At 53.8% G+C, this 110,136-nt stretch overlaps 5 protein-coding genes across 9 annotated transcripts; 3 read left to right on the forward strand and 2 right to left on the reverse strand.

The window, feature by feature from the left end:
* Positions 1-287: 287 nt before the first annotated feature.
* USP20 (ubiquitin specific peptidase 20) lies at positions 288-40,145 on the reverse strand. 5 transcript variants are annotated; one of them, XM_044264696.1, is made up of 27 exons: positions 40,076-40,111; positions 34,234-34,315; positions 28,520-28,630; positions 27,304-27,400; positions 23,759-23,812; positions 23,264-23,326; positions 22,794-22,925; positions 21,709-21,805; positions 21,189-21,258; positions 19,137-19,250; positions 18,085-18,163; positions 15,339-15,786; positions 14,915-15,055; positions 14,515-14,630; positions 14,063-14,235; positions 13,382-13,476; positions 7,622-7,655; positions 7,376-7,421; positions 6,383-6,563; positions 6,170-6,296; positions 5,443-5,612; positions 5,278-5,359; positions 4,242-4,350; positions 3,274-3,382; positions 2,251-2,322; positions 1,697-1,873; positions 288-599 (listed from the first exon to the last, which is right to left on the reverse strand). In XM_044264696.1, exons 4-26 carry the CDS (start codon positions 27,382-27,384, stop codon positions 1,713-1,715), a joined length of 2,754 nt encoding a protein of 917 aa, XP_044120631.1. In that variant the 5' UTR covers positions 27,385-27,400; positions 28,520-28,630; positions 34,234-34,315; positions 40,076-40,111; the 3' UTR covers positions 288-599; positions 1,697-1,712. The 5 variants fall into 5 exon arrangements, with proteins under 5 accessions (XP_044120631.1, XP_044120629.1, XP_044120630.1 ...); XM_044264694.1 differs by having other exon boundaries at positions 288-1,873; XM_044264695.1 differs by lacking the exon at positions 34,234-34,315 and having other exon boundaries at positions 288-1,873; positions 40,076-40,145.
* A 173-nt stretch (positions 40,146-40,318) lies between these two features.
* C9H9orf78 (chromosome 9 C9orf78 homolog) lies at positions 40,319-47,158 on the forward strand. The gene is made up of 9 exons (XM_044264699.1): positions 40,319-40,457; positions 40,795-40,854; positions 42,044-42,095; positions 42,244-42,314; positions 43,252-43,329; positions 43,597-43,794; positions 44,616-44,752; positions 44,848-44,946; positions 46,470-47,158. Exons 1-9 carry the CDS (start codon positions 40,375-40,377, stop codon positions 46,559-46,561), a joined length of 870 nt encoding a protein of 289 aa, XP_044120634.1. The 5' UTR covers positions 40,319-40,374; the 3' UTR covers positions 46,562-47,158.
* Positions 47,159-48,591: 1,433 nt separating this feature from the next.
* Positions 48,592-54,567, forward strand: TOR1A (torsin family 1 member A). The gene is made up of 5 exons (XM_044264700.1): positions 48,592-48,837; positions 49,320-49,585; positions 50,492-50,667; positions 50,767-50,894; positions 53,930-54,567. Exons 1-5 carry the CDS (start codon positions 48,660-48,662, stop codon positions 54,178-54,180), a joined length of 999 nt encoding a protein of 332 aa, XP_044120635.1. The 5' UTR covers positions 48,592-48,659; the 3' UTR covers positions 54,181-54,567.
* A 2,650-nt stretch (positions 54,568-57,217) lies between these two features.
* TOR1B (torsin family 1 member B) lies at positions 57,218-62,711 on the reverse strand. Its single transcript, XM_044264702.1, has 5 exons — positions 62,477-62,711; positions 61,595-61,860; positions 60,037-60,212; positions 59,468-59,595; positions 57,218-58,942 (listed from the first exon to the last, which is right to left on the reverse strand). Exons 1-5 carry the CDS (start codon positions 62,673-62,675, stop codon positions 58,701-58,703), a joined length of 1,011 nt encoding a protein of 336 aa, XP_044120637.1. The 5' UTR covers positions 62,676-62,711; the 3' UTR covers positions 57,218-58,700.
* Positions 62,712-96,035: 33,324 nt separating this feature from the next.
* Positions 96,036-107,431, forward strand: PTGES (prostaglandin E synthase). The gene is made up of 3 exons (XM_044264703.1): positions 96,036-96,404; positions 99,866-99,948; positions 106,865-107,431. The coding sequence occupies exons 1-3, from the start codon at positions 96,276-96,278 to the stop codon at positions 107,112-107,114; spliced, it is 462 nt and encodes a 153-aa protein (XP_044120638.1). The 5' UTR covers positions 96,036-96,275; the 3' UTR covers positions 107,115-107,431.
* Positions 107,432-110,136: the final 2,705 nt, after the last annotated feature.

Consider the following 110,136-nt stretch of genomic DNA (forward strand, 5'->3'; position numbering starts at 1 on the left):
CAGTACGGGACCAGCCCATGGGATGTGCGGCCTTACCCCCACCCCCACAACTGGCCCCACTTCTCTGGGGCCAGGGCTGGTTCCAGGAAAAGGCGGCACACGCGCGTTCGCGGCCTCCCTTCCTTGTCCGCTCCCGCGGCCTCCAGAGGCCGGCTGGTTTCCGAGCCCTGCCAAGCCCTCTCCCGTGTGCGGTGGTGCGGGCGCTCATCTCCCCACCCCGCGCCACCCCCAGCGCAGGCCCCCCACTGACAGCGTGACCTGCCGCGGGCATAGATGACAGCCAGGCCTGCGGGGGATGCATATGTATTTATTAGGACATTCTGAACACCAACAAGGCCGCGCCGACGGCGGGGACAAGTTTACGACCTGGCGCAGTCTCTGTCACCAGCAGGGCAATGACTGGCCACGCAGCCCCGCCGCGGGGGGTGCCCGCTGGCTGCAGCAGGAACTTTCAAGACTGTAGCAAACGTCAGGGGGTTCCAGAGCGGCTTGTTCTCCAATGGCGATTGCGCGCTGCCTCGATGGGGGAGGACCCGGGTAGGACTGCAGAGTGAGCTTCCCGGGCTCTGCCGGAATTCAGCCGCATCTGCTTCTAGAGACTAAAGGCCACGGTGTGTGGGGGCCCAGGTCCCAAGGCCCCTTCCCCAACCCCCTTCCCTCCAGTCCCAAGGAGGCGGGCATCTCGCCCCAGCTGCTTCGTCCAGGGGTGTGGGTGTCCCCAGAGGCAAGCCCGGCCCCTTGCGCTCGCCCCAGCGCCCCCGCGTGGCCCGTTTCAGCATCCAGAATGGGCTTCCACGGCCGAGGCGAGAGCTGCCCTGGCGCCACGTCTCCCCGGGCTCCCCGTGACAGTGTGGTGAGAAACGGGGAGCCCCCGCCCCCACCCCAGGGAAGCCATATCCACAGCAAAGGACAGTGACGCGGGGTACTTGTGTCTCATCATCTGGTTCCCTGCTGGGGACGAGCGACAGCCTGTCTGGGGAGCCAGCTCGGCAGCACGGGGAGCCAGGGACCAGCTGCCTCCAGAAACAATCTCGGCAGCAGAACCAACCCCCACCCTGGGTCCCCGTCGCAACAGAGTCCAGAGTCGTCAGTCTGCAGGAGAAACGCTGAGAGCAGCCCAGGGTTCCGGAGCCTTTCTGGGACCCCGGCGGATCGGGCCAAGGCGGGGCCTAGGGCAGAGGCACCCCCGCTGCTCCCGCTGGGCACGCTGGGCGCCGCGCAGCACCTAGAGCTCCTCCTGCCCTGCGGTCCCTCGGTCACGGCCGCTGACTTGGAGCTCCAGGGACCCAAGCTGGGCCTGACGAGCAAGAGGGCAGGTGGGGGACACAACGGCCGTGCCAAGTGGACACAAAGACCCAAGTTAAGGAACGTCGGAGAGCCCTGGGTGTTGGAGAGCCCGCAGCGGGTGTATCTCCTGATCGCGACCTCACTCACTGGGACCCAGAGAACTTGCTGCCTCTGGGCAGAAAACCTTCTGCCTGGGTCTCCCCAGCCGCCGGCCTCTCTTCGGGGCACACACACGCCCTCCGCAGGGAGGAGGGCCAAGGCGGGCGCCTGTGGGGACACTTGGGTCACTCGGCCCAGCGGGGCTCACGAGAGGGTTTTTCCGAACAGTCTCCAGGAAGGTGCGTTCAGGGCTGCGTTCTTCCAACACACACGGGACGGGAGAGGGTCTCTGCAGAGGGAGGGGACTTACAGGCTGGCCCAGCAGGTCACATGGCCCGGGTCTCGGCTTCAATCTTCTGCTCCCCGTGCAGGCTCTCTGGGTCCTGGAGCTGGGCCACGCTCTGTCGGATGGCGATCTCGGGGCCGCCGCCGTACAGGTTGTTCAGGTAGACCCAGGTCTCCTCTGAAATCTGCCCATAGTCAGCTCCTGCGGGGCCCCAGAGGCCAGGCGGTCGGGGCTGCGCCTGCGCTGCCCACTCACCTCCCCTGACCCCAACTCCCGCCCCGAGGGGCCATGTCTTGGCAGGGGGCTCCGGGAGCTCCGTGCGCTCCCATGCAAAGCTCTTCCAGAGCAACCTCGGGACGCTCCGAGGGATGTCGCTTCTTCAAGGATCCCGGAAGGCACATCTCTGGCTGCCACCCATTTCCCAGGGTATGGGGTGCCCGCAAAGGGCAAGCAGAGGCTGGCACAGGGTCCGGGTAGGACAGGCGGGGGCTTCCAGTGGGACTGTGACCTGCAGCCAGGAGGGACCGTGGGGAGGCCCGCTGGCCGGGGAGGCCAGGGCTGGAGCCGGCGAGACTCACCCTGCTTCAGCTGGATGTGGCCGCTTCCTTTGACCTGTGCGATCCTGCTGTTGTCGATGGGCCCGGGGGGTTCTGGAACAGACCCGGCTCAGGCTCAGCGCCTCGGAGCCTCTGCGGCAGCAGGAAACCCACCTGCCCCCGCCATGGCCCTCCACCTCTCCGCAGCCAGAAGCCATTCTCAAAGCGTGACTCCGACCCCATGACCCTGGAGAGGCTGTCCAGGGCCCACAGGGGCCGGGCACCGAATGCTCGGCCATCAAAGCAGGAGAGCCGGAAGGGACCTGGGGCATCCCAGGGATTTCTGGGACTTCAGACCCTTGCTGAGCACCATCCCCTAAATCACACGGCATCCTCGGCAACCAAGTGCCTTGAAAGCTGTTTCCAGAGGCCAGGGAGGAAGTGCCCCCGGAAGAGCCAGCAGAAGGCAAAGCTGGGGCCTGAGGGCGGGCTGCAACTCGGGAGCAAAGCCCCGGCCCTACACCAACACCAAACCAGGGAGCCCCCGGGCCCCTCCCCTCGCCCTGAGGCCTGACTGGTGCTCAGGCTCCGAAAGGCCCATGTTGGCCTGCTGCTGGCCCGGCCAGGCCCCAAGCGCTAGTCTGGGAGCCTGTGGGGGGGGCTCGAGGGTGGGAGGGTGTGCTGAGGGCAGGCCAGAGCTCGGGCTCAGCCGTTTCTTGCTGGGGCCTGTGGAGGGTTCTGGGAGGCTGCCCGGTTCCAGCTCTGGAAAGTGAGCGGTCAGAGGACATGGTATCCACGTTCTTCTTTCCCAAGAGTCTGAAGCCATCTAGCCACTAAAATCTTTCTATAGGGCAAGCAAACCCCCAAAGAAAAGTGCCCGGCAGGAGGGAAAAGCACCAGAGGGGACAGGACGCGAGGGAAGGGACAAGTAAGACCACGCTAGTCCTGCCGCAGCAAGAAGGCCGGGCAATGGGCACCCCCCAACACCCCGCCGACCCGCTGTCACAGCCCTGGGGCAGGGAGAATACCTGTACTGGGGGGTGGGCCAGGCCATGCTACACTCACCGTTGTCCTTGCCCTTGCCCTTGACAAAGGCCTCCCACTCCCGGAACCACTGCATGCTGATGCAGTAGATGACACCGGGGGACTCCTCTGCCTGGAAGGCTTTGTTCAGCTGGGCCGAGGGAGGGGCAGCAGAGGGGAGGGTCAGCGCCATGGACCCGGCACCCTGCCACCCTCCCTGTCCCCCTGCCCTCCCCACCTCTTAGAAAACCCTGGACACTCCAGGTAGAAAACTGGGGAGCTCCCAGACAAGCTTGGCGAGCCCTCTGCCGCGGTCCCACCCACCGGCGTCTGCAGGGGACACTGAATTTCTTCAGCTGAGGTCCCAGGCCGAGCGCCGCCCCCCCACCCCCCTATTTAACGGAAGGCACTGACTTCTTCCATTAACTCTCCTGACATGTCGTCTTCTCCTGGGCACAAAGCTCAGCGTCCCTTACTGTCTTCTACCCACGCTCCCCTCCTGCGGGGCGGTGGTCCCGAGTCACCCTGTTCCCAGCAGCCCCAGGCCACACACACACACCTGCGTCCACGGGCCACTTCGCCACTTGTTCTCACTGAATGCACCTTTCCACGTCACTCTGAACAGCCCCACGGTTCTCACTAGCGGGAGATCTGCCCCCCAAGGGACACGGCCACGGTGTGGATGTGATTTTTGCCGTCATTGGCATGCGGGGGCCAGGGACGCTAACTGTCCTTTCACGCACAGGACAGCCCCCGCAGCAGGCACCAGCCCCGAGCGGCAGGGCTCTCTGTCCTTTCCACGGTGGCTCAGCAGCTCACCCGGCAGATGGACCTGAGCCTCCGGAACCTGACCCTCCTGCCAGCAAAGCCTTCAGTGTCCGGCCGCTCTGTGCTCCCACGGGACAGGTCTTCCACGAGGAGCCCAACCCCGCAGGGCTTCTCAGTCCCCAGCTCCCCACCTGTCCCCCCCAGAACCCCCGTCCCTCCCCAGTGCCCCTGACCACGCGCACCTTAATGAAGGTGTCGATCTCGGTCCGCCTGCGCTTGGCCAGTGCCTCGATCTCCACCTGGCAGATGGAGCACACGTACAGATGGTTCACGGCAGGGCCACCCCCGAATCTGCACCCGGAGGAAGGGCAGAGAGAGAGAGAGAGAGCGAGAGCAAGCGAGCGCACCCTGAAGGGAGAGTTTCAGAACATGCCAGAGAACCAGGACTGCCCTCCACTTGGCAGCTTTCTCCTCCTCCCGGGGGGCTCCCTGATGTCTCCCTGGCCAAGCCGCGGAGCAGCCCTGAGTGCCCTGTGCATGGCCTGTTGACTTTTCTGTCACCCTCAGACTGGCAGGGGGACCTAAGTGCCAGCAGGCCCACGGAGCCCGGTGGCCACTTGCCCCAGGGCAGGCGTGTCACAGAGCTATGTTTACAGGCTGAAGGGCGGACTAACAATCTTGCTTTCCCTCTTGGCTACCAGGCAGGAGCTGCTGAGGCCCGCGGCCCACCTGGCCAGACCCTGGGGACAATGTCAAAGGGAGGCAGAAGCTTGTCCCTCTGCAGGCAGGAGAGCGGATCCCCACAGGGTATGGGGACCCACTTCCCTGTGGGGCCCTGACCCACCTGCCTACCTCCAGGCTGAGTTTTTGCACCCGACCTGCCAGCGGATGGCAAAGCCTGTCTGGGGGGCGGCCTCCTGGCCTATCCGACCGCTCTCTCGGGAGCTCACGTCCTGCCTGCCCATCTGCACTGTGACCCGGGCCCAGGCGTCCGCAATGTGAGAGCCCCGTTCTGGCCCTGAAGGACTTGAACCTGGAAGCCCAGGCTACCCGAGCCGGGCGGCTGGAGCCAGTGCACCGGGGACTCTCCATGAGAGGGACCTGCTGGCCACGCAGGAGCCGTTCTCCCTCCCTCCCAACAGTCAGGGTCTGACAGGCGCCCCCAAGCGTCTTCTCTGCGGGCATGTGCAGGGGAGGCTGACGGTTGCTTCTGGGCAGCGTGGGCCCACGGTGGCCTTTGTTCCCCGGGCTCCCCCCGCCCCACTGGCAGCGCCCTACCTGTTGTACAGGTGCTCCCACACGTTCTGGGGCAGGATCACCACCAGGTCGTCGATGTAGTGGTACTTGTGGGGCGGGATGCCTGTGGAGGAAGGCACAGGGAGGGAGCGCTGGGGGCTCGGCCGGCCGCCCCCCACACCCCGATCCCGGAGCAGGCCCCCTCACCTCCGTGGGCGCAGAGGAACGTGTGATTGGTGATGGGCCCAGGCTCGGCAAACGTGTTGAACTTGTTGAGCCATTCCCTGGACACGTAGAACCGCAGCAGGCTGGGCTCCCGCATGGCCGCCAGGGACACCACCTGCTGCCGCTCCCGCACGGCCTCCTCGCTGCTCTTCCTGCCGCAGGGCCGGGGCAGGGGTGCGGCAGGGTCGTTCCGGGGTGGTGCAGGGTGGGCAGAACAGGGGTGGGGCGGGGTGGGCAGAGCAGGGGTGGTGCAGGGGTGGGGTAGGGTCAGGACAGGGGTGGAGCAGGGGTGGGGGCAGGGGTGGGGCAGGGGAATTAGGAGCAGCTGTGTCTGGACTCCCTGCCAGGGGTGTGTCCGCAGCCACCTACCACTGCCCTCCCCGCCCCCTGAGCCCCTCAGCAGCCCGGCAGCCTCTCAGAGGCCCCACTGCCCCGGCCCGAGTGCTGGCCACGGTCGCTCCATGGGAGCACCACGGAACACCCAAACTCAACTTCTTGGGTTCCCTGCTTTTCCCACAGCCAGAAGGCTCTTTCTTACAACCTGACACCCTTACTGCCTAGAGCCTAGAACCTTCCAGGTTCTACCTCCCTCCAAAGGCACCCGGAGCAAAGCCCCAGAGCACAGGGGCTGGCCATCCCAGGCTCACAGGCCACCCATCTGTCCTTGAGCCGGACCACACCCCACTGTGACAGCTGCCAGGGGACCCACCGGTAGAAGAGCACGTAGGCCTCAGCGTTCTGCACCACCGTCTCGTGGACCTCGGTGACATACTGGTCGTCGAATTCGTACCACTGCCCGTTGATCACGTTCTGGCAGTAGGCGATGTAGTGGCCACCTAGTGGCGGGAGGGGCAGGCTGGTCACAGACACCCTGGGGGACAGGGACAGGGGTGATGTGGGGAGGGGAGGGGGGCGGACTCACTGCCTGCTGTGCCATGGTGGCAGATGACCGAGAGGAGGTCGTAGGTTGTGATCTGGGACTTGCACTCCTTAGCAAGGAACGGACGCAGGTCAAGTCCCTCGAGGGGGAAGGTGACGTGGCTGCTGATTTTGAACGAGTACATGACCTCGTGCCGGAAGCGCTTCAGGTGGATGCACAGGATCTGGAGGGCGGGGAGGAGGAGGCGGTCACTCCAGGCAGGGATGCCCGGGGCCCTGTGACCAGGTGGGGGCTTGGGGCCGGGCTCTGGGACACCCACTGGCCACTGTTTGACCCACTCAGGGCTCGCCCTCCAGGCGAACACAAGAAACCGAATGCCAAGAGCCTTCCAGAGGCCCAGGCTGGCTGAGGGCTCCCGCCTACTGAGCGCCTGGACACACGGAAGAGCTCCGCGTGGGAGCCGAGTTGGCCCGCGGCCTGTCCCCTGACCAAGGCGCACGAGACGGCAGGGCCACGGAGACAGCGCGGGCGGCCCACACAGTCCCCGAGGGCGGCACTGGTCCGTGAAAGAAGCTGACCGTCAGAACCCTGACCACAGTTCTTTTCCACACGGGCTTCCAGAACCTGCCTCCCGGGCCACACTCCTCTGCGCTCTGGCCACACGGCCCTTCCTGGGTTTGGCCAAGCCCGTTCCTGCCTCCACACTCTGCCCACCTGCTCCTTCCCGGCTCTCCCTCCACAAGGCTGACGCCAGCCCCCGTGCTCAGGGCTCACGTGACCCTCTTCCTCAGAAAGGCCTTCTCCAGCGCAGACAGCGTGGTGGCCATGTCCCTCCCCACACACCTGCCCTCCTCCAGGTGGCACCCTCTGCCCCACACCTGCAGAGCATGGGGGAGCTGACAGAGGGTCCCAGCAGCAGACACCCCCCTGTCCCAGGCCTCTTCAGCTCAGGCTCCCTGGGATACAGGGTGACCCACCGCGCCACCACACGTCAGTCAGCGGCAGAGAGAGCAGGCGGGAGGCTTCTCCACTCACCTCAGGCAGCCGCAAGACTTTACAGTACTTCACCCCGTTCCGCAACCTGGCAGGGAGGAACAGGGGAGAAGCGGTGAGTGTCCCGGTGTGGGGACAGAGGGGCCCAGTGAGCACCCTCCCCCCATGGTCACCTCTGTGAGGTCTGGATCAAACTCTCTGAAGGAACTGGGAAAGCACGTGGGACACAGACAGACCGAGGGGTCAGAACGGGAATTTGGGGAGAAAGCCCAGAGCACACACACTTACTTTTTACACCGTTCACAGCTGTACATGTTGTCACCTAGGGCAGGAAATGCAGACAACGGTGAGCGGGGACAGGACATGAGAGCCGAGGTGGACATAACAATCTATACTTACGAGACACAACCCGATATGCCGCCTGCAAGAGACTCGCTTCAGCTCTAAGGGCACACGGGCTGAGAGAGAGGGATGGAAGGAGACATTCCCAGCGGACGGAAACCAACAGAGCAGAGGTGGGTCTACCGACATCACATACGACAGATTTTCCGTCAAAATCGGTCAAAGAGACAAAGAGGGTCACTGTACAGTGGCAAAGGGTGATATGCAGCCAACGCCACAGCACCTAGATATTTCAAAAGAACATTAACCCAACTGAAGGGAGAAAGAGTCAGCAGGACAATAATACTTAACACTTTAATATCCTACTTTCAACACTGGGCAGATCATCCAGGCAGAAAATGAGTAAGGGAACTAGACCTGAATGACTACAGGCCAAAAAGACCTAACAGACATATACAGAACATTCCATCCAACAGCACCGGAATACACATTCTCAAGTGCCCACAGAACATTCTCCAGGACAGCTCCAGGAGCTGGGCCACAAAGCAAGCCTTAATGAATTTGGGAAGATGAGTGTATTTCCAACCACAGCAGTATAAAACTAGAAATAATGAGCAGGAAGAGAACTAAAAAATTCACAAACACACACGTCAACAACCGACAAGTCGAAGAAAAAAAATCAAAAGGGAACTCAGGAAGTATCTCAAGACAAATGACAATGAAACCACAATGTACTAGCATATATGGGATGCAGCAAAAGCAGCTGTAAGAGGGAATTTCATAGCAATAAGTTACATTAAGAAAAAAGATCTCAAATGAACAACCAGACTCTACCTCAGTGAATTAGAAAATGAAAGACAAACTCAGCACCAACTTGGCAGGAGGCAGGAAATAAGAGAGATTACAGCAGACATAAATGAAAGTGAGATGAAGAAAAGAACAGGAAAAAAATCAGTGAAACTAAGAGATGATTTTCAGAAAAGATAAAATTGAAAAACTTTCAGCTAGGTTAGCAGAGAGAGAAAGAGAGAAGACAAGTAAATTGTAAATGGAAGAGGACTCTTGGAACTGACGCCACAGAAACACAAAGGATCATAAAAGGCACGACAGAGTAAACTGTACACGAACAAGCTGGACAGCCTAGAAGAAATGGGAACATCCCTAGAAACATACAACCTGCTAAGACTGAATCATGAAGACACAAAAGATCTGAATAGACCAATCATGAGGAAGGAGATGGAAACAGTAATAAAAAACAAACATAAAACCGCCCAATAAATAAAAGTCCAGGACCAGATGGTTTTGCTGGTGAATTTTATCAAACATTTAAAAAAAGAATTAACACTAATCCTTCTCAAACATTTCCAAAAAACTGAGCGGGGTGGGGGTACTCTCAAACTCACTTTAGGAGGCCAGCAGCACTCTGATATCACAGTGAGAGAAGCACATGATAAGAAAAGAAAACGACTGGCCGATATCCCTGATGAATATAGATGGAAAACTTCTCGGTAATATTCTAGCAAACCAAATTCAACATTGTATTAAAAGGATCACACACCATGTTTAAATGGAATTTGAATGTGAAGGTAGGTATGGTTTATCATACACAAATCAATACACACGATACTCTACATTCATTGAGTAAAGCATAAAAATCAAATGATCCTCTCAACAGAGACGGAAACATCACTTGACAGATTTCAACACCCTTTCATGGTAAGAGCTCTCAACAAATTGGGTGTAGAGGGAACACACCTCAACATAACAGAGGCCATCTAAGACAAGTCCACAGCTAATCTCATCCCCAACAACGAAGAGCTAGAAGTTTTTCCCCGGAAACCGGGCACAACAGAAGGGTGCTGCCTCTTACCACACCTACTCAACCCAGTATTAGAAGTCTTAGCCAGAGCAATTAGGCAAGAAAAAGAAATAAAAGACATCCGAATAGGAAAAGAGAAGGTTGGAAACCTAAGATTCCACCAAAAAACTGTTAGGATGAATCCATGACAGAAAATACAGCCCAAGGTTCCTGGCTCAGAGCCCCTGAAGTCCTTGTACTTTCCTAAGGACTAAGAGCACTGGCAGCATTATTTGTTCTGGCATTTGCTCTCTGACCCTGCTTCCTGCCACAGGATTCCTAAGTCCCCTGGAATTTCCTAGGTAATGATAGTGACTTTTGTTCTAACGAGGTGACTCTGGGGCACCTGGGTGGCTCAGTCAGTTAAACCTCTGACTCTTGGTTTCGGCTCAGGTCGTGATCTTAGGGTCATGAGATCGAGCCCCACATCAGGCTCTGTGCTCAGCATGGAGTCTGCTTGAGATTCTCTTCCTCTCCCTCTGTCTGTCCCCCTACTCACATGTGTACTCACTCTCTCTCCCTCTAACATAAAAAAAAAAAATAAACAAAATCTTTAAAAAAGTAAATAACAAGATGACTCTGGATGGTTCCAGAATCAGGGCTGGTCACCAGAAAGACCAAGCCATGATTAGAAGTTGGGAAATTTCAGCCACACTGGTGTCCTACAGAGAGGAGTTCATAACTGATCGCGCGTACGCAAGGAAGCCTCCATAAAATCCCAATGGCGTGGGGTTGGGAGACCTTTGGAGCTGGTGGATGCATGGAGACCAAGGGAAAGTAGGAGTTCAGAGGCTGTGGAAACTCCACACCCCTTCCCACATACCCTGCCCTGTGCATCTCTTCCACCTGGCTGTTCCTAAGCTACAGCCTTTTACAATAAACCAGTCACCTAGTAAGTAAGGACTCTAACAAATTTATCCAACCCAAGAAGGAGGGGTTGGAACCTTTGATCTGTAGCCGGTCAGTCAGAAACACAGATGACAAGCGGGACTTGTGATGGGCTCTTGGGGAGGGGAAGTCTTATAGGACTGAGTCCTTGACCTGTGGGATCTAATGCTGTCTCCAGGTAGCAGAACCACAACTGAGTTGAATTCTCCGTACCCAGCGGGTGTCACGTAACTGCTTGGTATGGGAAAACCACCACGCCACAGGGCGATGGGACAAGGACAGAGCTGTTCCTACGCAAAGACCAAATTAAGTGAGAAGATACCCTGCATTCATGGGTGAGAACGACAAATACCGTCCCCCCAAAGCCGTCTACAGAGTCAAGGTAATCCCTGCCAGAGGTCCAGTGACACTGTCCACGGAAGTAGAAAGTAATCCTAAAATTCATACGGAACTACAAAAGATCCCAAACGGCCAAAATAATCCTGAGCAAGAACAAAGCCGGAGACACCACATTTCCTGACTGCAAACTACGCTACAAAACGACAGTCATTAGCACAGTATGGTACTGGCAAAGCAACAGGCACACAGACCAAGGAACAGAATTGAGAGCCCAGAAATAAACCCGTGAGTCTCTATGGGCAACCGCTATTTGACAAGGGAGCCGAGAATATTCAATGGGGGGGGGAAAGAGAGTCATTCAGTAAACGGTGTTGAGAACACTGGACATTCACATGCAGATGAATGAAACCGGACCCTTGTCTCATACCCTGAAATGGATTAAAGGCTTAAATAGAAGACCCGAAACCATACAAGTCTAGAAGAAAACATAGGAAAATGCTCTTTGACATTGGTCTTGGCAACGCAGGTGTGGACAGAACACCAAAAGCAACAAGACCAAAAATGGCTCAGTGGGTTAAGCCGCTGCCTTCAGCTCAGGTCATGATCCCAGGGTCCTGGGATCGAGTCCCGCATCGGGCTCTCCGCTGAGTGGAGAGCCTGCTTTCCTCTCTCTCTCTCTCTCTGCCTGCCTCTCTGCCTACTTGTGATCTCTCTCTGTCAAATAAATAAATAAAATCTTTAAAAAAAAAAAAACCAGTTGGGAGCACATCAAGCTAAAAAGTTCTGAACAAAAGAAACAATTTGCAAAATAAAGCAGCAACCTACAGAACAGGAAAAAATATTGAGAAACCATATGTCAGATAAAGAGTTAATATTCAGAATACCTAACGAATCCATTCAAATCAAGAGCAAAACAAACAAACCCCCCCAGATAATCCGTTCAAAAAGTGGCAGAGGACCTGGAGAGACATTTTCCCAAAGACAAACAGATGGCCAACACGTGCATGAAAAGATGCTCAACAAAACTCATCACCAGGGAAATGCAAATCGGAACTACGGACGAAATACTACCCCACACCTGTTTTAGAATAGCTATAATTAAAAATATTTTTTTTTTAATGAGGTAACAGGTGTTGGCAAGGATGTGGAGAGGGAACTTGTGCACTACTAGTGGGAATGGAAATTGGCACAGCCATCAAGGAACATAGCGTGGAAGTTCCTCAAAAAATTAAAAATAGGGGCCGCCTGGGTGGCTCAGTTGGTGAAGCATCTGCCTTCGGCTCAGGTCATGATCCCAAGGTCCTGAGATCCAGCCCCGCATCAGGCTCGCTGCTCAGCCAGAAGCCTGTTTCTCCCTCTCCCACTCCCACTGCTTGAGTTCCTTCACTCGCTGTCTCTTTTTCTCGTCAAATAAATAAATAGAATCTTAAAAAAAAAAAAATGAAAAATAGGACGGCCGAACGCTCCAGCAATCCCACTGCTGGGTATGTATCCCAAGGAGATGAAATCGGTCGAGAAGGGACAGGTGCACAGCCATGCTGGTTGCAGCAATGTTCACAAGAGCCAAAAGGCAGACGCAACCCATGTGTCCACTGAGAGATGAACGGATAGATAACCCGTGGTCTATCGGTGGAATACGACGCAGCTTTAAAAAAGGAGAGTGCTGCCTGGGTGGCTCAGTCGGTAAAGCGTCTGCCTTCCTCTCAGGTCATGATCCCAGGGTCCTGGGATCGAATCCCACATGGGCTCCCTGCTCAGAGGGGAGTCTGCTTGTCCCTCTCCCTTTGCTCCTCCCCCCGCTTGTGCTCTCTCGCTCTCTCTTGCTCATTCACTCTCTGTCAAATAAATAAATAAAATCTTTTTAAAAAGGAAGGAGAGCCTGACACCTGCTACAACACGGATGAACCCAGAGGATGTCATGTTGAGTGAAACAGGCCGGTCACAAAAAGGAAAACACCGTATGAGCTGACTTAGATGAGGTTCTTAGAGCTGTCAAGTTCAGAGACAGGAAGTACAAGGGCGCCAGCGGCCGGGGGAGGGGAGAACAGAGAGTTGCTGTCTTGGGGTAGAGAGTTTCCATTTGGCAGAGTGAGAAAGTTCTGGAGAGGGACTGCACTACGGCATGAACATAGTCAACACTACTGAACTTTACACCTCAAAATGGCTAAGATGGTGCATTTTAGGTCATGTATATTTTACCACAATTAATTTTAATTTTTAGAAGAGCTTTCCCAAAGGTTTGTTAACATGCCAACCATGCGACAGAAAAATGGGAGAAGGACAGGATTGGGAAATTTCAAAATAGGAAATAAAAAATAGTCAAGCCACTTACAAAAACTGCCCCAAACTATTGGTAACCGAGGAAATGCAAAATTAAAGCACGTATTGTTTCTGTCCAACAAACTGGTAAGCAGAAGCAAGAGAGGCAAAGCCCTAGGAGCGCTCCCGGCAGTGGGGCTGGGAGGACACGCAGGCCCAGGCCCGGCCTGACTGATGGGGGCCTGTGGGGAGGGGTGGAGGGATGTGGAAAGGAGGAGGTGGGTGTCACTGACAGTGCCTTCCAGAAACCAGCTACGAGCTCACCCAGCAACCCCCTCCCCAGCCGAGCCCACTCCACTCACCCTTCAGCTCATCAGCGGCAAAGAAAGCAGCAAGGCAGTCTTCCAGGGTGATGACCGGCCCCCAAAACCAGCTGGGGGTACAGGATACCACAAACCTAGGGAGACGGAATGGGGGTGGGGGGGTGCCGCCAGGGCCCAGGCAAGACTAAGACCTGGTCACCTGGGGCCCCGGGACGCATCTTGGCCGGGTGGGGGGGATGAACACCTGGGACCAGCAGCCCGGTGTCCCCGGGAGAGTGACACCACCTCTCCCTGAGCCTCGTCTTCCCATCTGTGAAGGGACCCCGGTCACACTGGCCCGTCCTCCAGGGAGATGGGACCCTGACATCACGTACGTGTAAAGAGGGCCTCGTGGCACACAGTGGGGGCTCCCGAAAGCTGCCCACTGCTCTCCCCACTGGGCCAGGCCCACTCTCCAGCTGCCGCCCTCCTTTCTGGCTGCTGCCTGGTGACTCCCCTGTCGTTACCTGCCTTCAGACCCAACCCAGGCCATCCCAGGGTGGCTGAGGAAGTCCCCACCGCCCCCTCAGGAAACATCTGCACATCCAGCTGTGGGTGCCTTCCAAATGCCTGAACTTGGCCCTGCAAATGCCCGAACTTTGCTGTTCACGGTCTGTTGCCTGCCAGGTCCAGGTCAGTCTCGGGTCTGCCGAAGGCGGGAAGGTGGGCAGACATGTGTACCTCCGGATATACTCCACGATGAAGGCGAGCCAGCCCTGGGCGGCATAGCTGTCCCCACAGGCGCCCGGCTTGGCCGGCACGTTCTGGTAGATGGCCGAGTGCAGCTTGGCCAGGTCCTCCTTGCCAGGAATGGGCAATGACAGGTCCTGGAACGTCTCCACTGTGGTGGAGACCTGTGGGGTTGAAGGTCAGCCTGGCTTTCCACCTTCCGGGGCTCCGCCCTGCCCAGACCAAGCAGAATCTGCAGCCTGAACACCAGCCACCCGATGGCAGGTAGAGGACAGAGTGTCTGCTCCCTGTCCCCTGGACCCTGGCACCAGGCAACCAGAGCCCTCCCCCTTCCAGAAAGGCAGGGGCCATCAGGTGGAGAAGCCACTCCCCCGCCCCCACCCCGAGGGGGGACCACCAGGCCCCTGAAGGCTGGGCCCTGGCTCTCCACTCCCAGGGCTCACCCGGTCACAGGTGAGACACTGCACGAGGCTGAGGATGGAGCCGTTGAAGATGTCGGAGATGACGCTGCGGAAGGGCTGCTCCTTCCGCCTGCGGCTGCCGGCGCTCAACACCTGGGCTGGGGGCACAGCACGGGACTAGGCCCAGCCCCACCAGCCTGTCTGGGCCAAGGGGCAGCACTGGGGCTTGCTAGGCCGGGACTCGGGGTCCTATGTGCGTCACGTGGTGGGATATGCAGTTCCCTCCCAGGGCCTCGGTCATGTCAGTAAGAGGGGCAACCCCCGCACCCCTATGGCGTTAGAGGAGGGCTGGGAGGCGCCGCTGCTCAGACGCCCTGCGTTCCCAGCCCCAGCTGCACGGGTGGGTGCCCCGCAGACCCCCTCCCTGCCCAGTCCTGCCAACCTTTCTTGAGCACGTACGAGGGCCCCATCCTCACGGGGCTCGAGCGGGGAGGGCTGCCGGCCAGCTTGGCGTGGCCCTCGTGGTGGTGCGCGGGGCTGCAGGGGCGGGATGAGCTGCGCATGTGGGCCTCGTTGTCTGGCTCTGAGGGCAGAGAGGGGACCGCTGCTGGGCTGCGGAGGGGAGGCACGTCGGCTCCACAACCCGGCCAGGAAGAGGACCCACTGGCACCTTCCAGGGCCCGAGGCCCGCTGTATGTCCTCTGCCCTCTGCCCACCCCGGCCCCCAACCCAACCTGCAGGACACCAGTCCTCCAGTGTCATGGGGGTGCGGGGCGGCCGGGCAGGCTGAGCCACACCCCGGTTCGGAGCGGGTCCGGCCTGCTACAGGCGTGCGGGAGGTGCTGGACCGAGTGGCTGTCTGGCACCTGCGGTCCGGAAGGGGCTGGAGGAGCCCGGCGACGGTGGCTGGGCCTCCGAGGGCTGGTCGTCAAGGGCGGCCATGGCCGTGTCCACGTCGGCGTCCTCGTCCACCTGCTCGGAGCTGGTGCGCTGCTGGCCCCAGGAGAACTTGCGGTCCTTCATGCGCTCCTTCTCGGAGATGGCGCGGCCCGCCTCGTCGGGGATCAGCAGCTCGGCCTCGGCCTGCGAGCTGGCCCCGCCACGAACCTGCCCGTCGCCCTCACCCCGGTCACTGCTCGAGTCGCAGGACAGGAACTCGTCCTCCGACGGGCTCCGGTCACCCTCCCGCTTCTCATCCGTATCGCTCGAGTCTGAGTCCTGTGCCTCGGCCAGCACCGTCGCAGCCGCCACCTCCGGTTCCTTGAGCTCCTCGTGGAGCTGGTCCATCAAGCAGCGCAGGAACTCCTGGGTGTCCTGGAAGCAGCGGCTGCATCAACAGGGCTTTCCAGGGCGGAGGACCCTGCCGCCAGCGCCCCGCTGCTTCTGGGGGCGGGGACAGCAGCGGATCCACCTCTCGGGCCCTCACAACACCCCCTAGAGACCTGCGGGGCGGCCCTAACAGCCTCTGTGGCAGTTCCACCCACCCCCGTGCTAAGGTGGACACAGCAGCCCCTGAGCCTCCCCTCCCACCACACAGCTGCGAGGTGGCAGAGCTGCGCCCCCCGCCCCCAGCAGGTCCGTGTGACGCCCCACCCCCTGCTCCTAAGCACCCTGCTGCCAGCTCAGTGCGGGAGAGCGGAGGGGTCGCGTTCAACCTCGAAAGTCACCTCGCTCCCTACAGGATGGGCAGGGAGCCTGTGGAAGCAGGAAGGGGCCCCCTAAGACACAGGTGCACGTGACGGTTCAGCTGAGTTTTGTGGGGGTGATGCCAGCCGCCTGCACCCTCCAGCTTTCCTCCGGGCCTCCCCGCCCTCCCCATCCTCCCCAGGCCCCTCAGGCCCACCCCTTCCCTTGCCACTGCGGCCTGTGGTACGGCACAGGCTCCGGAGGCCGGATGGCACGCTCCCATGCCACTGCAGCCTGGCACCCTCCCAGAGATGTGGGCACAAGGTGTCTAAGCCGCCCCTTCAGGCTGGCTGGGCGTCGAGTCACAGCTTTGATTCTGGCCTCTGACCAGGTCACCAAACTGATCAGAGACCCCGGGCAGCGCGGCTTCCAACACCTGACCAAGGGGCCCAGCCGAGCGCCGTACCCCCAGGTGCTGCAGAAGGCCAGAACACAGTGGTGGTGGCTGGTCTCCAACAGCCGGGGGGGGCCAGGTGCCATGCTGGGCCACGGGGTTCAACAACATGCCCCTCACGGTGCCCGGCATCGGCAGCAGTGCCCCCGACCCCCACCTGGCCGACACGGTGCCAAGCCTCCCCAGCCCTCCGTCACGGGCATGGAGAGAAAGGCCTCTTCCTCTCAGTTCTGGGAGAGGGAAGGGAGGGCTCTGGGTGGATTTCCTCAGCAAAGTGTTGAACTTGAAGATCAGAGTAATTAACCACTAGCTTATCCTGCATGAGGGAGCAGAGAGGATTCGTGGGTCCTGTGTCAGAGGCCTAGAAGTTTCTTTTAAGAAACAGGCCCCAGTACACCATCTACTTTTCTCTCTGGCTTTTCCTTTTAACACAGGTATGTGTTTGTTGCTAAAATCTGTGGTCAGTCCGTGGTCATTAACAGAGGCCCACAGCAGCACCCATGTTTCAGACTCAGGAATGTTCCCTGTGTTACATCTAAGAACCAGAGACAAGGATGCTTCTGGAATCCAGGTGGGTGTTCGGCAGCAGCCCTGCTACATAGGGCCTTCACAGAGAGCCTGGGCCATGGTTCAGCTCTGCCTGAGTCCTGCCCTGCCGCTCTGTGCTATGTGACCTGAGTGAGCTGTAGAACCTCTCTGAGCCTTAGCCCCTTACCTCTAACATGGGGGTGACGACAGAGCCCACCTCAGAGGGCTCTGTGAAGATAAACAGAGCTGCCCTTGTGGGGCGGAGAGGGACAACTTAATGAACAGTGGATGGTGAGCCGTGATCATGGAGGACATTATCACTGCCCGGAAAGAGCGCGTTCGGGCAGCACTGGACTTCTCACTCAGGCGTTCATCTAATCGACGGTGTGAGCCCAGAACATCCAGCAACCTCCGCCCAGGAAGGGATGGCAGGGAGGATGCTGGGGGCCGAGGGAGAGGGCGGAAGGCATCCTTCACCTGACCACGGCTCTGTCCCTGGTCCTCAAGCTGGGGACACAGGAACGGCCGCCCAGACAGGTCCAGCTCCTCCCACAAGCCCAGCAGTGAAACCCCAGGTTGTGTGGCAGTCTGAGGCAGGGGACTGGACCCCGTGAACGAGCCGCTCGGCCTGGGACTGGGGCATACATGGGCTTGCACTCCGCTTCGTTTTGGTCCCATAAGTTTAGACGACAGAAAGTATCACTGATTTCCAAAGGGTTCCCTAGACTTACAAAAACTTGTAATCAAATGTTTCCTTTAATAAAAGTGAAGTTCTGCCTGACTCTACAGTCAGACTGCCCGAGGTCAAATCTCCAGCCTTGTGGCCGGGCAAATGACTTCTTAAGCGGGAGGCTACTGTGTCCTCACAGACACGAAGGGCTCAGGCAGTGAGGGGACTCGCCCCATCACCCCGAGCTGCACTGCTATTTCCCATGCCGATCTCGGCTTCGGAGCCAGGCCTGCTAACAGCCCCAGGTGTCCCCCGCGCAGCTCCGATGACTTACCTGCTGTGCATAGCCTCGGAACATCGGGTTGACTAACTTGATCCCATGAGACAGGCCGGTGGGAACCACGTAGCTTGGGCTGTAGGAAGACCAGACCCGTTAGCGCAGGTGGCCCACTCGGAGCGTCCTAATCCCATCAGGTTGCTAAGGCAGGTGGCCTGGGGCGATGGATCAGACCCAGTGAGGGGTCCGCTGCAACTCGCGGAGGCGCTGACTCAGCCCGGAGCCCCTGCCGGTTCGCACATCCCCGGAGTCACAAGGTACCAGCTACCAGGCAAAGACTCATGATTGGTTTGGCCTCATTTCCCACCCGTCTGGGACAAGCCTACTTGAAAACTGTTTCCTTTCTGAAATACTTCTTGCGGTTTTCTCCTAATTTCAAAAGCATTACGTGTTCATTACTGAAAAGTCTAAAATTTCAGAAAAGCCCAGCAGAGAAACATCACCGCTAATAGCATCACCCAGAGATGACTGCCATCAACATTTCCAGACTTTTCCAGGAAAACAGACACACACAGAAAACAAACCTGGCTGAATTCTGACAGAACGGGAGTGACACTGCATCACAGTTTTATAATCTGCTTTTACACTCGGCATATTTCTATGAAGTCACTTGAAGTTATTCCCAATTTTCCTGAGGAAACAGGTCTAACCCAAACTTCCGGTCTGCAAATTCATTTCACACTGAGCTAAGCCCCTTCGGGGTCGTCACCAGCCACCGCCTGTGAGAGTCTCTCCCGCACGCATGGTGGCAGGCAGGACTGGGACTAGTCGTGGCACGTGTCTGGGCCTCGGCACACACGTCAGGGAAGTGGCTACAGGCTCGGGGCAATGCCACTTTCAAATTCAAGCTCCTTGAGCAAGACACATAAACTCTCTCCAAGCCTCAGTCCCCCCAATTTGTAAAACGAGGTTGCCGCGTGGGTCACCCAGGTGAAGCGTGACAAGCACGCAGTGAGGGGCTGAAGGCACAGGGAGTGCTTGGTTGAGGGGCAGAGAGAGAAATCCCCGGCCCCAGGCGCCTGCCCAAGGTCAGGGGCTCAGTCACTCACCGTCTCCTGTGCCAGACCTCAGAGACCAGCTTCTGGTAACTTTTGCACAGCGCTGGCTTCTTGTCTGTGCGCACCAGGCCTCCGCACTCCAAGAAGAACTGGGTCAGTGGAGGGCTAGGGGCAGGGAGAGGGCAGGGTGCGTGGCATTGGTTAGAAAGAGCTGGTAAGAGAAGCAAGAGCCTACGCTGGGGGAGGCGGGGGGACGGGATGGCATGCTGCTGCCCTTGAGCCAGAAAGGCCTGCAGATAACCTGCCATAGGGTGAATTAGGTCTCCCCAAATTCCCATGTTGGAGACCTCAAAAGGTGACTGTATTTGGACTCATAATTAGGTTCAAAGGAGGCCCTCAGGGTGGGCTCTGGTCCTATATGACTGCGTCCTTCTACCAGGAGGAGATTTGGACACAAACACGCCCAGAGGGAGGATGACATGAAGACGTAGGGAGAAGGCAGCCACCTAGCAGTCAAGGAGAGGGGCCGCCTCTTCCCCCCTGCTCCCGCCCGCACCTTGACCTCAGACTTGTAGCCTCCAGAACTGAGAGAGAATAAATTTCTGTTTTGAGCACCTGCCTGCCATGCTCTGTTACGGCCACCCCGAGATGCCAAAACAGCCCCCATCCCTCTCCCAGGGCTGCAGGGCTGCCGGCTTCAGGGGCCGTGTGGTCAGGGGCCAGCTGCTGCCTGACAGAGAGAGCGTGCCTGTCCCTGACCCTAGCCCACTCCGTGGAAACCTTCCCCAACCTGAAGGCATCTTCTCTTTTCCTCAACTTATCTCATTACTTGAGAAATACATATTCATTGTAAAAACACTAGAATGTCTAGAGATGGGCAAACAGTAAATGACTTTAATTTTTTTTTAAAGATTTTACTTATTTATTTGACAGAGAGAGATCACAAGTAGGCAGAGAGGCAGGCAGAGAGAGAGAGAGAGAGAGGAGGAAGCAGGCTCCCTGCTGAGCAGAGAGTCCGATGCGGGACTCGATCCCAGAACCCTGAGATCATGACCTGAGCTGAAGGCAGAGGCTTGATCCACTGAGCCACCCAGGCGCCCTCAGTAAGTGACTTTAATCCTACCTTGTAAGGACAACTACTCGGGAAGATTCTAGGCATGTATCCTTCTGGACGTTCCTATGCACACATCCCCTCCCTCCCTCACACAGGCAGGCACCGAATCCCTCCCAGGCGGGACACCTATGTACCAGGAAGTGCCCTGGCTTCACAGAGTTAACAGCCTATCCTAGACAGAAATGGGGAATCCGGGGGCGCCTGCCTTCAGCTCAGGTCATGATCCCGGGGTCCAGGGATAGAGCCCTGCATCAGGCTCCCTGCTCTGCGGGAAGCCTGCTTCTCCCTCTCCCACTCCCCCTGCTTGTGTTCCTTTTCTCGCTGTGTCTCTGTCAAACAAATAAATAAAATCTTAAAAAAAAAATTAGGGATATCTCTCCCAAATGGGATTGCACCACACAAAGCTTCATAACCTCCTTTCTCCCCATGACCACATTCTGACCCCTTATGTTCAGTAAATATTGTCCTGTACTCATTGTAAATCTGGCCTGTAAATAGGGACCACTGGGGCGCTTGGGGGGCTCAGTAGGCTAAGCATCTGCATTAAGGTTCAGGTCATGATCCCCGGGTCTTGGGATAGAGCCCCACATCAGGCTCCCTGCTTAGCAGGGAGGCTGCTTCTCCCTCTCCCTGTGCCATTCCCCACTGCTCACCTCTCACATAAATAAATAGATAGATAGATAGATAGACAAATAAATAAAATCTTTACAAACACATGTGGACCATCAAACCTTCCTGTGAACACAGGATAGGGACCCCACCCCCACCCCGGCAACGTGCTCCACACCTCAGCCGACCTTCCTAGGACTAATTCTGACAGGAGGGACAGCTGGGCCAAAGGCCATGCGTGTTTTTACGGTTTTTGACGCGGATCCGTATACACGCATCTGGGGGTAACATACACAACACAGCCCAGGGGCTGCGGCCACCTTCAGGGTACCCGGCGACGGCTCCAGGCCCCCCAGCCCCTGGGCGAGGGCACCACCTACCAGTTGGACAAGGCCTGCAAGGCGGCGCTCATGTAGCACGAGTTCCCGAGGTTCTTCATGCCCGTGAGGCCTAGGAACCAGTCACACGGGGGACGGAAAGTGAGGGCCCTGCCCCGCCCAGCTGAGCTGCAGCATCATCCAACCGGGGCGGGATGGGGGGGCTGGTGTCCCGCCCCAGAAATCTGCCAAGTACGTTCATGTGCTTCTGCTCAGGAGAGCTGTGGGTCCCTGAGAGTTTCAGACAGACGGACCCTTCCTCCCTCCGCCCAACCCGGCCCAGCGTCCGCCCCGCACAGGTGAGGAGGCAGGGGGCGGCAGGGCCGGCCTGTGCGGGGTCGCGGGGCTGAGGAGCGGGGTGAGGGCTGGCAGGCCACTGGGACTCAGCCGGACAGCCGGCACTCCAAGGGGAGCCACTGCGCCGTCAGCCATCAGGCCGTCGGTCGGGAGACCCTCCTGGCCCACAGCCGAGAGCACCCCCATGCCCCGCCCCACAGCGCCCCTCGTCCTGGGGTCGGGCTACCTCGAGGCTTCAGGTCATCATCCTCGGATTCGGAGTCTCCTTCGTCGGCCACAGCAATGGGGACGGCTTTCAGAAGATGGGAGGGCGGGGCAGAGTCCTGTGAGGAAGACCCCGCGTGAGGAGCACGGGGAGGTGAGGCGGTGGGGGGGCGGGTCAGAGGCCCATGTGGCACCCCCGGGGGGAAAGGAAGCCCAGCCCCCAGCCGCGAGTCCGCACCAAGTCAGCCCATCTGAGCAGAGGGCACCCCAGAGCCGGCCCTGGTAGCCCCAGCCCGGGAACTTGTATTTTAGTTACAATAATGAAAAAATTATCTTATTTGTAACAGATCTGGAAAAAAAAATAGAACCGAAGAATAATGACAATGTAACTTTCCTGAGACAATTTGAGATGTCCAGGCATAGCTTGCAGATTTTTAACTGTTGCTATGCACAGGCCCCCAAAACAAGCTACTGTCCATATGCTGTATGATAGTCTTTTTGGGTAAAAATCATAAACATCTTCCACGTCTGCAAACATCTTTCACAAACACGCAGGGAGCGCCTACTATGTGAGAGTGACTGTGTCAGTGTGGGGGAGGCGGGCACACACGGACACGCGGGGTCCCCCGGGCTCTCACTGCAGCTGGTAGCTGGCCGGCCCCAAGCAGCGCACTGACCCCGGCCCAAGGCTGCCCTCCATACGGGGCCCACTGGCTTTCAGTGGGGCACAGGGACTGGTCAGCACCTCGTTAGACGGGTTTCCAGGCCTTTCACAGAGAGCCCGGCACTGCAGTGACTTCTGGGGATACGGCTTAGAGCTGGGGCGGCAGGGGCCCTCCACAGGCCCCAAGCCAGGCTCCCACAAGTCCTTGCACACAGCCTCCCCACGGCCTGCGGACTCCCAAAGGGAAGCCCTTCCCATGAGGGCGTCTGTGTCCTCAACCCTCCACGTGAGCCTTGGCTCAGGGCTCAGCAAGCATTTGCAGGCACTTGAGAACACTGCCCGGGGACAGGTGCCATCCGGGAACCACCATCCCGGCTCCACCGACGCCTGGGTCACAGGCGTATGTCACTACCTCCGGCACTGACTCCATGGCACCCCCTTACCTGCTCCGAGAACCTGGGTGAGGGGCCTGCCAGCTGCGCTGCCGGCCTCTGCTCCAGGAACACTTCCTTCTCGCAGGCGTAACACCACACCCGGAATGTGGTCAGGTTCACCGTCAGGTTATGATTTTTTGCCTAGAGGGCAAGATCCAAAACAAGGTTGAGGATACACTGGCCCAACAGGGGCCCCGCGGCAGCTCAGGGCGACCTCGGTCAGGACAGAGGCCTGGAAGCTCAGAATCTGCTCGCCCCGCAGCCGGGGACACCTAGGCCTGCCGCTGACCAGACACCCGCAAGGGCTGGAGGCTCCCACCGGCAGATCAGCTCACGCTTCCTGCTGCCCTTAGTCCCATCTCACAGACACGGCCGTCAAGGCCCAGAGCGGGCAGACGGAGCTGAGAGGCCGCAGAAGCAGGGGCTCGAATGCGGAGCCGTCTGCCCGCGGGGCCCGTGCTCCCGGCCACAGCGCCCACCTGAGCGTGAATGGTACTGTGGTCAGCAAAGGACTCTCCGCAGCCAACGTAAGGGCAGGAGACCTGCGGAGAGAGGGAGGGAAGGAACAAGGACGGGGCTGGCCCTTTCCACCACCAGGACCCACAAGCGACTGAGGTCCTGTCACCCCGCAGGACAACAGCTTTATACACCCTGTAGTTCCAGCTGAACGGGACAGCTACCGTGACAGCTGCCCTGGCCGCTGAGGAAGGGGGAGCAGCGTGCCCTGGGCTCCTGGCCTCCTGCACGAAGCCCAGACAGGGTCACAGCGAGATGGGAGCCAACTGAGGCCTGGCTGCGTGGCGCCCAGACCCATCCCCTCACTCTAGTGCCTTCTTGACTTGGGCCCGGGTCCTGAGACAACCAGGCCCCGTGTCCCCACCTGACGTTTCCAGCAGCGCCCACCAGAGACAGACGCTCCCAGCCTAGGGTCTAGACCAAGCTCCCCGCCCCCAACGGTGACAAGGATGGCTTACCTGGAGACAGGCCCACAGGTTCGGTCCAGCAACACCACAGGACTGACAGACTCCCTGTGTGAGGGGAAGAGCCGAGCGTGAACAGCCCAGGGGGCCACTCCAGCCAGAGGCGCCGACGGCCGGACCCCAAAGCTCTCCACTGAAAAACTTTTTATACCTCGGAAAGGCTTTCACCAGCCTGCCAATCTACATGTCCCCCCTCGAGGGCACTTTACACTTCACTTCTGAATTTTGTTTCATTATGTGCTGCAAACACATATTCTGTAAAATCACTTGAAACTTAAATCAGTGGACCCGTGAATGTGCTCTTAACTCACCCCCTCCTCTCTTCCTTTGAAGACTGTGTAATCCTTTCTCCCTACCCAGACCCTGGGCTCTGTGAAAGAGGCATGGTCTGCCCAGTCTACCCCCGTGACTTCCCAGCACCTAGCACAAACTGCAACGTGGCTACGTCTGAGGTCCCCAGAAAACACCGAGGTTTCTGGTCTTCCAGGTGACAGAGCCTGTCCATCAGTATCTCCCCTTCTTGCTTCAGTAACAAAACGCACGGATTTGGGCTGAGCACATGGCCAGCCGACTGCAGACTGTTTCTCAGCCCCCACTGGGGTCACGGGGCTCAGTTCTCGTCAATGAGATGACAGCGAAAGTGATACGTGCCGCTTTGGGGCTGTGCACCCCCCTATTTCCTTCTCCTCCTTCCCCCCGGCTGGAATGTAGGTGCAAGGGCAGGAGCGCAGGCAAGCACCTTGGACTCAGATGAAAGTCATCCTACCTAGCTCTGAACAATTCGGTGAGATAAAGAAATGTCTATCTCATTTAAGATAGTGTATTTCAGGGTCTCTTCGTTACAACTTAAAATGTGCCCTACATAAGCCTGTGTGCACACGTCTAGAACAGCAGTTCCCAGCTAAGCCTCCACAATGCCCAAGGGACCTCTGTCTTCTAAGTGGATTCTGAGGGCCAGTTACAACAAGGGGCTCAGTCAGAGCGAGGGGGCTACGTACTGAAGAGGACCGGGCTCAGTTCGTCACACATGGCTCCGTGCAGACCTCCCTCGGACAGATGATCAACTGAGGCTCAGAGGTCCCGCCGTGCTTCGGAGCAGGCTTGGGACGGGGAAGCCGGGGAGCCGGGGCTGGAAAGCAGGCCTCCCCCCACCACGCTCCCTCAGGAACATCTCATTCGCACGAAACCCAGTTTGTGGCCGTGTCTAAACTCGTTGTTCCGCGTCAGGCTGAGGTTAAGCAGGCTGGAACTGGGGTCCGCAGCCCGACTGGGACTCCCACGGGGGGTGCTGCGGCCAGCCCGGGGAGGTGTCGGCAGCTCTGGACCTTCCCGAATTTGCCATCTCTTTTGTGTTTTCCTGATTTCACAATTCACTTCCTTCGTCTGGGGCTTCCTCTTGCTTTCAATCATTGGGATGACAAAAGTGTCCCAGGCTTTTAAGTAGGCTCTGAGTCCACGTGGGGATCGAACACAGCTCTGCCGTCCCGAGTCACGTGCTCTCCCGACTGAGCCGGCCGGGTGCCCAGGACGCTTGTTTTAACAGTGCAGACGATGCATACATGTTACACACAGTCTGAAGTAGAGGATTACCGTAAAGTAAATCTATGTGCCAGAATAATCGGAAACAGGTCCCTCCACATTTTCTACTGATACAAAAGCATATGCATACTCTTGGGGAAGGTGCGGCTTTAGGAAAGATCAGATCATACTGTACATGTTTCTCCAACACACGCTTCTGCCACCTTTTTGTGGTCACTGTCCCGAGTCTGGACACGGACATCACACCGCGTCCCCCGCAATGGTCACACGGGCCCCGCGCCGTGGGCGCAGCGCAACTGACCCCGTTCCCTCCTGATGAATACGCAGAGCGCCGCCAGCTCCTCCTCTGGCGCGTGCTGCTCTGGGAACACGGCTGTACTCGTGTCTCTGCGACTGGTACTTACCTCGCTGCTGGACAAATTCCCCGAAGGGACAGGAATGCCGACCCAGCCCCACCACGCGTGTGGTCTCCTTCCCTCCATCGCCGTCAGCTCTGAGCCCACCCGCCTGCGGCTTCTCTGGCAGACGAAAACGCTCTCACCCCGCCCCCTCAGCAATCGCCCCGACTGCTCGTGAGGTTAAGCATCTTCTCTGAGGAGTCTCGGCCATCTGCATCTCCTACAACCCGCCTGACCTGTTCATAGCCCTCCCCCTTCTGGTGCTCTAAAACAATCGTTTCCGTTTGTAGGGCCCGGGATGCTCAGGGCAGGGTGGACGGCATGCTCCCCGAAACACGGGCCCGAGACAGATGCACCTCCAAAAGGCTGCTGTGCCCCAGCCCGGATCTGCCCTCCTTGCTCGCCAGTTTGAGCGAGATGCCCCTCTTCCTGCCTCCTCTGGAGGAAACTCCCCCCGTCCGTCCGTCTGCCTCGTTTATTCCTCCGTGCAGAGCCCGGGGTCAGGGCAGATGCACCGCAGCCTCGCTCGGCCCCTCCTCCAGACCACAGAGAAGCGAAACTACTTCAGAAGAAGCCGCAGGTACTGAGAGCGCGGATCCCTCCCACGGGCCCAGGCTAAGCTCAGGCCAAAGGCCAGCCAGGACTGCTGCTAACGGGGAGGCTGAGGGACCAGCATCAGGTGCCCGGAAAGAAGAGCCGGACCCGAGTCTGGGAATCTGACCCCAGACCCACTCCCAGGAGTGCGCCCTCCGCACGCTCTGCCCCGCGCCCAGCAGCACTCCCCCGGGGCCACTCATCCCAGCATCACATTGGCCACATCTAAGAGCCAGGCCACCACCCACAGACGCTGAGTCCTGCAGCCCATACGAGACACCAGGCAAGGCCAGGGCCAAGAGCGAGAAAACTGTCGAGGTACCAGGGCTGAAAGAGCTCTGGGACAGGCTGTCTGGTGAACAGAGCAAGTTACAACAGCGTCTGCAGTAATGCTACCTTTTAGGGAACGCAGAGGAAAATGAAAAGCATATTTGCATAAAGAAACTCTGAAAAGGTCCAGAAAAAACTCCTATAAGTGGTGCCCTAAAGGGGGGAAGGGGAGGGTGAGCATGGGGGGGGGGGACTTCTTGAGGTTGGTATTTTCATGTTGTTTGATTTTGAACCACAGGAAAGTATTACACAGATTCAAAACATTTTTCCAGACAAAGACACATCCTCCCCACTCAGAGAGGCCCACCATCTCTCACTGTGGGCTCCCCCAGGGCCCTCCTCGGGTCACATGAGTCAAAATCTCCGTGGGCTCTCAAGCATGCTCCACGCCCTGCCCTGAGAAGGCTCTGGGCACCTGCGCCAGCCTCTAATGCGCAGAGCATTAGCGGCTCCCAGATGGAGTGAGCTAAGTACTAATTAATGGCCATTAGGATGCACCCCCCCCCTCCCCTCCCCCCAGAAGGCCTCCCGAACAGACGCCAGGCCCTCCATTTACACAAAAGCCTAAGCACAGATTGTCGGGAAGCCAGTTCTTCCACTGCCTTTGGAAACATCTGCATCTCAGGAACGCAGGGCCCCTGGGAGTGGCTGCCAGCCTTGGAAGGTCTAATGCTTTACCTTAGATTTGAACACCAAGTCCTCCTTGGTCACCTCCCCTATGGAGTCAAGGTGAGGGCAAAGGTCCCTGGAGTCCCCCATTCTGGCCTGGGCTCACCTATGAGAAAATGCAGGGAGACTGGGTTAACAGCAGCCGCTGAGGGAGGGAAGCATGGGCTACTGGCTCAGTGCACAACTTTGGTCTCGGGCCCTGGCTCTGCCACAAATCAGGTGGTGACTCGGGGAAGCTACTTAACTGCTCTGAGCCTCACTGGCCTTCTCTGAGAACTGGGCATGATGGTAATATTGACCCCAGTGGGTTGCTCAAGGACTCACAAATGGGCATGTGTAAAACTGGTAAATTGTGAGTAAGCTCTGTGGGGTGTGCCGCCGTCAGCTCTACCGGCTGCGACACCATCCTGCAGATACACCAAAGATGTGGTACCACTGGGGGAAGCTGCGTGACATTTGTGGCAATGTCCTGTGAGTTACAATTATTTCCAAAGAAAATGTCAAAAAAGAAATACCTGAATTTGCCTCAGCCACCCAAATTTTGGCAGAAATCGCACCCAGGAATCCGACTATTGATTCTAGCTCCAAACTGTTGCCAAAAAAGTCCAAACCAACCAGAGATGACGCGGAGCCCAGGTGGCTGGATCAACAGCAGAGGCTGCGCGTCCTGCCGAGGGAGGCGGACCCCCGCTCTCCCAGAAGGCCCCAGCCACAGCTGCTGTTCCCGGCGGCTGCTAAGGTTCCAGGTAACACCCGAAGTAGTCTCCGGGCATTACTTCACTGCAAACTGCCCCAGCCATCTCCCAGGCAGCTGTGATTAAGCCCCATTTTATAGATTAGGAAACAGAGGTTCCTCCTTCTCTTGGGTCTCACAGAAAGGAGTGCGGGAGCCAAGGCTAATGCCCAAGCTGGTTGGACCCGCGAGGCCCCGCCTGTGGTCTCTCTCTCCACCTTGGGAAAGTGCAAACACACGCAGAAGCAGACGGAACTGCGCGGCTCACTCCCACGGACCATCTCCTAGCTTCACCCAACCTCCCCCTTCCTTTCGGCAGCAGAGCCCACATACCCTATCATTTCATCTCAGCATGTTCTTCTAGAAGATAAGGACTTGAAAAAAGAAAAAAAGACATAACCACAATTCCCTTATTTCACCTAAAAGACTTCCCTCCTGGGTCCAGGTTTCCGGCCCCCGCCCCTCCCCCAGACAGGGAGGCTGCGGGCCTACCTCTGTGTAGAGCGCCACCCCCAGGAAGCAGCTGACATCCGCATTCTCCGTGGACAGCCGGCAGTGGTGGGCCGCGCCTGCTGGGGTGAGCGTGGGCCTCCAGCAGGGAACCTGGAGTGGGGAACAAACCAATGGACGTCATGCAGCTCTGTTATTTCAAAATCACTCTTTGCGCTGACCAGAGGCTGAAAATAGGCCCGAATTCCTCCGGAGGAGGGCAAGTGAATTTTTGAACATTTGAGGCATCCACGGGCTGGACAGGCTCCTCAGTCCATTCACAGGGACAGTGAAAACACACCAGTCCCAGGGTAGCTCGAGAAGGCTTGTGCAGAGCTGGCAAATAGGACCCGCCCCTCTTTGGGGGTGCTGGACCCTTCACTAGCCACTGCTGGGCATCATCTCTGTGATCCCTGAGAGCAGAGACCTTCGAGGGTCTGTAAGAGAGGGCCACGGGCCTCCCCAACTAATGCTCCCTCTGGCTGCCACTGCCCGTTAACCCTCTGGACAGAAGGCTCAGCTGCTTCCACAAATGCCCCTGGGACCCTCAGATCATCCTTGGTGCCTCCCGAGGATCCTGTGCTGCTCAGAACCCCCAACCCCCAAGTCTTGAGCAACCCCAAGCGAGAGGCCCAACTAAGTCCATCCAAGTGTCGCCACTGCCCCCCTTGCCCTGCCGGGCCACAGTCTCCCAGATGCGGGCAGTATGAAGAGGGAGAGGCAGTTAGAAGCTAACATTTAAAATGGCCACATGACAATGACGAGCTCAAGGTTCTAAATTCCAAGCCGCTTCACTCAAAGACAGATTTTTAGGTTTTGTGTTGTTTGTTTGTTTATTAGTTTTTTTCATTTCCACAAGGTCAAGTACACCCGGCTGACAAGCTACAATACGGTGAGGACACTGGGGAGAGCGGGGAGGAAGTGTCTTTGGTGTGGGGCCCGTCTCTCCAGCTGGATGGCAGAGCCGGCTTATGAGCCTGATGCCCAATACCACGAGTGGTGTCCAGGACAAGGATGACAGTGATGGGTCCATCCGGATGCACACATGCAATCAGACTACTTAAGTTCCTCCAACTTGAGATAGGGGAAAGAAAAATAAAAAAGAGCCCTGTGGCTAACAACCCTTCATGTACCCTCACTGCCCCTGTTTTATAGAAGACACAGAGCTGGAGTTTAGTACCTCCAGGACTGAGCCAAGGTCAACCCTCAGCTAGTCAGTCCTTGCGTGGGTCCTTGATCAGACTGGTACAGAGCCAAGCTCTGAATCAGGGCTTGACGAACCTTGTCTATAAAGTATTAGGCAGTAAATGATTTAGGCTTTGTGCGCCGTGTCTATCTTGATCACATATTCTTTGTATTTTTTTTCTTTTTTTTTCGTACAATGTACTAAAACTCTTCTTCAAGAAAAATTCTTAGCTCCAGGGCTCGGCAAAATAACCCAGGCCTGCTGCCAGAGTTTTGCTGCCTCCTCTTCTAAATCAGTGCGCTGCTGGGGCCTCACCAAAATAGGCCCAGACCACTGACATTCCCCACCTCACTGCACACAAATCACCAGTTTAAATGAGGCAGATAGCAAAGAAGAGTCCAGAGGTTTAACGGGGCTCCAGATTTTTTCTAGGTAAGTAATCAGAGTATGTGCAAAGACAGAATGACAAAGGTATGTGCTGTTTATAATGGGGGGAACCTAAGGAAACAGCAATAGCCATTGGACAAATAATGACACAACCAGACTCTGTTGTACATTGCAACCACTAAAAATGTATATATTGAATCTTCCTATCCATGAAATTAGATTAGATCTAAATATATAGGAGAGATAAACCATGTTCATGGATTGGCGTACTCAATATTAAGATATCCATTCTGAGAAGCTCTGCCACTCTGGCCTCTGCAAAGGTCTTAGGACATGGAAGGTGTTCGTTATACGAGGAAGCATGGAAAAAACTGAACTTTTTTCAAAATTAAATACTTTTCTCTTCAAAAGATGCTGTTAGGGGAATGAAAAAGCAAGCTACAGTCTGGGAGAAAATGTTCACTGTACGTGTATCTAACAAATATCCATGATATATGAAGAACTCTTACAATCCAGAGAAGAGTAAACTGCCCAGTTTTGTGAAACAGAAGGACAGAGCAGGTACTATACCAGGTAAGAACGGCCAACAGGCACACAAAAGCATGCTCAGTGTCCTCTGCAGAGAACACCTCACAGCACCGAGGACATCCAGAAATAATAGAATCTTTAACACCAGGTGTTGCTGAGGATGTGAAAGAATCTGCCTGTATTGATAGGACTGTAAAATAGTATCAAAAGCTGGAAAAGAGCCAGGCAGCTTCCTACAAAGTCAAGCTTACACTTATCCCATGACCCTGCAATTCCACCATTGGCTATTTGCCCAGGAGACGTGAAAACACGCCTCCACACCAAGACTTGTACGCAAACATTCGCAGCAGCTTTAGACGGCACAGGCCCAAACTGCAAAGACTTCCCAGTGTCCAACTGCAGGAGACTGAAGCTAACGGACATCATATTCATCTAACGGGACACTACTCGAAATCAAAAAGAACCCTGGATATGCACAGCAACGTGGGTCAATTCCAGACACATTAAGTTGAGCAAAGAAGTCAGATACAGAAGAGTCCATATTCTAGGATTCTCTTTGAAACAGACAAAACTAACCGAAGGTGTTGGAAATTGGGTCAGTGGTTGCCTGGGGAGGAGGCTGAGGCTATACTGTTAAGACGCCCAGAGGGAAGGGTCCGTGGTGTTGTAATGTTCTAGATCTTGACTGAGATGGGATTTAGCCACGGCTCTGTACCTCTCCAATTTCAGGAACTACTTCCTTAAAGCGCATGCCTTTTACTGTATATAAATTATAGCTCAACAGAGTTAACTAAAAGCCCTTTATTATTTTAAAGATTCTATCTTATTTTTAAGTAGACTCCATGCCCAACGTGAGGCTTGAACTCATGACCCTGAGATTAAGACCCACATATTCTACCAAAAGAGCCAGCCAGGTGCCCCTAAAAGATTTTATTTTATTTTAAAGTAATCTCTACACCATGTGGGGCTCGAACACACAACCCTGAGATCAAAACCTGAGCTGAGACCAAGAGCCGGACACTCAACTGAGCCACCCGGGTGTCCCCCACAATAAACAATACACCCCAAAGCATTGAAAGCAGGGACTTGAATAAATATTCCTACACCTGTGTTCACAGCAGCACTATTCATAAGAACCAAAGGAGGAAGCACCCCGAGGGTCCATCGAAAGACACATGAATAGACAAAATGTGCTCTATCCATACAACAGAATGTTATTCAGCCTTAAAAAAGGAAGAAAATTCTGACTCATGCTACAACAAAGATGAACCTGGAGGACATTACACTGGGTAAAAATAAGCCAGACACAAAGAAGATAAATACTATATGTTTCCACTTCTATGAGCTACCTAAGGTAATCCAATCCATAGAGACAGAAAGTAGAATGATGGTTCCCAGGGAGAGGGAGGGGTCACTTGTTAATGGGGATAAAGTTTCAGTTTGGGAAGAAGGGAAAGTTCTGGAGATGGAGGGGCTGACACCTGCACAACAGTGTAAATGTGCTTAGTGCCCCCGAGCCCCACACCGAAGATGATTAAGGTGCTTCATTTTATATGCATTTTAATGAAATTTCAAAATAAGATTTTCAAAAATAAATAAAAATTTCAGAAGTTGCAGAGAGAGAGAAAGAGAAGATGACACTGTTAAAAAGAAATTTTAAAGTGGGGGTAGGGGGCTGAGAGAAATAAGTCAATCAGAGGAAGATAATTATCACATGATCTCTCTGATATGAGGCATGAGAGGAGTGGGGGTAGGGAGGGAAAAAATGGGACAAGATCGGGGCGCCTGGGTGGCTCAGTGGGTTAAGCCGCTGCCTTCGGCTTGGGTCATGATCTCAGGGTCGTGGGATCGAGTCCCACATCAGGCTCTCTGCTCAGCACGGAGCCTGCTTCCCTCTCTCTCTCTGCCTGCCTCTCTGTCTACTTGTGATCTCTCTTTGTCAAATAAATAAATAAAATCTTTAAAATTAAAAAAAAATGGGGCGCCTGGGTGGCTCAGTGGGTTAAGCCGCTGCCTTCGGCTCAGGTCATGATCTCAGGGTCCTGGGATCGAGTCCCGCATCGGGCTCTCTGCTCGGCAGGGAGCCTGCTTCCCTCTCTCTCTCTCTCTGCCTGCCTCTCTGTCTACTTGTGATTTCTCTCTGTCAAATTAATAAATAAAATCTTTAAAAAAAAAATTTAAAAAAATGGAACAAGATGGGATCAGGAGGGAAACAAACCATAAGAAACTCTTAATCCAGGAAACAACAAACTAAGGTTTGGTGTGGGGGGGGGGAACAGGGTGGCTGGGTTATGGACATTGGGAGGGTATGTGCTATGGTGAGTGCTGTGAATGTGTAAGCCTGATGATTCCCAGACCTGTACTCCTGGGGCTAATAATACATTATATGTTAATTAAAAAAACAAAAAGAAAGGAATGGGGGTAGGGGGCACCTAGGTGGCTCAGTTGGTTAACCATCCGACTTTTGATCTCAGCTCAGGTCTTAATCTTGAGGTACAAGTTCCCTGTTGGGCTCTATGCTGGGTGTGGATCCCACCTTAAATAAACAAACAAACAAAGTGGAGGGAGGGGCAGGGAATGACAAAGAATTGAAATCTATAATGAAGAAAGATACTTGTCCCCCTTGGGCCCTCCCATGCTATCCACTGTCACTGTCCTCTCTCCACTTCACTGCCCCTGACTGGGAAAGGCACCTGTCGGTCACCCTGCTGAATGCAGACCCACCCGGCCCCACCATCCTCTCTCTAAGGGAAGGCCCTCTGTCCATCCTGGTCCATATTTGGCATGGTCTGTAATCATGTGGGTCATTTACCTGGTTTTTCTGGCTAATGTCTATTCCCTCTCAAGAATGTAAGCCCCGTTCCGTTGTGTTCACTGCTCTATCCCAAATACCCAGAATGGCAACTGGAACAGTGACTTCCAGTACACAAAGCTGTAGGGTGCCTGGGTGGCTCAGTGGGTTAAAGCCTCTGCCTTCAGCTCAGGTCATGATCTTGGGGTCCTGGGCTCGAGCCGCGCATCGGGCTCTCTGCTCAGCAGGGAGCCTGCTTCCTCCTCTCTCTCTGCCTGCTTCTCTGCCTACTTGTGATCTCTGTCAAATAAATAAATAAAATCTTTTTTAAAAAAGTACATAAAGCTATAAAACACTATCACAGGAAAATTCCATTTTGGTAAACTAATCTCACTTTGTGCCTACAACAACGATGTTATCATCATTCCCGGGAGGATGGGATCAAGTGATTTGTGTTCCCTCTGTTGCTTGCTTGCATTTCAACAATGAACTGGTGTTGCTTTTGTTAATACATGTCCTGATAGGTTACGGGTTTTTATCTTTAAAGTTTCCAAAATAAAAAGAACGAATGTCTGGCCTCTTTGGTACTTAAGGTGTCCCTCCTGGGCCCTGGTTTTTCCCCAGATCCCTGCCAGGGCACTGAAGGAGCATGACTCTACCCCTGGGGGGTCCCCAGACCCTCAGGGTGTGAATAGGACACCTGAGGTCCCTATTAGAGAGGGGGTAGCACGTGAGTCGTGAGTCGTCCCAGAAGCTCCGAGAGAGGAAGTGCCTCTGCGGCTGAGTGGCTTGGACAGCTGACCTTCCAGCATGTGACTCACTCACTTGAAGATCTGCTCTTAAGGCTTTTGCTTTTGTCTCACTAAATCCCGTGCTGGGTTAAAATTTTCATCTCCTTCCACCAACCCTGTAAATAGAAAAAGGCTTTTTGTGTGGTTTCAATACAATTAATACACACGTCTGTAGAAGCTGAACATGGACAAACACAAAATGGCATAATGGTCACCTGTGATGATCTTTGGGGCAGGGGAAGAAGATGGCTACTGTGTTAGTAAGTCCTGCTCCCCTGTAGGAAGGTCTAACTTACAAAATGAAACCAGAATATAACAGAGTTTGCACACAAGGTTTTTCTGTTTATATCATGTACATTTCTCCTGTCACTAAACTTCTTTGCAACAACTTCATGTCTGATGGTTAATCTCCCACATACAATGTAAGCTACACCTTACTTCGCCACTTCCCTACTCTCAGACGCTTAGGCTGTTTATGTGTGTGTGTGGCCATTATCAATAAGGCAGTGAGAAATATTCGGAAATATAAATCTTTGACTACATCTTTGACCCAGGAAAAATTACTAGGTCAAAATGTATGTGCTCGCCAGGACGCCTGGGGGGCTCTGTGGGTTAAGCCGCTGCCTTCGGCTCAGGTCGTGATCCCAGGGTCTTGGGATCGAGTCCTGCATCGGGTTCCTTCCTCGGCGGGGAGCCTGCTTCTCTCATTGCCTCTGCCTGCCTCTCTGCCTGCTTGTGTGTACTCTCTCTCTCTCTATCTCCGGCAAATAAATAAAATCTTAAAAAAAAAAATGTATGTGGTCGAGGCTCTGGATACACATTGACCAGTTTCCCTCTAGATCCACTACATAAATGTATCTGCCTACCAGCAGTTGTATAAGCATGCCCAACATAGTAAGTTTGAGGTTTACTAACACTTTTTTCCCCAAAGTTGATGTTTAAAAACATCAGTTTGTAGGAAGGGCAAAGTTGAGCGGGAGCACTGTAAACTTTGGGTGTTTACTCTTCTGCACGCAGGACCTGAGATGTCAGAAGTGCCTGGTCTACGAGATTGGCACTCTGCTTATCTCCGCTGCCTACAAGCTTTCACTTCGTTTTATCTTGATACCCAACTGGCCTGACTTGGGGTAATGGAACACAAGCCAGGTTTGGGGCCTGGCCTCACGGGGCACAGAGGCCTGCATTTCAACCCCAGGGTAGCTATAGGTAGCCACCAGGGATGGGATCATTACAAGCGGCAGCCGCCTTCTCCTGCTCTTACCGGTGGTCAACTGCTTCACATACGTTAGCTCTGGGCCTGACCCTAATTCCGGAAGGAAATGAGACAGTGAGCCCTATGTTCGGCCCCTTGCTGGTCCCTCGCAAGCTGTGTGTCTTTAGATAAATCAGTTGCCCCTCAGTTTCCGCATCCATGAAATGGGGACAAAGAAGGCAACCAGTATTACCGGAGGGCGCAGGGAGACAACGCATAAGGAGATTTAGCATTCTGATCATGTGGACTTCCAGGGTGGCTCAGAGTCTGCATTTCCGGGCAAAGCAAGGACGCTCAGAAACGTTCTGGGCTATAATTTGTGTTACTGGCCATGTTTTATAGATCAGGGTACTGAGACGGGTAGGAATGTGAGTCATACGCCCAAGGGTGCCCTCCATCAGCTTCTCAGCCGGGGCTCTGGGGCCCAGGACAGTGCTGACTCTGACCAGGTGATATGCCCAGGGCTTCTCCTACACTCTTCACGTCAGGAAAGCTGTTTCTCATCTTAGGGAGGAAGAACAGAGGTCCAGACACAGGAAGCCATTTGCCCAAGACGGTACAGCGAGGAGGCGACACAGCGAGGAAGGAGCCAGGCTGCATCTGCCTTCACAGCGCTTCCCACCCTTGCCTCTGTGCAAATAGTTGGAGTGCACACAGCAGGCACTTAATAAAGACTGAAAGGGCAGGAAACCTATGCTGCAGAGGGAGCTGGCTCCCAGGAACAGGCCCTCTGGGAGTCGCTGTGCTGCTGGGAGTCAGCAAGTCATCTCCCCCTCCCGACTGGCCAGGCCAGCCTCCTCTCCTGGGGCAGAGAAAGCTGGGGGAGGGAGGCCCTGGCAGGTCTGGCCCAGAGCCCACCCACTGCAGGCCCCGGGCGAGGCTTCCGAGAGGGTTCAGCCGCAGGAGGGCTGGCACTGGGACCTGCAGCAAGGAAGGGGGAAAGTACCCCCAGGCAGGCAGCCCATCTGGGCCTGGCATCAGCTGCTCAGACCAGGCCTAGGATGCCCATTACTCATCATTTTCCTGGCAGTTCTGGCCACCTACTCCTCCCAGCTAAGAGGCCAGTTCCTAAGGATGGGAGACGGGATGCTGCCAAGCCCCTGCCAACACAGAGACCTGCCATGACTTATTACACCAGCCATCCCACACACCTGCCCACACCCCTCCATAATCCTCTGGCTCTCAGAGCATGATCCCTTGCCCTCCCTCCTGCCCTCTTCTCTCCATCCTACTTCCGAGCAACAACATTTCCCCTAAAGCCCAAATTCATCCCGCCTGTCAACCCCGTCTTAATTCCCCAAGAATCCAAAGACCTCCTGACTCCCAAGCAGAACCCTCAGCTTCCTCCTGCCCTGACATGTCTTGCTTGCCCCACACCTCCGTTCTCCCACATCTCCAGTTCTAACCGACCTCACTGAATCCTTACCACCCTCCTGGAGGGCCAGCAACAACTGGGAGCTAAACCCATCTCCGCTTCCATCACTAAAGGAGGAAAGGCTGAGACTCAGAGAGGTGGAGTAACTGGCTCGAGGTCACACACCTGCTGAGCCCCTGACCCAGAACTTGAACTTGGGACTGCCCACCCAGAAAGTGCTCTGAACTCTCAGCGCCACAGTCTTCCCAGCAGCCCCGAGTAGGTATCACCTCTACTCCTCCAAACCAAACACCCACATTCGGAGGGCAGCTCCCTCTGGCCTCCTTCACAAGAGCCACTTCTGAGTCATGCTTCAGAGCATTTTTCTGCTCAGCTTAAACTCCTGAAGTCTACGATAACACCCCTGAAGCCTGGCACTGCAATTTGTTGCAGGCTCTGGAAGAGTCAGTTAATTGGAGAGGGCATGGGTTGGGACCACCCCAGGCTGGCAGTCCTTGGGGGTTAGCAGGCTGCAAGCAGTGACTGGCCCCAGTCACTGAGAAGCCACAAACCCTGGAGCGCATAAGTATAAGCGGAAACTCAGACTAAGACCCCTAAAACCGCAAAGCAGGAAAGGGTCAGACAGGTTCACACCAAAGATCACATAGCCAGTAAATGACAGAATAGGGACCCGGTGGGGAAAGAGACTCCAAGAAGGGAAGGCTCCTACCCAGAGTCACCAGGTTAGGTGGCAGAATGCGGGCCTGCACTGAGGGTCAGGACCTAGAACTCTGTCCACTGCTTTATAATGTTACCGATCTAACCCCAAATGAGAATACACCAATTTAAATTTGCAATCAATCCCCCCCTCCCATTCATGATTCTCTTGCCTCGCTCTATTTCCATACCACTCATCACCTTCTAATACACTTTACATACTTAATATTATTAGAACCTGAAACAGAGGCACCTGGGTGGCTCTGTTCGTTGAGCTCGAGACTCTGGATTTCAGCTCAGGTTATGACCTCAGGGCGGAGGGATCGAGCCCCGTGCGCGGCGGGGAGTGTGCTTCTCCCTCTCCCTCTGCTCTCCCCAACCGCACCACTCATGCTCTCATTTTCTCTCTCTCTCAATCTCAAATAAATAAATAAAAATTTTTTTTAAAGGAAAGAAAGAAAGTCCACTAGATCAAGGATCTTTAATCTCTTTTGCTCCCTGGCATACTTCAAGCACCTAGAACAGTGCCTGCTCCATATAGTAAAAGCTCAGTGAATATCTGAGTAAGTAAATTAGTCCAGCAAACTTTTACTGAACACTTAACTAAGCCACGCTGCAAACTGCAACTGCTTTGCTCTGTCCCAAGTCTACTTAGACATTAATGTTCCCTGAGCCCCGAAACAAGCCAGGCTCCAGGAAGGAGCTCGCAAACCAACCCAAATTCAAGCCAAATGCGTACATTTCCTTAAACAACCAAACTCTCCAAACTACAGCAGGACACATCTCTGAATGGAAGAGAACCCACATTTCCCGGCGGCTCCCTCTGGGAAGCCGTTTTATCTAACCCCCCGACCCCCCCCCCAAAAAAAAAGGCCCAGCGAGACTTGGAAAGTCTGCAGCCCCTTAGCCCGGCTACCCATTCACAGCTGCTACTTTTCCAACACTGCTTTTGCTAAACAGGTCTCAAGGAGACCAGCCACAACCCAAGGGGTGAGGAGCACTGGGCACTCTGGCCCCCAGCTCATTTGTACCAGACGTTCTTCCCTGGGATGGCAGAGGAGAAGAAGGGTCCAGAAATGTCCTTGGCCTTCTGGCCCTCTCCCTGGTGCTGTCCAGTACCTCCTAGTGGGAAGGTTGCTGGGTGGGCAAAATCAGAGTCACCTCTGGAAGGGTGACATCTGCAGACACGGACCCCTTGGGTTCCTGCAGCAATTCCCGGGGAGCCTCCCCTTCAGCCAGCAGGGACAGGGTGTTCAGCGATTCCCAGGTGCATCTGGGGTTGGCTGAACCAGACTGCAGAAGGCAAGACTTGGAGATTTGAATATATGGCTTTTGACCAAAGCCAAAAAGCTGTTCCAAGAAGTCCTGAGTTCATTGTCTCAGTCCAAGGGACAGAACAGCAATCTCAGGAGGGACTGTTCCAGAGAAAAGGAAGGTATTCCAGAAAGTGCTGCCCTGCATCTGCATGGTCTTCCAGAAGAGGAAATCAACACAGTCTCCGTCAGCCCCTTCCCCCAGCCAATGAGCTGTAATACCCGCAGCTGCAGCAAACATTTACTGAGCTTCTCCTGTCTAGGTATCCTGCCCAACCTGTAGCAGAGGCGCACCCGCCACGGACCCCTGCCCCACCTTCCAGCTGTTTAACCTTAGGCTCCTATGGCCTCTGTGAACCAAAGTCTCCTCATCTGCAGAATGAACGATAACTCGATCTACTTCATAGGCTTGCGGTGGGAGTTCAAGGAGATAATGCTTAGCCCAGTGCCTGCCACATAGTAGCGCTTAATGAGAGGCCGTGCTTTCAAAGAAAAGGACCGGCCTACACAGAGAAAAGGAAAACTGTGTAAGAGGTTCCTAAAAGTCCTGTAAACCATCACTGACACATTGAGTTCTCTCCTAAGCGGTCGTTGCTGCCTGTTTGTTTTCAGATAAACTTAATCCTCACAGCATCCTGGAGGTGGAAAGGGCGGAAGGCAGGGCGACAGTCCTCGTGACAAAGGACGACAACAAGGCCCCCGAAGGTCCGGGGAGGCGGCCGGCAAGCACACGAGGAAGGGCCCTCTCCCCTCAAACCCTCCGGAGCGGCTTCAAAACATGGGAAGCGGGGACGAAGCGGCTGGAGGCCATCATTAGCAGGGCAGCCGGCGCCAGCACGTTAATTCACCACTGCTAAGAAGTGGTCATCTTTTATCCCTAAGAAAAAAATGCACGTCAGGGCCCAGACCCTGGGGGAATAAGTCAGCGCCCCGAGACGCCACACTCGTGCTTTCAACGCTGGTTCCGGCCCCGCAGAAATAAAAGAGATGGCGGTCCCTGTTCCGGGGAAGCAGCGAGCCCCCCCAGGGCTCCATGTGGGGCCCCAGAGGACACCCCTGGGCGCCGGCCGGAGGAGGGGAGAGAGCGGCGGCGGCCGGGGGTCCCGGGCTCCGCTCACCTGGCAGCGGCGTTCTGAGCACCTGGCAGAGCCAAGCCCCAGCCGGCCCGGAGCCAGGCTAGGGTGCCCCTGCTCGGAGAGGCCCGGCCCGCCGAAGCAGCCGGCGGCGGCCCGGAACTCACCTGCCGTCGCAACCGCGCCGCCACCGCTTGTCTGTCAAGCGCGCTCACAGCTGCACGGCGCAGAGCCGTGGGACCTGCTGGCCGCGCCCCGCCTCCTCCCCCCGGCAGCCCAATCAGGAGAGGGGGACGCCACGGGTGTGGGTGGGGTCGGGGGGGGGGGCTGTGCAGGCCGGGGGCGGAGCCGGGCGAGCTGGGGGCGGGGCCGGGCGGCGTGCGCTCTGACCTCACTGCTGCGCGCCGGAAGCCATCGCGGCCACGGTACGGGGGCTCGGCGGCGGGACAGCTGGGCCGGGGCGACCATGCCGGTCACCGGCAAGACTTTCCGCCGGCGTCGGGCAGACTCAGAGTCGGAGGAAGATGAGCAGGACTCAGAGGAGGTTCGGTGCGTTTGGGGTGGGACGTCCAAGGGGCAGAAGAGAGAGCCTGCTGTGGGACTTATTACCGGCTAGGCTCCTCTTTGTGAGCCGAGATTGTTGTCCCTCTCTGCAGACAAAAACTGAGGCTCCTAGGGGATGACGCCGCCGCCTCTAGGCCGCGCAGTTGGGAGAGGTGTCCCCACGGTGCACGGTGCATCTGACACCCAGTGGGCCTGAGCGCAGGGTCGCCTTCCGGACCATTGTGTTGGCGGCTTAGCGTCTGGGCAGGGGTGCCAATAGAGGCTGCCTTTTGAGTCTGAGTTCCATGGAAGGTCTCTCAGTCTGTGCGTTGCCTTTTTTCAGATTAAAACTAGAAGAGACCCGCGAGGTGCAGAACTTGAGGAAGAGGCCCAACGGGGTGAGGTGGGTATCGCGCCGGGGGACCGGGAGGAGGTGGAGATGACAGAGACCCGCCCCCGCCTCGGTCGCCATCACAACTCCCTCAGGCGTACCTCCTTCTCTTAACACTCTGTACACCTTCCACTGCCCTCAAAGGAGTCCACCCCTCCTTATTTTATTTTATTTTTTCTTTATTCCACCGTTGCTTAAAGAGGTTTAACCAGGAGATGGCCTGAGCTGTGTGGTGTTGAGTTTTACCCCAGAGGAGCAGAAACGAGTGATTAACTCCTATTTTTATTGCCCCCGATTGTGAAATGCCCGTTGGTTGTTAAGAGTTTGGAAAATTTAGAAAAGTGTAATCAAGAAAATAAGCAGCACCCATAATTCTCCCATCCACAGGCAACCAGTGTTAACACTTAATGTTCTGGCTGATCTGTTTTCTTTCTCTTGTAAAGGTTGTGAGTACTTTTCTTCTATGCTGTTTTTCAACTCACTTTCACATTTTGGGCATTAGGTGGTTTATTTTTCCCAAATCCTTTTTAGTGGCTGCGTATTAGCCCACCACATACATGTGCCGTAGTTTGCCAACTAATCTCCTACTCAGGGGTCATTTGTAGGGGACATTAGGTCATTGTACCTATTGAGTGCAATAGGTACTTTTTTCTACATTCGCCTTTAGCTTTGTGTTTCCCAAAGGCAAAATCTTTTTTTTTTTTTTAAAGATTTTATTTATTTATTTGACAGACAGTAGTAGGCAAGTAGGCAGAGAAGCAGGCAGAGAGAGAGGAGGAAGCAGGCTCCCTGCTGAGCAGAGAGCCCGATGTGGGGCTCGATCCCAGGATCCTAAGATCAGGACCTGAGCCGGAGGCAGAGGCTTTAACCCACTGAGCCACCCAGGCACCCCTCAAAGGCAAAATCTTAATGAGATTGCCAAGCCCAAATAGTATCACTGGCCTTGAAGGAGAGTATACAACTTCACTGCACACACACCCCCCCATCCAGCATCTAAAGTGCTTGCTGAACTCTGTTTTATGCTTGTAGGCTTTTCCAGTTGTCTTTGGTGCCCACTCCTTAGATCTTGCCTTTGCTCTAACGTTGCCACATACAAACTTTCTAAGTGTATTTCCTCATATCTCAGTTATGCGATTTCTATCTCTATCTCTCACTCACTCACTCTTCCTCTCTGTCACTCTTTCTTTTTGTTTTTGCTCAGTGCGGTGGCCCTGCTGGTGGGAGAAAAGGTACAAGAAGAGACCACCCTAGTGGTGAGTTGTGGGGCCTCCCTGGGTAATGGGGAGCTGTCGCTGCTCTCCAGTGGGTGACTGTGTTAAAACAACAACAAAAAAAAGTCCATTGCCAATAATATAGATGCTTCCTCTCAGCTGTGTTTTGTGCGCATCCGACTTTCTGCAGGATGATCCCTTTCAGATGAAGACAGGCGGTATGGTGGACATGAAGAAACTGAAGGAAAGAGGCAAAGATAAGTAAGTGTAGACCTCATGCAGACACACACGACCTGTAGCCTCTGTCTGGGTCTCTGTGACCCCAGAGAGTGGGGCCGTAACAGCAGCTTTAGTGGGACATCCTGAAGTATCCTTGGTGCTTTATAAAAAGTAGGTAGTTTAAAACCAAGTGAAAGCAAAACTCTTTTTTTAAGTTTTATTTTTTCATTTGAGAGAGAAAGTGTACGCCCATGCACACGCTGGGGGGAGGGGGAAGGGAGAGGGAGAGAGAGGATCTCAAGTGGATTCTCTGCTAAGCGTGGAGCCCAGTGTGGGACTGGAACCCGCGACCCTGAGATCATGACCTGAGCTGGAATCAAGAGTCAGATGCTCACGGTGCCTGGGTGGCTGCATCAGTGAAGCGGCTGCCTTCGGCTCAGGTAATAATCCCAGGGTCCTGGCATCCAGTCCCGCATCAGGATCCCTGCTCAGCGGGGAGTCTGCCTCTCCTTTTGCCCCTCCCCCTGCTCTCTCTCTCTCTCAAATAAATTTTTAAAAAAAGGAAAAAGATGTTCAATCGACTGAGCCACCCAAGCACCCCAAAAGCAAAAACGCTTGAAAAGTTAGTTTAGTGCGCTGTGGCCATTCTCCTTTCATAAAGGTGAATTGTTTAGTGTGTTTCAAACCTATGTGGAAGTTTTTTGTTTTTTTTTTTAATGTTTTTCTTTCTTAAGAAATGCAAAAATGCAATTCTAAAAATAATAGAAAAGCAAGAAATAAAAGTATCTACTCATTCCCCAGAGAAATCTCCAGAGGACAAGTTTGCTTGCTTCTATTTCTTCTATTTCCGTATCACATATATATTTTTTCCCAACCAGAAGCGGGACATACCTTCTGTATGTGTTTTATTTGTATAATATCGATTGCAGCCTCACTGAGTTGTAACTTTAAGACTCCGCTTCATTGCTTCTCCCCTTAGGATCAGTGAGGAGGAAGATCTCCACCTGGGAACATCATTTTCTGCAGAAACCAACCGAAGGGACGAGGATGCTGACATGTAGGTATCAGTCTGGGTATTAGCGATTCGGAGTTGGCTGCAACTAGAGTGTAAGATGTTTGGTTTTAGATGACATTTCTAGAATTATCCAAAGGCAGCGCGGAGCCCGATGCAGGGCTGGATCCCAGGACCCTGAGATCATGACTTGAGCTGAAGGCAGATGCTTAACCGACGAAGCCACCCAGGCGCCCCAGGAACGACTAATTTTTAAGACAAGTTTTGTGAATCTCCTGCCTCTCCCTGAGGTCTGTGACTTTCTCGTTTCAGGATGAAGTACATTGAGACAGAGCTGAAGAAGAGGAAGGGGATTGTGGAACACGAGGAGCAGAAAGTCAAGCCGAAGAATGCAGAGGACTGTCTTTACGAACTTCCAGAAAACATCCGCGTTTCCTCAGCAAAGAAGACCGAAGAGATGCTTTCCAACCAGATGCTCAGTGGCATCCCCGAGGTGGACCTTGGCATCGAGTATGTTTCAGACCCCTGGTCTGGTCCCTCTCCTGCCCCAGCCCCCGGAAAAGCGCTCTGGTTTCCAGTGAAGGGGACTGTTCTTTGCCTGTCTCCTTGGAAAGCCACAAATAATAACTCTATTTTCTCTGGCAAGCTGAGATACGTGTGCCCACAGTGTCTCTGAAAGATTTGGTCAGTGTTATTAGACTTAAGGGAAAGTCTCCTGAACGCAAAAGTGAGATGTTTTGTTTATTGAGACATAATTAACATGTAACATTATATTGGTTTCTGGTACACAACATAATGACTGGATATTTGTATACAGGTGTTTATTTTTATTCAGTCTCTGTTCACAGCCCTTAAGCTGTTCTAATCAGACCCTTATCTTCCTCTCTTTTATTCTAGCAGGAGCAATGTTAAAGGTTTACCCAGCCCATGATCCTCCTTTTTATTTTTTGCAAAACATCTGTTCTAACATGGGATCGTCATGGAAGAAATGCGATGGTCAGAATCCTCTTTGGGTGTAGTAGGAAGTGGGGAGACTTCTGGGTTCTCACCTCTTTTCTGGCCTTACTAGCTCTGAGCCCTAGACAATTCTTTTTTCTTCTTTGAGGCTCAGTTTCCTCTTGATCAGAAGAGGACAGTATGTCCTGCATCGCCGGCAGCTGTGAGAACACATGAGAACACGTGTGTAGGAGAGTGGTAGGTCAGCTGTAGAACACGGTGCTCTAGGAGCGGATCTCCTTACACAGTGGTGGCTTCCAGCCTGACCGTGAATTCTGTCTGAGGACCAGAGGTGAGAAGGTCTAATACACAGCACGGCCCCCTTCTCCCCACAGTGCTAAAATAAAAAACATCATTTCCACGGAGGATGCCAAGGCCCGTCTGCTGGCAGAGCAGCAGAACAAGAAGAAAGACAGCGAGACATCTTTCGTGCCCACGAACATGGCTGTAAATTACGTGCAGCACAACCGATGTAAGCTTCTCTGGGGAAGTAGCCCTGCCCCACTGGGGAGGTTCCCTGGCTCCCGTATTTTGTCTTAAGTGTCCCCTGGGCTCTTTTTGATCCAGTTTATCACGAGGAGCTCAATGCCCCCATAAGGAGAAACAAAGAAGAGCCCAAAGCCCGGCCCTTGAGAGTGGGGGACACGGAGAAGCCAGAGCCCGAGCGTGAGTACAGCAGGGGCTGCAGGGCTGCCTGGAGCGGTCATCGGGGCCCGTGGAGGCAGGGTGGCCTCTGCAGGGGTGGAACGTGGGCTTTGAGGCCAAGACAGCCAGGTTCTACTCCATGCTCTGGACCGTGGCCATTGCCTTCCCTTTTCTAAGCCTCCATTTACTCACCTGTCAATGGGGACCATCATAAAACCAAATATTTGGGGTCGCTCTGAAGATTCACTGGGCTATCACATTATAATAGAGACTTAGAAATTTCAGTTATCAAAAATTATTGACTTCAGTAATCAAAATACATTGAATGTTACAACACCCAAAGATGAGTGCTATTGACGTTTTTATGGATAACCTTCCAGACTTAAAAAAAATACTTATATAGAAACATACAGCAGATACATATTTAATAGGATCTGACAGTGTTTTACTCGGTAGTGGGCCCTGCGTGTCTCTCCGTGACAGTAAATACATAGTTGCCCGTTCAGTGGCCACCTCATGTTCTATTGTGTGGATTTACTGCGGTTCCCTCTGGTTGGACACTTAGGTTGTTTCTCATTTTTCCTGATTTAAAGGCTGTTTTGCCTGTATCATGTCCTTCGCTCCATGCCACGAAGTCGCCAAACGCTCCTCCAGGCGTACGGCGATTTGTTCCTCCGCTGGCAGCGTCTACCTGCGCCCCTTTCCCTCATGCTCGCCAGCACCGGGGTGTGTCGCCTTTTTTATCAACAACGGGACGATGCTGGTAACATGCAGAAGTTGCTGAGGCTTCTGAAAAATCCAGACTGTTTTCCCTTCCCTCCCTCTTGAGAAATTATTTTCTGTAACATCCCGGTTGCGTAGTCTTCAGTTCCTAGAGCTTTGTGTCATTCACACACGGTAAGCAAGGACTTTGGCGTCACCAGACTCGGGTTCCAATCTCAACGTCCCTTTCCTTTCTGAGCAGCAGTGTGGAAGTCACTTAAGCTCTCTGGACAGTGATGGCAGCAGGCCCCGAGCGGGGGAAAGACGTTGTATCTGAAAGTATTGGGCACCAGGCTTCGTGCAGTCACACTCTCACTGCAGTTGAAAACACCCTCCGACTGGTCACCTCGTCTGTTGCTGTGTCAGCCTAGGCCACCGTACGGTCACCTGACTCCAACCTCTATTTATTTATTTATTTTTTTCATTTTTTTTTAAAGATTTTGTTTATTTATTTGACAGAGATCACAAGTAGGCAGAGAGAGAGGAGGGGAAGCAGGGTCCCTGCTGAGCAGAGAGCCCAATGCGGGGCTTGATCCCAGGACTCTGGGATCATGACCTGAGCCGAAGGCAGAGACAACCCACTGAGCCACCCAGGTGCCCCCAACCTCTGTTTATTTTCATTCACTCAGTAACAAGTATTCACTGAGGTCCTACTCTGTTCCTGTTCACGGTGGTAGCACCTGGGGCTCCTGTGGGGAATGAGAGCGGCGTGGTCCCAGCCTAAGCAGAACCTCTCAGCAGTTTCCAGCATGGCCAATGGCTTTTCCTCTTTTCCTTTGCAGGATCCCCTCCTAACCGCAAACGGCCCGCTAATGAGAAGGCCACTGACGACTATCACTATGAGAAGTTCAAGAAGATGAACAGACGGTACTAAGGGTGTTGAAAGGGAAAAATGCAGAATGGGATGTAAATAGCGCCGTCACTTCCATTACCCACGCCCCCACCACACCACACCCCCGCCGACAAAAAGGCTTCCTGGACAAAAGTTTGCTCATTTGCTAGCAGACTGTTCCCAAAACAGACCCTCTTAGCCCTGCTGCTTACCTGCTGGATTTTTCAGGCACCGCATTTATAACCTTTTGAAACAAAACAATGTGTAGTTTCCCTATTTGTGGGCAAACTCTATTCTTGTGAGCGTTGTTAAATCTCGTTTGTAAATATGTTGACTTTCTCTTAATATTGGCTCTGGGTCAGGAGGAAACGGCTGTGTTCAGAGTGAGATAAAGCCCTTTAGATTGTGCTGTTCATTATTATATATGCAATCGTGTCTTCTACTTTCCAATATCTGGAGTTCAGAAATGCATCCTTCACTGTTTATGCTGGATCTAGCTGACAGCAGAAAAACCTAGGATGGGGTCAAAGGGACACTGGCATTTTCTGACTTTTACAAAGTTACCTATTCCTTTTCAATAAGAAAGAAAAAATTTATATCATTTTCAGCACTTAAGTATTAAATATGAAACAAATCCAACCTTCCTGTTTGAACTGTGTCTCCTTCTACCAACACTAGGTAATGTGTTGGGAGCCTGGGGCATGGGCAGCTCAAATGCAGAACCGGGTTCCTGAGAGATTTTTCTCATTGAGTTTAAGAGATGTGGACAGGATCCAAGCCGTGGGCTGTGGGGGGCGGTGCCCCCTGGGCTGTCATTTTCCTGAGGCACTTAACACAGGTCAAGGCAAGAAAGGATGAGCAGTAAATTGGAAGGGGAGGTGAACCATGAGAGACTATGGACTCTGAAAAACAATCTGAGGGGTTTGAAGTGGCGGGGGGGGGGGGGGAGGTTGGGGTACCAGGTGGTGGGTATTATAGAGGGCACGGCTTGCATGGAGCACTGGGTGTGGTGAAAAAATAATGAATACTGTTTTTCTGAAAATAAATAAATTGGTTAAAAAAAAAAAAAGGATGATGAGCAGGTTGGTTGACCTCTGGGCTGATTTTTAGAGTGGGTGTTGTGGTTAGAGGACTTTGGCTTTAGAGTCAGAGCTGAGCTCTGCTCACCGCCTACTATACCCTCAGACCAATCTCTTTTCCTCTGAGCCTGTTTTCTCATCTGTAAAATGGAGATAGTTTTTATTTTTGTATTCCTTCTGCTATTAGAATGCATGATCAGTGAAGGTAGGAATCATGGATGTCTTGTTTGTTTTTTTCCTCTAATCCCCAGGGTCTAGTCCATAACCCAACACCGGGGCAGTCCTCAAAACCATGAATGAATGGGTGAGTGAGGGCAAGTAACTTTCCCTGGCAAAATCGGAGGAACACTGCCTCATCCAGGTGGGGAAGGTCAGCAACAGTCATAAATCACGTTGCTGGTATGTATCCTTCATATGTCCTGATAGCACTCTGCCTGTGTAGAGTATGTTCCGCCCCAACACTCATATCCCCAGTCTAAGCATAAGAACATCACATCCCGATAGTGGGGAAGCCAACCAAAGATTTGACCAGCCTCCCCGAAACTGTCAAGGCCATCAAAACCAAGGAGAGCGTGAGAAACAGTCTTAGCCAAGGAGGAGCCTGAGGAGACGTGAGAACGAAATAGAATGTATCTTGGACGGGACCTAAATCAGACATGGGACATCAGGTAAAAACTAAGGAAAAATGAACAAACTTTCGTTGTATCAATATAGGTTCATTAATTTTAACAGATGTAACACACTAACATGTTAATAATACGGGGGATTGCGTGGGAAGGTATAGAGTTATACAGTCTTCATTTTTCTATATATCTAAATTCGTTCCCGGAAAATAGTCTTTGAAAAACAAAAAACAAAAAACGCCCCCAGCGGCCTCCGGCGCTCACCTCCCGGAAGCCGGAAAGGGCTCCGCCCGACACAAAGATGGCGGCCGCGACGGCGTAAAGAGACCCGCCCCGCACAAAGATGGCGGCCGCGGCAGGGAGGAACCGGAAGCGCATTCTGGCAGTAGCGCCGGCCTGGGGCAGCGCGAGAACGCGCAGGAAGGCGCGGGTCCGGGCATGAAGCTGGGCCGGGCCGCGCTGGGCCTGCTGCTGCTGGCGCCGTTGGCGGTGCGGGCGGTGGAGCCCATCAGCCTGGGACTGGCCCTGGCCGGCGTCCTCACCGGCTACATCTACCCGCGTCTCTACTGCCTCTTCACGGAGTGCTGCGGCCAGAAGCGGAGCCTCAGCCGGGAAGGTAGGACGGGCGGGGCGAGCGTCGGAGGCGGGGGTCGGGCGGCTGGCGGGGGTCGGGGTCGGGGGTCGGAGCCGCAGCCGGAGCGGCCCGGGCGGAGTGGCGCCCGGCTCAAGGCCACGACCACGGACGGACCGGATTTGGCCGGAGAACCGAACAGGGGGGCTGCGGGCCGGGCCGCTTCCTCCGCCGGGAGTTTCGCTTCTTCCCAGCCAGAGGCGAGAGGGGCGGTGGGAAGTCTTCCCGCGCCCGGAGCGGCGGCCGAACCGCGGCCCTGCGGAGCGGGGCGCGGAGAAGGGGCAGGGCCGGCCGGGGGAGGCCTCCAGGCCCACCGCCACCTGCGGGCCCAGTGCTGACCTACGTCAGCGTTTCAGCCCGCGCTCGGCGAGCTTAGCAGGTTCCGCGGGCTCTCGCGGCCTGTACACTCGGCTGGACTTCGGCAGACGCGCAGACACTCCCTCCCTGACCGGCTTTGTTTCTCCCAGCGCTGCAGAAGGATCTGGACAGCAAGCTCTTCGGACAGCATCTTGCAAAGAAGGTCATCTTAAATGCCGTGTCCGGCTTCATAAGCAACCCGAAGCCGAAGAAACCGCTGACCCTCTCTCTGCACGGGTGGACGGGCACGGGCAAAAATTTTGTCAGCAAGATCATCGCGGAGAATATTTACGAGGGTGGTCTGAACAGTGACTATGTCCACCTGTTTGTGGCCACGCTGCACTTTCCACACGCCTCCAACATCACGCTGTATAAGGCAAGAGCAGAATTTTGGAATTTTTCCTGGATGATGCTGGGGTGGCGGTGTCTTTGTGGGGTGGGTGGGATTTGGGGATTCCGTGTCGGAGTGAGTGAGCCCTGAGTCGTCTCTTCTACAGGTGTAGGTTCCCTTTGAAAGGTGCGGAGGTTAGGGAGGGTTTGAGGTTGTGTGGAGTCGTTACACCTTCCGAGCTCTGTGGTGGTTGCTGAAAACGGGCTCTCCAGGAATACTCTTTTTAGTAAGTGGGGTTACTAAGGAAGTGGGGTTGCATGGATGTCATCACATCCAACCTAAAGGTCAGGACCCGTAACTCATTTTGTAAAAGAGGAGGCATTTCTAGAAAGGCCTGAGGTTGTTCGGCCGAAGTGTTGGAAACTGCTTGTACAGTTTAACTCCCTGATCAATAAGAGCCTGGGCTTTGGCGGCAGACACACCTGGTTGTGAGTCCTAACTCTCCCACCTGGCAGCTGTGTAGTCTTGGGATTGAAGAAGGCCGGTGTACACAGGATATCTATTAATGTCACCATTTTAATGACAAGGACCAGCAACTCAGTGACACAGCACCACTAGGATAGCCACACAACAATCAACATGGGACTCTGGAAGCAGCAGAGCCGGGTTCACATCCCAGCTCTACTGCAAACTCATTTTGTAATCTTGGGCAAAATGAGGAAGCTGTGTGCCTCAGCCTCCTTATCTGTAAAATGGGTATGATAAAGCACACTGTGGGGAGTTCTGAGGAACCAAGGAGCTTGTGTGTGTCAAGGTCTTCGCACGGTGCCATACCCCCAGCAAACACTCCGTAAACTGGGCCATCGTGCGAACAGTTGTAGTTGATGCTTGCACCGCGTGTTTGCTGCACTTGCTGAGAACTCTGAGTGGCTTTTGCCCCTTGTCAATCAGGACCAGTTACAGTTGTGGATCCGTGGCAACGTGAGTGCCTGCGCGAGGTCCATCTTCATCTTCGATGAGATGGACAAGATGCATGCGGGCCTCATAGATGCCATCAAGCCTTTCCTAGACTATTATGACCACTTGGACGGGGTCTCCTACCAGAAAGCCATCTTCATATTTCTCAGGTAAGGTCGGGGCCGGGACCTGTTTGAAGAACTCTTTGAGCCCAAGTCCATGGGCTTTGGCACAAAACCCAGTCCTCACTCCCCGGAATTCTGTTGTAGCAATGCTGGAGCCGAAAGGATCACAGACGTGGCTTTAGATTTCTGGAGAAGTGGGAAGCAGAGGGAGGAGATCAAGCTCAAGGACATGGAGCCAGCCTTGTCCGTGTCAGCCTTCAATAACAAGAATAGTAAGTGCCGGCGCTCCTAACCCATCACATTCGTGATCCTGCGTCCCTGAGCTGTAGGTCCTCAGCCTGGCCATGGCCTGGGAGCTGGCTAGCAAGGCCCATTCTCAGTCCCTTCCCTGATCTACTGAGGCAGAATTTCTCAGAAGACTCTGTGTTAAACTTTAGGTGACTGTCCGTGTTTTCTTTAGCTAAATCCTTTTCCTTTATGGAATAAAAGCAGCCAGGTGAGCAAGGAAGGCTGTTGGGGGTGCCTCCAGAGGAGAGGGTCTGTTGGGTCCCTTCCTCCTGTGTGCTGTCCTGAAGCTCTGAGATTCTGCGCGCGAGATCAAGAGCCAAGCAGCAGTGGGCCCGTGTTCTGCACTGGGCGCTGTGTTGAACACTCGACCTGCAGATTTCCTTTGATCTCCACAGTAACTCTAGGGGTAGAAACTGTCTTCATCTGCAAGGAAATGGAGGCCTAGAGGGAGCTGCTTGCCCAAGGCCACCCAGCCTGTTTGGTGTCTCTGGTCCCCAGAGCTGAGCTTTTCACTGCCCAGCTCGTGATTTTTCTGGTGAACACACACACCTTTGACCTTGAACCCTTGGCGATGAGAATTCCCCATGATGCAAAATGACTCACCTGGTAACCTGGGAGCCACACAGGCTGACTGTTACCATTGAAGTCTGCTCTTTTCAGGTTCCTTTTGAGCTTAGAAAACAAAAGTTCTCCTTTGAAACAAGAAACTTCTTCGACTGTAGAAATACACAAACAGGGTGTTGTGTGTCCGTTTGTGCAGGCGGAATATTACTGATGAAAGCCTGGGTATTTTGTAATCTATTAGGTGGTTCGTTGGCATGCCAAACAGTACGAACACATGCACTAGAAACCTTAAGCCTGAATGCTTTAGCAATTGAGGCTGGTAGCTTGGGACCCACATTCTGGGGAATTAACAATGAGTTCCTGAGTATAAGCTTCAGAATCAAGCAGACTTGGCTCAGCTATTTACTGATCGCGGCCCCAGGCAGATGGCTGAACTCATTCATGCATTCCACAGGTGTTCACTGAGCACCTACTCGGTGGCAGGTACTGGTTCAGAAACCGGGCACATAACAATGAACAAAAGCAAATCCTTATCCTCAGAGCAATGAACAAAAGCAAATTTTTATCCCAATAATCATAAGGAAGGAAGGAAAGGCATCAGATGATGGATTTCGGTATCTGTATAAAGGTGGAGATATCTCTTCCTCTCCAGTAGGTAAAAAGTAAGTCAGTGATGGAGGTTTGGGGGTGCCGGAGTGAGTATAGGCTGCAGTTTCCAGTGGCGCGCTCGGGGATGGCTCATCGTGAGGGTAACACTTGAACTGAGCCAAGGACTGAGGGAGTGAGCCATGTGGCTACCACAGGGAACCGCATTCCATCAGCGGGACCAGCACATGCATGGTTACCGAGGCGGGGGTATGCGTAGGGTCACTGTGTAGACTGTGGCCGTCCAGGAAAAACAATAGGATAGGGGCTTGGATAAGAGGCAAGGCTTGCATTGGGGCTGCTGGTCATCGAAGGCCTGGAGGGCCCTAGGGAGGCTTTGGGTTTGACTCCCAAAGGAGGAGGGAGCCCCTGGGTTGTTTTGAGCAACAGCGTCATGACCAGACTTGGTTTTAACAGGACCACGCTGGGTCCTGGGGGGAGAGTAGACTGAGGGCAGCCAGGGCAGGGACCCTGGGTGGAAGCTGTGCAGCGGCTTGGGGGACAGACGCTGGTGGCCCGGCCCCTCATGCCATCAGTAGAATCGGGAGACACAGCGGGCTGAGGATGCGTTTTGAAGGGAGAAACCTACAGAAGGTAGAACGAGATTTCCCAAAGGATTGGTGTGGGAATGCGAGAGCACCGACTCGGGGATCCCGCTGGATCTGTGCAAGGGTGGCGCGGCCATTTCGGGGGACACAGTGCAGAGTTGCAAGTGTGTGGGGCCGGGTGCGAGCTGGAGACCGGTGTGGACCGTGAGCGAGGCACCCTCGTAGAGATGCGGGGCACACGGCTGGCCGTTCCAGTGGGGTGCGGGGCGGGGGGCGCCAGTGGGGCAGTCAGGCCGAGGGTACAAACTGGGGAGCGGTTCGTAGATGGTTTTTCAGGAGACCCCATCTGAGATCATTGTTCCGCCAGAACACTCTCCGATAGTCCGTTTCTTCTGGTGCTGCTTCCTGCCAGAGGTTACCTCCTCAGCCGGGCCATGTCTGCCCACTCTGGCCAAGTAACCTGCCCTCCTTGCCCGCTCGCCCCATCTGGGCGCTCAGAGCCCCAGGCACTATCTGAAATCGTCCGCGTACTGCCTTGTCGGGTTTGAACCCCTGAGGGCAGCGCCCGGGTCTGCCCAGGGCCCAGGGCTTGCCCGACGCAGAGCAGGCCTTCAGGAAAGGAGCTGCCCCCCTTGTTACTGCTCGGCCATTCGTTCTGTTTCCTCCCACGGCCAACTTCACCTCAGCCAGGCAGTGAGATCTTTATTGAGCACCAGTTGTGTGCAAAGCGCTGCTGGGAGAGGAGAGCGGATGCTCCAGTTAGGATTTGTAATGAGAAATAGTATTTGCTCTCTGCCTTCGGGCACAGATCTAAAGTGCTCAGAATTTCCGAAGGGACAAGAGCCATAAAGGTGTTTTGATATTCATAACAGAGCCGCTAACCACCCCCGAGTTTGTCTTGATAAGGTGCCTTTGGGGAAGCATCTCTCCTGGCACTTTCTCTGAAACTCTGCCAGCCTGGAAAGTTGGTCCCCGCTCCCTGCGCACCGCCCTGCCTCTCTGCGTGTTCCCGGCACTCTGGGCTGGTGCGCCTCTCTCCTGCTTCGGATCTGTAGGTGCATCTGAGGGGCCCCCCTGAGCCTGAGCCCGTGGCTCCTGTGCTTGGCTTCCGTGGAGGCATTGAGCTCCCGGGTTACGCGGGACTCACTAGATGGCGGGCTCCGCCTCCGGGTCTGGCCCCCAACAGACGCCCGGTGGACGTGTGTCCGATGGATAGGCGGTCAGGTGGACAATGACGAACACCACCTTTCTCTTTTTCCCAGGTGGCTTCTGGCATAGCAGCCTGATTGACCGAAATCTCATTGATTACTTTGTTCCCTTCCTCCCCCTGGAATATAAACACCTAAAAATGTGCATCAGGGTCGAAATGCAGTCCCGAGGCTTTGAAATTGACGAGGACATTGTAACCAAAGTGGCTGACGAGATGACATTTTTCCCCAAAGAGGAGAGAGTTTTCTCTGACAAAGGCTGCAAAACCGTGTTCACCAAGTTAGATTACTACTACGATGACTGACGGCGGCCTGGAGTCACTGCTTCGAGTCGGAGAAGGAACTCAGCACACGGCTCTCTTCCCGGACCTCCCCGGCCCTGTCCTCTGGAAGAGGACTGAGGAAACGCTTCCTGTGGGACAGGACGGGCATTTTCCTGGGCCGTTTTCATCCAGTGAAGCTTGATGGCATCAGACCCTACAGATCGTGGACTTCGGAACAGCCCCAGGAGCCTTTAGCGGAGGAAGCAGGCAGCTCCCAGTCTGCTCGGCCCACGGCTCATGATTTTTTTAAAAATCATGTTTTAATTTCAAGTGTTTCTGTTTCAGGGAAGGACGTCTTAAGTTTTACTGAAAATGTCGTAACTTTATTTAAAATGGTTTTTAACATTATGAGAAACTTTTCAGACTCTACATTGCTGGCTTCGTGTTCTTTGTTTTTTTAAAGTTCCTGTCACCATATCGTATACTGTGATGTCTTTACTGCAAAGAAGTCCAGGCCCGGGTCCTTAGCACGTAGTCCCTAAGATGACATAACTGGGGACCGAGGCAGGAGCAGTGATCAGACCTATCTTGGGCTGACCATTGCGAGGGGCACTGAAGTGTTGTTTTTTTTTTTTTTTAAGATTTTATTTATCTATTTGATAGAGATCACAAGTAGGCAGAGAGGCAGGCAGAGAGAGAGGAGGAAGCAGGCTCCCCTCAGAGCAGAGAGCCTGATTTGGGGCTCGATCCCAGGACCCTGGAGTCATGACCTGGGCTGAAGGGAGAGGCTTTAACCCACTGAGCCACCCAGGCGCCCTGCACTAAAGTGTTGAGATAAAATCACGAGTGTGTAAGAGGGGACACACTGAGGCAAGTCACAGATAAGCCTTAAATCCCCTTTCCAAGGGTTTTGATCTCCGTAACATTGTGAACTGTGGGAATAGCAACATTGTGAACATTGTTAGAAACAGAGTTTCCACGGGAGAGAAGTATTTCCAGCTTCTCACTTGCCAGGCTTCAGCCTTGCAAAGGAGGACCCTTCTCTGCTTCCCATTCCCGAACGAGCCCCACAAACGTCGTCTGGCAAGTTCGGCCATATTTTTAAAAACTATGCTTGTTGCTAGTTCTTGTTAATGAGAACTCCCAAAACTTGTAAGTTAAACTGCCTGCCCTCCTCCCAGTCTACCCTGTGGATGCCAAGAACAGTGTTTTTACTTATAACTAAAGAAGAGCTACCGTTTTACAATGATATTGTGTACAACTTGTGAATACATCTTAAAGGAGGGAAAAAGCCTCCACCGTAGGTCTTAGGTGCTTCAGCTGTGAATGAAGATCCTGCAGATGCAATGCACAGCCTAACCCGAGGCCTCTGAGCCTCCCGATGGCTCTTGCTTTCTCCTTAGCAGCACTGGGCTTCACGGAGCTCCTGACACCCAGCTATGGAGTTCAAGTCCAGAGACACAGCCTCAGCTACAGGGGACTAGGCGTACCTTGGTGTCCGCGGCACCCTTGTGCACCTACAGCAGGGGTGGGGGAAGCCCCTGTGGGCTGTGGCACCAAAGTGCTCACAGACCCATTTTTTGCAGGCCCAGAGGACCAGCTGGCACTTGTCGCCCCAGGACCCCTTTGTCTTGCGGGACCTGGCCCCAGAGAGGCTCTTTAAGGGCATCCAGGCCTCCTAAGTCTGGACGGCTGCAAGTGTTGGAAGTTTTAAGATTTATTCATTCATTTGAGAGAGAGCAGGAGCATAAGCAGGGGTGAGGGTCAGAGGGAGAGGGAGAAGCCGACCACCCTGAACAGGGAGGCTGATACAGGGCTGGATCCCAGGATCTTGGGATCATGACAGGAGTGGAAGGTAGAGGCTTAACCGGCTGAGCCACCCAGATGCCCCATGTTGGAAGGTTCTTGATGTGGAGAAGCTGACCTGTCGTCCTGTCGCCAGCGGTCACAGATCGATCGGGCTAATGACTTTCAGATGTCAGCCCCAGCACCTGGGCGCCCCTCCATAGGGAACATGGGAGTCCCCTGACTTCCATCTGGCAAGTTCAGTCTTTGTAGATGAGGGCGAAGTGGAAACTGCACGAGGCTGGGAACAGACCTGGAAAGTTCTGTCTCGGGACTTGAGCACCTTCAGTTAAGAAATGGTGGGAGCGGGTGGGATGCTGGGTTTGAACTTTCTAGAAAGTAGCTGGCTTGTCCTCAGTCCTGGAAAGGGGGTTGGTATTAACCATCTGCCGACAGAGAAGCGCTGTGGACTGCGCTCGAGCAAGGATCTCACCGGACGGTGCGGGCTTCCGGCTCGAGCCCGGCCTTGCTTGGGTGCAGAAGGTCAGCAGGAAGCCCTGTTTCCCCACTGCCTCAGTTCCCTTCCTACGCCAGCTTCAGGAGCAAACACTTGCTAGAAAGAAGCCCAGCTCTCCCTGGAGTTTTTATCCATGCAACTGTGGCACAGAACCCGTCACAGTCCAGTGTCACTGTGCGTGTGGGTGGTAGTGGGGGGGCCAGCCCTGAAGGTAAATACTGGCCAAGTGACGCCGACTCCCCGCCAGCTGGTCTGGGATGTGGTGCGCATGACACCCCGAGCTGCTGGACAGCATTTCTCCCAAGCTCAAACTGTTCAGAGTTACCGAATAAACTAGGGAAAACAAAAAAGTTTGTAAGTGACACGTCACAGGAGAAAATGTAGCCTTTATTTCGTATTCAGTAGGTCAGTTCAAGTTCCTGTCTACCTCTTACACCGGGTGAGGGAGGATGTAGCCAGTCGTGGCCTCTTCCAGGTGCAAGTCCAAAGGTGGCTCACACGTGGTGAGTGAATTGCATCACCGTGAACCGGGAAAACCTTGTCTCTCCCGGACCAGACACTCGAGGGGTTAGGAAAGAGCTGGAACTCGGCTTCGGGGCGAGAACAGGTACAAAAAATTTTAAGCCTTAACTGGGCTTTTTTTGTGTTTTTAAATCTGAGAGCAAGCAAGCACACAAGAAAGGGAAGCATCAGACGGAGGGAAATGGAAATGCAGGCTCCCCGCTGAGCAGGGAGCCCGACGCAGGGCTCCATCCCAGAACCCTGGGATCATGACCTGAGCCAAAGGCAGAGACGCTTAACTGACTGAGCCACCCAGGCGTCCCTTAACTTAGCATTTTTAAAAGACTAAAAGTGACCCTCTGTAAGGCACTCCTGCGTCATGAAGATGTCCCTTCCGCATCTCACATAGAACCACACTGCACGCTGTTCTTCTCAAGGGTCTCTGGTCAGGTCACAGCTGTGACACTGACACACACACACACACACACACCCCAATTCACACAGGCTGGATCGTCTTATTTCCCAGTTGCCAGCACGGTCCAGCCAGAGAGGGTGCTCGTCCTCAGGGGACACCCGGGACCAGCCGCGTCACATGGACTTCATCTGACCTCCAACTTCGCCCAGCTATTGCCATGCACTGAAGGATAAAAATGCATAGCTTTTGTAAAGAGTTTCTGATAAAAGAATAGGCAGTTACTCCATTTTTTGGTATCCTTCCCACATTTTAAAATAAGCCACGTCCTGTATTTTTCTGTTATACAAGATTCACAAGTAAAAACATCATAAAAAACCTACATATCCTTGAGAATTCTAGCATTTCTGGTGTCCAATGCCGACATTTCTTTGGCACCGCAGAACCCGCCGGCTGACCGCTCTGGCACGTAGCATCCACGGAGACCGAGCTTGTCCTGTGGACTTCAGATGATTCTCTGGAGTAAAGTGAGGGATCAACCCACGCATACACTGTAACTGACATCTCGCCGCGGGAACAGAGGACTCAAATGCAAAACCGAGGGCCTCATTCTGATTGGACTCTCGTGATGACATGCAACTGGGTGCAAATCTAGCAGCGACTGAAGTTCAGGAGCAGAAGAGGTACCAGGAAGACCGAGATCAACACCAAGTGAGAGAAGGCAAAGGAATTCCAGGACCAGCCAGACCAATGGACAGACCGTGAGGCAGCCGGTCCTGTGCTGCTGCAGAGGCCTCGGCCAGAGACCCCACGCCACAGGCAGCGAGGTCGCCTGGTCGAGGATGCTCCTAGTGTGCAGGCCCGCATCTCCCTGGACACTGCCTGTGCCTGAAGGTGCCACCGATTTCAAGTGAAAAGCCAGTGAACACTCTCAGAGGTTTTCAGCAAGTGCAAACCGAATGCTCCCCAGGTTGTCACAGGGCCCTTGCACTCCCTGAGTTAGAGCTGCAGCTTCTGAGGTGTGGGTGCCGTGGGGTCAGAATGGGTCCTAGATCCCACACAGCTGTTTGCAAGGCACTTCTGTCAAGGTCAGCAAGGGGGGTAGGGGCAGGATTTTAGAAGTTCATCGTCCACCGCAGTTCACAGATGGACGGCTGTCCAGTCCAAGGTGACAAGTACACTCAGTAGGTTAGTGTCTGTTCAAAACTCAACTCTCAGAAACTTCTACGTCCCGAAAGTCCACAGGTGCAAAGTGCAAACCCCACACAGGGCTTCAAAGTGCTTCCGGAAGGCAAGATCCTCATTTGCTGAGCTCCCAGCGGCCTCTTACCCCACTTGAGTCAGACGTCAGTGAAAATCCAACCGTGACTGCACGGTCTTGCAGCCCTTGTCTGAGTAGATTTTCTCACTTTTGGGGAAAAAAGTCATTTCCTCTGCCACTCTGGTGACAATGTCCTCATCTATGACAGAGCCGCGGGCCCTCATCTCCGCCCGTATACACATCTTCACGTGTCTGTACTCCAGGGGGAGGAAGGGGATGAAGTAATCGATGAGGTTTCGGTCTATCAGTCCGCTGTGCCACAGGCCACCTGCAAAGCAAGACACAGCTGGGTCTTCCCATCGCTGTCCCTGCCACCTGGCCTAGCTTGCTGCTCTCATAGGGCCCATTCTGATCCCAGCCCACAGTACATTCTTCCCGTCTCTACCCCCTCGAGATTCTCTTTTTATCAAGCGTGCAACAAGTCTGTTAAGGTTACCCCAACTAGGGGCGCCTGGGTGGCTCAGTGGGTTAAGCCTCTGCCTTGAGCTCAGGTCATGATCTCAAGGTCCTAGGATCGGGCCCCACATCGGGCTCTCTGCTCAGCAGGGAGCCTGCTTCCCCCCACTCCTGCCTGCCTCCCTGCCTACTTGTGATCTCTCTCTGTCAAATAAATAAATAAAATCTTTAATAAAGAAAAAAAAGGTTACCCTCACTACCTTGCTTCTGTTATGGGACATCCCTACTTCAGCGAAGCCAGAGAGGCACAAGGACCCGGAGGCTTTGTAGACTAAGGTGTAGAGGAGGAGGGGGCTCCGCTGGCAGGGTCGGGGGTTCCTCCGCCTGGGAGACTCACTGTGTTTATTGTTGAAGACTCCGACAGACAGCACGGGTTCCAAGTCCTTCAGCTGAATGTCTTCCCTCTTTCTTCCCGCCCGCCAAAAGTCAAGGGCAATCTTAGTTATGAGGTCCCCACCGGCATTGCTGAATTTGCCAAAGAAGCAGAGTAAAAATTACGTGGTAAGACTCTGTGTCCAATCAAGAATCACACCTGCTCTGAGGTTTCTTCTTAACTGGAGGAGTATTTACTAAGTGCTCCTGGACAAGGACAAAATAAGCGTCTGCCTTCACGGAGCTTGAAATCTGCTTTTCGAGAACTTGCACAACACTGACTTCTGATAAGCCTCGGATGCATGGGCAGGTAACAAAACTGCCAGTTACCGGTAATATCTAATTCATTTTCTCAGGCCCTCCCACTCCTTGCCACGCCGATGGTAGCAACCGCAAAGTAAAAGAAATAAAACATTTACTTTCACCAGGCACCTCTGTCCCTGGGCAACGGAAAGCTCACGGTTGCCAGGACCTCCTTCTAGCACCGGGAGAATGAGTGCCTTGTGTGCCCCCAAGAAACCACCTCGCGCTGACCTGAGAAAGATGAAGATGGCCTTCCGGTAAGACACGCCATCCACCTGCTCGTAGTAGTCGAGAAACGGCTTGATTGCGTCGATGACCCCGGGGTGCAATTTGTCCATCTCGTCAAATATGAACACGGAGTTCGCACACGCACTCACGTTACCCCGAATCCATCCTTGTAACTGGTCCTAGACCAACCATAAAAGAAAGAGGGTGCAGAGGCTCAAAGGAGGTGCTGAGGGGAGGACAAGCACAGCACTGTTCCCCCACTCCGCAAGAGGGCAAATCGGGGCTCTCTGGGCCTTCAGGAAGAGCTCTCGGAAACTGCATCCTAACATCCATGCGCTGGGTTAACAGCTTTTCCGTAACTTTATCTGTAAAAAGTGGAAGCTGACAGGAAAAACACCTCTTTGCACCTTAGCACCTAACTCAAGTAATGTGCGGAGTGTGACTTTTTAAAGGTATAAGAGGAGCAAGAAACATGAATATTCCTCAGTCACGGTTAAGCAGCCGATCAGCTCACCATGGCCTGAAGGCTCAAGTTAATTTTAGCAGACAGACGGAGGGATAAGCAACTGGAAACTGAAACAGGCTTGCACAGTGCCCCAAACCAGCATCTGGACTGACGCAGTGAACAAAAGAGCTGGTACCTCATGGAAAGCATTTTGCCCTATGCTTTCCCAAGACGAAGACAACGAAGCAACAAGTCCTCTACCCCAAAACGTGAAAGGCTCTAGAGGCCCCTCATCTAATTACTGTATTTCTAGAGGTTCATGAAAGGATTTGGAAAAACAATAACTATTCCTTCTTTCCAGCAATCTTCGGGCTCCGTCTGTGCGGCAAAGAGCCACTTTCACTTCCCTTTCAGTTCAGTTTCTGTTTCTCATTCAGGTCCTCCCCCAACAGCAGAACTATTAACCTTTACAAAGACGACCGTAGACAACTTAATATAAATTAAATGTAGACAAAGTATCTCCAAAGGATGAACGGGCTTAAGAGTCAGTTCTTTGAGGCTTGCATTTGAAGAGTGAAAGCAATGCCAAGGATTTGAATGTAAAGAAAGAAAATAAAAGCGACTGGGTGGGGCGGGATCCTCTGGTCTACAGCCCTAACTGCCGATGCTGCGCCATTGGTGGGAGACCTCAATGAAACCACATCAGAACCAATCATTTAAGAGGGCTCCGCTTCACCAGGGGCCGGGACAGAAACACCGAACACGCTCATTCATTGTAGAACGTGGCCGCTGCCGCAGAAACCTCGAATCTGGAGATTTGGGCCCAAGTTTCTGACTTGCTACAAGGACAGAGAGATTGTAAGGCGCAAATCCCCTCATGGCTCTTTTAATGGAAATAACGTTTCCTGCCCTACTGTATCATTTTGGAATCAAACGAGAAAAACGTTGTAGGAGAGCTCTGCAACAGCAAAGCGTTACTGGGGACAAGCGTGCCTTAACTCAGTGGGGGCCCAGGGCTACTGCAGTGCAAAGGGAAGCATCAGAGGCCAGAGTTAGTGAGCAGGTTGCCCAGACCAGTCCTAGTGTCCGGTGGGCGGGATAAAGGGATTCTCTTGCCTGGTACAGTTTTATCTGCTGCTCGTGAGGAAAGTGCAGCGTGGAGACAAACAGGTGGACAAAGTTACTCTTCAGGCCTTTTGAGTGAAGATTTTCTGCCACAATTTGGCTGACAAAATTCTTGCCTGTGCCGGCCCAGCCATGTAAGGAAAGAGTCAGCGGCTTCTTGGGATTTTTGTTGTTCTTGAAGCCCGTCAGCGCCTTGAGAATCACCTCTGTGGCCAGATGCTGCCCAAACAGCTTCTCCTCTAATTCCAGCTTGAGGGCTGCAAAAGCCAGCCGGAGAACAGAGAGAAAAACACACATTAGACAGGCACCAGAAGAGCAGCACTTTCCCCAGCTGGCCAAAGCGAGAGGCACGTTATTAGCAAGCGGTCCAGCAGGGCGTCTGCCCAACCCCAGGGCTGGCCCGGAGGCAGAACCTCGGGTTGAAAGTCACACGATGCCACTTCCAAGGATATGCATTAGACGGATGTCATCCTCAATACTCCAGTGTCTGATAAGGAAGCTAACGTGTTCGTCCATCCAAGGATTAGCCTTCTCTTGACCGAGCTACAGGCTATGCCCCAGCCGCCCCTGCTGGCTTGTAAGAAAACCAAGGGCTGAGTGTGGGCTTTCAGGGTAGCCGCCGCACGTATGAAAACTACTTAATAGGACTGACATGGTGCAAAGCGCTGGGCGCGGGGCTTTCGCTTCTTCTTACTGTACTCGCAGGGAATCCGGGGCGTTTAAGGAACTTAGGCAGATCTCCACGATCTGGAGCGTGGGTGTCAGAGAGCAGGGCTTCCAGGGCTGGATTTCGGACCAAGACCCCGTCGGTGCCCCCCGCCCCCGCCCAGCTCAGGGTGAGCGCCTCGCCCCTCGCGGGCCGACCCGCCCTACCCGACGCGTTGAGCCGCTGCTCCTCGCGGCAGCACTCGGCGAAGCGGCAGTAAATGTCCTTGTAGGACAGGTAGCCGGTGAGCGCCGACGCGGCCCCGATGGCGATGCCCACGGTGATGGGCTCGAACGCCGCCACCGCGTGGACCGTCAGCAGCAGCCCCAGGGCCACCCCACGTCCCAGGCGAGCAGCCCGCCACATCGCCCCACTCGTAGCCCGCTAGCCTCCGCGCCGTACTGCCCGCCAGCCAAGAGCCAGGCCGGATTTCCGGCTGCGTCACTTCCGCCCCGCACCCCCCCCTTGCCCCGCCTCCTACCCCGGGACGGCCATATTGGCGGAGGCGGGGCTTTGTACCGCCATCTTTGTGCGGGGCGGCAGAGCTGTCCGGTGCTTCGGCTTTCGCGAACCCCATGCCTGCTTCTCCCGGTTCTGTGTCCTAGACCTTTTCCGAGCCCCCGCACTTGGCTTTGTCCCCCTGGAGCTGCAGGGAGCCTTCCCATGTCTGCCCACCTGCCTGCCTTCCTGAGACGGCCGGGCTGCGCTCTGCGGGCCCACCCGGGGGCGGCACGAGGAGTGCTGGGCCCCGGCGCACGGTCAGAGCCGCAGCCCGTCGCGGCCTTGCGCAGGCTGCGAGGCCGGCCCTTCGGCGGGTGCTGGGAGGACCGCAGGGAAGCAGCGGGGATCGGTCCTGGCCGTGCGCGGCCCCCAGGCAGGCGGTGGGAGCAGCCCGGGGCCCGGGGAGCAGGGACGGCTTCCGTCTAAGCTGAGAACTCGAGGAGCCTCTCGAGCAAGACGGGAGCAGTGGAACGCTTGCCCGGAGAGCAGACAGTGCGGTGTGGGGGAGTATTTCCCGCGCTGGAGGCCGGCGAGAACGAGGACGCGGCGCTAGGGGAGGCTGGAAAGGGAAACCCTGCAGGCGCCGTGGGGAGTCCGCGCTCTGTGCAGGAGGCCGTGGGGGGCCACGGAAGATGGCCTCGGGGAGCGGCGGGGGCAGAACGGAGACCACCCTGGCTGTTGGGCTCAGTGAGGAGACTGGTCCAGGGGATCTTGGCCCAGGCTTTCCTGAAACGGGTTGTGTTGACCCCTCAGCCAGCCGCTCGACAGATGTTTGATGAGCACTGGCTCAGTGTCAGATTCGGTGCCGCGTGCTGGGGACACAGCGGGAGCAGGGCAGAGGCCCGCGCCTCGCAGAGTTCCCTGTCTGGGGCGAGGAAGACAGACGGGCGGCTGGTGGGTCACCGCCAGTGCGGTCCGTGGTGTGATGTGCGACGCCCAGAGGAGGCACCTTACTCAGTCTGCAGGTTTGGGGAGGCTCTCCTCTCCTACCTCACTTGAGACCTGAACAATGAGTAAAATTGCTGTGGGCTTAGATTCCGTTGGGTATGCTAGAAGAGCAAAGTATCATCTTAAAATGTTAATGTACTAGACAGGAAATTGGGTCTTTTGTAACCATATAAACTTATGATGAAAATGTTCAGTGTCGATCTATGTATGTATGTATGAGCAAACGCCATGTGAAGACCCCTCCCTGGAAATCATACCCTGCTTAGAAGGCATTGACTCTCTTTTTTTTTAAGATTTCATTTATTTATTTATTTGGCAGTGTGAGAGCACAAGTAGGCAGAGTGGCAGCAGAGGAAGACGGAGAAGCAGGCTCTCCGCTGAGCAGGGAGCCTGAGGCGGGGATTGATCCCAGGACCCTGGGACTATGACCTTTGCAAACTGAGGGCAGACCCCTAACCAACTGAGCCACTCAGGTGCCCCAAAGGCATTGACTCTTCATCCCCATGTTAACTCTGCATTTACTTTAAATACCCTCCCTTCTGGATTAGTAGCTCCCAGGAAAGGACATACATATGGACCCAGAACTTTGTTCTCTTGCAAAATGGCCTTCTTTCTCTCCACCGTCAGCCTCTTCATTGCCACACCTTCCCTGTCTCCCACCCTACAGTCCTGACCTGCCCTGACGCTCTCTTCTAGACCCCTTCTGTCTCCCTGCTCTGCCCCTGGGTGAGAGGCCCCAGCTTTCTCCCTCAAGACCCTGCACCTGGCTGCACACTGGACATCTCCATTTGGCTATTCTCCAGACATCTCAGTACCCAGACAGTCAAACAGAAAACTTGACTGTTTTCTGCAAATGTCCCTCCCCCCATGGTCCTTATCTCAGGAAGTGGACCCGTCTTCCACCAGCTGCATAGACCCAAAGCTAGTGGTTGTCCCGGATTGTTTTCTCCCCCAGTCCTCCGCCTCTAATCCATCGGCAGGTTGCTGACCCCATGTTCAAAACCTCTCCCAAGATCTTCAGTCATCTCCATCTCCTTGGCCACCCCCAGTCCAAGCCTCCATCATGGATGGCCACGGTAGCCCTGTAGGGGGTCCCCTGCCTCTGCACTCCTCCTGGATCTGTACGGTCCGTGACGGAGACAGGTGGTCTTTTTGTAAGGGCCTATTTAGCCAGAGCGCCCCCACCTCGGTGGAACAGCCATTTTGTTGTTTAAGCCGTAAAACTTAAATTGACCCTGCCCTCCCCCCAGGGGAACTTATTTAAAAAGCAAGTCCAGGAAACCAGTCCCAGCTAACAAAGCCCAAATACAAGGGTGGCTCAGGTCAGGTGGAGATAACAGCTGGAAATGCAGGAATGAGTCGGGTGGAGACAGTCAATCAGTAAAGCGCGCATACTGTCTCCCTAGCTACCGAGTGTGGGCCCCGCCTTTTGGGGGGGGGCAATTCTCACCAAGGTGATAGGCTAGTGCAAATGTCTACTATGGGGTGAATTGTCAATTGGCCACCCATGTGTGACCTAGCATGACTGTGCAGCTTTCTCTGTATTGCAATCTCATTGGCTGTGTGTGGCCAGGCTCAACTACATGGCCTTTGTTCTATAAAAGTTAGTCTGTGAGGCTGGGAGGGGTTGTCCTCACTCTGTAAGGGGCGGCCCTGACCGATCTGTTTGACGGTCGGTTTGATTCTCGATGCTTGGTGCGAAATAAAGCTTTGCTGGACCTTCGCTTTGTATCAGTCTTGCTCCTTTGACCATGGACCCATTATTGGGGGACCCAACATTGGGGACCCAACATTTTCACGACAAATGGGATCATGTCACTCCTGCATTCAGCCTGTCCATGGCTTCCAAAATCCCTTAAGAAAAAATCCACCTTTTTTATTCCGACCTCAAAGCTCTACCTGATGTGCCCCTGCCTTCCTCTCAGACCTTCACATCCCACATACCTCCTTGTTCTCAAACCCACAGCCTCGTCTCTCTCCTGAGCATCCCGTTCTTTCTGCCTGGACTCTTGCTTCAGAGTCTCACCTGGCTAAGATCTTTCAGGCCTCAGCTTGAGGCCCACCTGCTCTATCTAAAGTAACCCCACCTCCACCTCTCGTGGCCCACTGTCCCTATCACCCTGTTTGTGTCCTTTCCTATTGTCCATGTTGGGCTGGCAGAAAGGGCTACTTAAGATGGCGAAAGTTCCCGCCACAAGACCTGAGCTCGGACAGGAGAACAAAGGCCCAAGCAGGAATCCAAGACCCTCCCGCCCCGGGCTCCCATGGACCAATGGGACCCTGACGAGCAGGCGAAATATCCAAATAAGGGAAACTTGCCAAAAGACCCCTGAGCTCCCCTCGAGACCCCTTAAAAGCCCCCTTCTCCCTGCCTTGGGCGCGACTTCTGCCACTCTGCTTTCCAGAGTCGCGGAACCTCACCCTTGGGTGCCCACCTCCTCCCGGCGCAACTTTCCTGGCTCCCCTTCTCCTGAGCCCTGAAACTTCGCCAGAGAGTGTTTTTAATAAATCTTGCCTTGCACCCACTTTGCCTGGTGTTGTGTTTATCTCGTCGGAAGAAACTTTACAGTCCGTCTCTTGCACTGGACTGAGGGCTTCAAGAGGGACCTTATCTGCTGTGTTCTGTTTCTCTAACTCTCAGAACTGTGCAACATATACAGTAGGCGCTCAGTAAACATGTTTAACATCCAAGCATAGCATACAATCTCTGAACTGAGGGCCAGATATGCCACGATAGACTAAATGTTCCCATCCCCCCAAATTCCTATTCTGACTCTGACAGTTTTAGGAGGAGGGGCCTTTGGGAAGTAGCTGGATCATGAGAAAGGAGCCCTTAACATTAAGATGTTGATAATTGGGGAAACTGGTTGAAGGCTATATGGAAACTCACTGTACTATCTGCAGATTTTCTGTAAATCTAAAATAAAAGGTTTCTTTTGTTTAAAAAAAAAAAGCAGTTTTGTTTGTGCTACTGTCTGACAATCAGTGATGTTGTAAAAATCATAATCACACGAGCTTTAATTCTCCTAAACTGAAGTTGGTTTGTGAAAGTGTGTAAATTGCACTTGCTGGACAGAAATGCTCGAAAGACAGAATGCAGCATATGTGAAACGGGTAAATTATCTATCTCATATCTGTGAAAAGGTGTGAGGGGTAGGGTGTGTAGGACACAGTGGCAGGAGCTCTGGAACCTTCATGCTCTGGCCCTGTCCTTGTAGAGAGAGAATCTGATTGGCCCAACCTGGATCAGATATCTTGACCTTGGATCAACTAACCATGGGCAGGGGTGTTGTGCCAAAGTAACCCCCAGTTTGGTCTGTTCTACACATTTCTATGGCATTTTGTTCCCCTAAAATGTATTTCCTGACTTGCCATTTGGTCATTTATCATGAAGCTAACCACTGGAATCCATAGAGCGTGGGAAGATGGCCACAGAGTAGAGGACCTCCAGGCCCCCTCACAAAGAGCTCTCTGGGGGACAAAGACACATTGGAACCCCAGTGGTGGACATAGTTGAGCCCAACAGTTGCTTTCCAACTACATAATCATTCTGACACTGCTTTGTGCTCCATTCCTGCTCTTTTAAGAAAATTTTAAAATTTTTAAAAAGAACATGTATTTCAAATGGACAAAAAATTACTACCATTTACAGTATCTTAGGATACATTGCCTTAGAATGGGAACCTCCAGTACTCTGAGGTCTGCAAGATAGATCTAGAAACCTGGTTTCTATAGAAAAATGAAGACTGTGTAAGTCAGATGAGGGAGAAGGTAGCAACAGCCAATGGCTCTTTGTTATTAATTGCTAGAATACCGTCTTTCGGTGGCTGAGGGAGTTTCATATTTTCTTTAGACATTGTTAGGCACCAAAAGTCTCATAGGACATCTTTGATGCTATGTGAATTCTGCCATTTTCCTCGCACTGATGAGGCTCTTGGGTGACTACCTCATTAGAACTACTACTCCATTCATATTAATTTTTGTTACAAATCTTACAAAGGGGAGTGATTCTGGGCATTTAGATCCACATTCTGTCTTAAGGCTGTCTGTTTGGTTTTCATAAATTGTCCAAGCCTGTGCTGGCTGCCGTCCTGTGTCACGGTCACTGGAAGCCCGGCACCTTCTTCACCCTCCCCTCAAACCCCTGGCCCTCATGTTCTACCATTCCCTTTACTCTTTCTGTCATCGCTCTGTTGCAGCATTGCTTTCAGTGTTTAAATTGTTGATTGAAAATATTCAAAACCACCAGCTTGACTCCTCAAGGCTGTCATAAGTTGAAAGAGCGACCAGAAAAGTCTTGGAGACAGGGCTCGGCTCTCTGGTTTCCCTGCAGGCTGAGATTTTCAGGACCAGAGACAGCGCCCCCTCCTGACCCGCACCTGTTTCCTGGGGAGCTTTGGATTTGACTGTCAGAAGAGGTGAGCCTACCTGTTAGCTTGTGAACCTACCCGAAACTGGGGAGACCTGAGGAGGGAAGCACTAGAGGGTGCTCGTGAGGTGCTGGTCTCAGGACTCGGAGGTCCATTCGAATCCTGACTCTATCACTTACACTACTTCTGCGACCTTCACAAGGTCACAAAAAATACTGACAACAACAAAAGTTCAAAGGCTAGATTATTTAAAATGCTGATTGTTTACATTAAGCCCTGTTCTCATCCAAGTCTTATCAGTGTCCGAGGGGTTCTCCTGGGGTGCATTATGGTTGGTGTTTTCCTTCTCTCATTTGTTACTTTGCACACAATGATACCCAGTTTGTTTCTAGGAAATCTTACAGCTATAGAATATTACATATGCGTTTAAACAGATATTTGTTGAGCTAGAGTTGACATGCAACAAACTGTGCATATTTAATGCGTATAGTTAGATAAGTTTTAACATCTGTGTATACCTGTGAAACCATCACCATGGGGACCATCGCCCCCAGAAGATACCTCTCTCATTTTTTCATCCTTCTCTCTCATCTTCCCTCATGCCCCCTCTTCTGCCAGCCATAGATTGGCTTTTAATCACTGTAGACTAGTATGCTTCTCGTAGAATATTGCACGTTTTAGAAATAACATTATGTATTTGTGTGTGAGTGTGTTAAGTGCTTTCTACTAAATGCCAAGTTCTGGGTGCGAGAAGTCATTATCTCAGTTAATTCTAAAGCACCCTGCGAAGCAGCAGTGGAAATCTCCATTTTACAGATCAAAGAGTTGAGATCCAGAGGGGTTAGCTAATGTGCCTGAGATGCCTACTACAGGAGACAAGCTGCCCAGGTTCCAATCCTGCTTCTGCTATGACCGTGTGTATGACCCTGGACAGGTTACTGAACGTCTCTAGACCCGGTTCCTCATTTGTAGAATGTTTGTAACAATAGTCTCTTCCTTACGGGGTTGCCCTGAGGGTCACTTGAGATGATGAGTGTCAGGGCATCTAACCGAGCAGGGAGCTCCGGTGGGATGACTAAGCATGTGGTCATGGCGTGGGATGTAAATGCAACCAGATAGATGTGATGAGGGAGCAGGAGGCTGGCCGAGGACGGAGCAGGGGCTGGCGCCTTGCACCCCCTCTCCACCCACTCCCATTGGTAATATGTGTGACATTTCACAGGCACCCCTGACTGCCCTAAAAGAAGAGCAAATGGTTATCTTGCAGAGATCACAGTCCGGTAAGGCAGGAGTCTCCCTTGGTTTGCAAATGTCCTTGAGATTTACAACAAAGAAGTTACCTTATCAATAGCCCAATTTCCAAGGACACATAACTCAGTTCCTCAAGCTGGTCACCCTCCCTCCCATAAAAAACCAAAGGAGGCGGAGGTAAAAAGAAAAGTAAATAAAGTTAAATTTCTTCTAAACCTAAATCTCACTCACAAGGATGCTTGATAGCAGGAATGTAACATTCCACCCGGAGACTCCCAATTGTCTTTATGTTAATGTCTCATTAGAGGGAAAGTGACCTTGACTTGATAGTAACCAGGCCTTCAATATCCTGATAGTCTTCTCTACCCCAATAGCCCTTCTGAACACCCCTTTGTCCTCACCTACCCAACTCCTGTGTATATAACCAGCCACTCCTCACAGGCCCTGGGCAGCCGCAGCTCTTCCTGCCCACGGGTCCTGTCCCCGTGCTTTAATAAGCCACCATTTTGCACCAAAGATGTGTCAAGAATTCTTTCTTGGTCATCGGCTCTGGACCTCAGCCCACCGAACCTCACCTAGGTTCTAGAACTTCATCAGATGTGCAGTGCACGATGGGAAGCAGGGAGCCAGTAAAGGGGGCGTTGGTGTGGGAATCAAGGCTTCTGGAAATGTACCTCCTTGATACCTTGAACTCCTGAACCACTATTGTCTGTTCTGTTCACGTTGGAAAGTGCTCATCTATCTTCTAGGACCCAAAGTCTTCCTGTGTGTTGGCAACTGTGCCTGCTCCCTAGAGATTCCAGTAAGCAAGAAAGAGTCGGTGCCGCCCAGCAGGACTCCCCTCTGGTTGTGGGAGTGGGGCACATCCCAGCAATTAGAGTTCAGTGTCCTCAGTGCCATGGCAGGGTAAACAATTGCCATTGCCCACTTATAATCCCTTGAAACTCTTTTTAGACTTTATTTATTTAAGAGAGAGAGAGCAAGTGAGAAAGAACAATCAGGGGAGGAGCAAAGGGAGAGCGGGAAGCAGACTCTTCACTGAGCAGGGAGCCCGATGTTGGGTTCAATCCCAGGACCCTGAGATCATGACCTGAGCTGAAGGCAGACACTTACCTGACTGAGCCACCTGGAGGCCCCTCCTGTGAAAGTTTTTCATCCAAGTTCTATCAGTGTCACCTAAGACTGACCAGCTGCCGCATGGACAGTTCTTTATAAATACAATATTATTGAAAAGCGCCCCAAGGTGTTGCTACTGCTACTGTTGAAACATTTCTGAAAGGTTTCTGAAGAAGCTTTCTCTTCCTTGTGCTTATAAGTACTGCTCTAGTCCCTCACTATTGTCCCTGACCGCCACCCATCCCCCAGTCAACCACAGAAGGATGGACCAGGGCGGGCTCTGGAATGACTGTCCTGGCTTGCAAGCCCGGCCACACCCCTGCAGGCCATGGGTCCTTAGCAATCGCTTATTTCCACTCGAGTCTCAGATGTTCACTCATGAATTCTCTGCCAAGAATTCAGAGTGTTTAACTAAAAGCTGGCTTCTTCTCCCCCCTGGGACCCAGCCACCCTCTTTGACCTCCCGAAAGGGTATGGGTCCAAGGGCTGCCAACCCCCTTGATAGCAGAACGCTGTGGGCAAAGGAAATCCGCTGCCCAGAGGGATCACGTTGCTGAGGTCCAAACCCAGTGCTGGGGAAGATGGTTAATGGATGGCATCCATAGAGACTGTGGGTTTCAAGCTAAAGAAAACACTGGCACTGGAGTAAGCAGCAAAAGGAAGTGGATCCTCAGGCGGCGGGAGACACACAGTTCCTCACGGAACGTGCATAGGAGCTGGGCATTAAGGGAGGGACGTGAGTCAGGCCCGGAGTGCCCGCCTCTCCCCCTCCTTCTCTTCCATCCCCTCTCCTTTGTGGATCTGTCCCATTCTCTGCCCAGCACCCGGCTTTGTGTGCGCTGCCCCAGACGCGCAGAGACCACACGCTCACGGCTTCTTCTCCCCTCCCCACTCTCCACTCCAATTCCAAACTCCCAGGGAAGGGATTTGATTGCCCCAGCCTGGCTCAGGTGGCCCCTGACCCAGCCAGCTGCAACCTGGGGTCACCTGGGGTGAGACCAGGACAGCATCCCCTGGTATGGAACAATGAGGAAAGGACCTCTCCCCAGAAGAGATCCACCTCTAGTAGGGATCTCACAGTCTCCCCTCGCATGGCCCCCATGTCTGACCCCCCATTCTCCCTCTGCCCAGCAGCACTGCTCAGCCCCGTTCCAAACCTAGGTCCTTTCACTCATTCACTCAACCTGAGAATTCTTTCTTACTCAGCCTTTTGTTCTGCTCAGACCTTCAGTAGGTTGGATGAGGTTCACATACCTGGGGGAGCGCCATCTGCTCTCCTTCCTTTACTGATTCAAATGTTAATCTCATCCAGGAACTCCCTCGAAAACACACCCAGAAATAACATTTAACCAACTACAGGGGCACCTCATGACCTAATCCAGCTAACACATAAAATTAACCATCGCACCCTTCAAAAGAGACCAAGGGTGACCATTCTCTTTGCACCTTCAGGCTGGTGACAGTGCTTTACCCCTGGTGGGGAAGAGGGGGGTGTCTTGTCAAGAATGGCAGAGGGGCTCAGATTTCACCCTCTTGCAAATTCACATGCTGGCTTTCCAGGTTCATAGATGCTCTCAAGGACATGAGCTTCCCAGGTCAAAGATAGGGACTTTGTTACTTCTGGCACAGATGTCAATAAGTTTTTGTGAAACGAATGGAATGGTTGGATGGTCTGCAGTCCTAAGCTACATGCCCAGGAAATGGCAGTCGCCTAGATCTTTTCGGGGAGCAAAAGCCCCCCAAACTCAGTTCAAGAGATAAGGTCGAAAACGTGACCAGTTTGGCTATAGCGGGCAAAGTTGAAGATGTGTGTGCCCTATGACCCCAAAATTCTACTCTTCAAGCCTTTCTCGCGTTATGGCACATGAACGCATGAGTCTGTCCTACTGGGGTCAGTGGAGGGGCTGCTGGGTGAGGTGATGGCGTTCAGGGCTCTGGCTTCCCTGGGCTCTTCCCCACTGCCCACCTGCAGCCCATTCATAGCATACATGGTACAAAGCCCAGCCCTAGAAGGACTCACTCATGTGCACAGGAGACACATTTGAGGATGTTTGTTGAGGCTCTGTGTGTAATATTAAACGTTGGAATCAAGCCTAATTTCCCATCACTAGGGGAATGGGTAAGCAAACTACTGTAGGGTCCTATAGTGGAATATTATGTGACAGGTAAAAATGGATGAACTTAAACTATGTGTATGAATGTCTACAAGTTTCAGCAACCAGAGTTGAGTGGAAAGTGGCAAAAGGATACAGCACAGAACACCATTTATTTATCTATTAAAACGTACATGTGCTCCAACTTCAAGCCATAGTACAAAGCTGTAATCAAGACAGTATGGTACTGGCACAAAAATAGACACATAGATCAATAAGGCAGAGTAGAAAACCACAATTATATGGTCAATTAATCTTCAACAAAGGAGGAAAGAAGATGCAACGGGAAAAAGTCTGTTCAACAGATGATGTTGGGAAAACTCGACAGCTACATGCAAAAGAATGAGACTGGCCCAGTTTCTTACACCGTACACAAAAATAAATCCAAAATGGGTTGTGCATCTACCTGTGATCCATGAACCATAAATCTTAGAAGAGAGCACAGGCAACAACTTCTCTGACATCAGCTACAGCAACATTTTTCTAGATATGTCTCCTGAGGAAGGGAAATAAGAACAAAAATAAACTTCTGGGACCACATCAAAATAAAAAGCATCTGCACAGTGAAGGAAACAATCAATACAACTAAAAGGCAGCCTACAGAATGGTAGAAGATATTTGCAAATGACATATCTGATAAAGGTCAGTGTCCAAAATACATAAAGAACTGATACAACTCAACACCCAAATCCCAAATTATCCAATTTAGAAATGGGCGGAAGACATGAACAGACATTTCTCCAAAGAAGACATCCAGGTGGCCAACAGACCCATGAAAAGATGCTCAACATCACCCATCACTGGGGAAATGCAAATCAAAAGAACAGTGAGCGATGACCTCACACCTGTCAGAATGGCTTTAATCAACAACGCAAGAAATGACAAGTGTTGGCAAAGATATGGAGAAAAAGGAAACCTCATGCAGTGCTGGTGGGAATGTAAACCGGGGCAGCCACTGCAGAAGACAGTATGAAGGGTCCTCAAAGAGTTAAAAATAGAACTATCCCTTCAATCTTATAATCACAGTACTGGGTATTTACCCCAGAAATATAAAAACACTAATTCAAAGGGATATAGGCACCCCTATGTTTGTTGCAGCATTATTTTAAATAGTGAAATTATGGAAGCAGCCGAATAGATGAACAGATAAGGAAGATGTCACACACACACACACACACACACACACACACACACGGTGGAGTATTATGCAGCTGTAAAAAAGAATGAAATCTTGCCATTTGCAACAACGCGGATGGAGGATCTAGAGAGTATTATGTTAAGCGAAATAAGTCAGAGAAAGATAAATACCATACAATTTCACTCATATGTGGGATTTAAGAAACGAAACAAAATGGAACAAGCAAAGGAAAAAAAGAGAGAGAGGGACAAACCGAGAAAGAGACTCTTAACAGTAGGGAAAACTGCTGGTCACCAGAGGAGGGGTGGGTGGGGGTGAAACAGCTGGTGGGGATCAAAGAGTATATTTACCACGATGAGCACAGAGTAACGTATAGAATTGTTGAGTCACTGTGTTAGACACCCGAAACTAATATAATGCTGTGTGCTAACTAACTGAATTAAAATAAAAATTGTAATAAAAAATACGTATGTGCTACATGTTGTTTGTGGATTCATACACGTTTAAAGTTAGAAACAAAACATGGCAAGGAATTGATGCATCCCAGTTTCAGCATGGAGAAGACTTTTGGGGCGGAAGGCCGAAGGGATGGGGCTTGGAGCTTTCCTTTTACTAAAGACACAGAGAGCTAAAGGGACTACTATAGCAAAATGTTATTTCCTTCGATGAAATAGTTTACAATTAAATATGAGAGTTCAAGTGGCCACCAGGAGGTAGCTTGAACACATCCGGAGAATCTGGTAGCCTGAAGAATGTTGTATTTTCGTCCACGAAGGAGGGGCTCCAAGGCGTTGGTTTCCCCAAACCTTGCCTCACCTGGAGGCTCTTCAGAAGGAGGCTGATGTAGTTCCCAAGTTTGACCACTAGATGGCGCCAGTAACGTGCCCCACGGGAGAAGCATGATTTTGGTTGGTTGGTTGGTTTTTGCATGTCAGAGGCAGAGGCGGAGAATGTATCTGAGAGCCAGAAAGGCAGGTAGAGGTAAAAAGCAACGCCTGAAAAACAAAAGGACCCCTACCTGACGCAACAATCCCATTCACTGGTGTTAATGAAGCGTCTATCCTTGAAATTATCTAAGAAGCAGTTCTTGGGCATTAACAGGGGTCCAGGTCCTACCCCCACGTCTGGCTGATGGCATTTTACTCCTGTCCACTGAATGACCCAGAGGTGTATGTACCCTCTGAAAGGTGGAATGATCTGTTTTTCCTCTCAAGTGTCTGGACTTCAGCAAAAATACCCTGTTTCTGACCAGCTGTGTGATCTCGGGGGATTATCCCAACCTCTCTGGGCCTCAGTTTTCTGATCTGCCATCTGGGATAGTAATAGTACCTGCTCTGGACTGTTAGAAGGGTTAAATGCAATTACACACACGGAGCCCCTGGCACACAGGCCTTTGCCAAATGGAAGAAATGTTAGGTGCTAAAACCCAAACCACTCTAAAGTGAGTAATTCCAGGGAGGGAAGATGAGAAGTCAAGCCAGCAACACAGAGAACCAAGTTTAATTCTCTCCCGAGGGAGGAAGATAGTCCCAAGCACCCAGCCATGGGGAAGAAGAGTTGTTGGATTTGTGATGAATGTGTAAAAGGAGCAGCTGGAAACCCCAAGGTGGGGGGGGAGGGACGACACAATCATTTGCTTCTTTCCCTCCTTAGACAAGTGTTAAGAGGCCAGCTTCCTGTGTAGGCCCCCAGACACGGTGGTGAGTAAGACAGACACCCCCGCAGGGATGTTCTGCTCCCGCAGGGATGCACAGCCCCGTCAGGGCAGAACAAATATGTGACGGTTTGGGGACAAAGGGTGTGATGCGGGGATAAGATCATGAGTCCGAATCATGAGGCCGGGTGAGTCCACCAGAGGTGGGCAGGCCTGTCCAAAATAAGTCTCTGAAACAAAACAGAAGACTATTAGTCAATCTGTTCTGGCCCAGGGACATTTTCAAATAACATAACTGACCATATTTGCAAACCGTGTAGCTCACTCTTTTCAGATGTGCAACTCAGTGATTTTTTTGATACGTGAACCAAGTTATGCAACCACCCAGTCGTCAGCTTTAAACCAGCGCGTCCTCCCCGTACGCTCCCTCCTGCGTATTTACCATTATTTCCTGTCCCCACCCCAGGCAACCACAAATATACTTACCGTCTCTGCAGCTTTGCCTTTTCTGGGTATTTCGCGTAAATAGGTCAGTAACATATGGTCTCTTGCGTCCGGCTTCTTTTCCTGAGCACCGTATTTTCACGGTCATGACTACTCCCCTTTATTGCTGACCCGTATTCCATTATAAGAAGATTTAGTTTGTGTCCCATTTCTGTCTTGCCCGTCGCATTTTAACCTGGGGCTGGGGAGTGGACTTCACACCTCCTGTCAGCGTCTTGACATGACGTGCGCAATGAGTGTGTGCGGTTTTTATGGGAGAAGCTCTGTCATTTTCACGGACTCTCCAAGGGTACTGTGACCAGCCTTTCATAGATGGAAACATGACCCGGGACTAACTGAGTTCAGGGAGATCCAACTAAATTAGGTGAAGTTTTTTTATGATTCTGGTCAAAGAATGAGGGCCTTTGCATGGGAACCTTGCTCAGAATGTCTCCTGGTAAAGGCTGGAGGGCAGTGGCCAGCAATGACCAAAAAGACGTGCTCTTGAACCAACGTCCAGGTCGCCCTGGCTCAGCAAGGTTGGTGGGGTCAGGTGGTTCTAGACATGTGCTTGTGACAGTTCTCCCTGGACACAGCCTTAAGAAGAACGCCAAGGTTCCCAGGCTAGCGCACCGCATGTGTTAACACCCAACCGTGTGGCCCAGGTTGGGGGGCGATATAGGGGAAAGAGAGGGAAGGGGGAGCACAGCTCCCAGCCCTGTCCCTGATGCGACAAGATAACACGAGCCTCCTGCTTAGAAAATTGGTAGCATTTTATTCGGGGGGGGGGGTGATAATCTGAACCGGGTGGCTGGTGGCTCAGTTGGTTAAGCGTCTGCCTTTGGGCTCAGGTCATGATCCCAGAGTCCTAGGATCGAGTCCCACATAGGGCTCTCTGCTCTGTGGGGCGTCTGGTTGTCCCTCTGACTTTCTCCCCTTTCGTGGGCATGCTCGCTCTCTCTTTCTCTGAAAACAAACAAACAAAAACCGAACCTACAGAAAAATGGAAAGATACTATGACAAACGCTTACATGTCCCTCCCACGGATTTACGCCCGTGACTGCACTTTCACGGGGCCGCCTCTCTTTCCCTTTGCGGATCCATTTGAAGCCCTTTGCGGACATCAGTAAACTTGAACCGTAAACCCTTCGTGGCGTCTTTCCTACGGGTAAGGACAACGCCTGTAAACCACAAACCGCTACCCTACACAATTTAGTTTCAATATAACAATATTATCAATTATACAGCCCACAATTCAAATTCCCCCAATTACCCCAATACTGTCCTTGAGAGAGGTTGTTTTTTTTTTTTTTTTTTTTTAAACAAGATCTAATGAAGGACTAAGCCTTGCATTTGGTTGTCATGGAAGCCAGATTTGGAATGGAACCAAAATTAATGAAAATGGCTCGCCTGTGTGAGAACTCGAGGCGGTCAGGCGCCTGAGGGAAGGACGGCGCAAAGGGCTTCTCGGGGAACCTCAGACCAGCCTGGCGGGGGCTGCCGCCTACGTTTATAGAGGAGAGGTGGGAGGTCATGTCCTTACCACAAGGCTGAACTGCCATCCCCTCGGTGTGGTAGATGAAAAAAAGGCCGCAAAGCCTTGCGCCAAGTCCTCCTGCTTGAGAGTGGGGGAGCCGGGATTCGAACCCGCTCTGGTCGTCTCTGACCAGACCAAATGCACAATCCGGTGGCACGGCTGGGGCGAAGCCAAGACTCAGGGCCCCAAGGCGCACCGTTCCGGGGCGCGCGGTTCCGAGGGGCGAGGTTCCAGGGCGCAGGGCTTGGGTCCCCGCCTCCCCGCGCGGTTTCCTGGGGCCTGGGGAGGGCACCGCTCCTCCACCCGAGACCGCACGTAGGTGTTTGGAAAGACGCCGAACAACGGAGAGGAGGGTCTGTCTACCCGCGGAGGCGAGGAACCTTAGGCTGCCTCTCCCCGCTTCCTTGGACTTGAGCTTTAAGAAATCAAAAGCCCCATAATGTATGCGTATACTTTAAAATATGGGGTTTTAAATCACAGAAACAGGACACGTGCGTGAAGAAAATGAGAAAATACAAACAAGCAAAAATAAACAAGAGTGTCACATCCCCTCCACCCCGACATCAGAGCTGTTCAAATACCAGCCTTCCGGATCCTTCCCCGGCCAGGGCCTTACCTAGCCTAGGGCTTTGCTTTCCCCGACAACGGAGACCCCACGCGGCAGGATCACCGGATGAGAACGTGCTGTGGCTTTTCTAGGAGAATGTCCCTTGTGTCCGGAGGGGCCGATTTAATGATCTTGGTGGGATTTCATTTGGGGGACCAAACCAAACAGACTCTTTGAGGACCTGCTTTAATCTGCCAGTGACTTCCAGGTTTCCATTTCAGACAATTCTCACCTTACCCACAGCAAGATTTTATTGACGATTTCCCAGTTAAGCCCACCCTGTTTTCCATGGATGGTTTGTTCGAGTCCTCTGATCGTATGTCTTCAGGGTTCTAAGCTAGTGTACCTTTTGTGACAGTGACCTGTTGGGGAGCTGGGGCCCGGCGCTCCAGGGAAAGACCCACCCCCAGGTGTGTCTCTGGGTGTGATGGAACGCATTCCTCCGTCCCCCTCATTTCCTCTAAACTGGGAGTGAAAGCAGAGTTGGGTGGTGTGGAATATGAGCCCGTGATTAAAATCTCCCAAAGTCTGGGGGTGTCAGAGGGGGCTCAGTTTGTTGAGCTGGTTTCTGCTTGGGTTTCAATCTCCAGGCCCTGGTATGGAGCCCCAGGTCAGGCTCCGTGCTCAGCGAGGAGTCCGCCGGAGACTCCCTCTCCCTCTGCCGCCCCCCATCCCCATGCTCACAAGCTCTCGCTCTCTCTTTCTCTCTCTCTCTCAAATAGATATATAAATCTTTAAAAACTATAAACATAAATAAAATCTCCCACAATACAGAAGTGTGTAACTAAGGAGAGATGGTCAGTCCCCTGCCTTCTGGTCCTTCTCTCCAGAGTTGCCCAGTGACTGGCCGGCTGTTCCTACTTCTAGAACTTTTTCTCTGCTTCTACAAATGGACGGCTGTTTCTATGTGTGGATATTTGCTGTTGTTTGTACAAAAAAGGGGGGATTGATACTATAGCTATTGTTCTAGAACTTTTAAAAAAATATGATCATTTCTCCTTGTTTTGGCCATATCTCCATGTCTTTTTTTAAAGATTTTATTTATTTGACAGACAGAGATCACAAGTAGGCAGAGAGGCAGGCAGAGAGAGAGGAGGAAGCAGGCTCCCTGCTGAGCAGAGAGCCCTGATGTGGGGCTGGATCCCAGGACCCTGAGATTGTGACCTGAGCCAAAGGCGGAGGCTTTAAGCCACTGAGCCACACAGGTGCCCCCATAACTCTGTGTCTTGAAAGTGAGCCTCTGTCAGTATAACCTAGGCTCACATTAATTTTGCTGCCTAAAAGCCATGTGTCTTTTGTGCATGAGCTGCCATTCATTAGTGGCAAGTGTGGGGACCTAAATGCAAATTCTGTGGACCAGATAGCAACTAACTTATTCAACAGATTTTCGACTCCTCCCCACCCCCATCCCTTCCAGCCCTCCCTCTAATGCAGTCAGATAATCTTTTATAAAAATCCAAGTCCCCCATCCAAAAAAAATCCAAGTCCCTTGGCTGCTGATAATCCCTTCCTGGTTCCCATTGCTCTGGGGATAAAGCTCAATGTCTTGCCTGGCCCTGTTTCCCGGCCCCCATACCCCTCAGAGCAGGACCTTTGCCCATTCTGTGCTCTTTCCTTCAGTGCACCCTTCCCCCGCCAACCTGCTCTGCCCAGCTCCTCCAGCTCTGGCTCACTAATATATCTTTTTCCAGCTACAGAAGAAAAACCACTATAAACAGCTGGTCACTGGTTTCAGGCCAAGGTCGTGGGCAAGCATTTTCAGTGTGTGAACCCCTTCAAGTTTGAATGGATCCCCATCCCACACTGGGCGTTCCAAGAAGGGGGTGGTGGCAATCCCCTTGTTTCCTTTGCCACCGTGTCTCCAGGACCCGGGACAGGGCCTGGCACAGAGTTGGCACTCACAGAAGGAACGGATGAGCCCGTGAATGAACACTGGTAGGAATGCCAATGGAGACAATCGTGTTGGCAGTGGGAAGTCAAAGTCTTCGGGACACACTCTGATCCAGAAAAACTACTTGTAGGAATTCATCTGAATGCACATCTTGGCATTCATCTGAATGTTCGTCTTGGCATTGTGTATCTTGGGGAAGGCACTGGGGACAATTTAGATGTCCAGCCATTGGGTAAACACAGAACAGAATGCTTGATCTTTTCTTCCAAGGCTTTCTTCCAGGCTTCCCACCGCAGAAGACAGAGTCCCAACCTAGTCAATTATCTGAGGCAGATCTAGGCCATTGGGATTTCCTTCCTTCCTTCCCTCTTTCCTTCCTTCCTTCCTTTTTTTCTCCTTCCTCCTTCTTTCTCTTTTTAACGAAATCCACCCAGATGGAGACAGAAATCTCTCAGCATCCAAGAAGTTCCCTCGTGTCCGTCCCAGTCAGTACCGCCCTCTGCCCAGAGGAAACCACTAGTCCAACTGCCCCTGGCATTCTTGTTTTCACATTTCCTCCGTCTCCAAACCGACAGCCAGGCTGCCCCCGAGGCCCGCCAGCTCTGTGCCAGTTCTCGGCCCCGGCCCCTCTCCTCTGGACAAGGGCGCCGGCCTCCTCGCTGAACCTCTCCCCTTGAGCAGCTGGAGCCAGGACAGAAGCCTGGCCTTGACCTCAGCAGAGGTGAGGATCTCTGTCTGCCCGTCATGTGGGCAGACAGACGTCAGAGCGCTGAGAGGGAGGTGAGGGGGGCCTCCTGGGGAGGGGGACTGTGGTCTGAGTGAAGAAAGCGGTTGCATCAAAAAAGAAAGTCTGACCACAGCCTGGGCCCCGTCCCTGCCTGAGTCATGCTAGAGAGGGAGGGAGGGGAAGGCAAGAGCCTGAAGTCCCTCGGATCACAAGCTGGTCAAGGCCTTGGGTGTGACGTCTCTGAAGTCATCACCAATGAGCTCAGGCGGCAGTTCCCGGGAACAGGGTAAGAGGCAGGAGGGAGGAGGGCTGAGGCCGGCCCCGCAGAACCCCAGGCCTGGGTTGGAGAGAGGTCATGGGGTGGAGACGGGGTTGGAGAGTGGTCACAGGGAAGACGGCTCCAGACCACTGCCAAGGTCAGGGTGCCTCCGACCTGAATCTCGTGTCCCTGGCACCCAGCCCTGGGCCTGGCACACTAGCGTGCTTGGGGTTCAGGGGTTGAAGGGATGAAGGAGCCAGAAAAGCACCTCTGCTGGGCGCCCCAGTCTCCCGCTTTCATTGGAGAACCTTCAGAAATGGCCGTGCTGGGACCTCACACGTCCCTCGTTCCCACGAGGACTCACCCTTGGCATAGTGGTCTCAAGCCTGCCCTTTTCACAGGCTCAGGTGTATGGTTCAGTCCATGCAGAGCGGGGGAGTGACTGAAAGCTAGGTACAAATCTGGCGTCCAGCCAGGAGGAAGAAGCAATTTCTTTTTTTTTTTTTTTTGGTCCCCTCTAGGATAATGTTGTGCAAGTGCAATTCGGAGGCTCAAACCCACTGTGTCTAGGATGGGATAGGAGAGTCAGGGCCTCCCAGCATCGCCAAACTCGGTCACCCGGGTTCCTGGCTGCAGCTTGTGCTGGGGGCGGTGGGGACAGCAAGGGACCTATCGGGCCCTTTCCAGGCTCCAATTTCAGGACAATTCGGGGGCACTCCCCCACATTCCAGCCCAGGGCTCTGGGCGGAGCCCTTGATTACAGGGCTCAAGATGGACAGTCCAGACCGAAACCGAGCGGCCTTGGGGGAGGTCAGAGCATGCAGCCTGGCCCAGGGGAGATCAGCCCAAGGGCTCTCCACGCCTGCTCTGGGCAGCAGCCCCCTCCCAGGCAAGTCCTCCTCCTCTGGGCTCCCTGAAGGGTTCTTCTTCACACGCACCCACCATGTATGTGTCTCTGGCTCTACAGTTGAACACAGAAGTGATTCACCCCTTTGAACCTCAGTGTCCTCATCTTGAAGATGGGTTTAATAACACACCCACCCCCCAAGGCGGGCTACAAGAAGACGCTGAGCTAACCCGTACAAAGCACGAGACACAGGGCCTGGCAGGGATCAACTCCGGTCGTGTCGTTAATTTGGTTACGTGATAATTGTTATTTTATCACTGCCCAGCTGAAGCTCTATCTCTCAGCTGTCCGGTCCAGGAGAGAAAAACCTGTTCTCTTTCACCAGGTCCTATGTTGGTCTTAGACAAGTTTGTGTCTGCTCAACCCTGGCCGTCGGGCCCCCTCCTGGCTTCCCTGAGTTCCTGCCTCCGACATACTCTGCAGGGACAACCCCCACCGGACCCCCACCCCAGAGGCCTCTGATGGGTCCCTGTAGTCGGAGTTGTGCCCAAAGAAGAGTCTGGCAGGAAACGCACAGTGCGGAGGGGGTTGCTGGTGGCAAGGGGGCTCATCCGGGCCAATATTGTGTTCCTCCGTGCCAGGGAGGACCTTGCTCTTAGGACAAGGCAGGGAGGCCTTCATGGGGATGGAGTTAGGGCTGGAGGCACTGGACAGGGAAGCAGAGGCTTGCACAGAAAACGTCTTCTTACCCTCCTGTACCCAAAAAACAAGTGGGATCCCAAATGGCCTTCTGCAGGGCCTTGGCTTTGGGCGAACCCCAGCGCCCAAAGAGCAGGAGATGGACCTGCGCCAACTAGCTCCAGCTAAGGGTAGCTGGCTCCTTTCACTGTCCTCAGGGCAGAGCCGCTCTGAGGACTCCAGCATGGAGGGGCTTACGGCGAGGATGCTCGTGGTACAAGGGGAACCTCTTGAGCAGGCTGCGGGAACACAGGTAAGGACCCCAGCACTGGCCAGGACGGAAGCGGATTCACAGATGGGTTTATTTGTTAAGGTTCTCTGCACTGCTCCCGTGACCCAAAGCCCCACCCGCACCCCCGCCCCGGGGCGCTGAGCTCAGCCTCCGCCCCGCCCACCTTTCCAGCACCCTCTGGGTATCTTCTGTTCACACCTGAGGAGCACCTGCTCGGGCTCTCGGGCTGTTGCAGTCCTTGGCAGCTGCCTCGCCTCCCATTGGCTGCCTGTAGTCGGGTGCTCGCCACGGTCCAATCAGCTGAGCCCGCAGAGGTCAGACCCCGGAATTGCCGGGGGGCCTGCTTGTGTGTCTGCTGTGGGGCGGGGTGTTTGGGTGGGGGTACAGGGGCACCCCTTACAGGGGCTCAGGCCCGGCTCCCATTCCAGGCCTTGTCCTCTCCAACCCCCCTCTGGCTTCCGACCAGCTCAACGGGTTCCCGGGGGAATCCAACAACCTCACCCCCACCCCACTTTGTCCTCCGTACTTTCTCACCTGATACACATACATCATTATGATCCTTATCCTGCTGTGGGGTAATTAGTTTTTTACCTGTCTCCACCCGTCCTGGACTGAGAGTCCGCGGAGCAGGGGTGGGGATGGACCTTCGCCTATGCATCTCCAGCCCCTGGGCTCAAAACAGGCGTGGCTGACCTCAGTTGTTAAAACAACAGCGGCAGTCATAACTTAACACTAAACGCGCAGCACAAATCCACGCGTCACCTGGCTTATCTCAGGAATCCTCGAAGGAAGGTCATCACGCCCATTTTAGAGATGGAGAAAGCGAGGCTCAGAGAGGCCAAGTGTGGTGCTCAGTTAGGAGGCTGTGGTACCCGACAGTGAGCAGGCACTGGTTTGGGGCTTGTGCTCCTCCCTGCTGCCCAGCTGCCCAGCCATGGGGGGGCAGGTTACTTGGTCTCTCCAGGCCTTGTTTACTGTTCCCCCTTCTGCAAGAGTGGGATAAGGAGATTCATCATATGAGCCGGTCATAGAAAAAAATCAGTGCTTTTCAGACTGTAAAACTCAACCCTGAGGTCGGCATTACTATCACAGATGGGAAGAGGAGTTTTCCTGGTCTTTCAGCAATAAATTGGGCTTGGCCGACTTGACCTTTAAGTCCAGCTTGCTCGAAATCAGTCCACGATTTGGGCACATACCTGAAGGACAGCTCCGACATCTTGATTCACAGGCCACGGGATCGGAACTGAAAGGTGTGTGCCTTTCATCTGAGGTTCTAGTCGCATCTGTGACCTTTGCGTCATGTGTCTTAAAGAGATTAAAAAAACAGAAGTTTCTAGAAGACTTTATCGCACAGCAAGAGGTAAATGACATTAGTCCATCTCTTTATGGGAAGCGGCACAGGCCACGGTGGCAGCCATCGCCTGATGTGGGCCTGGAGCTCCCCCAACAAGCCCAGTCCAAACTGAGAAGCTCCAGGCCTGCAAAACTCACACTGATTTTTTTTTAATATATATTTTTTTAAGATTTATTTATTGGACAGAGAGAGATGACAAGTAGGCAGAGAGGCAGGCAGAGAGGGTGGGGGGAAGCAGGCTCGCTGAGCAGAGAGCCCAACGTGGGGCTCGATCTCAGGACCCTGAGATCATGACCTGAGCTGAAGGCAGAGGCTTAACCCCACTGAGCCACCCACGTGCCCCACTCACACTGCTTTTTAAAGAGTTAATATGAGGACTGCCTGGGTAGCTCAGTCCTTGGGCATCTGCCTTTGGCTCAGGTCATGATCCCAGCGTCCTGGAATCGAGCCCCACATCAGGCTCCCTGCTCGGTGGGAAGACAGCTTCTGCCTCTCCCACTCCCCCAGCTTATGTTCCCTCTCTCACTGTGTCTGTGTCAAATAAATAAATAAGATCTTTTAAAAAAAGAAAAAAAAGAAGACTAAATATGAAAAAAGTAAAACCTCTTATTCATAATTTTAAAATATTAGCTACATGTTAAAATCATACTTGGGTTAAATAAAACAGATTATTAGCGTAGGCTGAATAATATGCCACAGATACCAACTCCCAATTCCTGGGAGTTCTGAGCATTAGCTTGTAGGGAAAAGGGGCCCTTCTTCGCCATTGTGATGTGGTTGCTGATCCTGAGGTGGGGAGATTATCTGGGATTATCCAGGTAAACCCTCAATGTGATGACATGTATCTTTATGAGTGAGAGGGCGAGGGAGATTTACAGACACCTGGAGAAGAAGAGGAAGCGGGGTCAAGGCGGAGGTGGGAGCCGTGTGGCCACAAGCCAAAGAATGCTGGCCTCACCACGAGCCGAGGGGACAGGGAACAGTCTCTCCCTGAGCGCTGTGACGTGGAGCGCCACCCTGCCAGCTCCTTGGTTTCGGACTTGTGACCTCCCGAATTGTGAAAGATTGCATTTCTGTTCTTTTAAGTCACTGAGATTCTTGTAACTTTTTAAAAAAAAGATTTTTTTTTTTTTTTTTTACTTATTTGAGACAGAGAGAGAGCACATGTGGGGAAGAGGGTCAGAGGGAGAGAGAGAGAGAAGCAGATTCTCTGCTGAGCGGGGAGCACGAGATCATGATCCCGAGCTGAAGGCAGATGCTTTACCGAGTGAGCCACCCAGGCGCCCCTGCAGATGGATTTCCAAATTGGCAGCATCAGCTGAATCAATCTTCAGTGTTTGGCTGAATTCTGTGAAAATCTGGAAGCCCTCTCTGAAGATCCTACCAGGAGCTACGTGTTCTGTGGAGACAGAAATCCGCCTAAAAACACAAGAAGGCTCATGTGTGTGTCCTCGGGCTGCTGTCACAAATGACCACAGACTGGGTGACTGCGAACAACGAAATTGTATCCTCTGGCAGTCCTGGAGGCCAGAGATCTGCAAGCAAGGTGCCGGCTGGGTTGGTTCCTTCTGGAAGCTCCCAGGGCGAGATCCTCTTGGTGGCCGGTGGTGTTCCTGGCTCCCTTCTGGTGGCTGCGGGCGTGTGGCCACATGGCCTTTTCCTCGGTGTGTCTGAGTCTCCCTCCCCTTCCTCTTCTCCAGACACGGGTGGCTGGATCCAGAGTTCACTTCCAGCGCTGGTCTCATCTCGAGGCCCTCAACTTGAGCAGCTCCGCAAAAGTGCTTCATTTCAGGCGTCAGCTTGACAGGCCGTGGGGCGCCCGGATGAAACATTATTTCGGGGTGTGTCCGGGAGGGTGTTTCCAGAGGAGATTAGCATTTGAATCAGCAGACCCAGTTTTGTTTTTTTTTTAAGATTTTATTTATTTATTTGACAGAGAGAGATCACAAGTAGGCAGAGAGAGAGAGAGGAGGAAGCAGGCTCCCCGCCGAGCAGAGAGCCCGATGCGGGACTCGATCCCAGGATCCCGAGATCATGACCTGAGCCGAAGGCAGCGGCTTAACCCACTGAGCCCCCAGGCGCCCCCTCAGCAGACCCAGTTTGAAGGAGTCGGGCCTTGGGGTGGGTGGGCAGAGAAGACCGGCCTCTCTGGGCTGCTGGGACGTCTCTTCCCATTTTCTCCCGCCCTTGACCGGGGTTCACGCCATCAGCTCCCCCAGGTTCTGGGACCTGGACCCAGACTGAATGGCACCGCCACTGGCTTTCCTGCCTCTTCAGTTTGCGGACGGCCGAGCGTGTGGGGACTTCTCAGCCTCTATAATCGCACGATTATACGTATTGCCGTGATACGTGTTTTGTTTTTCTAAAGAACCCTGACTAATATGGGCCCTATTTCCAAGTAGGGCCACATTCACAGATACCGTGGGTGAGGACTTGGACAGATCTCTTTGGGAGGCACCATCTGGTACACCACAAGCCTGTAACCTGGGTCTTTGGTTGAGACTGGACTGCAGAGGGTCTCTGTCTCACAAACCATGGGGTCCTGGGTTCAATCCCCACCCACCCGCCGTGACTTCTTTACTATGGTGGCTTCCTCTCCCACGAAACTCGGGGATCCGCTCTGAAAACCGGAGGTGAGGGACTTAGCCGGAAGTGTTGGCATGAGAACACCTGCCAGCTCTGTGACTGGGTGAGTTACGCAACTACTCCGTATCTCAGTTTTCTCATCTGGGAGGTGGGAAGAATCGTATTACCTTTCTCAACCAGAGGTTGAAGATTGTTATCATTTCCCAGGAACTTGGCGAATACTACACAAGTGTTTTCCTTCTTTCTTTCTTTTCTTTAAGTATTTCTCCCTCTCTCTTTTAAAGATCTTATTTGAGAGAGAGAGGAGAACACAAGCAGGGGGTAGAGGCAGAAGCAAAGGGAGAAGCCCAGGACCCTGGGATCCTGACCTGAGCTGAAAGCAGATGCTTGGCTGACTGAGCCTCCCAGGCACCCCTCTTTCTTTTTTACGTCATCTCTACCCACAGTGTGTGGCTTGAACCCATAACCCTGAGACTGAGAGTTATATGCTCCACCAACGAGCCAGCCAGGCACCCCTGTACTAGTGTTGCTTAAATAAATAAATAAATAAATAAATAAAAATTAGAAAAAAATAAACAGGATGCCTGGGTGGTTCAGTCATTGGGCGTCTGCCTTGGGCTCAGGTCATGATCCCAGGATCCTGGGATCGAGCCCAGCATCGGGCTCCCTGCTCAGCGGGAAGCCTGCTTCTCCCTCTTCCACTCCCCGACTTGTGTTCCCTCTCTCACTCTTTCTGTCAAATAAATAGATGAATCTTAAAAAAAAAAAAACCAAACAGTACTGCATGATGCCTGGGTCAGGGGAAGCTGCTATTGTTGTCCCTGCTGTTATATGATAAATGCTGTCATCTATTATATTAGCTACAGGTGACGAAAAGTTCTATCAAGCTCTGATGTTATCCTTCCTCTGGCTTTGAATCAGACATGCCTTCCTTACTCAGCTCATGTTGAATGACCCTGAGCTCAGAATCAGGGCCAGCCCGTGGAGTCACACCGGGTCCCCTGTGCTCCATTTAAGGCACCCACGGTCAGCAGCTTGAAACTCTCAATAACTATTGAACAAGGGGCTTTGCATTTTCATGTCGAACAGGGCCCTACAAATTACGTAGCCAGACCTGCTTGGTGTCACAGCCCATCCTGTGCTTGTGGCAATGAGGGGCCTCCAGTAAGGATGGGTGTCCCCCTCGGATCTGCGTTCGGTCCGTGGCACACACGGGGTACCTCCTAGAGGGACCTTTACAAACGCGGTCATGAGGGGCTGGGAAAACAGGGGATCCGAGAATGAGCTGATTGGGGTTTTGCCTGGAAGAGGAGATTTAGGGTCGGCCTGGGGGTGTCTTCCAGTTTCTAAGGGCCACGGGGAGGAGAAAGGAACATGCGTGTCCCCTGTGACCCCAAAGGACAGATCCAGCTCAGCACCAGGAAGGAGTTGTGCACAGGAGTTGTGCAAGAAGGAAACAGCTGGCTTGACTTCAAAACTTGCCTCTGCCTGGCGGGTGGGGAGCCCAGGCTCTGGCTGCAGATAGCTTCACCTCTGCCCAGATCTGTGTCTTTGGGTGAAGTCATTCGTAGCCCCGAGGCCATTTCTCCGGAAGCAGGTGAGGACACTAAAGATAAAACAAGGCAGGTTTATACAGAAAGCGCCTAAATGTGCCTACCTCCGTGAGAGCTGCCTGCTGTTGTCCTTGTTGTTATTGTTTTATTATTATTAGTAGTAGTAGTAGTAGTAGTAGTTTTGGAAAGTAGTGAGTCCCCTGATTGGTAGGGCTCAAGTTGAGACGGGCCATCACGGAGTTGCAGAGATGTCCCCAGCATCAGAGCTAAGGGAGGAAGGGCATACTTGGCCTCCTTAACCGTTTCGGCCTCTGGCACATTTGGATGATTTGTTTAAAAACCCACAGTCATAAAGCACTGTCTTTGGGACGAAGGCCCCATGGGTAGAGGGTGGTGCTTCTTGTGAAACTGAGGAAATTCGAGGTCTGGGAAGCCGCTGAAGAGTGGGAAGGGCTCCCATCTTTCCTGCATGGGAAAGCCCCTGGCCAGTTGTCCCCTGAGCCACCGCTGGTTGAACCCTGGTCCTGGGAATGCAGAGCTTCCCTCCAGGCCTCCTAGGAAATGGGATCCTGCTGTGTCTGAGAGCCGGACACCGGAAATGCCCAGGGGAAACGCAGCATGGAAGGGGGGGGGCAAGGGCGCGTGTGCAGGGGTGGGGCTGGATGCTCCCACAGCCTGGGCCTGGGCGGCTCTTGGCGCTCCCCGACCCTGAACCTCTGTGAAGAGCCCCCCTGGGAGGCCCGCAGCTTCTCTGGAAATGTCTTGGCAGGGGTGGGCGCCGAGACACACATTTGTCCTTTTCCTTGTCCCCCACACACCTCTTCCATCAGCTGCGTGCTGTTCCCAAAAAGCATCCAGGAAATGCTCCTGCCTGACCGCAGCTCTGCGCGCCTGGGGGTCCGGGAGCAGCAGCTGGGCTCCGTCAAGGGCCAGCGCGGGGCCAGAGTGTGCAAGAGCCCTGAAGGAGCTTCTCTCCGCTGAGCCCGGAGAAGAGGGTGGCCCTGGAATTCACAGCATTTCGGGCCCACATTCAGGCGGTCCATCTTTCAACAAATATTTAGGAAGCACGTCTCTGTGCAGACACCCCACTGGGCGCTCCTCGCTGGGCACATAGGGGTGAGGAAGCTAGCGGCCCAGTTTCTCTTTTTTTCTTTTCCACATAAAAGTAAGCATTTTATTTTATTTTTTTTTAAGATTTATTTGTTTATTTGACAGACAGAGATCACAAGTAGGCAGAGAGGCAGGCAGAGAGAGAGGAGGAAGCAGGCTCCCTGTGGAGCAGAGAGACTGATGTGGGGCTCGATCCCAGGACTCTGGAATCATGACCTGAGCTGAAGGCAGATGCTTTAACCCACTGAGCCACCCAGGTGCCACAAAAGTAAGCATTTTAAAGTGTCTGAGTTCCGTGGCACTGCGTCCATTTACACTGCCGTGTGACCATCAACATCATGTCCAGAACTTTCTCGTCTTCCTGAAAGAAATCCCCAGCCCCATGGGCCCTAAACGGTCACTCACCATCCCCCCTCCGCCTACAGCCTGGCAAGCACCGATTCGCATGGATTTGCCCATTCTGGACATTTCTTATAATAGAATCAAATGCTGTGTGGCCTTTTGTGGCTTAGCTTCTTAGCATCATCCATGTCCTAGCATGTTTCGTACACCCATCCTTCTGAGGGCAGAACAGTGTTCTCCTGGGTGACTCCCCATCTTTCTTTACCTCTGGGCTTTCCAGCTGAGCAACCTTGCAATTCCTCACTCCTGGGAGGGGAAGAGCTCCCTGGGAGTTTCCTGCCTCCGTGAGGCATACTGAGAGCAGAATAACCCTACATTACCCATTAAAGTTTGCTGCCGAGTGCTTACCCCATACAGCCCCCCCAGCTAGAACAGCACAGCCTCTGGGTCCACACACAGTTGCGGGACCTGGGACCAGTGCAATCACCCACCTGGGCCTCAGGCCTCATACCTCTAAAATGGGTCTAAGAGTCTTATCTCCTTCTGGAGGTTTAAATCCACTAGCATGTGATTAGGCAAGCGTTGGGTATGAGAACACTGACAAGCAATCCTGCAGCCAAATCACCCTGTCCGACCGATGTCACCATCCCTGAAGGCCATCTTGGCCAACACAGGAATGGGCTTAGGGGCCAGACTGGGCTCGAGAGCCCCAGGGACACAGCCTGGCACGAAACCCCAAACCAGCCCGGCTCGCTGATGGGCAGCTTCTCGTGTTCGCCATTTATTCTGGTCAATAAATGTTAGCGGCTGTGTTTCTGCCCTGCCAGATGAACGTTTTTGCACTGCCAATGTGTGATGTAACTAAATTTAAAATCACATGGTTTTTCTAGACCTAACCAACTGGGCACCAGAGGCGGCTTACAGTGTTCTGGTCCCAGCCTGCCCGGCAGCCTGTGGCACTCAGACACACATAGGCCTCTTCCCTCGCTCTGTGTCCATCAGGAGAGGTGGCCAGGCTCCCCTGGGGCGTTTCAGGGAGTAGGCATGTAGGAATCAGGACGCAGAACCAAACTGGGGAGCTTTTTACTTCTCTTGGTCTAGATTCTTTTGGTTATAGAGAGAGGAATTCCTACCAAGGGAGCTTAATTCAAGTCAATACATTACAGTTGGATCTATATGTCAGGCATGGGACCAACAGCTTGTGGCTTATCAGCAAGCAAAACTGAGACCCCGGCGCTAGGAATCCAGATGTTAGACAGTAAGGATAATAAATAAATTGTATGGTGTGTCATCGAGTGAAATGAGCGATGGAAAGAAAAGACAAAGCAGAGGCAGGGAAGTGGCATCAGAAGCGCCACGGGTGGGGACAGGCTCCTCCAAGCCCCTCGACCACCTTCATCCGTTCCACAGCTTGTCGATGGGGGAGGGGGCGGGAATTCCAGGCAGAGGCACCAGCCAGTGGGAAGGCCCAGAGAAAGGACAGTGCGTGGTGTGCATGAGGGCCAGCAAGGACAGTGTGGCTAGGCTGAGTGAGTGGAGAAGGAATCCGGAGAGAACCAGCTGGAGACCAGATGGGATGGGGCCACGGGCCATTGTCCAAACTCTGGTTTTTACTCTGAGCGACACTGAGCCGCTGCAGTTTGGAGCCAAGGACAAGCATGATTTGACTGATGTTTTGTTTAAGCAAAGTAGGAAACTCCTAAACTCCCAGGCCCCGGGGTGACTCAGAGGTTCGGGCCTTGGGGCCTTGCTGCCTCCAGAATACAGGCTCCCCCCACCGTGCAGGGAACGGAAACGGTGGCACGTGGTTTAAGGCCACTGCAGTCCCGGGACTCAGCCCTACAGCCAACAGGGGTCTTTCCAGCGGGGGCCTAATAGAAACTCCCAGGGAAGGTCTCTGATTGGCTCTGCTTGGACCAATCCCAGGGGCCCAATGCCAGGGACATTGTGATTGGCGTCCCTGGACCACGTGGCCACCCCATCCTGAGAAGAGGAGCTCCGGGACTGGCCACACCAGCTGGGGTCCAGTTCCCGAAAGGAAAGTTGCGGGTTTCCTGGAAGAAGGTGGGAAGGAGAGGTGAGCTGGTCCAGGAGAACAAGGGCCCATCGTTGAGTTGCTCTTCCTGGACTCCTCAGGGGGTCCGGCCTGGGGGGGGTCGGGGGCAGGGGGATGTATGCCCCACGGGAAGCCCGCACTAGTCTCTGTTTGCACCGCACCCCTGCCGCAGACCGCAGACCGCAGACCGCACCCCTGCCGCAGACCGCAGACCGCAGACCGCAGACCGCAGACCGCGTTGCATAAGCACCGCTTGTCCGGGGTGAGGATACGCGGTCGAGGCCGCCCTGACGCCTGCCATAGGGATCTGACTTCAGAGGTCACTGGAGCACAGTAACTTTATCACAGCCCTTCCCCGGGGACGCCCGGCTGGAGAAAGCCCCAGCAGCAGCCACCGAGGTCAGGAGCCGGTGGCCGAGGTGGGGCCGCTTCCTCCTCTCTCTTAAGCTCCTCTGAAGTCACAGACAATTAAACAGCCCCCAGAGCTGGTCTCTGATCCTCAGGAAATGCCAAGGAGGGTGAGCTGGAAGGAGCCACTTGGCGGCTCTCACGAAGCCGCTCCTCTTGGCTCTGGAATTGTACACTGTGACCAGAGAACTCCTGTGGGCTTTTTGGGGGGTTTTTGGATTATTGTTCTTTTTGTAACACAGTAAAGTCACAAATTCTGAAGGTCCATCATGGCGAATTTTTACGTCTATATCCACCTGCATGACCGTCACCCAGGGTTGATAAAAACACATTTCTGACCCCCCCCCCATGCCTCCTCCAGGGCGGCCTCTGGGCTTCTCTCGCCTTCCCTGTCTCTTTCACGTGAGCTTCCTGGCCAGGCCCAGACAAGCACCTCTCCCCCGCGCACCCTTGCGCCCCATCCCCACCCAGTGCGTGGCACACACCGTCTCCAGTAGGGCCCACCCCCTGCCAGGGTAGGGGCACTTCTCTTACAGGCAAAGCTCTGAGAGAAGGATCACCCTCAGCAGCAGCAGCACCAAAACAACAGCGGCAGCTTCCACTGGCTGCGGGAGGCTTTAGGAAAATTCTTTTTTTTTTTTTTTTTTAAAGATTTTATTTATTTATTTGACAGAGAGAGATCACAAGTAGGCAGAGAGAGAGAGAGAGGGAAGCAGGCTCCCTGCCGAGCAGAGTGCCCGATGCGGAAATTCTTGGCCAGAGATCAGAGAAGGGCCTATCCTCCCTGCCAGGTCCTGGCTTAGCTGTTCATTTCAGGGGACGATGAGGAAGATTCCTACCATGAAGTCATGCACGTCACTCGGAAGGATTTCCCCATAAAGTCCCTCTTATTTTTGGCTTCAGGTAAGGGAGGATAGTAATCCACTCTTTGCCCACACTGGTTTTCCCAGCCTCTGCCTGTGAGGTGTCTGTCCGGTTTCAGAAGAACAAGCAGGACAGAGCACGCTGCCCGTCCAAGGAAGGGTGGGTCCCTAGGGTTCCCTCTTGGGGTGTCCGTGGTCCACGATTTTGGGAGTGGTGTAGCCCATATTCAAACATACAGGCAGAGATAAAACATAATTCAGGACATCCCATACTTTCTATGACCTGCTCCTGACCTATCATTTATCTTGTGGGGCTGGAACAACCCGGGCTGGCGGCCCCAAGTTTCAGAAACATGGGGGTAGGTTTACAAGCACATTTTTTTTGTCCAGATAATGGAAGGCTTGGCACATAGCCAATGGATAAGCAATTCTTCCCCACCCCACTCCACACCCCCAACCCACTGCCCCAGCCACAAGGACAGGAGTTTCTAAGAGCCTCCCTCGTGGCAACCCAAACATTATCCCCATTTTGAGGAGGAGGAAACTGAGGCTCCAAGGCTCATACAGAAGAGGGCTTACTCTGTGCCTGGTGCTTAATAATTAGACCCGACTCCCTCCAGTTCTCTCAACTGCTGTTCCAAGTGACTTATCAGCCGTGTGACCAAAAGTGTTCAGAGAAGGAACCTGCTTGCCTGAGACCACACAGTGGGCGTCACCAAGGGCTGGCTCTGGGATTCAGTGTCCGTTGAGTCTGGTTCCAGAGCCCCTGCCCAGTGTCTCTGCCCCCCTGGCCAGGCCTCAGTCTCTGCTGCTTTAGGACCCACCCAGACTGATACTCTTGTCCCTCCGGGCAGGCCCAAGGGTGGGGAAGACACGGAAGACTAATTTCTCCCTCCCACCCGTCCACTACCCCAGGGCACCTCCTTGCAAAGCAAGAAGTGCTGGCCAAAAAAAGGGACAAGATTTCATGCCTTTGTAGAGGTCCTGCCCTAAACCCAGGAAAGGGGGTGGGGAGGAGGCACAGCCAGGTGAGGATCTGAAGCAAGAGAGTCAAAGAATCTGAGAGCACTAACTGGTGATTTTTTTTTGAAAAGTTGATGGACCTTTTGGGAAGTTCTGTACATAATAAAACCATGTGCCTGGGAGTCTCCCAGAAAAGGACAGGCATTCTCCGTTTCATTGCGCTCTGCCTTACTGCACTTTGCAGATACTGTGGGGTTTTACGTTTTTTGTTTTGTTTTATTTATTTTTTTTAACAAATTGAAGGTTTGTGGCAACCTTTTGTTCAGCAAGTCTGTCGGCCCCACTTGACCAACAGCGTTTGCTTGCTTTGGGTCTCTGTGTCACATTTTGGTCATTCTCATGATATTTCAAAACTTTTCATTATTCTCATGTCTGTTATGGTGATCCCAGATCAGTGGGGATGACTCAGGGAGAGCTAGGATGATGGTTTGCATTTCGTAGCAATAAAATGTTTTTAGGGGCGCCTGGGTGGCTCAGATGGTAGAGCTTCTGCCTTCGGCTTGGATCGTGATCCCCGGGTCCTGGGATCAAGCCCCATGTCAGACTTCCTGCTCAGAGGGGAGTCTGCTTCTCCCTCTCCCTCTGCCTCTCCCCATGCTTGTGCTCTGTTTCTCTCTCAGATAAATGAATAAATAAATAGATAAATCTTTAAAAAAAATAAATAAAGCATTTTTTAAGGGCGCCTGTCTGGCTCAGTCGGTTAAGTGTCTTCCTTCAGCTCAGGTCATTGTCCTGGAGTCCGGGGATGGAACCCCAAATCTGGCTCTCTGCTCAGTGGGGAGTCTGGTTCTCCCTCTGTCCCTCGCCCCGCTCTTGTGCTCTCTCTCACTCTCTATCAAATAAATAAATTAAATTAAATATTTAAAAATATTTTTAAAATTAAAGTACACATCCTCTTTTTTAGACACAGCGCTCTTGTGCACCTACCAGACTGCGGTACAGTGTAAACATAACTTCCACCTGGCCTGGGAAGTGAAAAAAATCCATTGGAGCCACTTTGTTGTGACGCTCACTTTCTTGCCGTGGTTGGGAACCGAACCCGCAACATCTCCAAGGCATGTCTGCCCAGAGAGGCTGCAGAACAGAACAGAAGGGTGCTCTCTAGCTTCCCGTGCTGGCTGTAACCATTCACCTCACCTTCCAAGGCTTAAAACAAGAGCAATTTATTATCTGGGAGTTCTGCGGGCCAGCAGTCCGAAATCAATGTCAGTGGATGAAAAGTCAAGGTATCCCAAGGCTGCTTCCTTCTGGAAGTTTTAGGGGAGAATTTCTTTTCCAGCTTCTAGAGGTCCCCTGCATCCCTTGGGTCCTGGCCCTCCTCCCCTTCGAAGCCAGCAGTATAACATCTCTCCTCTCTGACCTCTATTCCTGTCTTTCTTTTCTCCCTACTGCCTGTCTTAGGAGGACCCTTGTGATTGAACTGGATTCACCCAGATAATCTAGGATGATCTCCCCGTCTCAAGATTCTAACTTATTTTTTAAAGATTTTATTTATTTGAGAGAGAGAGAGCACGAAGGTGGAGTGAGGGACAGAGGGAGATGAGCAGGGAGCCAATGCAGGACTCCATCCTAGGACCAGATCACAACTGGAGCCAAAGGCAGACGCTTTACCCACTGAGCCACCCAGGTGCCCCTGAAGATCTTAATTCCGTCTGCAAAGTCCCTTTTGTCGGGTATGGTAATATCATCCCAGGTCCTGAGGATCGGGGAATGGACATTTTTGGGGGGCCAGTATTCAACCTACTACAAAAAAGCAAAGTCACGTCAAGGGAGGTATGGCTGTGGTTCCTATGTCCAGGCTGAGAGTGGGGACAGATGGCACAGTGCTCATGCCGACCACCCGCCCTGACTTGGGAAATGGGCATAAATCAGCAACATCGACCGCCTGTGGCCAGGCGCCGAGCTTTGTCACACCCCCAGAAGGCGGGCACAGCCATAAACCCCCACTTCAGAGATGAGGAAACCGATTAGAACACATTTAAAAGTTTGCCGGAGACGAGCATCTGGAGCGCCAGGCTGGACCAGGGACACCTCGCAGCGCCCTTTTCGCTTCGCTTCTCGCCGCGTCGGGGTGGGGGAAGCCGCGGGCTTGCTGGGAGTGGGCGGGTGCTGTGAGCGCAGACGGGCCGCCCGGCAGCCGCTCCCCCTGCTCCGCTGCCGGACCCACAGCCGCTCGCCCGCGCTGCCGTCTTCCCCAGCGGTCCCGCCGGCCCTCCAGGATGCCTCCGCCTGTCCTGGCGCTGGTGAGTGGCCAGGCGCTCCCCGCTTTCCTGCTCTGCGGCACGCTGCTGGTCATCAAGATGTACGTGGTAGCTATCATCACGGGCCAAGTGAGACTTCGGAAGAAGGTATGCCGCCTGGGGACCCCGATCCCCACACCCCCACGTATCCCCACATCCCCACGTGCGCTTCTCACTGCCCTGCTGGCAAGGTGTGCGGCTGGGGCACTTGGCCGAGGTGTTTCCCCGGCCGGAGTGTGTGGGGGGGGACCTGGGGAGGGGTGCGGCGGCGGGGGGAGCTACCTAGGGGCCTCTCCCAGTCCTTTGGGATGGCAGGTCCTGCACCATCCTGTCGTCTGTTTTAAGAGCATTTACTCACTTTCTGGGCCTCCAGGTGGGTTCTGGCTGTGAGTGCGCCATGTCTACCGGGGCTTAGACAGAAGCCGGTCCCGGAGGGCGGAGCCTGACAGCGGAAAGCCTCTCTCGGAGCTGGCAGCTTCCCAGCACGGGAGATCTGATATTTGGGTATTTGGGTGGAGTGGGAACTAGCGACATAGGAGTCCGAGAAACCCTTAAGTGGAAATTCCCAATTCACTGGCAAGGGCGCTTCCGAAGCCTCTACAGCCTCCAGGGGCCGGATCTCGGCCAGACTCCACTGCAATTTTGTTTTTTAAAAGGTTTTATCTATTTATCTGAGAGAGAGGGAGGGAGAGAGAATGAGTGGGGAAGGGGCCGAGGGAGTAGGTGAGGCCCATCCCCCGCTGAGCCAGCCCAAGGTTCTCGTGTCCCAGGACCCTAAGATCACAACCTGATCCAGTCAGATGCTCAACCAACTGAGCCACCCAGAGGCTCCTCCATTGGAATTTTCAAGGAGGAGTCCCTCCCCCCCACACACCCCGCACTGATCCAAGTCCCAGAGCCAAAACAACAATGCAGAGGCTGAGGTTTGAGCCCTGGGGAGGCCGATGGGCGGGAGGGCCCATTCAGAGATCAACTCCGCTCTCTCATTGGACAGCCAGAGCCCGAGAAGTTTCAGGCCAAGCTGGCCTCTGTCCTGTTATTCAGTAGAAGACTCAGTTTCCAGAAACTGTGCCCCTTTGTTCCCCTTTGTCCAGTTCCAAGGCAAGGCAAGGCTGGCTCTGGCATTGCGTGGGGGGCGGGGTGGACACCCGGGTCCCCGGGATCCTGCTGGGGACTCAGACCCAGCCCCTGGCACAGGTGCAGGCCGGCTTGCAGCCGAGCAGTTCTCGGGGTGAGACGACGTCCAGAGGCACACCCACAGACAGCCCCTGCCTTCCCCCTGCCTAGGTCCATCCTGGATGTGGGGTTCAGGCACCCCACGGGGACAGCTGCATTCACCCATTGAGTCCCCAAGTCCCTCCTTAGAGCTGAGAGCTCAATCCCCACCGCCACTCTGGGGGAGGAGGCAGGAACGACATTCACCTTGTTTTCCAGGCCGGGACCCTGGGTTGAGAGGAGGCCTTCCCTGTGAAGGCCACAAAGCAGGGTTTGAAGGGGGGGGATGGGGGGGGCCCTGCTCCACAACCTGCCGCGGGGTGGGGAGGTGGATAGAGTTCTCCACAGCTGGGGATAGGGGCCCAGAGCTTCCTTTTTAATGTAACTTCAGAGATAGAGAGAGACCACAGGAAGCCTTTCTCCCTGGTCGCTGGGGAGGAACGGAGGAAGCCAGTTTTCCTCTGGTTTCTGCTTTTGTATTCTCAACCAGGAGAGAGCCAGGGAGTCCCACCTTGGAAGGGCTTGGATGGGGGCGCCTGGCGCCTCCGCCTACCCGCTTTGGGCCTTGGGAAGTCTGGGAGCTCAGTTTCCTCATCTGTCACCAGGGACGTCAGTGTAGTGCCGGGAGAAGGCAGGGCCTGGCTGCAGGACCGAGCAGCAATGTTAGTTCTCATTACTTATTAATCGTTGGGGGCAGAAGCCACATGCTCCTTCCTGGGAGAGCGTCCAGAGCCCTGCCCCACCCCCACCATGGACCCTGAACTTCAAGAAAGCTCCCTGCGGAATGGTAGGACTCCCATCCAAGGGACTCAGTGCTGAGCCATCCAGATCAGTGATTTCAGGACTGAAGCGCCTGTGGAGAGAATTCTGGGCATGAGGCTCTGATCCTCATTCACTTCTAGGCTGGGTCAGGGGCAGCCCCAGTGGGGGGTGGGGAAGGGACAAAGCAGCACTCAGGGGCAGAGGGCCCCAGGGCTCATGAGTCAGAGACCGGCAGGAGTGGCCATCAGACTAGCAGGGCAGAAAGCCTGGGGCTGAGATCCAGGCTTGGGGGGCTTGGGCCTGCCTCTGTTGACTGAAGTGTGAACCTAAGTCTCTGCCGTCCACAGACCATTCAGGGAGTGCCCTCCTCATGTGCGCCCTCCTGGTGCCGGGCATCGTGCAAAGGCCTTTCCAGTTCTCTCCTTCGCTCTCCCCATAGGAATGAGCTCCCTTTGATTCAGAGTTCCCAGAGGAGTAGCTGAGGCTCAGGGAAGTTCAGAAATGTGCAGCTAGGGGCGCCTGCCTGGCTCAGTTTTTAGGTTGAGCATCTGACTCTTGATTTTGGCTCAGGACATGATCTTGGGGTCATGACATTGAGCCCCATCTTGGGTTCCATGCTCGGTGGAGTCTGCTTGGGATTCTCTCTCTCCCCTTCTGCCCATCCTCTCACACCCGCCATACACACACACACACACACACACACACACACAAACACACTCAGTACAGAACTGGGGTTCTCTGCCCTCGACTATCAAACCCTTTCATTTCTCTTAGTTCAAAGTCCAAATTCTTAGCGTGCCTCTAGGACCCCAGCAAGTTCATCCTGGGCCTCTGTGCCTTGTTCTCTATACTCCAGCCACACTGGTTCTCTTTTTTTCAAACATGCCTGTCTTTTTCTGACCCCAGGACCTTTGCACATGCTGTTCTGCATACCTTCAGTGCTATTTCTCCAACCCTGCCTTCATCTGGTTAATTTTGTTGCATCCTTCAAAGCTCATTTTTAATGTCCCTGCCTCAGAGAAGCCTTCTCTGACCCCCAGACTTGGTCAGGTCTCCTGTGAACATTCTCAAGGCCAACTTTGTCTTCTCTTTTTTCTTCCCTTGTTCATAGGCAATTCCCCAACCAGACTGTGATTTCCCAAGGGAAGGGGCAGGAGGGCCTTTGCCTTAGTTTATTCTGGCTGCTGTAACAACATAATTTGGAATGGGGGCCTTGTAAATAACAGATTTATTTCTCACAGTCCTGGAGTCTGGGAAGTCCCAAGACCAAGGTGCCAGCGGATTCTGAGTCTGGCGAGGGCCCGCTTCTGGGTTCACAGATAGCCATCTTCTCACTCTGTCCTCGCATGGCAGAAGGCGCAAGGGAGCTTTATGGGGGGGGGTCTCTTTTAATGGGCACTAATCCCATTCATGAGGGCTCCATCCCAATGACCTAATCACCCCACAGAGACACCCCCCCCCCAACGCTGTCTCCTTGGAGTGTATCTTTCAACATACGAGTTTGTGGAGCACACAAACATTCAGGCCACAGAAACCCTACTCGCGGCACACAGCGGGAGGACCAGCAGTCATTCTCGGCTGATATATTCCAGGCTTTTGCCAACCCCGAGGATGCCTTGAGACACGGAGGCCTCCAGTACTGCCGGAGTGACCAGGATGTGGACCGCTGCCTCAGGCAAGTACTGCTAGACCTCAGCCTGGCCATGGTCTGCCCCCTGCAGGCCCAGCTCTGAACCACAGGACCTGGGGGATACCCAGAGGACCCGGGTCTTCTGCCTTCCTGAGCCCCTCAGACAGTTCTGGATCAAATTTCTAATCAGTTGTGGGAAAGTGACACACGCCCATGACTCAGGATTCCAGAGCTGGAGAGGGCTGCTCAGCGAGGACTCCGTCTCCCCACCCTTGCCTCTGACCTCCGGGCCCTACCCAGCCCTACCCTTCTCTACTCTCTGATAGCCCACGCCGCGTCTCTGCACCTTCCCAGCGTGCTTTTTCCTTTTTGCCCCCAAAGAGTCAGCTTTCACCCACTGGTCCGTTCACGGGGTTGTTCCCCATCTGCTCCCAGTGGGGTCTCTCCCACGGGCTCAGCGCTGTAGGATTCAGGCAGATCGCCCTTAGCTGTCTGACCCGTTCCCCTCCGATGGGCATTTAGGCTGGTCTCATGTCTTTCTCGGTTATGAACAGAGGGCATCCAAACCTCTCCCTATGCCTTTATGCGTGTGTGTGAATCAAACCGCAGGATGCATTCGCGCGGTAAGAAATATCGCCGAGTAGTGCACAAATCCTCTTCTACTGCTGGTGTGGGAAAGGTCTCCCCTGCCCCTGCTGCCTCCGAGCTTCCCCTTGGGAGGGGTACACGGCCAGGGCGATGGGCGAAAATGTCCCCACGTCACGTTTGTTTTTCCTTTGCATTTCTTTTATTCAGAATGAAGTTGAACATATCACTTGGTATGCCTAGCATATCCCAGTCAATCAAACACAATGTTCCTCCTTATAAAAGTCAGAACTGCTGATCATTGCAGACAGTTTGGGTCCTGTTGCAAACCCCCAGAGGGAAAAGGGAGACCGGTCCCAATTCTAATCCCTGCTGACACCTAACACTATTTTCACCCAGATTCTCTTTGTCAGTGTTTTTTATAAAATTAGGTATGCATCGTTTACCCAATTTGGGGGTTGTGATTTTTTTTTTTCAGTTACTATTATTTGGTGAGCATTTTCTAGGTCAGTCAATGTTACTCAAGAAATGGTTCTTTAGAAACAGATATACAAACTCCCGTCGAAGGAGGCTCGACGTTCATTTCATGTCACCTGTACGAATGGTCCTTTTTTTTTTTTAAAGATTTTTATTTATTTATTTGACAGACAGAGATCACAAGTAGCAGAGAGGCAGGCAGAGAGAGAGGAGGAAGCAGGCTCCCTGCAGAGCAGAGAGCCCGATGCGGGCCTCGATCCCAGGACCCTGGGATCATGACCTGAGCCGAAAGCAGAGGCTTTAACCCACTGAGCCACCCAGGCGCCCCTTTTTTTTTTTTTTTAAAGATTTTATGTATTTATTTGACAGAGAGAAATCACAAGTAGATGGAGAGGCAGGCAGAGAGAGAGGGAAGCAGACTCCCTGCTGAGCAGAGAGCCCGATGCGGGACTCGATCCCAGGACCCTGAGATCATGACCTGAGCCGAAGGCAGCGGCTTAACCCACTGAGCCACCCAGGCGCCCCACGAATGGTCCTTTTTTGGCAGTTGGCTCTAGTTCACACCGGCGAGCTGACGAGTGAGGAGGCAGCATTTCCAGGGGAGAGGGGCTGTCTCGTGGAGTTGGGGGGAGTCGTGGGAGGGTGCGTGGCTGCACAAGAGCGAGACGGGAGACAAACATCCCACAGTTCTCCATGCATTCCCCTGCATCATGGGCAGAGATGGGTGGGACGCTGTGGTATGAATAATAGAGATTCTTTTACTGAAGGAGAGTGTTTTTTTTTTTTTTCTCTCTCTCTTTTAGTTGTCTTGGCCATTGAAAATAATTACATACTTGCGGTTTTCAAAAATTACAGAAATGTGTCAAGTAAATGGAGGAAGTAAAATTCTTTATTGTTCCACCCTTTTAAAAAATCTTTTTAAATTTTTTTTTTGAGAGAGGGACAGAGGACAGGCAGGGGGTAGGGCAGAGGGAGAGGGAGAAGCTGACTTCCTACTGAGCGGGGTTTGATCCCAGGATCCTGGGATCATGTCCTGAGCCAAAGGCAGATGTGCAATCGACGGAGCCACCCAGGCGCCCCTGTTCCACCCTTTCCAGGGTAACTACAGTGTCTGGTACTTCATATGAAGTCCATCCGTCTGTCCATCTGACAGGTAGTGAGCACCTACTGTGTGCAAGGCACTGGTTGTACATTAGTGGACCAAAGCCTTACCCATGCACAAATCTATCCTGGTGACCTGTACCCCAGCCTCCCCCTGGTGGGCTTGACTCTCCAGGGCAGAGGAGAAGGACCTGAGTGTCCTTGAGGCAGCAGGCTGCCGCGACAGTGGGTAGCCCCAGCCGGTTCTCGGCAGCCACCGAGGGGGTGTGCCCAGCTTCTCACAGGGTTCTGGGATTCTATGTAGCAGAGCTTACTTGTGACATTGAAGTGGTTACCTGAGCTTCCAAACACTTGGTTTCTTTTCAGTGGCTGTAACCAAGCCAGGAGGAGACCACAGACCCACGGGGTGGGGGGGTGGGGGTGGATGGGGCTGAGATGTTTCCATCTACATGATACAATTTTTTCTTCTGATCAGAGTGACCCACTATCTAGTGTCTTGATGCTCAAAGGGCTGGAATTCAGTTCAGCACTTTTTGAGAACGTCTTACCAAATAATGTTTTATATTCACTTGGCAAGAGTTTATCGGGAGGGGAACCTGCCATGTGATGGTATTTACTGGGGACTTAGCATGCCAGACCTAGGGGTTCCTGGTCCCCTGGGGCTCCTCCTCCCCTTCCTCCTGACGTCACACAACATCGCAGCGCCTCAGGGGTGCAGAGCTCAGAACGGTCACGCATCTCATTACTCACTACCGGAGAGCTGGCTGGACCCTGAGGCCACGAGCCCTGCAAGTGGGACTTAGTTAAATATTAGACCAGAGTTCGCGGTCAGGATCACCTTTCCGTGCAAACAGGAAAGCCCTCAGGTCTTGGTTCTTGGAGGATAAATCTTCCTCTCAGGTTAGCAGCCGGCCTGAGTGGATTCATGAGCTCAGCTCTGGGAGAAGTCAGGAACCAGGTTTCAAGGCAAACTAAACCTTCTTCCGCGATACCTATCCGAGTCTCCTAGTGATGCGTATTCAGGCCAAATCCCGAGTCTGCGTTCAAAACTGCAGTGAGGAAGTATCCCAGTGGCCCCAAAGAAGGAAGACACACACTTGACCCACGCTTTGCCGTGTTTCTGACTACTTGCGGGGTGCAGCCCCGATCCCACTGAAGCAGTTTGTCGGGAGATGGGTCCCCAAGTCACAGTCTGGAAGTCCTGTAGATGTCATCCAACGCATTCATTTTGCATCTTTATTTTTTTAAAGATTTTATTTATTTCTTTGTCTGAGAGAGAGCGAGCGAGCACGCGCAAGCAGGCAGAGTGGCAGGCAGAGGCAGAGGCAGAGGGAGAAGCAGGCGCCCTGCCGAGCAAGGAGCCCGATGTGGGACTCGATCCCAGGACCCTGGGATCACGACCTGAGCTGAAGGCAGCGGCTTAACCCATTGAGCCACCCAGGCGTCCCTCATTTCGCACCTTGTGGTCAGTGCCCCGAGGCCCAGGAGGGGGTCAAGGGCAGACAGAACCACAGGCTGCAGCCCCGGGGTGGCGGAATGGCTGGCAAAACCGAGACGGTGAGATGAGCGTTACCAGGACGAGGCTGGTGACGGCAGCGAGGGCAGCGAGGAAGATGGCACGTGAATCGGAGACACAGCCCCTTGGGGACAGCAGCATTCCAAGCGCTTTGTAGATGCCAACCCCCGGGGCCTCCAGCCGCCTCCCCACGAAGGTGCTGTTGAGTCTGGTTGAGTCCCTCTGAGCCCGGGCTCTGCGGGGGACGCGAGTTTACTTCACTTTATTACCTGCCTTTGAGATGCAGCAACTGCGGACCTGTGTTCACGGACACGGCCCTTGTGGGTGGCAGGGAGGGCCAGGGAAGAGGACAGGCCGCAGCTGTCCCCGCCAGCCGGGGTCTCGGGCTCCCTCTCCCCACCGGCCACCTGCACCCGTGCCGGTGGCTGCAACGTCCGGGTAGGGGGTGGGGCCGCCTGGAGCCGCCAGGAGCCCCGGCAAGCCCAGTCTCGCAGTGGGGATTGGCTTGGGGTGACTTTTACTTGAAAAAGCGGTTATTACTGGAATGACACATTTTGCCCGAGCGTCTCTCTGGTACGTGACTCCTTCCATGTCTGTCAGGACATATCCGGGCCCGAGGGAGGGGAAGGAGTTCTCTTGCCTCACCTTCGATTTCCCCACAGCTCCCTGCCCTTGGCCCCACTGGCGGCTTCGCCGGGGGGTGGGGGCCCCTCACTGTGGTTTGGGACCTACCCAAGGGAGGAGGGACGACAGCTGGGTCAGCGCCGGGCACTGGGAGTCAGAGCCTCACGGCTTCCTTAGTCCCAGCCACCTCTCCCCGCTCGCTGGTGACCTTGGGACCCTCTGTCCCGTACCCCCCAAGCTGGAGCTAGGAGGTGGGCTCAGCCCCACTGTTTGGTTTTCTGGGGGGGACTGCGCCTCCTCGCACAGAGCAGGGGCCCCCACCTGCTGTGAACCTTGATCGTCCTACCCTCCTCTCCATTTGCTCCGTGGGGTTTGGTGATGACTCTGTGAACAACCTTCCAAAACCTGACTCACTCATCAGTTTTTTTATTTTAAAGAAAAGCATCTGAATGAATGGGATTCGTCTGGTAGTGAGACTTTTCCTGAAACTTTGTGATAAAAGTGTGACAAAAATGTTCATCCAGGTGGGTCCCCCAGTGGTAGGCAGGCCACATTCTGGGACACACAAACTCCATTTTTTTTTTTTAAGTTTTTATTCATTTATTTATTTGACAGGCAGAGATCACAAGTAGGCGGAGAGGCAGGCGTGGGGGGGGGCAGTGGGCTTCTTGTGGAGCAGAGGGCCTGATGCAGGGCTCAATCCTAGGACCCTGAGATCATGACCTGAGCCGAAGGCAGAAGCTTAACCCACTGAGCCACCCAGGCACCCCACAAACTCCATTTAAAATAGGTTTTCCAAGGGTGTCCCTCCAACCATGTTTGGGGGAATGTTGGGATACCAAACCCCACTCCCATAGGGTAGAGTGGTTTTAGAGGAAACCCCGCAGTGTCCTCCCTCATTCGTACCTTGCAAGTAAGCTGAGTGACTTGCTTGTTTGGGGAGTGGGACACCCCCCCGCCCAGTCTCCCCCTCTCGTCCCTTCCCAGGCCTCCCGCTCTTGGGCACCGGGGAGCAGCGGCCTTCCCCCCAGCCCTGGGAGACCTGCCGGGGGCAGACTTGCTTTCGAGGCCCCCATGGTGGAGATTCAGAAAAGAAGGGCTCGCGTTGGCTCCAGGGTGTGGGGACAGACGCTAAATGCCGTGTCCTGAGTTTGGCCTAAGAAAGATCCAGGCCCCGCCTGGGTTCAAGGGAGCTTGTATCCACTCTGACTGAACACCCCCCCGCCCCCACCCGCGGCAGAGCCCCGCCCACCAGACCCCTCTCCTGCTCCCATCCTGCCTCGCTTCCTCTCGTGCCACCGTGCTCCGGACACTTGGGTCACTTAACTGTGTCTCAAACACCCTACGCTCATCCCCACCTTTGCACTTGCCAGTTTCGCTCCCTGGAAAGTTCTTTCGCTGCAGGGGGCAGCCGGTGGTGACCCCTTATCGTTCAGGCTTTGGTCTCCTCCTTGGTCTCTGCCCCAGTCACAGGCTGAGACCCCTCCGGCACGGGGCTGCCAATGAAGGCCTCCTTCGCTGCCCTGCGCAGCCCACCTGACTTCCTACGCCCCAGGTGAGCCCTTGCAAATGGGAGGGAAGCGGAGGACAGTGTGGCTGCGCCCGCACACAGGAGCTGCTGGGCTCGGGCCTGGCCTCCTGGCACAGCCTCGGTGAGCCGCCTTCCAGCTGGAAGAGCCCGAAGAAGGGGCTTTGGTCCCAGCAGAGTCCTCATGCCTCCACATGTGTGGCCTGGCCTTGGGGGAGGTCACAGCCCTGGTGCTGGGATCTTGTTTATCTTTCGAACCGGCCTTCCATCGCTGGCTCAGTCTGTAATTTACCGGACTTGACCTTTCCACCTCGCCCCAAGGAAGCTGCCCATTAGCAGGAGTCATGGAAAATGTGAACCAACTCTTAGCAGAAGTGGCTGAGTTTTCTTTCTCGGTCATTTATTTATGGCCGGGGTTATACACAGCCCTTCCACTCCGCCAGACCCCGCACTGCTGCACAGACTCACACACTTGATCATTTTAAGCAAAACACAGCGAGAAGGAAGCAGGAGAGCGTGGATGAAAGGAAGAGCTTCCCCGGTGCCCAGCGATGGGTGGGCTCCAGAGAGCGCCTACGGCTGTTAGCACAATCCTTGAGAGGGGGGAGGAGGGTTTGCTGGGGTTTAGGGGAGACTAAGACAGGCAGGCAAGGGTTCCAGACACATGCTCTTAGACTCACCCATACCACTCAGGAGGGCCCAGGCACCTGCACTTAGGAGGAGGGTTCCCTCAGAGAAGCCTGCCCTGGTGGTAAAGGGCACGGGTTCGAGTCTGACCTGAGCTCTGAGCAGCCCAGCCCTCAACCCCTGGGAGCCCCACTTTTCCCACCTGGTGTCCAAGGCCAGAGGGGGAGAGGGTGGGGCACGGGGCCAGGACCCCGTCCTGGGGAACCCTCGGACTTGTCACGAAAACCCCAGCCTGCAGCCTGTGGTGGCTACTGGCCCCGAGTGGGGGTCCCCGCTCCTCAGCCGCTGTCTCTCCTGCCTCTGTGGTGTCTCTTCATCCTGGCCGTGAACAGACTTGAGTCTTGCACTCTGAGACGATCCCCCACTGGTGGCGGGGGGGGGGGGCTTCCAGGGCAGGGAGCCCCGGCGGACCCCTGGCTGACTGCCTCCCCTTGCCTTCCCAGAGCCCACCGGAACGACATGGAGACCATCTACCCCTTCCTGTTCCTGGGTTTCGTCTACTCCGTCCTGGGGCCTGACCCCTTCGTCGCCCACATGCACTTCCTCGTCTTCTTTCTGGGCCGCGTGGTGCACACCGTGGCCTACCTGGGGAAGCTGCGGGCACCCACCCGCTCCCTGGCCTACACCGTGGCCCAGCTGCCCTGCGCCTCCATGGCCCTGCAGATCATCTGGGAAGCAGCCCGCCACCTGTGACCTGCAGCCGATGCCTCCTCGGCCACCAGAAAGCTGGCCCCGAGCCGCAGTGACTGTACCTGGGGGACTGGGCGTCTCTTCGAGATTGTGCTAGGCCCTGGGGACCTGGCTTCTTGGCAACCCGCTGAATTTGGGGTGCTGGGTACCGTGGGCCTGGGTATGTTTGCATAAGTGTGTGCACGTACGTATGCGCATGTGCCTCTTGGATTTCGGGAGGGGTAGGAGATTGGACCATGTGGAGATGTCAAGATGGATGGAAAACTCCATGATACCCTAATACCAGAGCATTAAAAACCACATTTCTTCTTTGTTGCTAAGAGTGACCAGAGACTCAGTCCAGGTTCCTAAACTAAAGGACCCGCCAGATGCAGGCCTATAATAAAGGCAGATTTCTTAGATTCGCCCCAAGGAGGCCAGTTCTGCTTGTTCCGGGGGGACAGGGGGGTACTGGACATTCTGGGTTTTTTAAAAAGCTCCCCCGTGTCCCAGTGATGGCCAGGCCTGGGAGTCCCTGCCTGTTCCCTCTAGAAGCAGGGCCCAGGGTAGGGTGTGGTTTTGCAATGGCTTTTAGGGTGCGACTTTAGTGAGGTGGGGGAGGGCTTATGTTCCTTTGGATCCGGTCCACACGGCCCGTGCTGCGTCCCCATTCCTTTAGTGAATCGGGTTCTCTTAAGTGCAGGGGCCGATAGGAGGCGCCCCAGGACAATTTGCTTCTCCTGAGGGCTGTCAAGCAAGGACACAAGGTTCCACTAAAAGGAACCTTCTGGCTCCCTCAGTATCTGCAAGGTTTGAAAACCACAAATGGGCGCCCGCGTGTGTGTGTCTCCTAGACTCGTTCTGAGGTCGGTGTGGTTTTCAGTCATTAAATGCAGTGTCTGTCCCGCTCGGCCACCACCTTGTGACATCTTGGCTGCCCGTTCCTGGGATCCACCCCGCCCCCGCCCCAGGTTGGCCATTTTCGCTGGATAGTTTTATTAGAGTGGGAGGGGGTGCCAAGCTGACAGGATATGGTCACTGCAAACACACAAACACACCCCATCGGGGTTCATAGCCGTGCTGCAAGCACGCTGATCACATAGATGCCCAGCCACCCCCTCACTCCGGTGAGTAAGATGCTCTATCAATTCCATTTTTACAGATGAGGACACTGAGGCTCCAGGCGGGGTCACCCGAAGCGCAGGGTCAGCTCTGCATCCACCTGTCAATTTCTGAAACCCTGACTCTGACCACTGTCCCCCGCTGCCTCCTTTTCCCAACTGCTGCCCCTTCTCACCAGGATCTGGGGAAGCCCCTGGGCACGTCTCCCTCTCAACCGCCAGCAGCCCCTGAACTTCTGTCCTTGGGGGCTGATGGGCCTGTTGGATGGGGGCCTCACGGGGCCCAGGGGACCCCTGGCCTCACTAGCTATATCCCCAGCTTTCCCCGCCCACTCCCCCCCCACACCCTCCCCCTGCCCTCTCCTCCGAGCGCAGGGCTGGGGTGGATAACACTGTCCCCTGGTGGCCAAATGAGCTTCTAGTCTGAGGAGGCCTTGCACGTCTGGAACGGGATGGAGGGGCTCAGCTCCTTTGCTAAGCCTTGGTTGAGGGAGGTACGGAGCGTCTTTTTTCACTTGATCCTTAAACAGATCCAAGCAGGGAGGCTTTACTGGTTTTTGAAGAGGGACGTACAGCTCAGAGAGGAGGAGTTGCTTGCCCAGCGTTCCTGAGCCCGGATATGGTTAAGGACAGAGACCCAGTATGTGTTTTTATACTGTAGTGTTTTCCCTCCCTGGGAAGGAGGGGATGAGGGGACACAGTACTCAGCACGGGGCTGGGTGAGGAGGGCATCCGACACCCACGGGAACCTTGTAAACCAGGGACCTGTGTGAAGCGGGTGGTCCCGCGGAGCCCCTGTGCCTTGTCGCACCATTCACCCACCTCTGTGGGACCCCCTTGGATGTGGTGTGGCCATGGGGGCCGCAACGGTGTGGGGGGACACAGGGACAACAGTGACAACCCAAGTGCCAGCACCCTAATGGGGGAGATGGGGCAGTGAGAGCACGGGCGGGGGGCTTCCAGGGGGAGGCAGCCACTCACCTGAGAATGGAGATAAGATGGATTTGTTTGGGGGGGATATCCAAGCTGAGCAAACTGAGTGGCAAAGCTGAGCAGAGCTCAGTCTCTTGGGGTCTTGTGGGTGGGGCTCATCTGAGGCTTTGGGACCATGCTGGGGATGTGGGAGGGGGATTAGTGTAATTGGGTCTGTGTCCTAAGAGGATCTCTGAGAAAGTCGCCAGAGTGGAGTTGACAGCCAGGCAGTGGCCCTTGCTCCCCAAGTGCCGTGGACAGCACCCTGCCTGCCGCCCAGGAGCGGGAGGGCCCAGGGGAGAGGCAGGTGTGAGAAGAGAGCAGGGAGGGGCCCGAGGGGCCCGCCCGGGTGCTGTCAAGGGGCAGCTGGCCGGAGCTGCAGGGGTTTGCAGGGGAAAAGGACACCCAGAAGCCTGTTCTGCTTCTGCTCCTGCTCCCTGGGTGGACACAGTCCAGGATTGGGAGAGGGCTGGGAGCCGTCTCCTGGCAGCCGCTGACCCTGCGGCTGTACACCCAGGCCCAGGGAAGCCAGCACCTGTTTCCTATAGCAGGCGAGACAAGCCGGGCGGTTTCCTCAAGACCAGAGCACATCGGCCAAGCTGGCCAGAGGCACCGAGTGCGAGTTATCCTGCCCTGGTCTCTGTCCGCAGTCCGCATGCCTGTCACCAGCCCAACCAGACTTGGGCCCCCTCTCTGGAACACCCTCCTCCCTTCTGCCCCAGGCTTGGGGATGGGTGTGAAGTGTGGGCAGTGGGCTTTGGAGGAAGCCCGGGATGGGTGATGGCTGGTGGTCTTTGTCCCATGAGGGCCCCTGCTGGGAACTCCTGGGGCTCCTTCATCCAGTGGATTTCTTGGTTCAAGGCTTCCAAGAGCTTCCCTGGTGTGAGAGGGTCCCAGAGGCACAGGCAAATGGTGCGCAAGCAAGGCACGGGGCGAAAAAGCCTGATTTCACG

Source organism: Neovison vison, chromosome 9 (genome assembly GCF_020171115.1).
Source record: "Neovison vison isolate M4711 chromosome 9, ASM_NN_V1, whole genome shotgun sequence".
In the NCBI taxonomy this organism is placed as follows: Eukaryota; Metazoa; Chordata; class Mammalia; order Carnivora; family Mustelidae; genus Neogale; species Neogale vison.

Excerpts from the sequence above, each read along its gene's own strand:
- USP20 (XM_044264695.1), bottom strand. The coding sequence starts at position 27,384 with ATGGGGGACTCCAGGGACCTTTGCCCTCACCTTGACTCCATAGGGGAG. Across the intron at positions 23,813-27,303 it reads ACTTGGTGTTCAAATCTAAG|GGAGTCTGTCAGTCCTGTGG; the intron begins GTAAAGCATTAG and ends CCCCTCACACAG. Across the intron at positions 7,656-13,381 it reads TGCCGCTGATGAGCTGAAGG|GTGACAACATGTACAGCTGT; the intron begins GTGAGTGGAGTG and ends TTCCTGCCCTAG.
- C9H9orf78 (XM_044264699.1), top strand. The coding sequence starts at position 40,375 with ATGCCGGTCACCGGCAAGACTTTCCGCCGGCGTCGGGCAGACTCAGAG. Across the intron at positions 42,315-43,251 it reads AAGGAAAGAGGCAAAGATAA|GATCAGTGAGGAGGAAGATC; the intron begins GTAAGTGTAGAC and ends TTCTCCCCTTAG. Across the intron at positions 43,330-43,596 it reads AGGGACGAGGATGCTGACAT|GATGAAGTACATTGAGACAG; the intron begins GTAGGTATCAGT and ends TTCTCGTTTCAG.
- TOR1A (XM_044264700.1), top strand. The coding sequence starts at position 48,660 with ATGAAGCTGGGCCGGGCCGCGCTGGGCCTGCTGCTGCTGGCGCCGTTG. Across the intron at positions 49,586-50,491 it reads CCAACATCACGCTGTATAAG|GACCAGTTACAGTTGTGGAT; the intron begins GCAAGAGCAGAA and ends CTTGTCAATCAG. Across the intron at positions 50,668-50,766 it reads GCCATCTTCATATTTCTCAG|CAATGCTGGAGCCGAAAGGA; the intron begins GTAAGGTCGGGG and ends ATTCTGTTGTAG.
- TOR1B (XM_044264702.1), bottom strand. The coding sequence starts at position 62,675 with ATGTGGCGGGCTGCTCGCCTGGGACGTGGGGTGGCCCTGGGGCTGCTG. Across the intron at positions 59,596-60,036 it reads GCCATCTTCATCTTTCTCAG|CAATGCCGGTGGGGACCTCA; the intron begins GTCAGCGCGAGG and ends TGGCAAATTCAG. Across the intron at positions 58,943-59,467 it reads AGTCTTCAACAATAAACACA|GTGGCCTGTGGCACAGCGGA; the intron begins GTGAGTCTCCCA and ends CTTGCTTTGCAG.
- PTGES (XM_044264703.1), top strand. The coding sequence starts at position 96,276 with ATGCCTCCGCCTGTCCTGGCGCTGGTGAGTGGCCAGGCGCTCCCCGCT. Across the intron at positions 96,405-99,865 it reads AAGTGAGACTTCGGAAGAAG|GCTTTTGCCAACCCCGAGGA; the intron begins GTATGCCGCCTG and ends GATATATTCCAG. Across the intron at positions 99,949-106,864 it reads GATGTGGACCGCTGCCTCAG|AGCCCACCGGAACGACATGG; the intron begins GCAAGTACTGCT and ends TTGCCTTCCCAG.